This window comes from Heterodontus francisci, chromosome 2 (genome assembly GCF_036365525.1).
Source record: "Heterodontus francisci isolate sHetFra1 chromosome 2, sHetFra1.hap1, whole genome shotgun sequence".
In the NCBI taxonomy this organism is placed as follows: domain Eukaryota; kingdom Metazoa; phylum Chordata; class Chondrichthyes; order Heterodontiformes; family Heterodontidae; genus Heterodontus; species Heterodontus francisci.
The window spans coordinates 161,669,309-161,813,487 of NC_090372.1; the positions used below are offsets into that span (position 1 = coordinate 161,669,309).

The 144,179-nt window shown below is 42.9% G+C and overlaps 2 protein-coding genes across 7 annotated transcripts; both read right to left on the reverse strand.

The window, feature by feature from the left end:
* Positions 1-209: 209 nt before the first annotated feature.
* steap2 (STEAP family member 2, metalloreductase) lies at positions 210-66,077 on the reverse strand. 5 transcript variants are annotated; one of them, XM_068013211.1, is made up of 7 exons: positions 65,665-66,077; positions 65,395-65,528; positions 32,269-32,343; positions 29,596-30,089; positions 14,480-15,007; positions 9,880-10,044; positions 210-1,796 (listed from the first exon to the last, which is right to left on the reverse strand). In XM_068013211.1, exons 4-7 carry the CDS (start codon positions 30,085-30,087, stop codon positions 1,512-1,514), a joined length of 1,470 nt encoding a protein of 489 aa, XP_067869312.1. In that variant the 5' UTR covers positions 30,088-30,089; positions 32,269-32,343; positions 65,395-65,528; positions 65,665-66,077; the 3' UTR covers positions 210-1,511. The 5 variants fall into 5 exon arrangements, with proteins under 5 accessions (XP_067869312.1, XP_067869320.1, XP_067869330.1 ...); XM_068013219.1 differs by lacking the exon at positions 65,395-65,528; XM_068013229.1 differs by having other exon boundaries at positions 29,764-30,089; positions 65,395-66,077.
* A 24,220-nt stretch (positions 66,078-90,297) lies between these two features.
* LOC137348074 (STEAP1 protein-like) lies at positions 90,298-126,404 on the reverse strand. Of its 2 annotated transcripts, XM_068013253.1 has the most exons (6): positions 126,318-126,404; positions 125,907-126,018; positions 116,853-117,344; positions 91,779-91,943; positions 91,013-91,104; positions 90,857-90,919 (listed from the first exon to the last, which is right to left on the reverse strand). In XM_068013253.1, coding segments are annotated over exons 2-6 (843 nt in total). In that variant the 5' UTR covers positions 126,000-126,018; positions 126,318-126,404; the 3' UTR covers positions 90,857-90,918. The 2 variants fall into 2 exon arrangements, with proteins under 2 accessions (XP_067869345.1, XP_067869354.1); XM_068013244.1 differs by having other exon boundaries at positions 90,298-91,104.
* Between the last annotated feature and the right edge of the window lie 17,775 nt (positions 126,405-144,179).

Consider the following 144,179-nt stretch of genomic DNA (forward strand, 5'->3'; position numbering starts at 1 on the left):
AAGCACTACTCTGCTTATCCTATGGATTCAGCAATAAATAGGCTGAAACAAAACACACACTAGGAACTGTGTCAGGTGTATGTGGAAAATGGTCATGTAGGCACAAATTGAGAAGCATAATGATACAAAATAGATTTCTCATCACTAACATTGTTAACACTTGTTTAGAAACAAAAAATGTTTGGAAACAAAGTAATTTTTATTGCACATAATGAGTAGTTCCATTTACCCAAAGACTGAAATGTAAGTTACAACATTGACAAATTTAATGAAAAATAATAAGACTAACACTTATACATAGCTTACCACACTTTGACATAAATACATTATAATTACGAACACTGCACATTAATGATGTGCCAAAAATGGTGATGGGCCTGTGTGAAAATAATAATTCCTTGGAAAATGTGATCTAAATTGTTACACCAACTGTCAAATAATCATTTATACACGTAGATCTTATTTTCATTGGTGTGAATTCTTATCCTACAGAAAGAAACGTTTTTCATTCCTAAAACAAAATCACCAAAGCAGCGGTGGCATTTCCTTATTGCTATATCAGTTGCACTAACAGTTAACTGCCTTTACTATAATAAAAGCAAAATACTGCAGATGCTGGAAATCTGAAATAAAAACAAGAAATGCTGGAAATACACAGCAGATCTGGCAGCATCTGTGGAGAGAGAAGCAGAGTTAATGTTTCAGGCCACTGACCTGAGACGTTAACTGCCTTTACTGTTCGATTATCACAGGCTTTAAAAGTAATTTTAAATTTAAAGGAGCTACTTCCAATAAACACATTTTAAAGACAGAAATTTCGGGAAACGCTCATTCTTAGTTACTGGAAGCAAAATTAAAAACAAATGCCAGCATAGACTCAGGCCAGGGCTGGAACCTCGCCAAACCGTACAGTGCAGCATAACTAAGTGCACAGCCTTTGGAGGGCAGGGTCCATTTTCCTCAGCAACTTTAAATGTCAGGTTTAATGAAAAATATAAGTTACTTTACGTGAAGTACATGTTAGGATGTGTTTGGAATCCAAATTCCAAAATAGCATTCCTGGCAATGTTAGGGAGAGAACAGGTTCATCAATTTTTCTTCCACAAAAGCAACAGTACAGTAAGTAAAACCATTTAACAGATTTTTCTGACAGGGTCTAGACATCAAATTGATAAAATGTTTAGCATCTTTAATCACTGCATGTAGCTCATTTTAATACTGAACTCATTTAATTTTAAAATCTGGCATAAACAAAATAGACAATGGAATTTGTAACCCACTACTTATGAGCTAAGCTCATCTTGTGAGGTATACCGTGGATCCCACACACTGTTCACTACAGCATACTTAATATATACTCTACCGTTAGCAGGCAAAGAAATACAACTGGAGTTTCTAAGGTGATATCAATAATTTACAACCTCATTTCAACAAACTTAACACTGCAGTCTTCATTTCAGAAAGTTGAAGAAAGCTGAATGGCTCAAATGGAATCAATTTTTGGCAAAATGTCACATAATGGTAACTCTTTCCGGAGATACCTGAAGAACTATTGTTGAAGTATCATTTGTGAATTGGCTCTTTTCCCAACCCTTGCGTATTATTTTCAATTTTCTACTGATGCATGGAAGTAACAAAACAAGTTTCCCAAGGATGACTATGAAAGGCAGAATAAGAGCTAACACAAAGTTTGGTGGTGTGTAAAACCTGTAGTACTGCTCCTCAAAGGCTCGTTTCCATCCATAAATCAGAACATGGAAGGTGCTGATAAGGAGGGCCACATAACCAAGTGTAGACTGGAATAAAAAAGGGCATAATTTTCTTAGTAAAATCCATTTTCATCATTCACATTGTTAAATTTTGTGTACAGCTTTTCTCTAAATGGTAACATTCAGCAGAATCATGTGCTGTGATGAATGAAAATTTGTATTTTAATTCTGTTATTACATGCTTTTCTTTCTAAATAAGACCAGCTGTTCCATCAAAAGGAAACACTATAGAAGTCTATAATGCATTAATCTTCACAGGGATACAAGAACATGAGAAAAAGGAAGCACTTTTGTCTATGATGTATTATTGATTGGATTCTGTCTTTTATTATTTGTTCGGGGATGTGGGTGTCACTGGCTATGCCAGCATTTATTGCCCATCCCTAATTGCCCTTGAGAAGCTGGTGGTGAACTGCCTTCTTGAACCGCTGCATTTCTTGGGGTGTAGGTACACCAACTGTACTGTTCGGAAGTGAGTTCCAGGATTTGACCCAGCAACAGTGAAGGAACGGCAATGTAGTTCCAAGTCAGGATGGTGTGTGGCTTGGAGGGGAACTTTCATGTGGTGGTGTTCCCATGCATCTGCTGCCCTGGTCCTCCTAGGTGGTAGAGGTCGCAGGTTTGGAAGGTGCTGTTGAAGAAGCCTTGATGAGTTGCTGCAGTGCATCTTGTAGATGGTACACACTGCATCGGTGGTGCAGGGAGTGAATGTTAAAGGCGGTGGATGCCAATCAAGTGGACTGCTTTGTCCTGGATGGTGTCGAGCTTCTTGAGTGTTGTTGGAGCTGCACCCATCCAGGCAAGTTGAGAGTATTCCATCACACTCTTGACTTGTGCCTTGTAGATGGTGGACAGGCTTTGGGGAGTCAGGAGGGGAGTTACTCGCCACAGAATTCCCAGCCTCTGACCTGCTCTTCTAGCCACAGCATTTATTTGGCTGGTCCAGTTCAGTTTCTGGTCAATGGTGACCCCAGGATGTTGATAGTGGGGGATTCAGCAATGCTAATGCTGCTGAACATCAAGAGATGATTAGAATCTCTCTTGTTTGTGATGGTTATCGCCTAGCACATGTGTGGCATGAACATTACTTGCCACTTATCAGCCCAAGCCTGAATGTTGTCCAGGTCTTGCTGCATGTGGGCATGGACTACTTCAGTATCTGAAGAGTTGCAAATAGTACTGAACGCTGTGCAATCATCAGTGAACATCCCCATTTCTGACTTTATGTTGGAGGGAAGATTATTGATGAAGCAGCTGAAGATATTTAGGCCTAGAATACTACCCTGAGGAACTCCTACAGTGATGTCCTTGGGCTGAAATTATTGGCCTCCAACAATTACAATAATCTTCCTTTGTGCTAGGTATGACTCCAAACAGTGGAGAGTTTTCCCCCGATTCCCATTGGCTTAAATTTTACTTGGACTCCTTGATGCCACACTCAGTCAAATGCTGCCTTGATGTTGAGAGTTCTCCCCTCACCTCTGGAATTCAGCTCTTTTGTCCATGTTTGGACCAAAGCTGTAACAAGGTCTGGAGCCAAGTGGCCCTGGTGAAACCCTAACGTGAGCATTGGTGAGCAGATTGTTGCTGAGTAAGTGCTGCTTGATAGCAGTGTCAACGACACCTTCCATCACTTTGCTGATGATTGAGAGTAGGGACGGTAATTGGCCAGATTGGATAGGTCCTGCTTTTTCTGGACAGGACACACCTGGGCAATTTTGCACATGGCAGGTAGATGCCAATGTCGTAGCTGTACTGGAACAACTTGGCTCGGGCTGCAGCTAGTTCTGGAGCACAAGTCTTCAGTACTATAGCAGGATATTGTCAGGGCGCGTATCCATTGTCTCTCGAGATAAGGAGGCCCAAAGAAGAAGAAGAAGAATCGAATTGACTGAAGCCTGGCATGTCTGATGGTGGGGACCTCACCACTACTCTCTGCTAGCTATTCCTTAGCCAATTACATACCCAAGTTACCACCTTCCTTTTAATACTATGTGATTCCATACAATACCCATTTTATTAATTTATTTATTTTCTTTTCCTCTCTAAACCAGAGCTTTGGTTGCAGCTAAAAGCCAGGAAATTAAAAAATTTCAATCGGGTTAAGTAAAACAGTAAGTGAATTAATAGAGTATTAACACAGAGCAGTTTCACCTCAGTGCAGATTTCACCAGTGTGCAAGGGAATTTAATGAGTGTGGGAATTCAGTGAGGTGAGGGTAAGAGGTGCTGCTTGATGTAAAAAAAATATACAAATAAGGTTAAATTAGGACTATGGGCATATAAATTTAGTAAACTAAACAAGGTTATTACCTAGATTAAAAACTATAATTAGACAATTACATGAATTTTCAAAACTTGAAAACCTAGTCAGTTAAATAAAATACAATAAAGATGGCAGGACAGGTGATGTGTTGCAACTGTACCCTTTGGAATCTGGCAGACACCAACGTGATTCACAACAACCACATCTGCGCTAAGTGTCTGCAGCTCGAGGAACTTTGACTCAGAGCTGATCTGCTGGAGTCTGAGCTTCAGACATTACGATGCCTCAAGCAGGGACAAAGCTACCTGGTCACTTTGTTCCATGAGGAAGTCACATCCCTTAGGTTAAATACTAAAGATGTGGTACATGGTCAGCAGCATGAGGGTGTGATTATGGGTGAGGCAGGTATGGGGATCCAGAAGGTAGCACTGGAGGAGCCCCAGCACTTGCACTTGTCTTGGGAGCCGACAGGGAACTGAGCATTGATGTGCATGATTCTGTTCCTATGGTTGCAGACCACCTGCATATTTATGGAATTGTAATCCTTTTCTATTCAGAAATGGAGTTGCCAAGGGAAAGATGGAAGTATGGCCATGTGTGTATAGTCGCTGATGTCCTCCATTCACAGAAATTCAGCCACAAGACAGAAGTGAAGAGCTTTTGCTTGTTGCTATCTTCTTTCCACAAGTAAATAGCTGAAATAATTGGACTGGACAGATGTGAACTGTAGGTGGGAAGATGTGGCAGAAATCTTAGTCTGCACTGGCAGATATCTTCAGACAGGTAAAGCATTAGAACCTGCTCCTATACACACAAGTGGCAGCATAAGGGCATGTTTGAATGGAATGTCTGCACCCATCTGTCATGCAAAGCAGCTCAGATATACAGCCATGTACGAATAATGCAGTACAGTTTTAAGTAACTGTCAGAAGGGTTTCAAAAAGTTTCCCTAACTTACTTTGTCCAACAAGACCAAGACCAAAGAATTGCACAGTAAGGAGCTAAGAATTCCAACAATGCACCTTTAAGAACAAAGATCTGACAGAAGAGAACAAGCCTCCCTTGCAGCACCCATTTTATACAATTTGGGCTGGATTTTGTACCCATGGTGGGGCTCCCGGCACTGGGGCAAAATGGTGAGGGGGGGGAAATCCTGCCTCAGCCAGCTGGAGCCCCGTTGGAGTGATTCTATGGCACCAGGCCAATTAACAGCCTAGTGCTTGGATCCCCATCCTTTAAAGAAGGGGATTCTGCCTCCAAGAGCTGTCGGTCAATCACAGGGCCTGCAGCTCAGCAGTATTGGCAGCGCCACCGGGAGCAGTGGCCACTGCCGCTACTGCAAGAGACCTTGGACCCAGGCCCAGTGCTGGTGACCTAGTCCTCAGGTAAGTGAGGTGGGGCCATGGGGCCAGACCGGCAGGCCACAGCGAGGAGGGAGAGAGGAATGGGGGAGGAGGGTGGGCATCAATTGCAGTGGGGGGGTGGGGGTTCAGGGAGGGCCACAAAATGCCCAGAGAGGAGTGACACCCCCGACCTTGTTTTACTGGGTGATCTCCCCACATGGCAGAGGTTCCCCTGCCGTTGGTTAAATCCCAGCTGTGGCAGGATGAGGCCCTTATATGGTTGTTATTAGGCCTCTTAAGGACCTCAATTGGCCGCTGGGCAGGAAGGCCATGGTCGGCCTAACCCGCCCCAATAAAATTGCGTTGCAACGGGCCTTCCGCGCCTGCCTCCTGTCACGATCCTATGGGCCCCCGCCACTGAATCAGTCTCGGGTGGGCGGGGGCCATAAAATTCAGCCCATTAGGTGCATTCAAGGATTTAAGGCATCCAGAATGCAGTAAGAGGAGCACTGCTCAGCTAAATTCAATTTGTTATTTAATAAGCCTTGCAAACAATCCATTCCCCAATCATATAGTCACGCGCTGTGTACATCAGGCCTCAGGCATCTGGCCTGATAATATGAGACTCCAGTGCCTAAAATGCTGCATCAGTTCAAGTGGGGAGATTGTGGCCCCATTTTATTGTTCGAGCAACATTTTTAAAAGCAAAATGCTCAGTTTAGGGAAAAATTCAGCAGTCATACCAAGATCGAACAGCTTGTTTCTAAAAGAAAAAGCATTAGCAAGTTAATCTATTCCTTCTCCTACTTAAAGGCCCATGATCTTTTGCTTAGGAGCTGTTTTGTGATCACGTGAAGCATGTATCTTCAACTTTCATCAAATAAAAAAGATTTGACAAACACTAACTGGGTTCAAGTAAAAATGTATGCTAAGGGACTAGCAATGCTTTCTCTGCAGGCTTGAATTTGAAGTGCACATTAGGATACAGTACGTGCTATACTCCCCCAAAAGTTCAATAGTTCTAATTCTGAATGGCAAGCTTTCGCAAGATATTTATGGATGAGGAAGGTCATTTGGCTCACCTTAGTTCATCCAGCCAGAAATTCTAACATCTATTCTGAAACGATTTCAAGGGGTTTGCTTCCACTTCTTTATCTTTACATTGATCATTCTTTGTGTGATTTCAGTCCTAAAGTTATCTTCTAGAAGTTTGAATTTGTGTCCTTTAATTCTACTCCTGAAATTTAATTTAATATTTGTGTTAACTTTTTCTATTCCCCTAAAGAATCTTTTAAACCCCTATAAGAACACCATGTGCATCTTTTAATGCTTAAAATCCCACGCTTCTTCAGTCTTTCCTCAACACAGTTTCCTGACATTGGGGATCAGCCTCCTTTTCTGTACTGCAGGTTTATTTGTTTTGAGGCCATTAACCTGTTGAGGACTTCAATTCCATTTATAATGAAGTTGCTGATTTTACTCAGGGTATACTTGTTTGGAAAGAACATGCTGCTCAATACTTCTCTTGTGAATACTCGAAAGTATACATTTGGAATAATTATTATTTTGAGCTCATCCTTAGTTTCAAGCCAGTTTGCGTTGCTTATGGTTTTCACTTCTTTAATTAGAATCTACAGCACAGAAATAGGCTATTCAGCCCAACTCATCTATGTCAGTATTTATACTCCTGATGAGTTCCTCCCACTTTAATTACCTCTCCCCACCCTGCTATGAATCTCTCAATACCTTTCTTCCTCATATATGCATCGAGCCTCCTCTTAAATGTTGCAATGCTATCTGCTTCAACCACTCCAAGTGGCAGGAAGTCTTTCTGACTACCCCTCTTGTTGTGGTACTGAAAGCATTTTTTTTTAGCCTCAGCTGCTATGTCGTTTTACACATCTCTCCGATCACTCTTTCAATATGTTTCTGCATTTTCTTGTAATTGTCCCAGTGTGTCCCTTCCTTCTTCCTACAGAATTTTTACAGACCTCTTTATCTCTCTTTAACTTTGTTAATTCATGTCATATTTGCTTAATTGAGCTTGTTGGTTTGAGAGTGTATTTTCCTCCATATTTAGCATTATGGGAGAAAAATTCATTTGCGTGCAGACTTATGTCAATTCCCTGGTGGCAGGTAGCAATGTGGGCTGCCACCTGAATGGCATTCGTCAATTAGATCAATAAAGAATGCCATGCAGACTGCGCAGGTAGCGGCCCATGGTGCTGCCTGCCCCAGGGAATCGACGTAAATCTGCATAGTGGCGCTGGGTGAACAAATTTCTCCCCCTATATCTTTAAAAGTGTTCCACTTTTCTCGAATTGAAGTGTTGTTGATCAACAAGCCCAAGTGTTCTTTTACTTTAGCTGCTGTCTCATTCAACTGAATTTAGCCCCTTTAAAATTATGTACTTAGATCCTGGTCCTAGGTATTTCTGACTCCCAGTTAATTTTAAACGTTATCATTCCGAGGTCACTGACTCCCAGAGATGCTACTATTTCTACATCACACGTTCTGGGTCATTTACGAATACCAAACCAAGATAAGCATTGCTTCTCTCATGACCTCCTTGACACAATAGGCAAAGAAACATTCATGTATTATATCTACTAACTCTGATTCTAAATTATTTGGGATTTCCTAGTTTATATTAAGTTGATTCAGGTCTCCCACTAAAATAACTTGCCTGTTATCACATATTCTTCTTATCTCTTCATAGAGCAGACTATTCTTTTTATGCTGACCTTGAACACCTTATTACTTGCTGCAATGTTTGCTAATATAACCACTTGGATAACATCGCAGGGTTTTCTATCTTTCTACTTCTTTAACTAACCTTAATGCATCCAATATCTCAATATCCTTGGCTTTCCCAGCAATTGTCCCACTATCATGGCAACACTGTTAAGAATTGAGCTGCTGACCAATACAAATCACTGAAGGTTCACTCTTGAAGACTGATGCTAGTCTGGCCATATCATTTAACTGAGTTGACTCACTTACTGAATCTAAGATGATTCACAAACCCTCAAAAATCTCCTCCCTTCTTTTTGCCCTTGTAAGTTCCTGTACCTTGCTTTCTTGGGTCACTTTTGTTATTGAACCAGCCAAAGTTCACAGACTCAGGAGGAAGTCTACTAATGTACATGGCAATGGCAGGCACCTGAGCGACAAGGGCTGCATCTAAGGCACACTCGCTGTTCGAGGCTGGAAAGTCTGGTGTAAGTAGCCAGGTCTGGAAAGGGTGAAGGTTTCTCTCCCATCTTGGGGTAAAAAAGGACAAGTATCCCCACGGACCACTTTGTAAGGTGACCACAATAAAATTACATGAAAACTTACCTTCAGCATAGCTTTATGTTGGGCCCACTTCCACCAGTGTCACCAGATGTACCTCCACCAATCCTATAACTGTTCTTGGGGGCCAGGAAAACAGGAACTCTAAATGTAGGAAGTCCCTGGCCCTGCCACCTTATACTACTGTCCTAGTAAGGCTTGGGCAGGAACTCCCTTCCAAGGCCAGGATTTCATGTACCAATTCCAAGTCTAAAATCCAGCCCTTCTGAAATACTCTTTTTGAAGTTATAGCTAGTGTGCGCTAGGCGGGCCATGGACTTTTGTGGCCAAGGTCTACTTTAGGTTAAATGCACATGTTTTATGTTTTGTTTTCCTAATTGGTTTACAGCTATAAAAAAAATGCAGGAGCAAAAAAGAGAATAAATGCTTATTGGTTTCTGGTTTGCTGATTGAATTCATTCCTATTTGTAACAGAAAGGCCTTTTTGACTCATTTTGTATATATTTCCACATAATGTCTGGAATTTTCTTAACAGGTAAGTAGTCCCACGGCTGGGACCAAAAGTGCGACAGGACTCTGTGCAGGCGATACCCCGGGGGGGCATTTTATTAGCGGCAGCCAATTAAGAGGCCGCTGCTGGCATCACCAACCAACTGAGGACAGTGGTCTGCCTCCCACGACTGCCAGCCCTATCAGATGGCCACTGGTGAGCCTGCAGGAGGAAGGAGAGGGTACCTCCATGTTGATGCACACTCAAAGACAGGCAAGTTTATTTATGTGCCTTGCTGGGGCCAGGCAGGCAGTTCCCAGTGATTGCAGGGCAGTGGCTGGGGAGGTACACCCTCCAGCGGTGGCACCCATTGCTCCCGGAGGGCCCTCCATGGGCCAGAGAGTGGTCATAATAGAGGGTCCATCCAACAGTACTTAGTTGGGTTTAATGGCCACCTGCTAGGCAGCCTCGCAACTAAAGTTCCAGCTGCTGGTAATATCTTGTGGCGGTGGGAAGACTTTGGGCTCCCCTCCCAATGCTGTCTGCTGCCATTCTACAAGACCTTTGCACTATCCAGCCCATCTCCAGAGGGCTGTTAAAATCCAGCCCAGTCTGTTTCTAATGCATCAGATGATAGGAAAATATAGCAAGTAGCAGCAATCAGATTTAATAGAAAAAGTTGAACATCATTCAGAAATGAAATGAAGGAGAAACATACGTGAATAAAGCTGAATTCCCTCCAATTCAGAGAACTGCTGACTGAAGGGATTGATGTAACTGCTAGCAATGAGAGCAGACCCAGACTCATAATTCCAAAGGAGATATACATTTCCATTCTCCACACCTCCTCCTCATTCCAGGAATTTTCAATGTTGACATGAACCTACAAAAGTATCAAAATAAATGCTTCACATCCAATTCAGACATTTGTATCCAAGCCACCCACTTTAAACACAGCTTGTAAACTCATAAAACTTATGAGACAAAAATCATAGTTATCATCAACATTGGATGTTAGCTAAGCATTAAATCAATGCCAAAAATCAGAAATTAGATTTTTTTAATATAAAAAATATTGTGCATGACACATAGGAATAATACTTAAGTTGAGATCAACAGGGAAAAGGATACTGTGATGGAATCCGAGATTGCAAGGCTTGTTTTTTTTTAAGACCGTAATTGAGAGAGAAACTAGAATTGAAACAGAAACTAGAACTAAAACCAAAATCAGGGGGAGGCGGTGGTATGGCGGTAATATCACTGGACAAGTAATCCAGAAGCCCAGGCAAATGCTCTGAGGACATGGGGATGAGGCATGAGTTGTTGGGTCAGGGGACAGGGAAATTTATCCTGCGTCTGGCTGTGATATACTTGGAGTGCTTATTGCTGACACTGGTGCTTAAAATGAAAATGTTTCATTCCCCTTGACAAAATTCTTTCACCTTGATGATCACATTAAAAAAAAAAGACTAAACTCCAGCAGTACTCCTGCCCATACTCTGGAGTTCCTGGGGATTGGCTTAGGCAAGTGGATGTGTGCCACTCCCGGGAGACTGCACACTGCATACAGGAAGTCTAAGTAGACAGTTTGGATAATCTTGAGCCCATGAATCAGATCCCCAGTTGACCAAAAATTAGCATTTTTCTTTAACACGTGATTCATAAGGAATCAAAAACAAAGGGGGGAATTTTATGCTCTCCCCAACAGTGGGGCAAGCATAAAATTGGGTGGGATGGCAGTGGGGGGGGGGGGGGGGGGGGGGGCGGTGGTTCCCCAACATCCTGCCTACACCAAAATTAAGTCCAGGCAGGATGGTGAACAGCCTTCCCACCCTGCTGCCAATCGAGACCCTTAACTGGGCAATTAACCCCCAATTAAGGGCCTCTTCCCACCACATCTGCAATTAGCATAAAACTGTTCGGGCTGCATCCTGGCTCTGGCTGGGGGGGGGGGGGGGGGAAAGGAAAGAGGGGCCTTGTTTAAAGGCACTTAGTGCCTGAATGAGGGACCCAGCATTGGAAAGAGGGTCCTGCTGAGAGCCAAGCTCCTGCCCTTGCTGCCGACCCTCGCCCCTCACCATGTTACCCCTCCCACCCTGACCTACCTGAGGCCAGGTTCCAGTGACGCTCCTCGGCCTTCGGTAGGTGCTCCTCCTGCAGCAGCTACTGCCTCTGCAGTGGCGCTGCAGCAGCTGTCCTCTGATTGGCCGGCAGCTCTCCAAGGGTGGGACTTCAGTGACAGGGTCCTTGCTCCTGTGGAAGGCCCGCCACAGTCCACTTTCATGCCTGATTGGCACTAGATTCGGCAGGCCTTCCGGAGAAGAGGCGCGCAGGGACCTTGGTGTCGTTTTTTTCAGGACATCAAGAGTCCTGCCGCCAGGATAAAATTCCCCCCAAAATGTTAAAAGGGTAAATTTCCATCTTCATCACATCGATAGTAATCTGGCCGAGTGGAATTCCTCCATACAACCAATCGGAATCAACAGCCTGAAATTGGGAGAGTTCTGTAACAGCCGGGCGATCCAATCAACCTTGCTAGATTATTGCCCATGGGACGAAGACATGAACTTACCCCCAAATGTTTAACAGATACAGTCTATAAACTTAAACAAATATTTAGAAGATGACAGGTAGGAACACATGCGATGCAATATTTCTACAGGCTGAGCAGACATGGAACTAGAGCTGAGTTCCGAAGAAGGGTCACTGACCCGAAACGTTAACTCTGCTTCTCTTTTCACAGATGCTGCCAAACCTGCTGAGTGGTTCCAGCATTTCTTGTTTCTATTTCAGATTTCCAGCAACCGCAGTATTTTGCTTTTATTTATGGAACTAGAGCTTTCCTGGTCCATGTAGTTTGGACCTACACCAGGCAATGTATTTACTCACAAAGCCATGCATGGGCTCTCTTATTTTTAACGTAGATTTGAGCATGCTAATATAAAATATGTAGATAATACTAATGCTCCTGAACCACTGGGAGAAGTGCCAATATGCTGACCCAAGATTGCCCGATTGTTGTTGACAGGGTTACCAAGCAAAGACTGTATATTTCACCACAAATTTTGAAGGTTGAATCACCTCATAATCATCTATTATGTCCTGCTCAAGAACACTTGGGAAAAGCCACTTAACAATATTAGTAATATTGCTTAAACTTATAGCCCCCAAGCTCCCTGTGATTATTCAAAATGGTGATTTTTCAGGCACGACACCCCAAGACTGAATCCAATGTGATAAACGCCAGATGCAAGAGAGTAGCAGGAGCCAGTAATAAAGTTAGGAGTCCAAAAGAAGAGAGCAACAAGAGCAAATACTGATGTACCTTATCTTGCAGAATTGTGTTAACTACTTGGTTTAATGAATCGACTGAACTGGCTCGCAAAGTGCAGATTGCTGCAATAAAGAATTGAATCCAAAGCAGGGGTGTAAGCTGTGACTAGAACAGCCCCACTTGGCCAGGGTGGTCAAGAAATGTGCTTTTCCCCAGTTTTTCATACAACTGATTTTTGGGATATTTTGATACAAAAGTAGCCATCCTGGATGATTGTACAATTGCTCTACACTGCATTAGCAGTTTTCAGCTGGATGGTAATACAGGCACTACAAATGCCCCCGAACTAGGGCTCAAAAGAATTAGCCAGGGTTCTTATTTGTGATTGTTATCCAGTCACTCCTGTTGGAAAGTGCCAAGATGTGGATGTTGGTTGAGCACATGATGGTCTCAGCTGGAATACTTTCTATGATTAAAGATACACAGTTTAGGCCATAATTTTCCAAACTGAAGTCCATGAAGGCAGCAGATTTCTAACTACCTGGGCCAAGTACCTCTTGACAGCACACTGAGGATTTTGTATTTCAAATTTTTCTCCGCATTTGTTGGCTTGGTTATTTATTATACTGCATTGGCACATGTAAGGTCCTACAGTAACTTGCACAGCTGATTTTACCTGGCTCTGGTACTTGGAAAATTAAGTGTTCTCTCGGTGTAAAGGTCGGGAATGACACCCCAGATTGTTGGGTCCCTTCATCCCTTTAACACCATCCTGCAATTTCTGGGGATGGAGCTAGGCCTGTGTCTGCAATGGGTGCAGATAGATGGAGCTATTAAAAGATATGAGAAAGAATGGTTCCAGTCTAGCACCTAATTTTCCTCTACACTTGTTGCGCAACCCAATGTGGAGGCGCCCAGAAAAGATGGTGTTGCCAACCTGCTTTCAGAGTCTCTACTGACTCTATTGGCCGAAATGTAAAATGCAAAAGCAGGGATGTAATGCTGGAACTGTATAAAATGCTGGTTCAGACACAGCTGGAATATTGCGTACAGTTCTGGTCAACACATTACAGGAACGACATAATTGCTCTGGAGAGTACACAGAGGAAATTTACAAGAATGTTGCCAGGGCTTGAATGTTGCAGCTATGAGGAAAGATTGGATAGGCTAGGGTTGTTTTCCTTAGAACAGAGGAGGCTGAGGTATTCAAAATTATGAGGGGTCTAGTTAGAGTAGACAGGAACGACCAGTTTCCCCTGGCAGAGAGGTCAATTCCCAGGGGGCACAGATTTAAGGTAATTGGTTGAAGGATTAGAGGGGACATGAGGAAAATCTTTTTCACCCAGAGGGTGGTGGGTGTCTGGAATTCACTGCCATGAAGGGTAGTGAAGGCAGAAACCCTCAACCCATTTAAAAGATACCTACCTGGACCAGCACCTGAAATGCTGTAACCTGCAAGGTGACGGACCAGGTGCTGAAACGTGGGATTGATTGGCCGGCTAGTTTTTTCGGCCAACATGGACACGGGTTGAATGGCCTCCTTCTGTGCTGTAATTTTTCTATGGTTCTATGTTTCCCAGGGAAAAACTGAAAATCTAAAGTTAGGCTTCCTTAGATATTTTAGTACTCCTGCTAACCCCACAATTTTCAGATCAATTTTGGACCTTCTGGTTTCCAATCTCCATCTGCAGCCAGAAGGACCTGATCACCTAGGCCAGATTCAGGATTATCGGCCTGCAAGAACTGCAGCTGCTCCTTGCATTCCTGGGCCAAATGCGAGATCCTGCTTCGTAGTAGAGGTTAGGCAGAAGGGGAATGGAAACCAAGCCACCTTACTATGTCTTGTGGGAGCCAGTGCAATGCAGCAGTGTTAATGGCCTGGGAATTGACCAATATCTTGCCTGATGACCACAGCAGATGCATAGCCCAGGGCCAGGGTGCAAAGGGAGAAAAGAAAAGATAGCCTGGTAACACAATCTCTGGAAAAGGAGGTCAACAACAGAGGATTTTAAAAAGAGAGGCTCAAATTCCATTTTTTTTTTACCTGTTGATAAGCCATGTTGAGGAAGAAATATCGTTCTGATCGTCGCATTGGGAGGCAGAGACTGTAGACTGTGTGAACAGCAGCAAAAAAGAAACTCAAAAGCCCTAGCTGCTTGCGACACTGCAGCCAGTGTTCCAACCAGGCAGGAAATCGACGATATTTTGTTCCAGAATTCAGCTGGAAAGCAGCTGCCAGCAATCCTGCCAGGTATACGAGTGAGAGGAGGGTAATAGCAACTACAGGCAAGGTCTTGTTTACAATTTCAATTGGAATTTTATAGAAGTCACTCTGTTTGTTCTTCATGTAGGGGTGAACAATGTCTCGGATGAATGAATATATATAGAAGAATATAGATAGGCCAATTGCTACAAGCACAGGGCCTTTCCAGAGGGTAAAGAGATGCAGCGGCATGTTTTCTATCTCCTTCGATGCCGCCAATGTTCCCATGTCAACTGGGATAAAGTCCAGCTGCCGAGCAAGTTCAATTATCTGTTGTCGGGCTTCCACCACATTGCTGCAAATGTATATCTGATAGATAACGGACAACAAAGCAAGTATCAGCAAAGTCCAAACTGTATCCCACTGAAGACAGCATTTTTAATGTGATTATCACATACATCCTTATTTTTGTGCTGACCTTCTACAAGCTAAAACATTCTCCTGTTACATGCAAAAAATTAAATCCCAGTATCACAGCTGATCAAGTCAAGGCAAAACATAAAAGAAAGAAATGACAACAGGTGAGGCACTTGCATGTACTTGAAAAATTAAGGGTAGATTTTGCTCCCTTCTCTTATTAATGAAGACATTAATAATGGAGCAGAATTTATCATTCACCTGAAGCATTAATTCTACTTCTCTCTCCACAGATGCTACCTGCTCAGTATTTCCAACATTTTCTATTTTTATTTATGATTTCCAGCATCCACAGTATTTTGCTTTTGAGGAGAGTTTACTCTTTGTACTTTGGGTTGGCTTGAGATGACATTGTGTACCAACAGCAGTTTAGCAATCAAAAACTCAAAACATCATTGGTTCAGATCCCACTCCAGAACCTGTGCACATGATGTAGATTAACACTTCAGTGCAGTACTTAGAGTGTGTCAGGGTGCCATCCAGACAACTGTGTAGCACCTCCCAGCCATCCAGCCTGAAGATACCCCACTGACCATCGTCATGCCAGGCCCCCATCTGCCAAGAATGATGCACATTAATTTTTGTCATGAACATGGATTTTAAACTGTTGCTTGAGCGAGGAAAGGTCTTGTTAAACAGATCAGCCGTGGCTGGAAAAGACATTTGCATATTAACAGATAGTGCTTGGAAGGACAAGGGACCATTCCCTGACACATTCAACTCGCAATGGACCTTGATCACCAGGTATTGTGTGTAAGAGAAGAATTCCAGAGACTGCTAAGGTGAAACAATCCAGGACTGGGTCGAACCAGCTGGTCACATGACTAACTGGCTGTTCCAGGGGGTCTTTTGAACTAGCCACAGAGAGTTTGAACACAGAAAGACTGTTTGCTCCTGGACTGAGAAGATCTCTCCTGTCTGCTCCCATCTCTTCCTCACAAGCCTCTGAATCCCCTTAAGACACATGAACCCCGAGAGAGAAAAGTGTCCTACAGCGAACAAGGTTCAAGAATAATACTGGGCCCCAATAAAAAGCAAGATCTACCTACAATCAAGGACTCCACAGTGAGCTCAAAGAACCGTAACAAAAACTCTTCAGATATTGCCTCAAACTTTTCCACTTTATTTTTCTTCCGCTCTTTTCTGTCTCTATTTGCATGTATAGAGTATGCATGCTAGCATGAGCGCGTCGTGTATCTGTAGGCATCAACTGAATTGGAGTTTAAGCTTAATAAATTTCAACTTTTCTTCTTTAAACCTAAGAAAGCCTGGTTATGCTGGTTTCTTTGCCTTATAATTGAAAAGCGGTGAACAAGGATTCACCAAAGGGGAGCTAAAAACACTATTTAAAAATAAAACCCTGTTACGGTAAGACCAGGTGAAGGCTGAGAGGGACCTTTCTCACCTGGTCATAACACCATTTAGCTGAACACTCAATGTCCCCAAGCTGGAACAGTCACTGAAAAATGGGGAGGCAGAAATACTACAGCAGATATCAGACTGGGGAATAAGTAGTGAACGTAAAGGACACATGCACTAGGTCACTACATGCACTAGTGAAGATCACTGAGCATTAGCAAAATAGGAGTGGCTGACCAGGTGCGTCTAGGGGTTAGAGAATTTGGAGCAGTCTGAATTTTCCATTTTCTGTGTGTAATGAATTTTACATGGAGAAAACCAAGGCCCTATCTACCCTCAGGTAGACATAAAAGATCCCATGGCACAATTTTGAAGAGCAGGAGAGTTCTCTCTGATGTCCTGGCCAACATTTACCTCTCAACAAATACCAAAAAACTTTCTGGCCATTATCACATTGCTGTCTGTGGAACTTTGCAGTGTGCAAATTGGCTGCTGCATTTCCTAAATTACAACATGGACTACACTTCAAAAGTGCTTAATTGGCTGTAAAGTGCTTTCAGACTTCCTGAGGCATGAAAGGCACTATATAAATGCAAGTGCTTTCACTCGAGCTGAAGAGTAAGGAGTAGCCTGATAAATTGCAATAACAGATTTAAGTAAGGTGACGGTCGGAAAATAAAACTTTTATAAACAGGGTGGTTAGGAAATGGAATATCTGCCACAAACGGTTATTCAAGCAAAGTCTAGAAATTATTTTTAAAAGGAAATTCGATAGTAGCTTGAAAAAGAGAAATATTAAAAAAGGTGTGAGCTGTGCCGCGAGACTAGGTTGGTCACATGGTGAAAAACAATATTGAAGGACTGAAGGGCCAATCCTTGTGCTTTAATATTCTATGAAATCTGAAAAACAGAAAACTTCACATTGCTAGGAGTTAGGGGAAAAGTTCTGAGGGTAGATTTGAGAAACATTGTTAAAGCAGAACAGATAGAGCTTTACTTTGGAATTGACTGCTATTTAAGTGTTTCATAAGTGCTTGATGGAGTCACTATTGGGAGGTTAATGCTGTTCTGCTCCAGTGCACACCTATGGTATGTTCAACTGACCCAGCACTCATTCTAGTTGCTCATTTGCACCCAGTTGCTCATTCTAATAAATATTTGGCATCCTCTGACTCAGCACACAATGCACTAAGAGCACTATGGGATGGATTATCAGGTGCAGCCATGATTATTGGGTGCACTTATGGTCTTCCCTAAAGGTCTGTAACTGAAAGGATAAAGATGGCTGGGGAAGACATGAGACAGCAACCATTTATAGTTCTGGAGGTTCTGCTGTAGGAGATTCTGCAGAGAAGATCTATTCTTTTTGGTGATGAGTACCATTCTGTATGAAGCAGCAGCACGATGGAGGTGACAAAATGTCATCTTACCTGTGGCCCAAAGCAGGAAGGAGGTGAGAAAGAAATCTACTGGATAATGGAAGGTTGCTAAAGTAAGTGCACTAATGTGGCTTGATTTCAGTGTTGACTTTATCTGTATCGTAACTGCACTTCATTCTAAACTTGATACATCAGAGGGAGAATGCACTGTGCTTTGCCAGTTGTTCATCTTTATAAGTGCAGAGCATGCTCAAGTTATTTCTGTGCACTGCTTGATATTGTCAAATCAAAGTGCTGACCATACAGTCCATGAAAAGGACCAGTACTTCCATTTTTATGCTTTATTTTATGCTTCCAGCACAAAATACCTGAATGCAGCATAGTCACACACTTACATAAAGTAGGTGTTATGGGCATGAGTGCCACACTTTCTGTAATAAAAGAAAAAAAAAACTGAGCTTTGGGCCAAAATCCTAGCCTGGTACCACCCCAACCCCACCACCCGTGTAGGCCCCATTTCTACCAGTTATTGGCAAGGTATACCTGGTCACACCAGGTGTAGGGTGTTTCAAGTTCTGCCCTGTCCTCCTTGCACTGATGGTGTTGTTTGGTGTGGGCAGAGACTCCAACTATAACAGACCAATTGGTTTGATACTCCAACCTTGGGCATAAGATCATAAAAAATAGGTGCAGGTGTAGGCCATTCAGCCCTTCAAGCCAGCTCTGCCATTCAATGAGACCATGGTTGATCATCTACTTCAACACCATTTTCCTGCACTATCCCCATATCCCTTGATGTTTTTAATATCTCGAAATCTATCAATCTCAGTCTTGAACATACTCAATGACTGAGCTTTCACAGCCCTCAATTCCAAAGATTCATCACCCTCTGAGTGAGAAATTCCCCCTCATCAGTCCTAAATGGCCTGCCCCTTATTCTGACACTGTGTTCCCTGGTTCTGGACTCCCCAGCCAGGGGAAACACCCTTCCTGCATCAACCCCGTCGAGCTCTAAGAATTTTGCATGTTTGAATGAGATCACCTCTCATTCTTCTAAACTCCAGAGAATAAAAGGCTTAGTCTATTTAACCTTTTCTCATAGGACAATCCCTCCATCCCAGGAATTAGTTTGGTGAAACTTTGTTGGACTCCCTCTATGGCAAGTATATCTTTCCGTAGGTAAGGAGACCAAAACTACACACAATACTCCTGGTGCGGTCTCACTGAGGCTTTATATAATTGCTGTAAGATATCTTTACTCCCATATGCAAATCTTCTTGTAATAAAAGCCAACCTACCATTTGCCTTCTTAATTGCTTGCTGTACCTGCATGTTAGCTTTCAGTGACTCATGAACAAGGAGACCCAAGTCCCTTAGAAATTCAACACTTTCCAGCCTCTCACCATTTAAGAAATACTCTGTATTTCTGTTTTTCGTACCAAATTGAATAACCTAATTTCTCCACATTGTATTCCATCTGCCAAATTTTTGCCCACTGACTTAACTTCTCGAAATCCCCTTGAAGTGTCTTTTCATCCTCCTCACAACTCACACTTCCACCTAGTTTTGTGTCATCTGCAAACTTGGAAATAGTACAAACCCCACATCCAAATCATTGATATAGATTGTGAATAGCTAGGGCCAAGCACTGATCCTTGCGTACCCTACTAGTCACAGCCTGCCAACCTGAAAATTACACATTTATTCCTATTCTCTGTTTTCTGTCCATTAACCAGTTCTCAATCCATACCAGTATATTCCCCCCAATCACATGTGCTTGAATTTTACAACCTCGTGTGGGATTTTATCAAAAGCTTTTTGAAAATCTAAATATACCACATCCACCGGTTCCCCCTTATACATTCTGCTAGTTACATCCTCAAAACACTCCAACAGATTTGTTAAACATGATTTCCCTTTCATAAGTGAGAAGAGACATTTGCCAGAGTGAAGGTGGAAATTTGGTGCACGTAGTAAGTTGGTGCAGATGGGGAAAGAGGGGCTCCTTTTCCTATCTATTTCAGCCTCCAGCAGCTGGTGTGTTTTCTTCTTTTGACTCCAAGGTAGGTGAGTGCAACTTTCCATTACTTCTGCTTGAAGTAATTGACTAATTAAAAAAATAAGATTGTACAGAGATGGCACGGTCGGTAGTGTGCTGCAACTGCAGCATGTGAGTATCTGTGAGATGCACTGCAATCCCGGACAACCATGTCTGCAGTAAGTGACTGTAGCTTGCACGACTTCAGCTCAGAATTGCTGAGCTGGAGACGGAGTTGCAGACATTGTGAAGCATCAGAGAGGGGGAGAGTTACCTGGACACTTCGTTCCAGGAGGCAGTCACACCCCTTAGAGTAGGGACACCATTAGAAATAACCAATGGTCAGGGAAAGGAGGGTGTGACTGCAGTTGAGGCAGGTAGGGGGTATCAGCATGTAGCGAAGGAGGAATCTCAGCCCCTGACCTTGTCCAACAGGTACGAGGTCCTTGATACCCGTGTGGATGAAGAGAAGGACTGCAAGGTGGATGAACAGACTGACCATGGCACCATGGTGAAAGATGCCATTCCAGTGGGGGGAGTGAAGAGGAATGTGATAGTGATAGGAGACAGTATAGTCAGGGGGATAGATACTGTTCTCTGTACGTGTGACCGGGAGCTCCAACGGCTGTGTTGCCTGCCCAGTGCCAGGGTAAAGGACATCTCCTCGCAGCTGGACAGGAACCTGGAGTGGGAGGGGGAGAATCCAGTTGTTGTGGTCCATGTGGGAACCAATGGCATACATAGAACCAGAAATGATGTTCTACTTAAGAGAATTTGAGGAGATAGGCTAAACTAAAATGCAGATCAAAGGTAATCATTTCCGAATTTGTTACCTGAGCCAGGCGCAAATTGGCACAGATCAAGCAGATTAGAGAACTAAATTCGTGGCTCAAATGCGTGGTGTGGGGAGAAGGGGTTTCGATTCTTGGGGCACTGACATCAGTACTCAGGGAAGAGGGAGCTATGCCGTTGGAATGGGCTTCACTTGAACCGGGCTGAGACCAGTGTCCTGGCCAATTGCATAACTAGGGCTGTGGACAGGGCTTTAAACTAACAGAGCAGGGGGAGGGTTTGGGTAAAGGGAAGTTTAGAAATCCAAAGAGAAAGGTCAGGGCATCAGAGCAGGATAGTGATGTGGGTAACTCCCAACAGAATGGGACAAAGAGTTTAACAAAAATTGTACATCAGCAAATAAGGTCATTGGAGAGAATAGAGGTAAAAAAAATGAAATGCAAGTTCCTTTATCTGAATGCACCAAGCATCTGTAATAAAATAGATGAACTAGTGACACGTATAGAGGTAAATGATCTAAATCTAATTGTGATTACCGAGACATGGTTACAAGAAGATCAAGGTTGGGAAATGAATATTCCAGGGTAAACAATATTTCGGAGAGACAGACAGAATGGCAAAGGACATTAATAAGAGGAGATCTGGTCTCACAAGATCATGAAGTAGAATCAGTTTGGGTGGAAATTAGGAATAGCAGGAGTCAGAAAACACTGGTGGGAGTAGTTTACAGGCCCTCTAACAGTAGTTATATTATTGGACAGAACATCAAACGGGAAATTATTGAAGCGTGTAAAAAAGTTAATGTATTAATTGTGGGGGACTTTAATCTGCATGTAGACTGGGACAATCAAATTGGCAACAGTGGTCTAGAAGATGAGTTTGTAGAATGTTTTCGTGACAGTTTCTTGCAGCAATACATTGTGGAACTGATTAGAGATAAAGCTATCTTAGATCTTGTATTGTGTAATGAAACAGAGTTAATAAGCAATGTTATAGTAAAAGATCCACTGGGAAATAGTGATCATAATACCATTGAATTTCATGTTAAGTATGCTGGTGACTTATTTCAATCATCAGACAAGAATCTTAAACTTAAACAAAGCCAATTACGAAGGTATGAGGGGAGAACTGGCTAAGGTTAATTGGGTAAACAGACTAGAAGGTATGGCTGTAAATGAACAGTGGGAAACATTTAAAGAGACAATTCAAAGGGTTCAATAAAAGTATATTCCATTCAAAAACAAAATCGCATCAAGAAACACGCATCCATGGCTCACTCAGGAAGTTATGGAGAGTATTAGACTAAAAGAAGAGGCTTACAATGCTGCAAAAAACAGTAGCAAGTCCGACAATTGGGAGTGTTTAAGAAACCAGTAAAGGGCCACCAAAAAGTTGATTAAAAAGAGAAAAAATAGAGAGTAAACTAGCCTGCAATATAAAAACAGATTGTAAGAGCTTTTATAAGTACATAAAAAGAGAGTAGCTAAAGTAGATGCTGGTCCCTTAGAGGCAGAGACAGGAGAAATCATAGTGGGGAATTAGGAAAGGGCAGAGGCATTAAACAAATATTTTGTGTCCGTACCAGAAATAGGCAGTAACCTAGGGGCTAAAAAGTGATGAATTTAAGGATATTGATATCAGCCGAGAAGAAGTATTGAAGAAATTTGAGGGACCAATATCTGACAAGTCCCCGGGACCAGATGGCCTGCATCCTAGGGTTTTAAAAGAGATAGCTGCTGAGATAGTGGATGCGATGGCTATTTTCCAGAATTCCTTGAATTCAGGAACGGTCCCAACAGATTGCAAGTTGAAAATGTTATATTGATTTCCAAAAGAGATAGTGAGAAAACAGGGAACTACAGGCCAGTTAGCCTAATATCAGTTGTTGGGAAAATGCTGTAAACTATTATTAAAGACTTCATAACATTGCACTTGGAAAAGCATTGTATGATTAGAAGAGGTCAGCATGGTTTTACTAAAGGAGATCCTGGTTGACAAATTTATTAAGAGTTTTTTGAGAATGTAACTAGTAGGGTAGATAAAAGGGTACCAGTAGATGTAGTATACCTGGATTTTCAAAAGGCATTTGATAAGGTGCCACATAAAAGATTAATAGGCAAGATAAGGGCTCATGGTGTTGGGGGTAATATATTAGCATGGATAGAGGATTGCTTAACAGATAGGAAGCAACAAGTGGCCAGAAATGGGCACTTTCAAGTTGGCAGGCAGTAAACAGTAGGGTGCCGCAAGGATCAGTGCTGGGGCCTCAGCTATTTACACTCTATATTAATGACTTGGTTGAAGAGACAGAGAGTAATGCATCTAAGTTTGCTGATGATACAAAGCTCAGTGGAAAGGTAAGCTGTGGGGAGGACGTAGAGAGGCTGCAAAGAGATATAGACAGGTTAAGCGAGTGGGCAACAAGATGGCAAATGGAGTGTAACGTAGGGAAGTCTGAAGTTGTTCACTTTGGTCATAAAGAAAGAAAAGCAGAATATTTTTTTAAAAAGGTGTGAAACTGTTAAATGTTGATGTTCAGAGAGACTTGGGAGCACTCGTACAAAAGTTAACATGCAGGTACAGCAGGCTATTAGAAAGGCAAATGGCATGTTGGCCTTTATTGCAAGGGGATTGGAGTACAGGAATAAAGTAGTCTTACTAAAATTGTACAGGGCTTTGGTGAGACCGCCCCTGGAATACGGTATGCAATTTCTGTCTCCGCATTTAAGAAAGGATATACTTGCACTGGAGGCGGTGCAGTGAAGATTTACTAAATTGGTCTCTGGGATGAGGGGGTTGTCCTATGATGAAAGGCTGAGTAAACTGGGCCTATATTCTTTGGAGGTTAGAAGAATGAGAGGCGATCTAATGGAGACATACAAGATTCTGAAAGGGTTTGATAGGGTAGAAGCTGAGAGTTTGCTTCCACTGGTCAGGGAATCTAGAATGCGGAGACACACAGTCTCAGGATGCATTTAGGACTGAGATGAGGAGAATTTACTACACTCAAAGGGTTGTGAATATTTGGAATTCTCTACCCCAGAGGGTTGTGGATGCTCCATCGTTGAATATATTTAAGGCTGGGATAGATAAATTTTTGGTCCCACAGGGAATCAAAGGATAGGGGAATGGGCAGGAAAGTGGAATTGAAGCCCAAGATCAGCCATGATCATATTGAATGGCGAAGCAGATTCGATGGACCATGTGGTCTACCTCTGCTCCTATTTCTTGTGTTATGGTGTATAAATCCATGTTGACTCTAGCTCAATCCTACCATTATTTTCTAAGGGTCCTGTTATCACATCCTTTATTGTAGATTCTAGCATTTCCCTACAATTGATGTTAGGCTAACAGGTCTGTAGTTCCCTGTTTTCTCTCTCCCTCCTTTCTTAAATAGTGGGGTTACATTTGCCACCTTCCAATCTGTAGGAACCATTCCAGAGTCTATAGAATTTTGAAAGATGACCACCAATGCATCTACTATCTCTATAGCCACCTCTTTCAACACTCTGGGATGTAGATCATCAGGTCCAGGGGAGTTATCTACTTTAAGTCCCATTAATTTCTCTAGTACTTTTTTTATACTAATATTAATATCTTGCAGATCCTGGTTTACACTAGTCCCTTGATTCTCCATTATTTCTGGGAGGTTTTTAATATTTTCCTCCGTGAAGACAGACACAAAGTATTTGTTAGTTTCTCTGCCATTTCCTTATTCCCCACTATAAATTCTCTTGACTCCGCTTGCGATGGACCCACATTTGTCTTTGCTAATCTTTTCCTTTTCACATCCCTATAGCTTTTACGGTGCGTTTTCATGTTTGTCGCTAGTTTACTCTCATACTCTATTTTCCCTTTCTTAATCTTTTTCTTGGTCCTCCTTTGCCAAATTCTGAAACGCTCCCAATCCTCAGGTGTACCATTTATTTTGGCAACTTTATACGCCTCTTCCTTTGCTCTAATACAATCCTTGATTTTTTTTCGTTAGCCACAGTGGGAGCACTTTCCTTGCTGGTTTTTGTGCATTAAAGGAATGCATTTTTGTTGTAAACTATGTATTAGTTCTTTAAATGTTAGCCATTGCCTATGTACCATCATTACTTTTAATGTAGTTTCCCAATCCACCATACCAATTTGCCCCTCATACCTTCATAGTTTTCTTTGCTTCGATTTAAGACTATAGTTTCTAATTGAACTACATCACTTTCAATCTTAATGTAAAATTCTAGCATATTATGGTCACAGTGATGGGCAGTGATACAGTTACACTGGAAGTAATAGTTACAGCAGAGGAACAAGCCTTTCTGCAAAACCAGGCCTTGTTGGCATATACCTTCCATGCAAGCAAACAGCTCTAATCATAATTACCCACCCTATACCCATATTCTTTTAACTAGTTTACCTTCAACTAACTGTCCAACGTAATTTTGGAATCTAAATATTTGCAAATGTTGGAAAGGCAAGGGATTTTGGGGGCCACAGCATTTACATTTTTGAGGATATAGGATAAAATGAGATACTGAGCGGCATGGCCAGATTACCAGGGTTTAATATGAAATGAGCTTGGATAGTCTCTATTCAGTTCATACCGCAACATCCAAGTGTGTTGCAGGTGCTACTTCTTGTAAACCACAGGCCCTAATCAGTCTTCCCTAGTATGAGTACATTTTCTTTGTGATCAATCATTTCTGAAATCTGGACTATGACCCTTAAAACATCAGTCATACACATTCCTCTTTGCCAATGACAAAAGCTTTTTAAAAACCGTTTTCCTGTCAGTTGTCCTTGACATTACAATTTCTTCTTTGGTTTATCTCAGTTCTGTAAGAATATTTCTGGTATAATTAAATACGAAGAAAAGATTTGGCCCATTTTTGTACTGCTTTGCAATGTATGCACTTTCCAGCTTGTCCCATATTTTTAATGTCACATGACAATCACAGTGCAGAAGGAATGTCTTCTTGTTTTTGTAGGTTGCTTAAAAACTAAGGAGTCACAGTTAAAGCTTAGAACAAATGTTCCCATTAACCTGGATATTATCTCAATCTGCACGTATAAATACATCTTTGTGTTCTGGTGGATAAGAGTGAGGCAGTGGGTGCCATCTATTCAGATAGATAGTAAAGAATAAAACTGAACTGCTGCAGGATTGAAAGGTAGGCAAAACATGATATCTAAGTGGATACCAGTTGCCAGTGGTGTTGGGGCTAACGTTGTCTTTTTAGAAATGACTTAGAAGACTGATCTTTGTCCAAGATGTCTTAAGATTACAAATGATACCAAATTGGGTGCGGTGGACAGTACTGCGAATATGCAATAATCAAAAGGGACCTGCAGAGTCATGGCAGATGGAATTCAATATGGATTAGTGTAAAATCAGGTGACTAGGTATGAGAAGCGAGAATGCTAAATGGCAACGTGCTTGAAGTACCAGAGCAGGGAAATGATCTGGTGGATAGGTTATTTAAACCAAAAGTTCAGTGTTCACAGGTGGTCAAGAAAGAAAATAAATGTTAGGATGCATCGCTAAGGATGTGAATTAGAAGTATAAGGAAGTGGTGCTGAAGCTGCAACTGGTCTTAATATCTAGAGTAGTCAGTTATATTTTGGTCCCCTTATTACAGAAAAAAAGATAGAAGATGGCCACAGGTGGGCCACTAGGTTGATTCCTCAATTGGAGGGGCAATGTTATGAGGTAAAAAAATTGTCTACGCTGAGGCTTTATTGTCTGAAAAGGGGAATGAGAATGGTATTATGATTTTCAGAGGTACGGAGAATTTGGATCAGGAACAAGATTCAAGAATAGAATATACAATTTCACTACATACCCCACAATGGACAGGAAAATTTGAGCAGGGTGAATAATGAGCGTCTGATCTGCTACCATCCATTTGCACTTCTCCCCAAGTGGACACAATTTCAAATTAAGGGTGCCAAAAGAAAATAGGAAATTTAGGCAACGGTGTTAGAATTGTGGAATACAGATATGCATTTGTCAATTCAAATGCAACTCTAATGCCCACCATCAGGCAGAGGAGGTTTGCCAGGCCCCTCCCTTCCTATGTAAAGCAACTGATCCAATAAATAGTTTTTTTAAAGCTGTTTCTTCAGGGGTCCAGGCTGCTGCCCTTGCTTATCCTCCCTTCTACCCCCACACAAAATGGGTCCACCTCCACATCATCTTGAGGTCCTTACATCTCATCTTACTAAGTGTGCCAGCCTCTAGTGCTATTCAGGGTCCCAACTGAATCAAGGAAGTGGAAATGCCCAGTGCAGGGAGCTGTGGCCCTGGATTGTGCCCGGATGTCATTGGCCTTGTAAGGGTCAGGTAGAGGTTTCCGTTAAATCCGTGGAACAGCAGAAACTTGTCGCAGACAGGCCACTACCATTTTGCAGTGGATTCAAGGATAAGTTGCTTCTTCTTTTTGAAAAAATAAAGTCTATTTGTACAAGATATAAAAGGGAAATGGAACACAACTCAGTGCTTTATAGAAAAATAACTGCCCGAGCTCAAATTATAAGCCCATCAGTCGGGGGAAGTGCAAAATGGGCGGTAGCAGATCAGGCACCCTGCTCAAATTTTCCTGTCCATTGCGGGGTGTGTAATGAGAGTAAAATCCACATTGCTTGTTTCGTGCTCTGTCAAAGTTGAATTTTAACCCCATTGTCTTATTCTTCATGAAGTACCATCTCTAGCCATACATCTTTTGTGTAAACCTTTAGTTTGGTCTGTGTACTTATAAGGGTAAAGCGAGCTAATATTAACAAAATATTAAAGATAACTATAATGTGGAACTGACCATCAAATAATAATGGCCCCAGGTTTGATGCTCAGTCTGTGCTAAAGTAGCTGATCTCATTCATATTGCAGTAGAGGCCTTGAAATTAATGTCAGTATTTCTAAATTGGAGGTAGGAAAGGACAGGTTTCCCTTCCTTGAGTACTTTCTAAAAAAAAAGTGTGCAGACACATGGTGAGGGCAGCATTCTACTCAGATGTGATGTGATGTGCCTGCAGCACTCATTGTTGAAGCGCACACATGAAGAACTGTAATGTAGGGGAGGTGCTGGAGGGTATCCATTGACTATAAAATATAAGATAACACCTTCAGGAAAGGAAGAGAAAAATACAAGGATTACAAGAAAACAGGCATCTGAAATGTATAAAATATACAAGATAACATATTGTCCGCACTGTGGTGTTGAGAGGACATAAAATTGCAACAGTGAAACTTGAGGGGTTAATGTAATCTCAATCCTTTGGAGTGTTACTGCCTTGGAAAATGTTCCAGATAGTGTTATTGAGTACATTTACAAGTTTCCACTTTGACAACAGGAGTGTTGTGGCCAACTGTGGTAATTTGCCACCTATTACTAAAACACATGACTTGATCAGAAGTGGTACAGAGCTCTTTGTAATTAATGTCAATGCATCTTCAAGAGAATCTCACAGCAATTCATTGTATGCCTGTAATGGAAGGATTTAGAGAAAATTATAATAAATCAAGTCAGCTAGTTCACAAACTATAAAGGTTTTAAAACACCAATACTATGTGGGCCCAACTGAAACCTAGCTTCCTAGTTTGAGTCCAAGAAACAATGTACATTTTATTCATGCCAGAGTAATAACTATACATTATGCAAATAGATTAAACATTCTAAAAAGCAATGTTAATGTGTTCTAATACAGGATCAAATGAAAATGGTATCAAATTACTTATACTTATTCCTTAGAGGTTTACCATTTACAAAATAATGTACCTTTAAATTTTATTCCATTTATAATATGCAATTTGGCCTTCATTATAAAAATGACTTTAGCGCTGGTTACATAACACTGTACCCTTTATTATCTGCTTTAGATATCAGCCTTAGTTTAGTAGTACACTCCTACCCGAGTTAGAAAGTCATGAGTTCAAGCCCCACTTCACAGACTAGAGCATATAATCCAGGCTGACACTTTAGTCCTGTCTTCCGAATGGTATTAAATTAAGACCCTATATGTCCTCTCAGCTGGACCCAAAAGATCTCATCACAATATTTAAAGAGCAGGGATCCCAGGGTTTTGATTATTTACCTATCCTTCAACTGACTTACATTATGTGATCATTAATCTCATTGCTGTATGTGGGACCTTGCTGTGTGCAAACTGGCTACTGCATTCCACCACACTTCAAAATATTTCATTGCCAGTGAAGCACTTTGGGACGTCCTGAGGATCTGGAAGATGCTAGATAATTGAAAGCTTTTTTCCCCCGTTATAATGGGGTAAATTGAAATGTTAGCTGAATGATACATTATGAAAATAAAACAAACTTCAGAACAAGAATACATACCAGCAATATTCTATTAACCTGAATACTGGCCAAAAACAGTTCCCTACATTTGAGAATGATATAAAGGATAAAAATACATGACCCAGTTCCTTTACTGTGCAGCACTACAGGGCAGCGCAAACTTATTACTTTGATAATAAGTATAAAAAGAGTAGTTGGAATATTTTAGTAATTGATATTTTCACTGTGGTTATGTGAAGAAGGAAAGAAAACATTACAAACTGCATCACAGGCCAAACAGAAGTAGAAAACTGTACTTGAACTGCACTAAATTGTGCATTTCTGCCTTACATATGGATTAGTGATACCTGCATTGGAACAGTTTATAGGCTAAAGTCAATTTTGCAAAACACAAATAATTTACTTCAACTGAAGTGAATCAGATTTAACTGACAACATGGGCCTGTATATCTGAATTTAGGAGGTGAAGTTTAATGAATGCTGAATTTCCAATATTTTTATTAAAGGGTTATTCTTATCTTTGTAACTCATTTGCTAACTCAAGTAGCAATTGGTCAGATACTGACCACGGATTTTATGACTGAATTTCAACTAATTTGAAACAGTAAAGTCCTACCTGTCGATTAGCATCTTTTGGACCAGACTGCAGCGCCCAGGCAGATATTACATTAAAGCCTTTTACCACCGTGGAATCTGGGAATAGTGAAGCAAGATATTCTGCATTGGCTTCTGGGTACTGGTTTATTCGCACATTGTTACTCACATCCACAAGGATTTTGCCTACCAGTAAGTGCTTGAGGTCCCACAAGGAAGCATAGTGCTCTCGATGCATAGCAACAAATATGAGATTGGTTTTCGAAACAGCATCCTCCTGATGCACGATATCAGCAAGAGGAGGGAAGAACCCAACGGCTCGTTTGGGGTTTCTGCTTCCTATTACAACAGAGTACCCAGACCGGATGAATCTGATCGCCAATGATTTGGCAAAATCTCCACTTCCTAAAATCCCTATTGCAGACTTGGGCGCTTCCTTAAAGCCACTCATGCCATTTGGTAAGAAGGTCTCACTGGCATCTTTCACATTTCTCACGATAGAGATGGAATCCATTGCTGAAAGATAGAAATTGTTATGATGGGGCGGGGGTTGGTGGGGGTGGGGTGGGGGAAAGGGGAGAGAAGATAAAGGGAACACAATTATTTTAATTCATGAACATTTCACAATTGCTTTTCTTATTTATAAATTTTATAATTCATACAAGGCTAAGTGACACATTTTGCAAGAAACGTTTCAAATCACATTGAACTTAAGAAGAGCTGCAATTTGGCTGAAATCCAAAATTCCCATTTCTGGAGTTTAAAAGACAATTCCAAAAGCAAAAGGTATACTTCACAAAACCACAAAGGATTGGTTAAGTATTCCACTAGGGATCAGCCACATTCCTCTCTTCCCCCTTTCTTGAGAGGAGTTTATAATGTGTATAATTTCACTCACCCTGCCTTCATACACACAAACACTCCTGGACTGCTAGTGATCTGACACATTTCATTCCCTTCCACCCCACTGAACTAGACAGCTGGGGATTATGCAATTGACCACCTGTGTGAATGCTACCACTTTCTTTTGATGCAGATATCTAAAATAATATTTCAGATAAGAAAATTATGAATTTTACTTCTTTTTATTTTATTTAGAGATACAGCACTGAAACAGGCCCTTCGGCCCACCGAGTCTGTGCTGACCATCAACGACCCATTTATACTAATCCTACACTAATCCCATATTCCTACCACAACCCCACCTGTCCCTATATTCCCCTACCACCTACCTATACTAGGGACAATTTATAAGGGGCAATTTACCTATCAACCTGCAAGTCTTTTGGTGGTGCGAGGAAACTGGAGTACCCAGCGAAAACCCACGCAGACACAGGGAGAACTTGCAAACTCCACACAGACAGTACCCAGAATTGAACCTGGATCGCTGGAGCTGTGAGGCTGTGGTGCTAACCACTGTGCGACTGAATGTTGCTCTTAAACAATTGTTACCTATGCATTATCTTAACAGAGGTAAGGTGATTTGTAGAAGGATTAGAGAGGACATGAGGAAAAACATTTCCACCCAGAGGATGGTGGGTGTCTTGAATTCACTGCCCGGATCGGTAGCGGAGGCTGAAACACTCAACTCATTTGAAAGGTACCTGGACATGTACCTGAAGTGCTGTAACCTGCAAGGCTACAGACCAGGTGCTGGAAGGTGAGATTAGATTGGGCAGCTAGTTTTTTCAGCCGGCGCAGACACGATGGGCTGAATGGCTTCCTTCTGTGCCATAACATTTCTATGGTTCTATCTTAAATTTTACCTTGGGCATTTAGCAGATCTCCAATTCCATATAGGTCTTCACTACTGCAGTCTATTTGGCAGAGGGTATAACTCCTATGCTTTTTATTCACTTACCTACATTAACTTCAAAGCACCTCAGTAATGAAAGCCACTGGACCGTAATCAACCATCTCATATATTCTTTGACACAGAAAATTATAAAGATCGCAACAGCATATAAACTTTGCAATGTTAGGCTATTTTTGTCATAACAATGAGGACAGGAATACCAAACTATAATGAAAATGGTCAGTACGGACTTAAATACTGGTTTGAGAAATTAGGTTTTCAAGTCTTTTTTTTTTTTAATATCTTCGAGTGCCTTTTGCTTTAAAACATCACAAGCACAACAAAACATGTGTCTTTTGTACTCCAGACTTTATGATAAATGTTTTCTAATTCAACTTCAAAACATGCAGCATGAGATCACCTTTTATTACCCTCTTTGTACATGGTCAGCACTGCGTATTCATGAATCCATTCAGTGAAACAGGTTCTAAGTTAAACTTGAAACCAACCTGGTTAGTGATGGAAATATTAACTGCTAATAAATGTAAGACACAAAGCAGTGCATTGCCACAGCAACATTTACACAAGCAGGAAGATAAATGCAGCATTTGATTTGAATCCTTCTAGCATTTACATTAATGTATTTTGCATGTACGAATAGAAATTCTCAGGTTTAAAATTATAAATCATATCACCCTCAACTGATTATTACATTGTTTTTATGTAAAGAAATGGTTAGTGAAAATTATAAGCACATTGGAAAAAAAAACTTACCTCAAAATCAAATATTGTAACCAACTTTACTAAAAAAGCAAAGAGGAACAGCAAAACACAATGAAATGCATCTATATGAGCAGAACACTGATATCAGAAAGACTAATGCAAGAATTGCTTACTGACCTTGTTGTAAAGCCACACCAACTCTTTTACTGATTTCTCCGGATAATTACTAGAAATGCCTAATGGAAATGTGATCTGGTAGGAAAAAAAAGAGGCTATTATTAAAATTAGGGTGATTGTCCTGAATGACTGCTTTTTGTTGGAAGGAAACATCAGGGACTCATTTGTATGCACATAGCGTCCTGTCCGGCAGCACGTCACAGTTTAACAGAGTGAGTCATTTACCAGCCCCTTCCGGTTTTTCTTTCACCCTCCCTCTCATCTCCCGTTCAATATTTTTTGGCACAGAGATGCACTAATCCGTAAAGCACGATGAATCTAGAATGTGGCCAGCAATTATTGTCATTGGAAGTACATTTATAACCTTCAGTTTTAGTTTATTACAATAAAAATTTAAATTTTATTCACATTAACAATAGTCATGTATTATATCAATACTTAAATATTATTAGCAAGATCAATAACCTCATAGTTACTTAGTTCATTCCTAGCTCTGGATTACAGCAGATTCAATTGAATATTGTCTATTTTCATAAGCACTTTAAATGTCTATAGATGGACTGAATTAATCACCCTCACTTACCACCCCCCCCCCCCCAAAGAAAACTAAGACTGAAAACACAAAAATAAAAAGTGATAGAGCTTCAGGCATTGCATAAATTTTTGTTGCTAGCAACAGAAAATACACTACAAACAATCGAACAGTCCATTAATCACAAAGCCATTATTCAGTTACATATAGTACTGTTTTTTAAAGTGAACATGAGTTTGATCATTACGTGCATTTAGTGTTTTGTCATTGGATGTATTTATTGTATCGATACCAATATATTTATGAGGTGGGGTGGGGGAGGGGGGTAGTTGGGGAAAACAGAAAGATCACACTAAAACCAATATTAATTGCCCAATACTCAAATTCTTCATCTCAAATTGCTAACAACAATACTTCACCCTAATGTCTTTCAGGTGGCATGCTAACTGAAAGTCCCATATTCACCAAGATGTAAAAGATCCCATGGTACTTTTTTTTTTGGAAATTTGCTTTTGAGCATTCTGTCTTTAAGAAAGGCGACAGCTCCTACCTTTCCAGCTATTAATGTCCTTGTATTGCTACTTTCTAAAGAGGCAACAGTAAACTCAAATTAGCCACTGTCTTGAAAGTTACGGCCTAATTTATGGTCACTGCTATGGTTTTCAGCATAGCCATTCCACGAGTGAACTACGTTATAAAAATCAGGAACTCTGAACATTACGGTCAATAATCAGGTATTGCCTTAGACAACTGTGAGGCCTTGCATATTGCATTTCTAAAGGATTTGCCATTATATGCCCTCCAACCAAAGCCATGTTCATGTCTATTTAGTCGCTTCTCAAATCAATGCATCTCCTGGAGTTAATCGTACATCTTCTGACTCTTTTTGCCAGTAATTCAAGGGCTTCAAAAGGCTCTGTCCTTTTTCCACTCTGTTCCTCCTTTATATCCATGACTGCCTCCAAATGACCACTTTTTTGTGAATAATCTTACTCTACATTCATTAACTTCCTTCAGATTGTATGCTTACAGTGCTCCTAACCTCCAGTCTACTCCCAAGAGCTTTGATAGAGTAAATAGGGAAGATCATTGCCTCTATTAGGGGAGTTCGTTCCAAAAGCAGGAGAAAGCAGCCCATTTGATCGGCACCTGATCCATCACCTTAAGCATTCACTTCCTCCACCACCAGCACACTGGGGCTGCAGTGTGTATCATCTACTAAGATGCACTGCAACAACTTGCCAATGCTCCTTCCAAAACCACCACCTCTACTACCTAGAAGGATAAGGGCAGCAGACGCATGGGAACACCACCACCTGCCAAGTTCCCCTCCAAGCCACACACAATCCTGAATTGGAACTATATTGCCATCCTTTCGCTGTTGCTGGGTGAAAATCCTGGAACTCCCTCTCTTACGGAACTGCGGGCGTACCTACATGAGATGGAATACAGCAGTTCAAAAGGCAGCTCAGCACTACCTTCTCAAGGCTGATTAGGGATGGGCAATAAATACCGGCCTTACCAGTGCCGCACACATCCCGATAATGAATAAAGAAAAAAACGAATGATCAATTTAAAATGGTCAGCAAGTGAGAAGAGAGGTTAGGAGACATTTCTTTGTGCAACAAGATGTTGGAGCATGGAATGCTTTGCCTCAAGAAGTGGTTGAGGCTAGACTTCATTGCACTTTTTAAGGGAAAACTGGATAAATACTAAAAGCAGAGGAAAGTACAAGATTATAGGGAGGCAGTGGGATTAGTTTAGATTGGAGAGCTGGCACAGACATAATGCGCTAAATGGCCTCCTTCTAGGTTACAAACCTCCACGGTTCTAAAGGGATTATTACTTGGTTTCAGTGGTGGATGCCTTCCAAATTTGAGACCTTGTAAATATTTAAAAGTCTGGGAATCTGGAAACCTGTGCACCCCAGCTAAACTTACAGCACAGTTTTGGTTCCAGGCACCCAAGTCCATGTAAGCACAACATTCAGAGGCTGGATATTTTGCAGTAAATGGCTCATATCCCCAACTCTCCATAATCTCTCTACCACCGAAAAGGCACAAGTCAGCAGGATGATGGGATACTCTCCACTTGCCTGGATGGGTGCAACTCTACCAACCTTCAAGAAGCTCAATACTATCCAGGACAAAGCAGTTCACTTGATTGTCCTAAACATTCGCTCATTCCACCATTGCCATGATGCATAGGGGTGCATACTATATACAAGATGCACTGTAGCCACTCACCAAGATTTCGGATATAGGAACCCCCAAACCAGTGACCTCCTTAACCTAGAAGGACAAGTGCAGCAGGTGCACGGAAAGACTATCACCTCCAATTTCTGTTCAAAGTCATACACCATACAGAGATGGGCAAATAGTACCGTTCCTTCATTCATACTGGATCAAAATCCTGTAACTCCTTACCTAGCAATATATATATTTTTTATATTCATTCCTGGGATGTGGGTGTCACTGGCCAGGCCAGCATTTATTGCCCATCCCTAATTGCCCTAAAGGTGGTGGTGAGATGCCTTCTTGAACCGCTGCAGTCCATGCACTTTCAGCACACAGACTGCAGTGATTCAAGATGGTGGCCCACCACCAGATTCTCAATGGCAACTAGAGATGGGAAATAAAATGCTGGCTATGTCAGACACCCACATCATGAAAAGGATTTACAAAAAAATTATTGACATAGGCTCAGCTATGCTGGCTGACCATGCTCATACCCAGGATAATACAATGGTTTTTTTTTGAAGAACATCTAAGAAATGCATCATTGATATTTCCCACCTTCTTTAACTAAACATAGGTCTAATTCAACAAATGTAACTTCAGAATAAGGCAGAGGATGAACTATATTCTGTAGAAAATTAGCTTCTAAGGAGTACCATGCTATAGAGAAAATCTTTTCAACAAACTATCCATTGTGGTCACAACAGCTGAACACTTTTGAGATTTGGTTTTCTAGACTTTAACAAGAATGACATCTGCGAACACATTGCTTTTCATGGGCTTTACTCTGCCCTTGTTCCAGTTGTGAATGCTATCCATACAGCAATAGATGTTATACTTGCTTGGACACCAAAGCAAAAGCTATACAAGTGATCCATCAGGAAACTGTCACAGGAATTTGAAATGAGTCATGTTAAGTTAACCTTCAATTAAACTTAAAATCTTCAAAAGTGCTACATGAAAAACTAAAAAATGTATATCAGATTTGAAACAATTTACAATTCTGGACTGAATTTAAAAAGTGGCGACACATTCTAAAATAAATCTGCTACACAGCATTATGCCAAATTTCTACAATTGCTTCCTGTACACACTAATGACAACACACTTCGAATTCTAGAAAGTAGACTGTAATCATTGAACAAAATGGAACTGCACCAGAACTTTGGGCTAAACAGTGGTTATAATGGGAGCTTTTAATTTTTACAAAGACCAAAAAAAAAAGAACAGCTCAAGTTGTAAAGCCATTGAATTTCTAGAGTGCATTCGGGACATTTTTATAGAAGAATGCGTTTTGGAACTGACAAGGGAACAGGCCATAATGGATAAGCAATGAGTAATGAACCAGAATTAGTTAACAATCTGACAGTAAGGGAGCATCTTACAAATAGTGACCATAATACGATTAAGTTTGATAATAGGTTTGAGAGGAAGAAGCAGGAGTTACAAATCAAGGCTTTACATTTAAGTAAATGAAGCACATTGAAGCAATGAACTAACCACAGTAAATTAGGCTAACTATTAATGAGTGAGCCTATAAACAGTGGGATGTATTTGAAGAAGTATTTGGTACAATGCAAAACCTATACATACCCCTAAAAAGACAAATGCTCCACTTGTGTAGATAAGCAAAAATGGTCAACAAATGAGGTGACAGTATAAAAATGGTTTCCACAAATGCAAGAAGTGGAAATCCAGTAAACTGGGAGAGCTATAAAAAGCAACAAAAGGGCTACAAATAATGAGGTGAAAAAGGGAATATGAATAAAAACTTGCAATGGTCATCAAACCTAACAGATGGGTTTAAAAATATATTAAGAGAAAGAGAATAAGAAAAGGGGAATGTGAGCCCATTCACGATTGATGCACGTGAGACTATAATGGATGTTAAAATAACAGGCTTGTTAAATGAGTACTTTGTTTTGACAGTGGACGAAGAGGCCTAAGTTAGGAGACACAGTAAGTTCTGTGGATGGGAGCTGGAAGTTGAAAAAGGAACACAGGCATACAAAGTTAGTGGGCAAAACTATGAGAGATTGAGTTCAATATGGAGAACTGTGAGGTCACCCACTTTGGATCTGACAAACAAAATTGGAATATTTCTCAATGGAAAGAGACTTGGAGCTGTGGAGGAGCAAAGGGATTTAACATATATATATATATGTACAAATTACTAAAAGCTAGTGCACAGATACAGAGGTAACAAAAAAGGCTAATGGAATGTTGGTCTTTATCTCAAAGAGGCTGCAATACAAAAGGGAAGAAGCTACACTTCAGACATACAGAATCTTGGTCAGACCCCTTCTGGAATACTGCATTCAGTTTTGGGCTCTGAACCTCAAGAAAGATTCATTGGCCTTGGAATTTGTGCAGTTTTTTAAAGTTTGTTCATGGGATGTGGACGTCGGTGGCAAGGCCAGCATTTATTGCACATTCCTAATTGTCCTCGAGAAGGTGATGGTGAGCTGTCTGCTTGAACTGCTGTAGTTTGTGAAGGGTGAGCATGCCCAAACATAGGGAGTTACAGAATTTTGAGCCAGTGATGATAAAAGAACAATCTATTCCCAAGTCAGGATACTGTGTGACTTGGAAGGGAACTTGCAGGTGGTAGTGTGTTCCCATACTTGTGCTACGGTTGTTTTTCTAGGCATAGAGGGTGTGGGTTGGAAGGTGCTCTTGAAGAGGCCTTGGTGAGTTGCTGCAGTGCATCTTGTATATGGTACACACTGCAGCCACTGTGGTGGAGGATGGTGGTATCACTCAAGTGGGCTGCTTTGTCCTAGATAGTATCGAGCTTTGAGAGTGTTGTTGCAGCTGCAGTCATCCAGGCAAGTGGAGAGTATTCCATCACACTCTTGACTTGTGCCTTGTAGATGGTGGACAGGCTTTGGGGAGTCAGGAGGGGAGTTACTCGCCACAGAATTCCCAGCCTCTGACCTGCTCTTCTAGCCATAGCATTTATGTGGCTGGTCCAGTTCAGTTTCTGGTCAATGGTGACCCCAGGATGTTGATAGCGGGGGATTCAGCGATGGTAATGCCATTGAACATCAAAGAGAGATGGTTAGATGTTCCCTTATTGGAAATGGTCATTGCCTGGGACTTGTATGTTGCAAAAGTTACTCGTCACTTATCAGCACAAACCTGAATGTTGTCCAAGTCTTGTTGGATGCGAGTACAGACTGCTTCACTATCTTATGAGTTGCCAATGAAAGTGAACACTGTGTAATCAAATATCCCAACTTCTGACCTTATGATGGAGGGAAGGTGATTGATGAAACAGCTGAAGATGGTTGGGCCCATGACACTACCCTGAGGAACTCCTGCAGCGATGTCTTGGAGCTGAGAGGACTGGCCTCCAACAACCACAACCATCTTCCTTTGTGCTAGGAATGACTCCAACCAGTGAAGAGTTTTCACCCTAATTCCAATCACTTCAATTTTGCCTGAGCTCCTTGATTACACACTCGGTCAATGCTGCCTTGATGTCAAAGGCAGTCACTCTCACCTCATCTCTGGAGTTCAGTTCTTTTGTCCATGTTTGTATTAAGGCTGTAATGAGGCCTGCAGCTGTGTGGCCTTAGCAGAACCCAAACTGAGCATCAGTGAGCAGATTATTTGTTGAAAAAATATTGTGGGCTTGATTTTCAATCTAGGATTGGAAACCCAACATCCGGATAACTTCTGGGTCCTGGCCCTGCTCGATGTCGGTGTTGCTATCTTCATATGCAGATGCCCTAATTGGGCAGAGTTCTGTGAGGAAGAGGGAGCTGCCTGCTGAGCACAATCCTCAAAGCAGATGGCAGTCATGACGGGGCCTGCTGCTGCCTTGCAGAATTCAGGAGACAGGACATTGGAGGGCCAGCAGTTTCACAGCACAGAGAAGTGGCCAAATGGCCAACTACAGGTACTGCATCCCATCAGATACAAAAACCCTTAGTGCCAAAAATTTTTCGTTAGAGAAAACACTGCCTAATGGCTCCCCCACATTACATCCAACAGCTGTGCACTATCGTGCACCAGATTATTCATGTTTGGTGATCTGCGATTTGAAAATGCCCTTCTGGTCCTCCCCTTCCCATTAACAAGCTCCTCAAGGAGCTTCTTTCTTCTTCTTTGGCCTCCTTGTATAGAGAGACAATGGGTAAGTGCCTGGAGATGATCAGTGGTTTGTGAAGCAGCGCCTGGAGTGGCTATAAAGGCCAATTCTAGAGTGACAGACTCTTCCACAGGTGCTGCAGATAAAATTGGCTGTCGGGGCTGTTACACAGTTAGCTCTCCCCTTGCGATTCGGTCTTTTTTCCTGCCAACTGCTAAGTCTCTTCAACTCGCCACACTTTAGCCCCGCCTTTATGGCTCTCCGCCAGTTCTGGTGATCGCTAGCAACTGACTCCCACGACTTGTGATCAATGCTACAGGACTTCATGTCGCGTTTACAGACGTCTTTAAAGCAGAGACATGGACGGCCGGTGGGTCTGATACTAGTAACGAGTTCGCTGTACAATGTGTCTTTGGGGATCCTGCCATCTTCTATGTGGCTCAAATGGCCAAGCCATCTCAAGCGTCGCTGGCTCAGTAGGGTGTATGTGCTGGGGATATTGACCGCGAGGACCTCTGCGTTGGAGATACGGTCCTGCCAACTGATGCCAAGGATTCTCCGGAGGCAGCGAAGATGGAATGGATTGAAACGTCGCTCTTGGCTGACATACGTTGTCCAGGCCTTGCTGCCATAGAGCAAGGTACTGAGGACACAGGCTTGATACATTTGGACTTTTGTGTTCCGTGTCAGTGCGCCATTTTCCCACACTCTCTTGACCAGTCTGGACATAGCAGTGGAAGCCTTTCCCATGGGCTTGTTCATTTCTGCATCAAGAGACAGGTTACTGGTGATAGTTGAGCCTAGGTAGGTGAACTCTTGAACCACTTCCAGAGCGTGGTCGCCAATATTGATGGATGGAGCATTTCTGATGTCCTGTCCCATGATGTTCGTTTTCTTGAGACTGATGGTGAGGCCAAATTCATTGCAGGCAGCCGCAATCCTGTCGATGAGTCTCTGCAGACACTCTTCTGTGTGGGATGTTAATGCAGCATCAGCAAAGAGGAGTTCCCTGATGAGGACTTTCCGTACTTTGGTCTTCGCTCTTAGACGGGCAAGGTTGACAACCTACCACCTGATCTTGTGTGGAGGAAAATTCCTTCTTCTGAAGACTTGAACGCATGTGAGAGCAGCAGGGAGAAGATGATCCCAATCAGTGTAGGTGCGAGAACACAGCCCTGTTTCACACCACTCAGGATAGGAAAGGGGTCTGATGAGGCGCCGCTATGCTGAATTGTGCCTTTCATATTGTCATGGAATGAGGTGATGATATTTAGTAGCTTTGGTGGACATCCGATCTTTGCTAGTAGTCTGAAGAGACCACGTTTGCTGACGAGGTCAAAGGCTTTGGTGAGATCAATGAAAGCAATGTAGAGGGGCATCTGTTGTTCGCGGCATTTCTCCTGTAGCTGGTGAAGGGAAAACAGCATGTCAATGGTGGATCTCTCTGCTCGAAAGCCACACTGTGCCTCAGGGCAGACATGCTCGGCCCACTTCTGGAGCTGGTTTAAAGCGACTCGAGCAAAGACTTTCCCCACTATGCTGAGCAGGGAGAATCCACGGTAGTTGTTGCAGTCACCGCGGTCACCCTTGTTCTTATAGAGTGTGATGATATTGGCATCACGCATGTCCTGTGGTACTGCTCCCTCATCCCAGCACAGGCAAAGCAGTTCGTGGAGTGCTGAAAGTATAGCAGGCTTGGCACCCTTGATTATTTCAGGGGTAATGCCATCCTTCCCAGGGGCTTTTCCACTGGCTAGAGAATCAATGGTGTCACTGAGTTCCGATTTGTTGGCTGTTCGTCCAGCTCATCCATGACTGGCAGAGACTGGGCTGCATTGAGGGCGGTCTCAGCGACAACATTTTCCCTGGAGTACAGTTCTAGGTAGTGCTCCACCCAGTGGTCCATTTGCTTGCGTTGGTCAGTGTTCGTTTCCCCTGATTTAGACTTGAGGGGGGGGGGGGCGATCTTCTTGATGGTTGTCCCAAAAGCTCTCGATGCCATCATACATTCCTCTGATGTTTCCGGTGTCGGAGGCCGGCTGAATACGACTGCATAGGCGTTTCCAGTAGTCAATTGCGCAGCGCTTCTGACTGCTTTAAGTGCTACGGATGTTAACTTGCTGGGGGCTTTCTTGTAGTTCAACAGTGCAATGCACTTTGCGGCTGTGACAGGTTCCAGCTCTTCAAAGTGAGATTGAAACCAGTCTGCATTCTGCTTCACACATTTGCCAAAGGTGGTCATTGCTGAGCCATAGATGGCGCCTCTGATGTGGGCCCACTCAGTCTCTGCATCCCTTGTAGGAGTGTTTTGAAGGGCTTTTTCAAGTGAATTTAGAAACTTATGTAACAGCTGTAAATAAGAAATTCTGCTACTGTTGATGTGTGGGCAGCCCTTCTGCTTGGAGTGATGCAGCTTCTTTGGCTTGAGTCTAACCTTAATGCACACCAGGGAGTGGTCGGTGTCGCAGTCTGCACTGTGGAAGCTGTGTGTGATTTGAATGTTGTTTAAAGAGGCTCACCTTGTGACAATGAGGTCCAGCTGGTGCCAACTATGTGATCTTGGATGCCTCCAAGAAACCTGGTGACAGGGTTTAGTAAGAAAGAATGAGTTGGTGATGCAGAAGTTATGATAGGTACACAACTCAAGCAGTCTGTCCATTCTCATTCATCCTTCCAATGCCATAGCGCCCAAGGCAGGAGGGCCATGCGTCATGGTCGGCCCCAACCCTGGCATTAAAACCCCCAGCAGGAACAGATGTTCGGCATTGGGGATGCTACTAATGACATTATGGAGTTCCTCGTAGAACTGGTCTTTAACTTCAGGTGGGGAGCAGAGTGTTGGAGCATAGATGCTGAGTAGGTGTACTGGACCAGAGGCAGTGAGCAGTCGGATGAATAGTATGCGTTCCGAGCCATTTGAAGGTGGCTCCATCATGCTGAGCAAGGAGTTTCTGATGGCGAAGACCACTCCATGCTGTCTTGGTTCTACATGATCCCTACCCTACCAGAAGGTGGTGTAGTCTTGCTCTCTTCGACATCCGTTTGCAAGGAGGTGTGTCTCCTGAAGTGCCGCCATGTCCACATTGAGTCTACTGAGCTCATTGTTAATGATGGCGGTCTTCTGAGAATCGTTGATTTGTGTAAGGTCTTCCAACAGGCCAGGACACACAGTTCTGACATTCCAGCTTGCAAAAGGAAGGGCTGGTACCTTTTTTCCTTTTTTGGTCATGCTGTTTGGTGCGGTGTTACAGTCCACTTGTCGGGCAATGGCCCTGAGCTCCAAGCAGCTATTTTAGCAGGTGGACTGCGGCAGGACAGAACCTTACTGACTGGAGGCTGCCCGGTTTGAGGCGGGTGGTAGCTGTCCAGTGAGATGCGATGACCTCTCCCACTGACAAAGGCAACCCATGGTGCCCAATCTCTACTCCAATTGAGCTGGACTTATAACCCGTAACTGCTGCCTTCCATGTTGTTTTGGTCGCTTTGAGGTGACAATGGAGTGACCTCTCCATGGCGCATACCTGGGCAGATTTATGGAGGTTGTGAGTTGCCCAAACGTCAAAACGTCCCTCTCGGTTTTCCTGGTGGGGACCAAAGGAGTGCAGAGTATGACGTTTGGCACCGGTATGGCTGCAGGAATTGCCGGAAACATGCCAAAGGTGACACATGACCGCCTTCAGGGTTCTGCTCCGGATTTTCTGTTACGGTTTATTCCCTTAGCCTTGGTCTCTCCCGAAATGCCCACAAGACAGTGGGGTTGTTCGGGCCCCTGCTCAGGGATAGGTGGATGCTGGTGGGGTGAGGAGGTGGGAAGAGGGTGAGGAGGTGGGAAGAGGGTGAGGAGGTGGGAAGAGGGTGAGGAGGTGGGAAGAGGGTGAGGAGGTGGGAAGAGGGTGAGGAGGTGGGAAGAGGGTGAGGAGGTGGGAAGAGGGTGAGGAGGTGGGAAGAGGGTGAGGAGGTGGGAAGAGGGTGAGGAGGTGGGAAGAGGGTGAGGAGGTGGGAAGAGGGTGAGGAGGTGGGAAGAGGGTGAGGAGGTGGGAAGAGGGTGAGGAGGTGGGAAGAGGGTAGGGAGTGGGTGCGAGGGAGGAGCGAGCTTAATGGGTAGTTAATTGGAGGCAAGCAAGTTCCTGGCTGCCCCCCACCCGCCCCCCCACCACCACTCCACTCTTGCTTTGACAATCCAGTGCGTCCGGGAGGTATCGGGACACTGACATGCCATCCAGGAGCGCTATTTTCAAAGCATGCCTGTTCCCATTCTCGTCCCCACAGGCAACTGAAAATCCAGGCCTTTGTGTCTGTCTTCACAGTAGAAGACACAAGTTATATACCAGAAATTGAGGGCAGCCAAGGGACTAATTAATTACCTTTAATTTCCTCACTCTCATAGCAGCGGAGAAAAAGTATTAGAGAAACTCAAGGAACTAAAAACTGACAAATCTCCAGGACCTGATGGCCGACAGCCTAGAGTTCAAAAAGAGGTAGCTGCAGAGATAGTGGATGCACTGGTTATGATTTTACAAAATTCCCTAGCTTCTAGAATGGTTGCAGCAGATTAGCAAATGTAACTCAGCTATTCAAGAAAGGAGAGAGAAAACAGAGAACAGCAGGCCAATAGGCCTGACATCAGTCGCCAGGAAATAGCTGGAATCTATCCTTATGGAAATCTTAACAATGCTCTTAGAAAATCAATGTATCATTAGACAGAGTCAACATGGTTTCATGAAAGGTAAAACGTATTTGACAAATGTATTAGTTTTTTGAGGATGCAACTAATAGGGTCGATAAAGGGGAGCCAGTAGATGTAGTATACCTGGATTTCCAAAAGGCATTCAATAAGGTGCCACACAAAAGGTTAATATGCACGATAAGGGCTCATGGAGTTGGGGGTAACATATTAGCATGGATGGATTAGATAATGGACAGGAAGCAGATAGTAGGGATAAACAAGGGATTTTCAAGTTGGCAGGCTGTAATTATGGGAGTGTCACAAGGATCAGTGCTGGAGTCTCAGTTATTTACAATCTATATTAACTTAGACAAACACAGAGAGTAATGTGCCCAAGCTTGCTGATGATACAAAGCTAGGTGAGAATGCAAGTTGTGAAGAGGGCACTAAGTGGCTGCAAAGAGAAATAGATAGGTTAAAAGAGTGGGCAACAAGATGGCAGATGGAGAATTTTATGCTGGGCGAGAGGCCCTGCCCACTGGCCGAAAAGTCTGGGGCGAGCCTGCCTCTGCCAGGCCTGGGTAGCCAGGCCGGGATTTTTCACTCCCCAGACCCTTAATTGATCTCGGGTGGGAATTCCACCTCCTTGAGGCCGGAAGTCCCGCCTAATGGAGCTGCCAGCCAATCAGCGGGCCTGCAGCTCCTAGTCTCAGCAGCGCCACCGGAAGCAGTGGCCACTGCTGGGACTACACCCAGCTAAGCTTTTAGGGCCTCACCGGGGACAATCGGCAAGGCCCCGGCGAGGCAAGGGGATTCGTTTTGGTTGGTTGGGGGGGGTTGGGGGGGGGGGGGGGGGGGGGTGGTGGAGTGTTGTGCATTGGGGGCAGCCCTCTGCAGGGCAGAGGGTGCATGATCAGGAGGGCCCCCCCCACCCTCATTACGCAAGAGGTTTGCCTGGTTTTTCCAGGTGACGCTCTTGGGCCTTTGCCTTCTGGCTGCCAAGGGTAAAATACCTGCAGTGGTGGGAGGAGGCCCTTAATGGCAGTTAATTGGCCACTTAAGGGCCTTAATTGTTCTGGGGCGGATGGGCCATTTCTCAAAGGGGTCGGGAATGACACCCCCCTGCCTTCCACTCAATTTTACACCCCTCCCCTGCCACCAGTCCACTCATTTGGGGTAGAGTAGATTGGATAGAGTAGATAGAGAGAAACTGTTCCCATTTGTGCAAGGATCCAGAACTAAAGGACACCAATTTAAGGTGATCGGCAAAAGAAGCAACAGCGATATGAGGAAAAACCTTTTTTGATATATAAACGCAGCAAGTGGTTAGGATCTGGAATCCACTGTATGTGAGTGTGGTGGAGGCAAATTCAAGTGAGGCCTTTAAAATAGAATTGGATAATTAACTGAGCAGAAAAAAAATTGGAGGGCTACAGGGAAAGGGCGGCTGAATGGGGCTAGGTGGGCTTGAAAGCTCATCTTTGGATCAAGTGTGACACCAAGGTTTTAGACAGATTGGTTTAAGCTCAGACTGCTGCCAGGGAGAGGGATGGAGTCAGTAACTGGGTAATGGAGTTTGGAGTGAGGACTGTAGGCAATGGCTACTGTCTTCTGGAAGAAATTTCTGCTCATCCAGTACTGGATGTCGGATAAGCTGTCTGATAGTTTAGCAACAGTGGAGGAGTCGAGAGAGGTGATGATGAGGTAGAGCTGGGTGTTATCAGCGTAAACGCGAAAACTAATGCTGTGCTTTCAGATGATGTCCCCGAGGGGCAGCATGCAGATGAGAAATGGGAGGGGGCCAAGGATAGGTCCTTGGGGGACACTAGAGATAACAGTGTGAGAGCAGGAAGAGAAGCCATTACAAGTAAATGGAATTGAAATTAGCCTTGATCGAGCTGAATGGTTGAACAGGCTCCAGTTCTTATTTTCCTTCAAATCCACCTTAACAGGCAAGGGAGTAAGAGCAAACCTATTTAAATGGCACAGTGAAATATTGCTTCACCAAGGAGACCACCATAGGTTCAAATTAGATTTGAAGGTTTCCTTTCAACATTTATTTTGAAAGGTGTCGGAACTGAAATGAAATGATACACAGATCAGAGGAGTGACTTGGCTCCTACATCATGAATAAATGCGTACAAGTCCATCACCACATCCAAGTATATCTTGAATGAATCCCAGGATTTTGCCTCCCCTACACTACATGGAAGGCCATTTCAAGTGTTCATTCTTTACATGAATTGTGTATTCCCAACAGCTGTTCTAAGTTGTCCTTTCACCTGTTCAAGTCTATGCCACCTTGCTCTATTGCCTTGAAACAGTATTCTAGATTTACCTTTAATATCTTCTTTAAGTTCCCTCCCAGTCACTTCCCTTCAAGTCTTACACAGCCTGGATTCTTCGTTCTTTCCTTGCAACTCAATCCTTTGATGCTAAAGATCAGCCCTGTAGCTTTCCTCAGCACCACTTCCACAGCAAGAATGCTTCCCTTATGTCTTGATGAACAATACTGCACAAAATAATCAAGGTACATACTAATTTTAGCTAGAGATGCTCAGGTTTATTTTCTACTTATCCAGCAACATAATGAAGCATTCAGTTTTCTTTGTTCATTTGCTGCTCCAGAGTAATGGAAGGCTGATTTGACTCACCCTCAATTTTCTTTTCCTTTCCCCACTCTATCTGAGTAGTGTAGTTCCCTTCGGGGACTCAGCATTTGTAGTCTGCAACCAATTCTTGGGAGGTCTGAGCAACCTAAAATTGCTCATAATATGGCATGCAAAAAGACAACAAAATGGTTCCTCTGAGAAACAGAAGCGTAGATGTGAAAATGGGTCAAATGTTGCAGTAAGGCATTCCAAGCCATATTAACCATAGCAGAAAGGTGCAGCAAGAGATTGTTTTCTGATGTTACAGATTAGCCTATTCATGCAGTCATACATTAATTTGCTTAAAATACATGTTAATGCCCCAAATCTAGGTGGCGCAGTGGTTAGCACTGCAACCTCACAGCTCCAGCGACCCGGGTTCGATTCTGGGTACTGCCTCTGTGGAGTTTGCAAGTTCTCCCCGTGACCGTGTGGGTTTTCTCCGGAGACTTGCAAGTTGATAGGTAAATTGGCCATTATAAATTGCCCCTAGTATAGGTAGGTGGTAGGGGAATTGAGGGAAGGTGGGGATGTGAGAGGGTAATGGGATTAATGTAGGATTAGTATAAATGGGTAGTTGATGGTTGGCACAGACTCAGTGAGCTAAAAGGCCTGTTTCAGTGCTTTATCTCTAAATAAATAAATAAAATAGTAGACAGAGGAATGTAATTTGCAAATATCACAAACAGTATTATTATTTGGCTATTTGGGTAGTATTATAGAAGCTTTATCTTGTAGCTAATGCCCAGCATCAACCATTCTTAGGTCCTAGATACCGAAATGGAAAATGTTCCATTCCCCTTTAGAAATTTATCTCAACAAACATAGGTTCACTAAGATCCTTAGTGATTATTTTTCAGATTGACAGTAACTTGAGAAAAGTATCTGTTGAATATGCATTGGAAGACCACCTGAACAGCCCCAATGTTAAGTGGAATATTTTACTGTAATTACAAAGTAACCTTTTTCTCAACAAATCACAAAATTATGTAGTTCAGTTTTTACAGTAAAAAAAAGACTTGCATTATCCAGCACAATTCACAACCTCAGGATATCCTAAAGCACTTTAAGTCTAATTAAGTACTTTTTGAAGTGTAGTCACTGTTGTAATGTAGGAAATGCAGCAGCTAATTTGCACACAGCAAGGTCCTACAAGCAGCAGTGCGATAATGGTCAGATAATCTATTGTAGAGGGACAAATATTCGTATGGGCATATTTGGAGAACTCTTTTGCTCTTCTTCAAAATAGTGCCATAGGATCTTTTACGTCCACTTGAGAGGGCAGACAGTTAATGCCTTATCTAAAAGACGACACCTCCGACAGTACAGCACTTTGAGAACTGCACTGGAGTGTCAGCCTAGACTTTGTGCTCAAACCTCTGGACTGGAACTTGAACCCACAACTTTCTGACTCAGATGCAAAAGTGCTACCGACTGAGCCATCATCTGACACTAATAATGTGGTATGTTCAGCATGGAGGGATGCACAAATATAACTTTCAAATGTAGATCAAGTTGCATTGTACTGGCTCTCAGATATGAAAACTTGTGCTGCATCTTCAATGACCAACCAGCACAAAGGTTAATTATTCCCAAACATTTAAAAGACAAAGTATAGCCTAATTACCTTGACTGAAAGAATTATGGTAGCTATAGAACTGCCAGAAATTCCCCTTTTCTCTTTTTAGTTGACTGTAGGATTAAGTTTACTGAAAATCGTTAAGATTGTAAATTTGGAACTGCTGTTTGGCCAGGTCTTTTAGCAATGTTGGGCTGACAGTATATGCCAGAATCAGTATAAATGTGAGGCTAGCTATAAGCAGGAAAATGCTATTGCATCAGTTTTGTTTTCCAACAGTGGCCATTACATACATTGGTCGCTTACAAAGTAGCAATTTTACATGTTTTTTGACAAAGAAACAGGTAAAAATGCATTTACTAACAAATCTCCACCAGTGTTGCTCATGGTGTTAGGATATTCTAACATACAGTAATGTAAAAGTTAAACTGGCTTTTGTACTGTAGGAGTGCTAGTGATATTTTCAGCCTTGAATCCATAATTATGTGTATATTTAGTCAGAAACATCAATCAAGGCCAATCATCGAAAGTTTTTTTTGACTTTGTAGTTAATTTTTTTTTTAAAGCCCATCATACAGAGCAGCATGGTAGGGAAGTTGTTCCAGATATAACATGCCAAAGTACAGGGATTGTGAGAGTGTGATAGTAGTGCTGAGATGATGATCCTGGTGTTTGAGGTCCATGATCATGGGTGTGGCAGCACTGTGAAAGGTGGGCAGATGTCAGGATCAGGGAGAACCTACCGACTGTGCGGTGGGAGTGTAAGTTTAAGATATGGCAGCACTGGGGTGGCAGTGTTATAATGCGGGAGTACTGAAGTGGTTGCAGGTAGTACTGAAAAGCATGATGATGGGATTCCCTTAGAAATGGGCAGAAGTGGGGATGGTATAGGTTGTGGGAGCACAAAAGGAGGTAAGAAGGAAGGAGGAGGAACTGGAAAGATACAGGTGCTGAGAGAGGGAAGGGGCTCTGGTCATTGCAGGGGGAGGAGGAAAAATGGTAAAGGTCCAGAGATGCATCCAAACGTGGTAAAGACAGAGAGAGATGATAAATTTTTCATAGGGTTTCTCCAGCAGCAACTGAAAATGTTATTTAATGCATTTTGAAAAAAAAACATTTTTCAACACATTGGTGCCATTTGACATCATCTATAGCACCTTAAATTTACCAGACAGACACTCATGAATGCAAACCTTTTCTGGCCATAAGTATCCTAAGTGAAAGGAAGTTAGGCAGCGTCAATTTAATTTTTGGTGGACATTGATGCATAATGCAGAACCAGTCCTAATTTAGCACTAATTTGACTATTTCATGCCAAAGAATGACTGCTGTGGAAAAAGGGGAAGTGTTGCCACACTGGTGCAGCAGGGACCTGATTTCTGAGGAGCATCGGTGGGGCACAGTAGAAGGAACTTTACAGTATTTGATGGTGGGCTGGATGTCTAAAACAGAAGGTGCTTCATTGCCCAGCACTAACATCCCTCACCTCAGCACAAAATAAATTGGTTTTGGAACATGTTTCAACTGCATAAATCTGTCGATCCATTTTATACAGCTGCACGGTTATTAATAACCTGTGGTCCAATTCCTAGACTATGCATTAAAACTGCTGTTTGCTTTTCTCTGCCTGCTAGATTTTTGCCTTGAAAATGCTCATGCAGCCTGTAATGAACTGTTATCTAGGTATTCCCACTACAATGACTGAACACATACCACAGAGAACAGAAGTATGTCAGTTCTTTTGCCACGCTCATCCTTCTTCTTTACTTTCCTTCTCACTGTTAGTCCAGAACTAGGTCTTCACCCTGGGTCACTGTCACAACTGAGCTCCAAGTCAATTTCTGTACCCTTAATTTGATAATCAAGAGGAAATCTGGCAGAAAGCAGAATCTGATTAGGTGTAGATTCCTTTTCAATCTTATCTCCTGTTCTAGTGCTGATCCTAACAAAGCAGATACAAACTTAGACATCTTCTTTCTAATGATCCTACGGTATGAATGAATTTAATCATCTAATATCTATGCGACTGCTCACTTGAGTGTCACCGGACAGCAGCGTTCATAATCAGATTTTCTGTATACGAGCTGGCAAATAATTTTGCTCCTTTTTTCTAGACCTATTCTACTAATACTTTGTAAACTCTAAAGTGAGGGCAACAGAAACCCTGGTGAATAAGGGCATTTCAAAGGCAACCCCCAAGTGCCTTGGTTTCCTTTAATATTATGCATTTATTTTGCTCGGGATCCCATTAACCAGGCACCAACTGATGAACAGCTTCTAACAAGAGTAAATTTATACTGATTTGATAAATGTTTGTATTGGATTGAGAAAAGTAAAACCTTGCAATAATGTTTACAGTGCAGGAGAGTCATGATGACCCTTTCCTGTTCTGTTACTCAGAATTTGATTTGAACTACACCAACACCAAGTCACATTTTGTGACATAACCAAAGCAAAATGTATCACTGGCTGGACAGAGGGTGCACTGTTCTACCCAATTAAAAATAAATAAAAAATAATAAAAAAGGGTAAATGGGTTAAATTTTAAAAATGTAGTGTACTTTGATTTTATTCACTCCCCTTTTCATTTTCCTTTAGGATCTATCCACCAATGGGTGCAATCTTTAAGAACCATGGAAGTTTACAAAACATAAAAAAGCCATCTGGCTCTATCAAATCTGCACTAGCTATGCGAGCAATTCAAAACTAATCCCAATGCCTTGCTCCCTGGAGACCCCTTGGCTTGATATATGTGTAAGAGGCTGAACAACTTTAGTGATATTGCAGCTTAGCAACAAGAACAAGATTAAATGTAACTCCAGGCTTTTTTTTTAATTATTCAAATCAAGGAAAATCCTACCCTCAGTTTATAACAGCTAGATAATCTCATTCTTTACTGTACCTCCAAATGGACTGGAGAATTTTACTTATGAGGAATGATTGGATAGGCTAGGGTTGTTTTCTTTGGAACAGAGGAGGCTGCAGGGAGACCTAACTGAAGTGTATAAAATTATGAGGAATCTAGATAGAGAATGGATAGGAAGGGCCTATTCCCTTTGGTTACGGAGTCCACAACCAGGGAGCATAGATTTAGGATAAGAGGTAGAAGGTCTGAGGAGATTTAAGGGGAAATTCTTTCACTCAGAGGGTGGAGGGGATCCGGAACTTACAGCTTGAAAGGGTGGTAGAGGCAGAAACCCTCATAACATTAAAAAAGTACTTGGATATGCGCCTGAAGTGTCATAACCGACAAGGCTACGGACCAAGAGCTGGAAAGTGGGATTAGGCTGAATGGCTGCATGTCAGTTGATACGGACACGATGGGCCGAATGTCTTCCTTCTATGTTGTAGATTTCTATGATTCTATAATTCAGTCACACATGATGAAAGATTTTAATAGGACATCTCAAAAGTGAGTATACAGTAAGATCTGAAAGATTAACTTTACTGAATGAAAAGTCATCAACCTGAAACGTTAACTCGGTTTCTCTTTTCACAGATGCTGCCCAACCTGCTGAGTATTTCCAGCATTTTCTGTTTTTATTTCAGATTTCCAGCAAACATTTCAGTCTTGTTTCTTGCACCCATAACTGGGCTCTGCAATCATCAAGGATGAGGATGTTCAAGGACACTCATCTTTCTATTAGCTGCCACCATTCTTCTCAATGGGATGTAGTAAGGCAACAGATTTTTGCTCTGACCCATTGCTTGTGGGCCTGCTTTGTTCTGGCAGAAGTTTACCATTTTTGGTGTTTAGGAATTGTAGCTTCAATTGTTGGCACCTTATTCTTCGACATGCCTGTTGCCTCTTCTGCCATATCCTTTCATAGCCCCTTAAACCAGGGTTGCTCTCTCGGCCTCATGTTGATGGAAGACAGGGGGATGTATTTGACTACATTATTGATTGTGGTGTTAAAAAATTAGGTTACTTCTGAGAGGTGTAGACCTCGAGCAGATCTGATTGGAGCCTTTAAAAGTTACGAATGACATTGATAATATGCACGTTGAAAGTTTGTTTGGAGTAATCGGATAGGGTAAATTGAGAAAACAACGAAGCTGGATGTGTGGAAGTTTCATTTTTTCAGCGGTTGATTAATCCATGGATCAGCATTCTGGACATGGTAGTGAGAATTGACTCTGAGCAGGGGAGGACGTCAGCAGGCTGGGGATCCTTAAGTTTGAGAAGCGAGTTTTTCAGTGGCTCTTTAACTGAGTACCTGACTGCTGAAGTTTCACTATTTAAAGGAATCCTGCGAGGGGTCAGAACAGTTCCATTGTACAGCTGTCAAGAGGGCCAGCTATTTGCGTGATGGAGTTATAACAAGGCAAGGCTGCCCAATGGTTCTCTGATGGACCCCTGGACATCATGCTGCAGGTTGTAAGGACCTGCAGACAGATTCTGTTCCCAGTGGATGGGTGGAAGAAGCCTGCCTCGGATACCAAGCAAGCATGGCTGGAAACGGTAGAGGAGTTAAGTGGGAGTGTGGTGCCTCACCCCTGGATGCAACGCCACAAAAAATTCAATGACCTCATCATGGCAGAAAAGTTGAGTGGCATGCCACATTCAAATCATACGCAGCTTCCAGAGTGTGGACTGCGACACCGACCAGTCCCTGGTGTGCAGCAAGGTTAGACTAAAACCAAAGAAGCTGCATCACTCCAAGCAGAAGGGCCACCCACACATCAACACGAGCAGAATTTCTTATCCACAGTGGTTATAAAAATTTCTAAATTCACTTGAAAAAGCCCTTCAAAACACTCCCACAGGGGATGCGGAGACCAAGTGGGCCCACATCAGAGGCGCGATCTATGGCTCAGCAATGACCACCTTTGGCAAACGTGTGAAGAGAAATGCAGACTGGTTTCAATCTCATTTTGAAGAGCTGGAACCTGTCATAGCCGCTAAGCGCATTGCACTGTTGAACTACAAGAAAGCCCCCAGCGAGTTAACATCCGTAGCACTTAAAGCAGCCAGAAGCACTGCACAAAGAACAGCCAGGCGCTGCGCAAATGACTACTGGCAACACCTATGCAGTCATATTCAGCTGGCCTCCAACACCGGAAACATCAGAGGAATATATGATGGCATTAAGAGCGCTTTTGGGCCAACCATGAAGAAGATCGCCCCCCCCTCAAATCTAAAATCAGGGGACACAATCACTGACCAACGCAAGCAAATGGACAGCTGGGTTGAGCACTACCTAGAACTGTACTCCAGGGAGAATGTTTTCACTGAGACTGCCCTCAATGCAGCCCAGCCTCTACCAGTCATGGATGAGCTGGACGTACAGCCAACAAAATCGGAACTCAGTGATGCCATTGATACTCTAGCCATTGGAAGGACGGCATTACCCCTGAAATAATCAAGTGCCAAGCCTGCTATACTCTCAGCACTACATGAACTGCTTTGCCTGTGCTGGGACGAGGGAGCAGTACCTCAGGACATGCGCGATGCCAATATCATTACCCTCTATAAAAACAAAGGTGACCACGGTGAAAGTCTTTGCTCGAGTCGCTTTAAACAGGCTCCAGAAGCTGGCAGAGCGCGTATATCCTGAGGCACAGTGTGGCTTTTGTGCAGAGAGATCGACCATTGACATGCTGTTCTCCCTTCGCAGATACAGGAGAAATGCCGCGAACAACAGATGCCTCTCTACGTTGCTTTCATTGATCTCAGTAAAGCCTTTGACCTCGGTCAGCAGACGTGGTCTCTTCAGACTACTAGAAAAGATCGGATGTCCACCAAAGCTACTAAACATCACCACCTCATTCCACGACAACATGAAAGGCACAATTCAGCATAGCGGCACCTCATCAGACCCCTTTCCTATCCTGAGTGGCGTGAAACAGGGCTCTGTTCTCGCACCCACACTGTTTGGGATTTTCTTCTCCCTGCTGCTCTCGCATGCGTTCAAGTCTTAAGAAGGAATTTTCCTCCACACAAGATCAGGGGGCAGGTTGTTCAACCTTGCCCGTCTAAAAGCGAAGACCAAAGTACGGAAAGTCCTCATCAGGGAACTCCTCTTTGCTGATGATGCTTCTTTAACATCTCACACTGAAGCATGTCTGCAGAGTCTCATCGACAGGTTTGCGGCTGCCTGCAACGAATTTGGCCTAACCATCAGCCTCGAGAAAATGAACATCATGGGACAGGACGTCAGAAATGTTCCATCCATCAATATCGGTGACCACGCTCTGGAAGTGGTTCAAGATTTTACCGACCTAGGCTCAGCTACCACCAGTAACCTGTCTCTCGATGCAGAAATCAACAAGCGCATGGGAAAGGCTTCACCTGCTATGTCCAGACTGGCCAAGAGAGTATGGGAAAATGGCGCACTGACGGAACACAAAAGTCTGAGTGTATCAAGCCAGTGTCCTCAATACCTTGCTCTATGGCAGCGAGGCCTGGACAACGTATGTCAGCCAAGAGCGACGTCTCAATTCATTCCATCTTCGCTGCCTCCGGAGAATCCTTGGCATCAGGTGGCAGGACCGTATCTCCAACACAGAAGTCCTCGAGGCGGCCAACATCCCCAGCTTATACACACTACTGAGTCAGTGGCGCTTGAGATGGCTTGGCCATGTGAGCCGCATGGAAGATGGCAGGATCCCCAAAGACACATTGTACAGCGAGCTCACCACTGGCATCAGACCCACCGGCTGTCCATGTCTCCGCTTTAAAGACGTCTGCAAACGTGACATGAAGTCCTGTGACACTGATCACAAGTCGTGGGAGTCAGTTGCCAGCGATCGCCAGAGCTGGCGGGCAGCCATAAAGGCGGGGCTAAAGTGCGGCGAGTCGAAGAGACTTAGCAGTTGGCAGGAAAAAAGACAGAAGCGCAAGGGGAGAGCCAACTGTGTAACAGCCCCGACAAACAATTTCTTCTGCAGCACCTGTGGAAGAGTCTGTCTCTCTAATATTGGCCTTTATAGCCACTCCAGGCGCTGCTCCACAAACCACTGACCACCTCCACGCGCTTACCCATTGTCTGTCGAGACAAGGAGGCCAAAGAAGAAGGAGGAAACAGAGGAATGAGAAAATACCAAAGCTCACTATAGCTGCATAGAACAATTTTTTTTGTAAGAAATTAGTTTTCACTTTTCAATATAAACAAGATAAAGCTGAATGGATAGTGCATCTGTGCTTTATCTCTCTGGAGTCAACCTCTGTGTCTATCAAGTCACAGAAGCACAGAATCATTACAGTGCAGAAGGAGGCCATTCAGCCCACTGTGTCCGCACTAGCTCACTGAATGAGCAATTCCCTCAGTTCTATTCCCCTGCCTTCTCCTCATAACACTGCACATTCTTCCTTTTTATCTTACTGTCTAATTCCCTTTTGAATGCTTCAATTGAACTTGTCTCCACCACATTCTCAGGCAGCGCATTCCAGACCTTAACCACTCACTGCGTGAAAAAGTTTTCTTCATGTCACTTTTGCTTCTCTTACCAAATAAATCTCAATCCTTTCACTAGTGGGAACAGTTTCTCTCTATCTACTCCATCCAGACCCCTCATGATTTTGAATACCCCTATCAAATCACCTCTCAGCCTTCTCTTTGCCAAGGAAAACAGTCCTAACATCTCCAATCTATCTTCATAACTGAAGTTCCTCATTCCTGGAACCATTCTTGTGAATCTTTTCTGTACTCTCTTCAATGCCCTCATGTCTTTCCTCAGGTGAGACGCCCAGAATTGGTAAAATACTCCAGCTGAGGCTGAACTAGTGTCTTGTATATGTTCAACATAACATTCTTGCTCTTGTACTCTGTGCCCTATTAATAAAGCCCAGGATACTGTATGCTTTAACTGCTCTCTCAACCTGTCCTGCCACCTTCAATGACTTATGCACATATACACCTAAATCCCTCTGCTCCTGCACCCCCTTTAGAAGTGTACCCTTTATTCTGTATTGTCTCTCCATGTTCTTCCTACCAAAATGAATCACTGGACATTTCTCTGGATTGAGCTTCATCTGCCACCTGTCTGCCCATTCCACCAACTTGTGCAAGTCCTTTTGAACTTAAACACTATCCTCTTCACAGTTCACAATACTTCCAAGTTTCATATCATCTGCAAACTTTGAAATTGTGCCCTGAACACCAAGGTCTAGGTTATTAATATATATCAGGAAAAGCAAGGGTTCTAACATTGATCCCGAGGGAACTCCACTACAAACTTTCCTCCAGCCCTAAAAACCACCACCCTTTGTTTCCTGTCACTCAGCCAATTTCGTATCCATGTTGCTCCCGTCCCTTTTATTCCATAAGCTACAAGTTTGCTCACAAGTCTGTTGAGTGGCACTGTATCAAATGCCTTTTGAAAGTCCATGTACACCACATCAATAGCATTGCCCTCATCAACCCTCTCTGTTACCTCTAAAAAAAAAACACCAGCAATTTAGTTAAACATGAATTTCCCTCAAGAAATCCATGCAGGCTTTCCTTAATAAACTTACATTTGTCCATGTGACGATTAATTTTGCCCCGAATTATTCTTTCGAGAAGTTTTCTCACAAGCGAAGTTAAACTGACTGGCCTGTAGTTGCTGGGCTTATCTTTAGACCCTTTTTTGAACAAGGGTGTAATGTTTGCAATTCTCCAGTCCTCTGGCACCACCCCCGAGTCTAAGGTGCCAAAGCCAGTGCCTCTGCGATTTCCACCCTCACTTCCCTCAATATCCTTGGATACATCTCATCTGGTCCTGGTGCCTTATCCACTTTAAGTACAGACAGTCTATCTAATACTTCCTCTTTATCAGTTTTTGTATTAAAGTATTTGATGTGGTTGACTCTTACATGCCCTTTGAAATGGCCTAGCAAGGCATTCAGTTGTATCTAACCTCTACGAAGTCAATAAAAAGGAATGAAACTGGACGGACCACCCGGCATCGACCAAGGCATCTGAAACGACAACGACAAACCCACCCCTGTCGACTCTGCAATGTCCTCCTTACTAACATCTGGGGGCTTGTGCCAAAGTTGGGAGAGCTGTCCCACAGACTAGTCAAGCAACAGCCTGACAGTCATACTCAAGGAATCATACCTGACAGACAATGTCCCAGACACTGCCATCACCATCCCCAGGTATGTCCTGTCCCACCGGCAGGACAGGCCCACCAGAGGTGGTGGCACAGTGGTATACAGTAGGGAGGGAGTTGCCCTGGGAGTCCTCAACATCGACTCTGGACCAGGTCAAACATGGACAAGGTAACCTCCTGCTGATTAACACCTACCACCCTCCCTCAGCTGATCAGCCATGTTGAACAGCACTTGGAGGAAGCACTGAGGGTGATAAGGGCACAGAATGCACTCTGGGTGGGGGACTTCAATGTCCATCACCAAGAGTGGCTTGGTATCACCACTACTGACCGAGCTGGCTGAGTCCTCAAGGAAACAGTTGCTAGACTGGGTCTGCAGCAGGTGGTGAGGGAACCAAGAGGGGAAAACATACTTAACCTCGTCCTCACCAATCTGCCTGCCGCAGATGCATCTATCCAAGACAGCTGGTAGGAGTGACCACCGCACAGTCGTTGTGGAGACCTTCACATTGAGGATATCCTCCTTCGTGTTGCACTAGCACTGTGCTAAATGGGATAGATTTCGAACAGATCTAGCAATGCAAAACTGGGCAGCCATGAGGCGCTGTGGGCCATCAGCAGCAGAATTGTACTCAACCACAATCGGCAACCTCATTGCCCGGCATATCCCCCACTCTACCATGACCATCAAGCCAGGAGACCAACCCTGGTTCAATGAAGAGTGCAGGAGGGCATTCCAGGAGCAGCACCAGGCATACTTCAAAATTAGGTGTCAACCTGGTGAAGCTACAACACAGGACTACTTGCATGCCAAACTGTGTAAGCAACATGCGATAGACAGAGCTAAGCGATCCCATAACCAACGGATCAGATCTAAGCTCTGCAGTCGTCCACAGCCAGCCGTGAATGGTTGTGGACAATTAAACAACTAACTGGAGGAGGTGGCTCCACAAATATCCCCATCCTCAATGATGGGGGAGCCCAGCACATCAGTGTGAAAGATAAAGTTGAAGCATTTGCAACAATCTTCAGCTAGAAGTGCAGAGTTGATCCATCTCGGCCTCCTCCTGAAGTTCCCAGCATTACAGATGCCAGACTTCAGCCAATTCGAATCACTCCAAGTGATATCAAGAAAAGACTGAAGGCACTGGATACTGCAAAGGCTTTGGGCCCAGACAATATTCCGGCAATAGTACTGAAGACCTATGCTCCAGAACTTGCCGCGCCCCTAGCCAAGCTGTTCCAGTACAGCTACAACACTGGTATCTATCCTGCAATGTGGAAAATTGCCCAGATATGTCCTGCACACAAAATGTAGGACAAGTCCAACCCGGCCAATTACCGCCCCATCAGCCTACTCTCAATCATCAGTAAAGTGATGGAAGGTGTCATCAACAGTGCCATCAAGCGGCACTTGCTTAGCAATAACCTGCTCAGTGACGCTCAGTTTTGGTTCCGCCAGGGACACTCAGCTCCTGACCTCATTACAGCCTTGGTTCAAACATGGACAAAAGAGCTGAAATCAACAGATGAGGTGCGAGTGACTGCCCTTGACATCAAGGCAGCATTTGACTGAGTATGGCATCAAGGAGCCCTAGCAAAACTGAGGTCAATGGGAATCAGGGGGAAACCCCTCCACTGCCTGGAGTCATACCTAGCGCAAAGGAAGATGGTTGTGGTTGTTGGAGGTCAATCATCTGAGCTACAGGACATCACTGCAGGAGTTCCTCAGGGTAGTGTCCTAGGCCCAAGCATAAAGGTCAGAAGTGGGGATGTTCGCTGATGTTTGCACAATGTTCAGCACCATTCGTGACTCCTCAGATACTGAAGCAGCCCGTGTGGAAATGCAGCAAGACCTGGACAATATCCAGGCTTGGGCTGATAAGCGGCAAGTAACATTCGTGCCACAGAAGTGCCAGGCAATGACCATCTCCAACAAGAGAGAATCTAACCATCTCCCCATGACATTCAATGGCATTACCATCACTGAATCCCCCACTATCAACATCCTAGGGGCTACCATTGACCAGAAACTGAACTGGAGTAGCCACATAAATACCGTGACTACAAGAGCAGGTCAGAGGCTAAGAATCCTGTGGCGAGTAACTCACCTCCTGACTCCCCAAAGCCTGTCCACCATCTACAAGGCACAAGTCAGGAGTGTGATGGAATACTCTCCACTTGCCTGGATAGATGCAGCTCCAACAACACTCAAGAAGCTCGACACCATCCAGGACAAAGCAGCCCGCTTGATTGGCACCCCATCCAGAAACATTGACTCCCTCCACCACCGATGCACAGTGGCAGCAGTGTGTACCATCTACAAGATACACTGCAGCAATGCAACAAGGCTCCTTAGACAGCACCTTCCAAACCCGTAACCTCTACCATCTAGAAGGACAAGGGCAGCAAATGCCTGGGATCACCACCACCTCCAAGTTCCCCTCCAAGTCACACACCATCCTGACTTGGAACTATATCGCCATTCTTTCACTGTCGCTGGGTCAAAATCCTGGAACTCCCTTCCTAACAGCACTGTTGGAGCAGCTACCGCACATGGACTGCAGCGATTCAAGAAGGCACCTCAACACCACCTTCTCAAGGGCAATTAGGGATGGGCAATAAATGGGCGGCACAGTGGCGCAGTGGTTAGCACCGCAGCCTCACAGCTCCAGCGACCCGGGTTCAATTCTGGGTACTGCCTGTATGGAGTTTGCAAGTTCTTCCTGTGTCTGCATGGGTTTTTGCCGGATCCTCCGGTTTCCTCCCACCACCAAAGACTTGCAGGTTGATAGGTAAATTGGCCATTATAAATTGCCCCTAGTATAGGTAGGTGGTAGGGGAACATCGGGACAGGTGGGGATGTGGTAGGAATATGGGATTAGTGTAGGATTAGTATAAATGAGTGGTTGATGGTCGGCCCAGACTCGGTGGGCCGAAGGGCCTGTTTCAGTGCTGTATCTCTAAATAAAAAAATAAAAATAAAATAAAAAATAAATGCTGGCTTAGCCAGCGATGCCCACATCCCATGAATGAATTTTAAAAAATCAAGTGAAATGTTTTCCATAATTCACATTCTAGTACAAATTGGAAAAACAAATTCAGTTGTAGTCTAAGACAAGTTACCAACTATACAGCAGAGAAAATCATAATGAAACACCCTGTATAATTCTTTACATCACACATGCTCAGTCTATGGCATCCTAGGAACTGCAAACATAGTTGAGGCTGAGAATTCCTTTCATTAAAAAGGTGACAGCTCTGGGTAGAATATCAGCTCCAAGCCTAGGCGATTGAAAAGAGCAGAGGTCTTTAACTAAAAAATGAAAACTCTCAGACAAAAGAAAATTTTATAGGCATGCTCAATTGTATTAACGAAAACATAAAAAAATTACATTTCACTCTGTTAGAAACTTTATCTTGAATTCGGAATATTGAAGAAAAAATAGCAAGTAGTTTTTGGAAAACAGTTTGATTTTGGAAAAGTAATTTAATTTATTGTATGCTGTTTTTGCTAGTAATTTTGTGTAATTTAGTTAAGGAGTTCTGACTTGTCACTCCTTTCCAAATAAGAAATTTGGACCAACCAGCTGCATTATATTTGCATTTAATTTTCTTATGCCAAGTGCAACACTTGTCATTCTTTTTTATCTGTATCTTTTACACCTGTAGTGTCACTCACCAGAATGCAGACACCAATTAGATCAAGCAGATCTTATGTAGCATCGTTCATGGTGAGTCAGACAATATACAGTTTAACGCAAACTACAGAAGTCATGACATGCAAGGGATAACATTCCAGGACCACTGGTTTACAGTGACTGAGTAAGTCAAATTCCAAAATTAAATGGTATTCTGAGATATTTGTGTGCGCTTTTTCAACTCTCTCCATTTTTCTGTGAGAATTGGCCATATATATTTATTTCCCACAACTTGCATTTGCAGTACAAAGCACTTTTGGACATAGAAAAAAGTGCCCAGGTACTTCGCAAAGGCATAATTTTTTTTTTTAAAAGACACCGAACAGAAAAATGAAATACTGCAAGGGATGAGGCCAAAGTTTGACAATTTGTAGGTATTAAAGGAGGGTCTTCTTAGAGTAGAGGGCTGTGAACGGGCAAAGGGTTTAGGAAGGGGCTCCCACAGCATGGGGCCTCGGCACAGCATCCAACAGTACAGCAAAGTGAGGAGGAAAGTATGAAGCCAGATTCAGAGAGAGCGTGCGGCGTGGGGGGGGGGGGGGGGGTTGGGGGGAGGTGAAGTTGTAGGATTGGGAGCTGGCTAAGATGGGGAGGGACAAGCATGATGGGTGGGCATGAGATTAGAATTAGAACATTACAGCGCAGTACAGGCCCTTCGGCCCTCGATGTTGCGCCGACCTGTGAAACCATCTGACCGACACTATTCCATTTTCATCCATATGTCTATCCAATGACCACTTAAATGCCCTTAAAGTTGGCGAGTCTACTACTGTTGCAGGCAGTGCGTTCCACGCCCCTACTACTGAGTAAAGAAACTACCTCTGACATCTGTCCGATATCTATCACCCCTCAACTTAAAGCTATGTCCCCTCGTGTTTGCCATCACTATCCGAGGAAAAAGACTCTCACTATCCACCCTATCTAACCCTCTGATTATCTTATATGTCTCTATTAAGTCACCTCTCCTCCTCCTTCTCTCCAACGAAAACAACCTCAAGTCCCTCAGCCTTTCCTCGTAAGACCTTCCCTCCATACCAGGCAACATCCTAGTAAATCTCCTCTGCATCCTTTCCAAAGCTTCCACATCCTTCCTATAATGCGGTGACCAGAACTGCACGCAATACTCCAGGTGCGGTCTCACCAGAGTTTTGTACAGCTGCAGCATGACCTTGTGGCTCCGAAACTCGATCCCCCTACTAATAAAGGCCAACACACCATATGCCTTCTTAACAGCCCTATTAACCTGGGTAGCAACTTTCAGGGATTTATGTACCTGGACACCAAGATCTCTCTGCTCATCTACACTACCAAGAATCTTCCCATTACCCCAGTACTCTGCATTCCTGTTACTCCTTCCAAAGTGAATCACCTCACACTTTTCCACATTAAACTCCATTTGCCATCTCTCAGCCCAGCTCTGCAGCCTATCTATGTCCCTCTGTACCCTACAACATCCTTCGGCACTATCCACAACTCCACCGACCTTCGTGTCATCCGCAAATTTACTAACCCACCCTTCTACACCCTCATCCAGGTCATTTATAAAAATGACAAACAGCAGTGGCTCCAAAACAGATCCTTGCGGTACACCACTAGTAACTAAACTCCAGGATGAACATTTGCCATCAACCACCACCCTCTGTCTTCTTTCAGCTAGCCAATTTCTGATCCAAAGCTCTAAATCACCTTCAACCTCATACTTCCTTATTTTCTGCAATAGCCTACCGTGGGGAACTTTATCAAACGCCTTACTGAAATCCATATACACCACATCCACTGCTTTACCCTCATCCACCTGTTTGGTCACCTTCTCGAAAAACTCAATAAGGTTTGTGAGGCACGACCTACCCTTCACAAAACTGTGCTGACTATCGCTAATGAACTTATTCTTTTCAAGATGATTATAAATCCTGTCTCTTATAACCTTTTCCAACATTTTACCCACAACCGAAGTAAGGCTCACAGGTCTATAATTACCAGGGCTGTCTCTACTCCCCTTCTTGAACAAGGGGACAACATTTGCTATCCTCCAGTCTTCCGGCACTATTCCTATCGACAATGACGACATAAAGATCAAGGACAAAGGCTCTGCAATCTCCTCCCTGGCTTCCCAGAGAATCCTAGGATAAATCCCATCTGGCCCAGGGGACTTATCTATTTTCACACTTTCCAAAATTGCTAACAACTCCTCCTTGTGAACCTCAATCCCATCTAGCCTAGTAGTCTGAATCTCAGTATTCTCCTTGACAACATTTTCTTTCTCTACTGTAAATACTGACGAAAAATATTCATTTAACGCTTCCCCTATCTCCTCTGATTCCACACACAACTTCCCACTATCCTTGATTGGCCCTAATCTAACTCTAGTCATTCTTTTATTCCTGATATACCTATAGAAAGCCTTAGGGTTTTCCTTGATCCTATCCACGAATGACTTCTCGTGTCCTCTCCTTGCTCTTCTTAGCTCTCCCTTTAGATCCTTCCTGGCTAGCTTGTAACTCTCAAGCGCCCTAACTGAGCCTTCACGTCTCATCCTAACATAAGCCTTCTTCTTCCTCTTGACAAGCGCTTCAACTTCTTTAGTAAACCACGGCTCCCTCGCTCGACAACTTCCTCCCTGCCTGACAGGTACATACTTATCAAGGACACGCAGTAGCTGCTCCTTGAATAAGCTCCACATTTCGATTGTGCCCATCCCATGCAGTTTCCTTCCCCATCCTAAATCTTGCCTAATCGCATCATAATTTCCTTTCCCCCAGCTATAATTCTTGCCCTGCGGTATACACCTGTCCCTGCCCATCGCTAAGGTAAACCTAACCGAATTGTGATCACTATCATCAAAGTGCTCACCTACATCCAAATCTAACACCTGGCCGGGTTCATTACCCAGTACCAAATCCAATGTGGCATCGCCCCTGGTTGGCCTGTCTACATACTGTGTCAGAAAACCCTCCTGCACACACTGGACAAAAACTGACCCATCTAAATTACTCGAACTATAGTATTTCCAGTCAATATTTGGAAAGTTAAAGTCCCCCATAACAACTACCCTGTTGATTCTCGACAGGGGCGAGAATCATCTTCGCTATCCTTTCCTCTACATCTCTGGAACTATTCGGAGGTCTATAGAAGACTCCCAACAGGGTGACCTCTCCTCTCCTGTTTCTAACCTCGGCCCATACTACCTCAGTAGACGAATCCTCAAATGTCCTTTCTGCCGCTGTAATACTCTCCTTGATTAACAATGCCACACCCCCCCCCCCCCTCTTTTACCATCTTCTCTGTTCTTACTGAAACATCTAAATCCCAGAACCTGCAACATCCATTCCTGCCCCTGCTCTACCCATGTCTCCAAAATGGCCACTACATCGAGATCCCAGGTACCAACCCATGCTGCAAGCTCACCCACCTTATTCCAGATGCTCCTGGCGTTGAAGTAGACACACTTTGAACCAAGTTCTTGCTTGCCAGTGCCCTCTTGCGTCCTTGTAACCTTATCCCTGACCTCACTACTCTCAACATCCTGCACACTGGAACTACAATTCAGGTTCCCATTCCCCTGCTGAATTAGTTTAAACCCCCCCGAAGAGCACTAGCAAATCTCCCCCCCAGGATATTGGTACCCCTCTGGTTCAGGTGAAGACCATCCTGTTTGTAGAGGTCCCACCTACCCCAGAAAGAGCCCCAACTATCCAGGAAACCAAAACCATCCCTCCTACACCATCCCTGCAGCCACGTGTTCAACTCCTTAAATTTGATCAGTAGGCCATCAAGTCTACTTGAATGCTCTGCCATTCAATTTGATCACGGCTGATCTGCATCTTAACTCCTTGATTCCATATCCCTTACCTAACTAAACTCTATCAATCTCAGTTTTGAACTTTTCAATTGATCTAGCCTCAATAGCCTCCATCCAATTCTGTCTCCTATAACAGAAAAATTTGCAACACAGTCCAGGTAAATAAAGGTGCAATAACATTAACCCATAATTTGATGTGATGGAATAGATTGGATATACTAAGTCTAGGATTCAGTAGTCGGGAAGAGAGAGATTGATTCTCAAGAGCATTTAAATTCCTCGGAGGATAACACAAATGGGATCATGTCACATGGTCAGAAAAGTTAATCCCACCACTCAGTGGAAAAGTTTTGACTCTTTTCACATGGAACCTTATCTGTATAATATAATAACAATAAAATATATTATAAAACTCAGGATGCTCAAGAGGCCAGAGTTGAAGGAGCCCAGATATCTGGGAGGTTTGTAGGGCTGGAGAAGATAACAGATATAGGGAGGGGTGAGATCATGGAGGGATTGGAAAACAAGGATGAAAATTTAAATAGAATTTAAAACAAGGTCAGGTGCTCAGTCTACCACAGACAGGAGACGTGTTATTTCAGTGAAATTTTTTTTGGTCAGCCGAGTATACAGTATGTCCAAAAAAAACCTCCATAAAATTTCCATTATCCCAAAATGAAGTGCACATATTGTCCCTGCAGGAGCACCACCAACTTACCAAACGTAAATAATTTAAGAATATGTTGGTAAGAGCCAAGTTTAGAAAACCCTATTGCTAGTTCAGGAACACTGTGCAATTTTGAACCGCTAATATTACACAACTTACCAGGTCAGAACTCTGTTAAGCTTCTGGCTTCTTATCCAGCTAAGAACCCATATCTGTTGGGCTATTGCATTACACAGTTGTCTGCAACCGAGTAGAATCAGTTCTGCCTGTTAGCAGATCTTCACCTCCAGATCCTATCAATGAATCAGATTGATTCTTAGTCACCAACAACATTCCTGCATTGCAGAACTGCCTGGTTCAAGTACAGGATTACTGAGTTTATCACACTAAATCAAATTGATGTCAGTTTTCTATTACCAGGTGCGTCACCTTGATTCCAAGGAAACCCCAGTTAATCCTTCATATGGACGACAATTGGTTTAGAGCAGTGGGGGGGCGAAGTCTACAATATAAACAACTCGGAGCCTCCTATTAACCAATCTATGGTTATGTTAGTAAGTCGTATTAATAGTTTGCTCGAATTAGGCTCTTAATGGTGGTCTGCTGTTTTCTGTCTTCTCTGGATCTCTGTTTGATTCCGATCGGCATCATTGCCCTAGTAGCGGATTAGAACATCTCCAGTTGTCTTGGCCGGTGCCATTTCCTGACCGCTCTTCAAGGGGGGCAGCTATGAATCTGCTTTAAACACCCAGTTGCATTATTAACGGGCTCGACAGGGATAACTGGGAAGATGCGATCCGATTCCAGCCGCCTGTAGCCGAACTCAGCTCCTCCAAACCCCGGGCCTGCTCCATTCTAATCTCGACTGAGGGGTGAGCGTTCCAGCTACAACACAAACATTGTACAAGTTAGAACACAACTGCAGTTATAAAGCAGCCGCTCAAGTGCTGAAAACGATGTCAAGATATGTCCTGCAGTCATCGAGCGCTAGTTTAAAATAAAACGTCCACTACATATCAAAATCTAAAATGAGGATATTTATTCCCCAGTGAATGGACTCAGCAGCCAGATTCCCCGCTTTGTTTTCGCAATGAATCCCGCCCATCTGTCAATCTCTCGATCTTCCGCACCATCGACCTTCTCATATTTGTAATTAAACATTTATTTTTAATGCAGTCTGTTTGAAATAATCTAAACGGGGGGTTTTCCCCCAGTAGTAAGCAATCCATCTTTAGCTTAAGAATCGTTGAGTCCAAAATGTTGTCATTTTTGCTACATCCATTTGCCCAATGGAAATTGAAACTTCCATGGATCGAGCCTCCATTCTCAGGTCTGCAGGCAGAGAGGGGAAGCCAAGAGCTGTTCCGTTTTCTGCTTTTATTTGGTGCAGCTGAGAGATTTCGCACACTAAGCCGTTTTCTGAATGGAGGGATGTGACTAGTGGTGTTCCACAGGGATCAGTGCTGGGACCTTTGCTGTTTGTAGTATATATAAATGATTTGGAGGAAAATGTAGCTGGTCTGATTAGTAAGTTTGCGGACGACACAAAGGTTGGTGGAGTTGCGGATAATGATGAGGATTGCCAGAGGATACAGCAGGATATAGATCGGTTGGAGACTTGGGCGGAGAAATGGCAGATGGAGTTTAATCCGGACAAATGTGAGGTTTTGGAAGGTCTAATGCAGGTGGGAGGTATACAGTAAATGGCAAAACCCTTAGGCGTATTGATAGGCAGAGAGATCTGGGCGTACAGGTCCACAGGTCACTGAAAGTGGCAACGCAGGTGGATAAGGTAGTCAAGAAGGCATACGGCATGCTTGCCTTCATCAGTCGGGGCATAGAGTATAAAAATTGGCAAGTCATGTTGCAGCTGTACAGAACCTTAGTTAGGCCACCCTTAGAATATTGCATGCAATTCTGGTCGCCACAACACCAGAAGGACGTGGAGGCTTTGGAGAGGGTACAGAGGAGGTTTACTAGGATGTTGCCTGGTCTGGAGGGCATTAGCTATGAGGAGAGGTTGGAAAAACTCGGATTGTTTTCACTTCAACGACGGAGGTGGAGGGGCGACATGATAGAGGTTTACAAAGTTATGAGCGGCATGGACAGTGTGGATAGTCAGAAGCTTTTTCCCAGGGTGGAAGAGTCAGTTACTAGGGCACATAGGTTTAAGGTGCGAGGGGCAAAATTTAGAGGGGATGTGCGAGGCAAGTTTTTTACACAGAGGGTGGTGAGTGCCTGGAACTTGTTGCCAGGGGAGGTGGTGGAAGCAGATAAGATAGCAACGTTTAAGAGGCATCTTGACAAATATATGAATAGGAAGGGAATAGAGGGATATGGGCCCCGGAAGTGCAGAAGGTGTTAGTTTCGGCAGGCATCAAGATCAGCGCAGGCTTTGAGGGCCGAATGGCCTGTTCCTGTGCTGTACTGTTCTTCTTTGTTCTTTGTTATTTTATAAGCCAACAAATAATGTTTCATATCCTTCAGTCGTCGTTAAAGAAATATAGCACACACCACTACAGGAAGTGTCTCTGATATTATTACCTTCGCCCGTTTAGTATCAACCCCTTTCTAGTCATCAGATACAATATTTTATAGCACGGCTGTGATTTTGCAATTGCAAGTGAAAGAACGAATCATTTTACCAGGGTAGGATCGCAAACTGAAATGCTCTCAAAAGAGTGCAGTTTCGACGGTCGAAGGACACAGTTGCAAAATTTGAGTTGTAGTTCATTCCTGATCTAATTGAATGGCGGAACAGGCTCGAGTTATTTAAACTGCTGAAACTTTACTCCACATTTAATGTTAAAATAAAAAAGGAAAACTGGAAATATGTGAACTAGCTGACCAATTAACATCTTGAACAAGAATAGTTATTTTATTTTTATATTGACACTTTTTGGGTTCCTATTCAGGGAAATTAGTGCCAGTGTTTACAGTGCGAAATCCAGCCCCCTTATCCCAGCCACACACACAAGAAACTGGGTCAATGATCCTGCCACTAGGACAATGAGCTGGATGAAATGGTGCAAATGCCAGTTTATTGCTCCCAAATGCCAGACAGCAGATTCTGAACTAAGAGAATGACCGTATATAAGCAGTTGAAGGTGGATGATGTCTTAGACAAATAGATCCTTTGTCAGGATTTTAAAAGGAAAAGCAGACAAGACAAATGCATGCGGGAATGTCTGAAATAAAAACAGCTACTTGAAAGGTAAATCAGTGTCAGAGCAGTAGGAGGTATTCAAAGGAGAGATTCAAGGGGTTCAGAGTAAACATGTTCCCACAAGGAGAAAGAGTGGGACGGCCAAATCTAGAGCAAAGTAAGATAAGGCGTTAAAAGAAAGCTCATGTCTGACACCGAGAACTCAATACTACAGAAAGCCGAGAGTATAGCAAGTGCGGGGTGAAATGAAAAAGGAAATTAGGAAAGCAAAGACAGGGCATGAAAGAACATTGACAAGTAAAATCAAGATGAACTCAAAGATGTTTTATCAATACATTAAGAGTAAAAGGATAACTAAGGAAAGGGTAGGGCCCATAAAAGACCAAAAAGGTAACTTATGTGTGGAGGTGGAAGATATGGATATGGTTCTTAATGAATACTTCGTGTCTGTCTTCAAAAAAGAGGGCAACAATGCAGACATTGTAGTTAAGGAGGAGGAGTGTGAAGTATTGGATATGATAAACATAGGGATCGAGGAAGTATTAAGGGGATTAGTATCCTTGAAAGTAGATAAATCACCAGGGCCTGATGAAATATACTCCAGGCTGCTAATAGAAGCAAGGGAGAAATAGCAGAAGATCTGACTATCATTTTCTAGTCCTCACTGGATACAGATGTGGTGCTGGAGGATTGGAGGACTACTAACATTGTACTTTTGTTTAAAAAGGGAGTGAGGGATAAACAGAATAATTACAGGTCAGTCAGTCTAACCTCAATAGTGGAAAATTATATGAATCAATTCTGAGAGACAGGATAAACTGTCACTGAGAAGGGCATGGATTAATCAAGGATAGTCAACGTGGCTTTGTTAAGGGAAGATTGTGTCTGACTAACTTGATTGAATTTTTTAAAGAACTAACAAGGAGGGTTGATAAGGGGAGTGCAGTTGATGTGGTCTGCATGGATTTTAGCAAGGCTTTTGACAAAGTCCCACATGGCAGACGGTTAACAAAAAAGCCCATGGGATCCAGGGAAATATAGCAAGGTGGATACAAAATTGGCTCAGTAGCAGGAAACAAAGGGTAATTGTTGACGGGTGTTTTTTGCAACTGGAGGGCTATTTCCAGTGGGGTTCCGCAGGGCTCAGTACTAGTCCCTTGCTTTTTGTGGTATAGATTAACAATTTGGATGTAAATGTAGGCGGCATGATCAAGAAGTTTGCAGACAATACAAAAATTGGCCGTGTGGTTGATAGCAAGGAGGATAGCTGCAGATTGCAGGAAGATATCAATGGACTGGTCAGGTGGTCAGAAAAGTGGCAAATGGAATTCACCTCAGAGAAGTGTGATGTGATGCATTTGGGGAGGTCAAACAAGGCAAAGGAATACACAATTAATGGGAGAATATTGAGAGGTGTAGAGGAAGTGAGGGACCTTGGAGTAAATGTCCACAGATCCCTGAAGGTAGCAGGACAGGTCGATAAGGTGGTTAGGAAGGTGTATAGAATCCTTTCCTTTATTAGCTGAGGCACAGAATATAAGACTAGGGAGGTTATGCTGGAACTGTATAACTCATTAGTTAGGTCACAACTTGAGTACTGTATGCAGTTCTGGTCACCTCATTACAGAAAGAATGTAATTGCACTGGAGAGACTACAGAGGAGATTTACGAGGATGTTACCAGGACTGGAAAAAAATGCAGCAATGAGGAAAGATTGGATAGGCTGGTGTTGTTCTCCTTGGAGCAGAGGAGACTGAGGGGAAATCTGATTCAGATGTACAAAATTGTGAGGGGCCTGGATAAAGTGGAATTGAAGGGCCTACTTACCTTAGCAGAGAGGTCAGTGACTGGGGGGCCTAGATTTAAAGTGATTGGTAGAAAAATTAGAGGGTAGATGAGGAAACCCTTTTTCAACCAGAGGATGGTGAGCGTCTGGAACGCACTGTCTGTAAGGGTGGTACAGGTAGAAACGCTCAGCTCATTTAAAATGTGTCTGGATATGCACCTCAAGTGCTGTAACCTGCAGGGTTACGGACCAAATTCTGGAAAGTGGGATTAGGCTGGGTGGCTCGTTTTTTGGCCGGCACAGACATGATGGGCCAAGTGGCCTCTTTCTGTGCCATAAAATTTCTATGATTCTAAAATACTGCAAATACTCAGCTGGTCAGGCAGCATCTGTGAAGAGAGAAAGAGAGTCTTGGCCCAGATTTTGTGGTCGGTGACAAAGCGACAGCACTTGCTGCTGACCTCAAACAAAACTGCCCATGAAGATCTAATGAACTCTGTGGCGTGGATTTCTTCTTTCCCTCAGTTTGCATGTGGTGCCAAGTCAAGGGGATCTCCAGACTTCCAACAAGCAAAATAAGCATCCTATCACATTAAAGTAACCTCACAGCAAACCAAGAAGTAAAATGCACTGATTATCCTTCACTTTTTAATATCATTTTACAAAGAGCAAAATAAATGATTGGGATATGTACATGGGACTAAAATAGAAGCTTAAATTTCATAAACAAACTTCTAAAAACATTACCTTAAAAATATGTGGATTTTTAAAAATCATAATGGAGAAATTTGACACTCCACAAGTATAAAATTAATTTTTCAGGGCCAGAGAGGTTGTTCAGCAGGAATTATGAATTTAGTATGCCGTTAAAAACCCAGTTACAGCTCATTCAACAAGATGTAACTTTTTCAACAGTCTTTACATTGAGACTAATAGCGTAAAAGGGCAAGTTCTCATCAGTTTGGTGATTTCTAATTGATTGCAGGGGACTTCAGCGGTTTACCCTATGGAGAAGCATAGAATCACTGACAGAAACTTATGGATTTCCACATTTTGCATGCACAGACTCCCGAAGTTGCTGTCAGTTTCAGAGGATTAATGATGGCAAACACTGAAGGTTTGGCTGTCATTACCTCCGCAAAATCCGGCCATTGTTTCAGGTCGATGATCTATCATCAGAACCAACGAAAGGTCATCGATCTAAAATGTTAACTTCATTTCTCTCTCCGCAGATGTTGCCTGACCATTGAGTATTTCCAACATTTTCTGTTTTTATGTAAGACCTTTTATAGGGCTGGCCAAAAAGGTGGGGAACAACAGGAAATGGCCTAGAGCCAAATATAATGGTCTGGAATTTGTTGCAATGGCAATAAGAGTGACCAACATCATAAGTTAGACCAATGTGCTCCTCAAGCTTGCAGTGGCAAATTCATGCCATAATTTGCTGGAACAGTCATTTGTACATGCCACAGCAAGCAAAGCTGTAGATTGAGAAAAGTGCATTAATGTCTGATACGTATCTAAAGGTACCAAAACCAAACACAGAATGGAACAACAGATTAATTAACAGGGACTCTCTTAAGCTTTGATCTGAAGATATGAGATGGACAGAGTAAGTATGGAAAGAATGTCCAGATTGGGTTTAATTTGATTAATGAGTTTGCATTGAAACCATAGTATAAAACTATAAATCAATGTTAAGAGAGGACCTGTATGCATAGGGTTGTCTCCAAATTGTGTGCAATCCCTATCCATATTTCATTATTGGTTGCAATCCATGCTTAGCACACAATCTCAGTAAATATAAAAATATTGGTTTGCAGGAAATCAGAACATGCCTGGGTATCAAAACACCTTTTTATTACTTAATTGAGGTTTAAGATTTCAATGACGTTCCTACAACATCAGTAAAAATGTAACCCTGAGGCATTCGGTTGAGCGACTGAATTCTTACTGATTCTCTAGCACCAATTTGTAATGGTCTAATGGTGATCTCAGTGGTGTTAAGTTGCAAACTCGAGCTTGCTATTGATTTTAATGGGAGTGGAACAATGATAATTAGCAGTTCAACTTTCTCGGTGAGTGTCTCTGTGCAGCAGCACAAAAGTCCCAGTAAATTATGGCATAAGCTACACGTACCATAATTTCTTGGAATTTTTACACCATAATAATAGCATACAATGTAGATGTACCATTACTATGATGCAGGTTTTCAGAAAATACAGGCCTGTGGTTAGTAGTCTTATATTTTTTTTAAAAAGGCAAGGAGTTAGAAAGACAAAAGCTGAGATGTTGAGATGCAAAGGGCTAACTTTGCTATTGTGGAAGGAGGAAGGTGGGCAGTAAAAGCAGTAAGTGATATACAAATTTTTTACATTTAGAGTAGGACATTAATAATGGATAATTTATATTTAATTCAGTAAGTGAGATTTTTGACCTCTTCAGTATGCTCAAGACATATTGCGGCACATCAAAATAGCATTGGACTTGACATAACCATGCTCTGAGTATGCTGGTGTACTGGCCATGGGATAGTAGGATGTAGGTATTGTAGTCTTTGTTCTCTGCAGGATGAGTTCCTGAGATACTGAAGCAGCCCATGTCCATATGCAGCATGACCTGGACAACATCCAGGCTTGGGCTGATAAGTGGCAAGTAACATTTGCACCACACAAGTGCCAGGCAATGATCATCTCAAAGAAGAGAGAATCTAACCATCTCCCCTTGATGTTCATTGGCATTACCATTGCTGAATCCCCACTATCAATATCCTAGGGCGGGTGGGGTGGTGGGTGGGGGTGGGCGGGGGAGGTCACCATTGATCAGAAACTGAACTGGAGCAGCCACATAAATGCTGTGGCTACAAGAGGCTGGGAATTCTGAAGCGAGTAACTCACCTCCTGTCTCCACAATGCCTGTCCACCATCTACAAGGCACAAGTCAGGAGTGTGTTGGAATACTCTCCACTTGCCTGGATGGCTGCAGCTCCAACAACACTCAAAAAGCTCGACACCATCCAGGACAAAGCAGCCCGCTTGATTGGCACCCCATTTACTACCTTCAACATTCACTCCCTCCACCACCGATGCACAGTGGCAGCAGTGCATACCATATACAAGATGCACTGCAGCAACTCACCAAGGCTCCTTCGACAGCACCCTCCAAACCCACGACCTCTGCCACCTACAAGGACAAGGGCAGCAGATGCATGGGAACACCGCTATCTGAAAGTTTCCCTCCAAGCCACACAAGTCCTGACTTGGAACTATATCACCGTTCCTTCACCATCACTGAGTCAAAATCCTGAAAATCCCTTCCTAACAGCACTGTTGGTGTACCTACACCCCAAAGACTGCAGCTGTTCAATAAGGCAGCTCCCACCACCTTCTCTAGGGAAATTAGGGATGGGCAATAAATGCTGTCCTAGCCAGCAATGTCCACATCCCCTGAACGAATAAAAAATATTGGGGGTTTGACGAGTGTTTGAAATTTGGCATAGTTTTCTCATATAAATTATTTTTTTTTAAATTAACTTTCATTGTGGAAAATGATTATTCTATCATGCTTTAATTGAGAGCTGCTGACTTCACCCTTCCCCGTTATTGGATGCCAATATAGGCACAGCCTTCATTTGAATAGGGTCTCCCATGAGCCATAGCGTTTGGTTCAGCTGGGGGGGCTAGGCATGGAAGACAAATAGAAAGCAGGCGTCAGACTGCATGCATTGAGGTGAGTCCTTATTGATTTTACTCTGAGAACTGTCATGGTGGCTGGAAGTGGGTAAGTATGAGATTGTCCCTTGCCTCCTTTGCCTCCCTGGCCCTACGCTCAATGTGAATGGTGTCCGGTGCAAGGGCTTCAACATCCAGTGATGCCTGCTCATCACCCTCCTCCATGTTCTCCTTGTCGGTGGAGGAGTGTCAGTCAATCATGTCCTCGTCATGCAAGACCTCCCCCCTCTGCAGTGCAAGATTGTGCAGAGCACAACAGACCACCACGATACGTGAAATCCTCGCTGGCGCATACAGCAAGTCTCCACCAGATCGATGTAAGCAGCGGCATCTCATCTTAGCATCCTGCTTGATGGCTGCTTGGGTGGATCCGTGACAAGTGTTGTACCTCTCCTCTGTTGCATTGTGAAGGTTCGTAAGAGGCGTCAGTACCCATGTCTTCAATGAGTAGCTTTTGTCCCTGAGAATCCATCCCTGAAGGTGAGCGGGGAGGCCTGAAAAACTGTGGCACCTGGGACTGTCCAAGTATGTAGGCGACATGGCTGCTTTTCAGGAAGCAGGCACACACCTGCAGGAAACACTTTCGGTGGTTGCAGACCAGTTGAATGTTGTTGGAATGAAAGCCATTCCTGTTGATGAAGGCGGCTGGCTGGTGAGTTGGAGCCATGCCTGCAGTCTATCACACCTTGCAGCTGGGGGAATCCAGCGATAGCCCCAAATCTGATAGCCCGCTCAGTCTGACTTTCAGGGTCGGTTCAGCAGCGCACCTAGTTGCCAGCCCTCTTGAACAGGGCATTGGTCACCTCCTTGATGCAGTGGTGGGCTGCTCCTGGGAGACCGAACACATGTTCCTTGTGAATCCATGGAATGATCCAGGCATCTAAAATTAAGTGCCACAGTGATTTTCAAAGCCACAGGCATAGGGCGATCACCAAATCCCATAGATCACAAACCTATTACATTTCTAACCTTTGCCAGTTCTGATGAAGGGTCACTGACCTGAAATGTTAACTCTGTTTATCTCTCCACAGATGGTGCCAGTCCTGCTGAGTATTTGCAGCATTTCTTGTTTTTATCCCATAGATGACAACTTGCCCTTCAGCAGGGCACATAAGTTGGTGACAGCCTGCCCGGGGAGCCATAGTCTTCGCTGACAATGCCGGTCGGACATTTGGAGGTAGCTGATTCGAGTCTGGTACACCCACCCGAGACCCTGCCCACACATGCAAAGTGTGGATGACAATGTCCTGTGCTCCCCCCTTTTCCTCTGTGCAGTGCTGGACATGGCTGCCTACCCGTCATGGCACTGAAGTCTTGTCTTGATGTCGCCAGATTTCAATGGCTGGATCTGAAGTACGCAAGGGCTGCACAACATCCACTTATTTTCAAGCCCTCTATTGAATCACTTACAATTACATACTGATGTGACGTCCTTGCCAAGTATTTCTCACTCTCTGTGAAGAAGAACTTCTGGATATCATACTAAAGTTACCCCTTTTACTAGTTTGAACCTGTGTCCCCTTGTCCTCCTCCTATGGTTTAGTTTATAGCATTTTGGATTAACCTTTTCTATACAACTTATTGTCTTATATTGCTCAATAATGTCACCTTATCAGGAGAGACCAGAGAAATTCTGGATTTTTTTTATTTGAAGAGAATGTAAAAAAATGTCTGATAAAGGTATTAAATATTTATTATAAATAAAAACAAGAAATGCTGGAACCACTCAGCAGGTCTGGCAGCATCTGTGGAAAGAGAAGCAGAGTTAACGTTTCGGGTCAGTGACCCTTCATCGGAACCGGTCACTGACCCGTAACGTTAACTCTGCTTCTCTTTCCACAGATGCTGCCAGACCTGCTGAGTGGTTCCAGCATTTCTTGTTTTTATTTCAGATTTCCAGCGTCCGCAGTATTTTGCTTTTATTAAATATTTATTAGATGTTTTGATGTGGCAAATTGGAGTAAAACAAATTCCACTGGTCAGTGAGGTGGTAACTAGGAGGTATACATTTACGATTTTTAAGTGAAAGTATAAAAAGAGTTAGCAGAAGTTTTTTATGCAGAACATTATTCAAACATGGACTGTCCTTCTAGAAACAATGCTCAAACCAGAAGCCATGATAGCATGTAAAAAGGGAAAATTAAAAAAAGTATATGAAATAGGAAAGAGAATTGGACTAAGCAGCTAACTGTTCTGGAGAGCTAGGGCAGGTGCTGTAAAATTCTATAATCATTTGGTCCAGAAATTGAAACTTTGCCACCTAGCTATTGTGGGCTTCTGAAAGCATTTATAACCATAATCCTGAAGTAAAATCTGCTACAACAACAGCAACATTTTGCAGATGCTGGAAATCTGAAATAAAAACAGAAAATGCTAGAAGCACTCAGCAGGGCAGGCTGTATTGTGCAGAGAGAAATTGAGATAACATTTATAAGGACGTTGCCAAGACTGGAAAATTGCAGCTATGAGGAAAGATTAGCTAGGCTGGGGTTGTTCTCCTTGGAACAGAGGAGGCTGAGGGGAGATTTGATTGAGATGTACAAAATTGTGAGAGGCTTGGATAGAGTGGATGGGAAGGGCCTATATACCTTAGCAGAGAGGCCAGTGACTAGGGCATAGAGTTAAAGTGATTGGTAGAAGGATTAGAGGGGAGATGAGGAAAAGTTTTTTCACCCAGAAGGTGGTGAGGGTCTGGAACTCACTGCCTGAAAGGGTGGTAGAGACAGAAAACCTCATCTCATTTAAAAGGTGCTAGGATGTGCACCTGAAGTTCCGCAACCTGCAGGGCTACGGAGAAAATGCTGGAAAGTGGGATTAGGCTGAGTGGATCTTTCTCTTTTCGGCTGATGCAGACACGATGGGCCAAGTGGCCTCTTTCTGTTTCATAAACTTTCTATGATTCTATTTCAGGTCGATAACCTTTCATCAGAATCAATCAACAAAATCTACATCATTGACCATGATAATTATCTCATAACTTGAATATTTTCTCTTTCAGAATAATTGAAAACAGACTTGCATAATGGTCTTAAGCAGTTGCTAATCTTTTAGCAAGCAGTTCTCATTTGTGAGATTTTATAGCTAGGTACCTATTCATTTCAGATTTCAGATTTAGATCATTTTGAAATGTAGCTTTTTGACTAATTAATTAAGTCACACTGGGAGCATTTTGAAATGTTAACTTCCTTAAATGTGATATGTTTATGTCCTTGAAGCAAGTGACTTTTTTGAAAATGTGATGCGATTGTAGATGTTCAGAATCTTGCAGCAACTTTCTGTATCAGCTTTCTCTGATCCAATTCAATCACAAATTATCCAAGGACATGAATAAAAAATAAAATATCACATTAGCTCAAATGATGTACCTGATTTAATTGTGACAGCCTTCCATTGTTTGCCAACAACTTTGGTGAAAATGGAGTAAATTCATCCAAAAACCACCTATTTTCTATACATATACATTTTAAAACTCATCTAGGGATCTTCATAATTTTTCCCCACTCCCTTGTCTGTGACAAACTCCAGCCTATGCTTTATTCTATATGTAAATCATGTGACATGATATTCTTGTATGATCGAAAGAGATTTGGTAATGAGCAAATAGGGATGGAAGGCTCTTTGTTAATATTTTCTACAGTATCAATTCTCAGATACTCCTGTGAATAAAGTATTGCTCACTTTGAACTCACGTCACAAATAAATCCTCCAGCAGGTAAAATATAAGGAAAGGGCAACAGCAATTGAACTAACATTGGGGGTTTGATGATTGATAATGTTTAAAATTTAACTGTTTGAGGACAGAGAAAGGTCCCTGATGAGCTATGTAGGAGAAGAAAAATAAGAAAGAATTGAGAAGTAAATTATGACATAAGGGAGTCAGAACTTGTGTGTGTATGTAGAAACAGGAGGGACAGCAAAATGAGTGCTGATGGACGTATGCCGGAAAGAGAGCAAACAAGTCCAGCAAAAAGGGAAAAAAAATCATCAAGCAAATAGTGGCATGCGACACTGGCCTTATCTACCTTGAAATTCTACGAGAAACTTCCATTGAGGAGCTCCCCTCCACCATACTATTTCTCACATGAAGCATCTGAGGTTGTGATTTAATTTTACTTTACTAAACATTTTTAATAAAGATTTTTCTGGTAGCAACATAGGAATTGCTAGATGAAGTATGACCTGCATCGATCTAGTTAGCCTTCAACCATCCTGGTAGTTGCATGATATACCAATAATGGAGTTGTAACAATCAATCTCTATTAATTAGTCCACAGCTGACCTAGGAATGACACAAGGAAACCCCTGTGGTGGAGAGCTTTGGGAACCATAGGTTCAGAGTCACCTTTTTCCTCCCATGCATGCTACACTTATCCATCTCAAATTTCTCTAATATTGTATCCCAAAACGTTATTTTTCTGAAAGAAATCTAATTTGTATTTGGATGAATAACTGCTTTCACCCTCTCCTTAGGGAGTCTCTCCATAGTTTAACCATGCACTCATTGAAATATTGCTGCTTCAATCGTAGGCTATCTTCTCTGGTTCTACTGTTCTGGACAAGGTGAAATAGCTTCTCATGGCCTCCACTATCTCGTCCCGATAGAATCCTAAAAACTGCAATCATATCACCTGTAAACCTCTTTTCCAGTGAGGACATGCTTAACTTACATAATTTCTCTTCATAATCCAATTCCTCCATCCCCTCAATCATTCTGGTTGCTTTCTTCTTTCGGTATCATTTCAATTGCTGCAATAGCCTTGTTGTACAGTAGCAATGGGTACTGTACACAGTATTCTAGGTGTGGTCCACCAATGATTTATAATAGTGCAGGATTACCTCACTATTTTGGCTCAATATTGACCTTTTAATACATTCAAACACCTGATTTGCTTTGCTTGCTGCCACTGAGCATTGTTATGACAGCTTCAATTTATTGTCAATCAGGACCTCCAGATTTCTCTCATTTTCCATGCACATTATTTTCTTTCCATTCAAATGGAATGCAGAGCACTTTGCATTTCTCTACATTGAATTTCATCTGCTACTTGTCTGCTCAACTCTTAAGTATGTTCAAATCCCCTGTAGCTTATCTAACCCAGCTGTGGACTCTGCCACCTTTATTTAAAATATGGTGATCTGTGCTTCGGGTGGACACGTCAGGGCCACAGCAGTGTCACAGGAAGGAAATTACCCAACCATTTTTAACAGTGGGGGCCCTATTTTACTTGGCATACTGCCCCTATACAACCCAAAAAAGGTGTTTCTTAAGGTAAATTTGAGCCTATATTACAACAACAACTTGTATTTATATAGCACCTTTAATGCAATAAAATGTCCCAAGGTGCTCCACAGAGGCATTATAAAACAAAATATGAAACAGAGCCACATAAGGAGATATTAGGGCAGATGACCAAAAACTTGGCCAAAGAAGTAGGTTTTAAGGAATATCTTAATGGAGGAAAGCAAGGTAAAGAGGCAGAGAGGTGTAGGGAGGGAATTCCAGAGCTTCCCAATGGTGGGCTAATTAAAATGGGGGATGCTTGTGAGGCTGGAATTAGAGGAGTGCCAATATCTCGGAGGGTTGTGGGGCTGGAGGAGATTGCAGGAGGGATGAGGCCATGGAGGGATTTGACAACAAGGATGAGAAATTTAAAATCAAAGCATTTCTTAACTGGAGCCAGCAAGCACAGGGATATTGGGTGAACCAGATTTGGTGCAAGTGAGGACACAGGCAGCAGAGTTTTGGAGGTTCTCAAGTCTACAGAGGCCAGCCAGGAGTGCATTAGAATAGTCAAGTCTAGAGTTAACAAAGGCATGGATGAGTGTTTCAACAGCAGAGTTGGGCAATGTTATGGAGGTGGAAATAGGCAGTTTTAATGAGGGCGTGGGTATGTGGTTGAAAGCTCATCCCCGGGTCAAATATGATACCAAGGTTGTGAACAGTCTGGTTCAGCCTCAGACAGTTGCTAGCAAGAGGGATGGAGTCAGTGGCAAGAGAGCAGAGTTGTGCAGGGGGACCAAAAACAATGATTTCTGTCTTCCCAATATTTAATTGGAAGAAATATCAGCTCATCCAATACTGGATATTGGACAAGCAGTCTGACAATTTAGGCACAGTGAAGGAGTGGAGAGGTGATGGTGAATTAAATCTGGATGTCATCAGGGTACAGATGAAAACCAACATTTTGTTTTTGGATGATGCTCCCAAAGGGCAACATGTAGATCAAAAATAAGAGGGGACCAAGGATAGATACTTGAGGGACACCAGAAGTAACTGTGCAGAAATGGGAACAGAAGACATTGATGGTTATTTTCTGGTTACAATCAGATATATAAGAACGGAACCGGGTGTGAGCAGTCCCATTCAGCTGGACAACGGTGGAGAAGCATTGGAAGAGGATGGTGTGATCAGCTGTGTCAAAGGCTGTAGACAGGTCAAGAAGGAATAGTTTACCTTTGTCATAGTCATATAAGATATCATTTATGACTTTGATAATAGTTGTTTTGGTACTGTGACAGGGGCAGAAACCTGATTGGAAGGATTCAAACATGGAGTTCTTGGAATAATAGGTACGAATTTGGGAGGCAACAACACATTCAAGGACTTTGGAGAGGAAAGGGGGGTTGGCATTTTGAGGATGTGGTGATGACAGCAGATTTGAAGGACAGAGGAATAGAACCTGAGGAAACAGGAACTTCACCAATGTCAGCTAATATGGGAACCAGAAGGGGAAGTTGGGTGGTCAGTAATTTAGTGGGAATAGGGCTGAGAGAGCAGGAGGTGGGTCTTATGGACAAGCTGAGTTCAGAGAGGGCATGAGGGGAGATAGGAGAGAAACTAGAGAAAAATACAAATTCGGGGTTAGGGTAGGGAAAACCTTACAGAACGTGGGCTAGGGAAAGGGAGGGAAGTGGCAGAGGCAGCTGATTGGTTGGTCTCAATCTTGGTGACAAATTAATCTATGAGCTCCTCACACCTGTTATTGGAGGTGAGGGTGGAGGGGTCAGGGAGATGGGTTTAAGAAGGTCGCTTGCAGTACAGAAAAGAAACCAGGGGTTACCTTTGCATTCCAGGATGAAACTGTTTCTGCAGACGAGAGCAGCACCCTTTACATCTTTATGTGGTCCACCCAGATCCGGCAGTGAACGTCTAAACCAGTTGTCCGCCATGTCCATTGAAGTATGCAGAGATGATGGCTATACCAGAGGAGCAGCCAGGTTGAGAGAGAATAATGATTTTAATGGGAATAAGGGCATTAAAGACAGAGGTGAGTGTGGTTGAGCAGATTGGTAGTTGCAGAAATGTCGTGGTGAGGCAAAGGCTAGACAGTTGGGATGTTGAGAGTGCATTTGTAGGTGAATTGGGCGAGGGTTTTTTCCAAGAGCTGATACAGAATAAAGTAAGATTTGGAGGGGGAAGCGGGATATGGGTGGAGAGCAATACAAAGAAGTGATCAGAGATGTCTTTATCTGTGAATGATGTAACAAAGCCACATAAGATGGCAAGGTTGAGCGGGTGGCCATGAATATAGATTAGTGAGTTTATGTGGAGGGTAAGTTAAAGGGAACATAGAATTGAGAGGAGAGAGAACATGATGAATTGAGATGGAGGTTGAAATCACCTAGGATGAGAAGTGATTCGGTGCAGAGGCTGAGAATGTCAAGAGAAGAACAGAGGGAAACTGAAGGCTCATCTATAAGGGAGTCAAACCTGGGATGGCAGCAGGAGAGTAGGAAGGTCGAGGAGTACTGAAGGGTTGGGGTAGGAATTTGAGAAGGCAGAGTACCCAAGAGGGGAGAAATGAAAGGAGGCATGACAACAGGATGGAGGAGTAGAGAGAAAAGAAGTAAAAAGAGGGAGGAAAATAATAAAGTGGAAATGGAAGTGATGGACTCGGGCTCATATTAACTAATGTGTAACGGATAAAAAAAAGGATACAATATAGAAAATTATGCGCTATCCTCTCATGGACTATGCACAATATACTTTATCAGAACTTTACATTATCTCTTTAATCTACTAAGGCAAGGTCTGTATAAAATTATCAAGGAACTCTCCAGAATATTTACTCATCTTCCCCATTTAACTCCGGCATGCTGCTCTACACAGTGAAGACCACATAACCTCTTAGCACGAGCCATTATTTTATTCTCAGTCTATATCTATCTCTTTAACCTGCAATCTTGCTTCCAACAAAATAGTAATGAACTCCTTTTGAAGGACTTAAGCAATACAGCAGCAATTGCATTTTATAAAAGTTGGCTACTCTATGGAAGCAAAATTTTTAATTGCTTATCTCACTTGAAGTTAACCAAACTTAAATGTGTCTTCTAGTTCTATGCTCACAGTCTGACTAGATGTAAATCATCTTTGCCTCTGAACATCTTAAATGGCATATCATTCTCCCAACTTTCTTTTCTTCAGTCAAGTTAAATTTATCAATGTGATCGACTCTCCTCACTTAAATGTCTAGGTTCCCAGTCATGTTCTCTTAAACCTCTCCAAAGCATTAATGTTCATTTGAGTTAGCTGCTCAAATATAAACAATAAAAGATGACTGAATCTCTATTAGCAAAAGTGGGAATGGAAAAGATGCAGTTACTGACCATCACTGAAAATGTTTACTCAAAATGAAATTATCAACAAAATCAATCAGGAACGTGGAACAATCTTTAAATCATTTGACTCCAAGTTCAAAATCGTTATTCTGACTTTTTATGGATCGCTAATAAAAGCATATTTAGCATATTTAGGTGGCTTAGTGGTAACATTTTTGCCTCTGCATCAGAAGGTTGTCGGTTAGGTTCCGCTTCAGAGACTTGAGCACAAAATCCAGGCTGACACTCCAGTGCAGTACAGAGTGAGTTCTGATGAAAGATCACAGATTTGGAACATTGGGCTAGATTTTAACAGCCCTCTGGCGGTGGGCTGGGAGATGGTGGAGGGAGGGGTCTGTAAGGTGAGGATGGCCCTCTGGCCCAGAGGCCAATTGAGCCATTTAAGTGGCAAATTAAAGGCCTCCTCCCAGTGTCACTGGCATTTTACCAGTGTTGGGTGGGCCCTCCTTTGCATGGGGAGACTGCTTGGTAAACCCTGGTGGCCTTTCTGCGGGCTCGGGGTTGGGGCGCCCTCCTAGTCAGGCACTTTGTAACCCATGGAGGGGTGTTCCGGTGACAATTGCCACCCCTGTGGCAATCCTCCCCCCAACTCCCTTCACCAACATCCCCTTCCCAACTCGCTGTGACCTGCCTTATTGGGCCCTGCACTCCCAGCCCCCACTTACCTGCTTGGGAGTGTGACCTGCTTCGAGCATCCTCTCTTCCAGGCATTGTCCCAGCAGTGGCCACCGCTTGACCGGCTGTTCCTTTAAAGGGATGAAAGCCCCGAAGGCAACTAATTAGTTGCCAGACAGCCGAAAAAGTTCCACAAACGGCTGTGGCTGTGTTGCCCCCTGGCTTTCAGGCCTGTTGTCAGGGCCTCCTCTGCACTGATAAAATTCTGGCCATTCACTCTGTTTCTCTCTCCATAGATACTGCCAGACCTGAGTATTTCCAGCACTTTCTGTTTTTATTTCAGATTTCCAGCATCCACCATATTTTGCTTTTGTATTGATGTATTGGCATGAGTTCAGAGAAAAGTAGAAGGTGATTCAGTGAATTAGGACGCTGTGTTGTGGAGAGATTCACAGAGCTAAACTTGATTTCACTCGAAAAAAGGTAATCCAGAGGGGATGAGAATCATTGGTAATGTAGATGTAAGCAGGTTGAAAACATACATTTGCAAGGCTATGGGGAAACAGCAGGGAATGGAACTACTTGGATAGCTTTTTCAAAAAGCTGGCACAAGCCATGGTGGGCCAAATGGCCTCCTTCTGTGCTATATGCTTCTCTGATCCTAGGTTATATAACCTAGCCTGTCATCACAGATATAGGGGATACAAACATATTAACAGATGTCTGAGACTAGATTTTAGAAATAGCCCGCAACTCTGCCAAAATAGTTCATAGTTGCAAGACTCCTATCAAAAGATTTGATGGACAAATATTAACTTCAAAATCATGTTTAACATCATAAGGGTAAGGATACACAAAGACAAATACCTCTGTAGAACAATATTACTAAGGAATGAGTTATAGACAATAGGTCTGATGAAAGGTCACAGACCTGAAACGTGAACTCTGCTTCTCTCTCCACAGATGCTGCCAGACCTGCTGAGTATTTCCAGCACTTTCTGTTTTTAGTTCTATTTGGATTGAGATGATGTTAATCATGAAATTGGTCTGTGCCAGCACAAAACGGGCTTGTAGCTAATTGGCAGCTGATTTTTCACTGTGCCAGTTTTTATGTTCCATTGACTTGGAAAATATAGCCAAGACTTTTAATTTCAAACCAAGTAAAAATGATAGTGAGACTAAGAAACAAATCTCCAAAAAGAATTTGAACTATTATTCTTTGAACTTCAGTGTAAGGAAGATCAAAGGCGGTGAAAAATCAGCTGTCGATTCACTGTCTGTTACGCAATGCTGGCAGTGACGAATTTCACCACACACCATCCCCACCCAGCCCCGCCCTTATGTTTTATTTTATGTTTCCAAACACCTAATTGAAATGACCATCATAAAATCTATTACTCCAACTTTTCATGTAGATGATAAGTGAGAGTTGTAGTACTGGAAATAAGCCAAGGAAATAACTATCTGAAATGTGTATAGTTCCAAGTATGTAAATTAGGTACACACAAGGAACATTGTACTTCTTTTGGTAACTGTTCAATGATGCTGCAATCAAAATTTTATATTTTGAGGAGAGGCTAAATGTTAGCTTTTGTTTACCATTTCATGCTTTTTATTTCTATGTTTGAACACAATCAGCTCATAGTTTCCTACACTTGCAGGAGAGTTGACCTTCTTATACCACAAAGTTCTTTCTGAAGTTAAACCTATTTAAAAATGCATAATTCATTGCTCTATCCAATGGTTTCCTTGTGACTTAACTCCATTGTTGATTCGATGGAAACAAAACTAGAGCGACACCTAAATCGGCTTTTGTGCCATTAATCTCCAAGAAACTTTACACCCTTTTGCATTTTGAAAACTGGCATGTCTGGATTCTAACATTTATTTACTTGTCCATTTGTGTTTTAGGATCACTAGCTAGTTTCTGAGTTGCATGCATGCTGGGATGTTTTGAATCCATTGTTCGTTATTGGTATAAAATAAAAACTAAGTTCTGGAAATACTCAGCAGGTCTGGCAGCATCTGGGGAGAGAGAAGCAGAGTTAATCATGTATTCCTTTGCCTTATTTGACCTCCCCAAATGCATCACCTCACACTTCTCTGGGATAAAATTTCATTTGCCACTTTTCTGCCCACCTGACCAGTCCATTGATATCTTCCTGCAGTCTACAGCTATCCTCCTATCAACCACGCAACCAATTCTTGTGTTGTCTGCAAACTTCTTGATTATGCCCTTTACATTTACGTCCAAATCATTGATAAATAACACAAAAAGCAGGGGACCTAGTACTGAGCCCTGCGGAACCCCACTGGAAACAGCATTCCAGTTGCAAAAACACCCGTCAACCATTACACCTTTTTTCCAGCCACTGAACCAATTTTGTATCCAGCTTGCTACATTCCCTTGGATCCCATCGGCTTTTTTTTTAAACCAGCCTGCCATGTGGGACCTTGTCAAAAGCCTTGCTAAAATCCATGTAGACCACATCAACTGTACAACCCTTATTAACCCTCCTTGTTACTTCCTCAAAAAATTCTATCAAGTTAGTCAGACACAACCTTCACTTAACAAATCCATGCTGACTATCCTTGATTAATCCATGCCTTTCTAAGTGACAGCTTATCTTGTCTCTCAGAATTAATTCCAATATTTTGCCCACTGCCAAGATTAGACCGACTGGACTGTAATTATTCAGTCGATCCCTTGCTCCCTTTTTAAATAAAGGTAGAATGTTATCAGTCCTCCAATCCTCTGGCACCACACCTCTATTCAGTAAGGACTGGCTTCTATTAGCAGCCTGGAGTACATTTCATCCGGCCCTGGTGATTTATCCACTTTCAAGGATGCTAATCCCTTTAATACTTCCCCTATCACTATTTTATCATATCCAATACTTCACACTCCTCGTTAATTACATCATCCCCCTGTTTCGTGAAGACAGAAGCAAAGTATTCATTAAGAACCAAACACACATCTTCCGCCTCCACACATAGGGTACTTTTTTGGTGTTTTATGGGCCGTACTCTTTCCTTAACTATCCTCTAACTGTTAATGTATTGATTAAACATCTTTGGATTCACCTTGATTTTAGTTGCCAATATTATTTCATGTCCTCTCTTTGCTTTCCTAATTTCCTTTTTGATTTCACCCCTCCACTTTCTATACTCCTCTCAGATTTCTGTAGTATTGAGTGCTCACTGTCTACCCTATTCAGCGCGGTAGTAGTGCCACACATGACGGAGGTGATCTCAGTGTGAAGACAGAGGCCGCAATTTTACACCCCCCTCCCCCCCACCAAAGAGCAGGATGGTGGCGGTGGTGGGGAGGGGGAGTCATAAAATGGAGGCTTGGGGAGCCATTCCCAACCTGCTCCCGCTGCCACTTTACACAGTTAATGGCCACCGCCCACTGCCACGGGGATTTTATCCTTGGCTCGCGGGCGACCCAGGTCCGAGAAAAACTGCCTGTTAAAAGTAGGCGGCTTTCCGACGGCCTGGGTGGGGGGAGTTTGGGCACTCCTGATCAGGCACCTTATGCCCAAACGAGGGCTGCCTCTGATGCCCCAACCACTCCCAATGCCCAACATGCCTCTCAATCCCCCCAATCGACCATCCTTGCCTCGCCGGGGCCTGACTGATTGCCCTGGCGAGGCCCCAAGAGCTTACTCATTCTCCGGGGCTTCCAGACATCTTCCATCTTCAGCTGGGTTGCAGTCCCAACAGTGGCCACTGCTCCCGGTGGCGTTACTGGGACAAAAAGAGATGCTGGCCTGCTGATTGGCCAGCAGCTCCATTAGCCAGGCCTTGCTGCCTCAACAAGGTGGAAGTCTTACCTCAGACCAAGTAAGGGCCTGGGGACTGTAAAATGCTGCCCGGATCCCCAGGCCAGGTGGAGGCAGGTTCACCACTGACTTTTCAGTTGGTGGACAGCTCCCGTCCGCAGAGGGTAAAATTCCAGCCAGAATGTCATTTCTACCAGGACTATGCGATGGCAGGAAAGATTTGTGACATTTTGATTGAAGCCAAGGTCAAGTACATTATGCCCTCTCATTGGTTTTCTCACCAGCTGCCACAAACTTAGTATAACAGATATGTCCTTCAGGACTCAGCTGGCTCAGTTCATGGCGTGCTATCAAGCCTCTCTGTAATGAACATTGAAGCCCCCACCCCTATCCAGATTACATTCTATGCCCTTGCGACCCTGTGCTTCTTCCAAGTGGCATGTAACCTGGACTCCTCAGCTGAGGGAGAATGGTCATCAGAAGGTTTCCTTGCCCATGTTTGACCTGATGCCATGAGACTTCATGGGGTTCAGAACCAATGTTGAAGGCTCCAGGGACAATCCCTCCCAACTGTACCACTTCACTGCCACCTCAGAAGGTCTGTCCTGCCCCTGGGAACAGGATGTACTGAAGAATGGTGATGAAAGAATCTTAAGACCTTTGAATAATAGGTATGATTCGGTGAGTATGAATCGTCTGTGGGACATGTCCCCAGATGTTAGTGAGGACTTTCCCATGTTGACTGGGCTGGGTGTGTCTGTCACATCCAAATCGGATGCCTAGATTGCTGCTGGGCAGTTGGGTGCTGGCTTTAATCTTATACTTGGGTTTATAGGACAAATCAGATAGCTGCATGGTTACACTTATGAAATTAGCTTTTTATTCTGAATTTATTTAATAAACAGAATTCATGGTGGGTTTTGAACTCAGGTCTCTGGATTATTAGTCCAGTAACAACCACTATGTTACTTGAAACATACTTTCCCTTTGAGTACTTTACAACACACTGATGTAAAATAGATGAGTAACTAAATACATTTCTCTACATCATGTAATGTACATTTATAGTCAAAACTATGTAAGCATAGAGTACATCATACAAAATGTTTCATGTATGCAAGCTAATGCCCATTTTGCAAGTGAATATGATCATTGACAGTAACTTTTAATACAGAATAGTTACTTTAGGCAGAGCGTCAATAAAAGGATTTAAATGACAAGTTAATAAAAGAAACTTGTGTGTACAGCCTTAAGATGACTTTTAAACATGTTTTCATGTCTTATCTGACATTGTTTTATTTGGGGACGAGGTCATCTTTCTTGATATTAACAATTAAGTCAATAAATGCAGGGACAGAAACATAATTCACCACAGAAATGTTTTATTATTGAATTAATTTGTACTATATTTCACAGAATCACAGATATATGTCCTATATCGATTACAAATTACTTTAATATGTCAGACATCAGGAAAATGCTCCTTCAATACAAAAGACATGTTAAGTCATCTATGAAATATTACATGCATATAGCTGCAGTATGTGCCATTCAAAAAAATCTGTAGTGCAGCTTTACTACATTAGAGGCACTGTATAAACAGAAATTATTTTCATAGTACTGCAGTATCTTAATAGAACCATTTTCTATATTGGCACAGCAATTAGCAATACACATCATTTTTGCATTGCTCAGACGTTATCTACCTACAAACAATTATTGCACCCTTAACATTTCAGCAACATTATGTAAAATTGCAAGACACTATGAACAAAATGTTAAATATTTTCCAGAGTAGAAAATGGGATTACCTATATAAAAATTAAAGTTTCTTTTAAAATGCTATTATATTAACATCTATCAGTAAATTGGGATTCCATATCAAGATCCACTGAAGGTACAGATATCAGCACACAGTATTTAAGGCTGTGTAGAACCGGAAAATGTCCTGCATCCAGCCCAGTTCAATTTCTGATACAAAATTAAAGAAAAAAAAAAAAAAAAAAACTTAATTCTGTTGTTTGGCACAAAGTCATTTTGAATAGCCACTTAAAATCCAGTTACAGGATTTTCCCCATGAAAAACTTTAATGTTGCACAAGTATAAAATAAAAAAGATAATTGGAATCCCGCATACTGATTTGATTTAAAAAAAAAAAAGGACTATAGTATGTAAAAGATCAAGATCAAGGGCGGCACAGTGGCGCAGTGGTTAGCACTGCAGCCTCACAGCTCCAGCGACCCAGGTTCGATTCTGGGTACTGCCTGTGTGGAGTTTGCAAGTTCTCCCTGTGTCTGCGTGGGTTTTCTCCGGGTGCTCCGGTTTCCTCCCACATGCCAAAGACTTGCTGGTTGATAGGCCAATTGGCCATTATAAATTGCCCCTAGTATAGGTAGGTGGTAGGGAAATATATAGGGACAGGTGGGGATGTGATAGGAATGTAGGATTAGTATAAATGGGTGGTTGATGTTCGGCACAGACTTGGTGGGCCGAAGGGCCTGTTTCAGTGCTGTATCTCTAAAAAAAAAAGCCATTTACCACCCCCCCCCCCCCCCAAAGAAAGCATGAAACACAAGAATATTTATTTTTAAAAAAACAATATTTCTCAACAAAATTCCATTGATAGAAAGAGCAGTTGCTAATGCTCTAAAATGGCTAATTCTTGGTTATGGGATCATAAGTGCAATGACTAAAATTTGCAAGGAGGTCACTTATTTTTTGGTCTGTCCACTGGGAGTAATTGTATTATTTTACACTCAAATTATGGGCTGAATTTTATTCTCCCGACAATGGGCGAAAAAAAACAAATGCGCGCCGTCATGATCTGCAGCTTGGTGGGGTGGGGGTGGGCTCTGCAACGTCAGCAACGGCATCAGTTGCCTGTGTGCAGGCGCTGGTGCCATTTTTAAAGGGCAGCCAGACCTGCCGCTAAACATTTAAAACTGTAACCCCCTAAAAAAATCACCCCTTTCCGCCAGGAACACTTACAAATAATAGTTGCCTTCTCCCTGCACCCCTCCCCAAAAAGACTTGTATACAAGACTTGACTCCAACCACCACCCCCAGTTCAACATGCAGAGGTCACCCCTTCACCATTAGTGGACATTTGACCCTGTACCTGCCCCCTCTACACTGAAAATCCCCAAGTACCCCAGTTCCCCACCTCGGTGGCACCATCTGTCCCTGGACAGGAAACTGAAGGCACGAGTGCTGGCTGCCGCTCAGAAGCTCCCAGGCAGTAGATAAGATCACTGAATTTTATTTAAATGTGTTCATTTTCTTAATTTACATTCTCAAAGTCAGGTCCCATCGCCCAGCAGCAGGGGGAAGGGGGGGGGGGGGGGGGGGGGGTGCGGCGGAATGCTGCCACAGAGCCTTGCCAACACTAGGAAGATCAGGCCTGACACTGTCGGGCTCCGTGGCTGGCTGCTGCTGGTACGACCTTTCAGCCCCACCTCCCCGCCTTGGATCCAGACAGACATCAGGACCTTAACAAAATCCAGCCCTATATGCGTCAAGTTTCAATATTGAATAGCAAAAAGTTTAATTCTTATTTAAATATATCTCATTTGAATGACCAGCATGCATGCTGACTACTGCTGAATATTTTAAAACAAATGCCTAGTTACCTTATCTGTTTCATGGGAAGTGAAACAAATTTTTTTTTTGTAGTACTGTTCTCTCACAATACTAGTATCAAGCTTTCTATATTTAAACAGTCAGATAAGAAACAATTAACAAAAGGAAACAGCGCAAAAAAAGCCACCACAAAGTGCACAAAAGGCAAACACACTTGATGTACATGTATCACAAAATTCAATTGCAATACTGGACTCATTTGCACTATGGGGTCATGAGAGGATCTTGCACTGCACGGGTTAATCTTTTAGTAGTAGTGTCGTCTTCCACAGCATCAGTATCAAGAGTGGAATCCATTTTATATTTTGACTTCCATTCCCATCCTCGTCGAATTCTACTTAATCTTTTTTCAAGACATGGGAACAGAAATATTATTTTGCATAGCAAAACTAAAATGGGCAGAAAAACTGCAATTATAAATGTTGGAGGTGTGTACCAGACGAAGTACTTGAGCTCCACCCACTTTCTCCAGGCATACACCAGCGCATGAAGAGTACACAGGAATAATGCGCAATATCCCATCTTTGACTGTAAAACACAGGGTACATAAGTATTAATGCACTGCTTCATGAAAAACACTTTTGATGTAAGCATCAAAAGTTTCATCAATAAATCACATTAGGGTAACATAGAAAGTAAGCAATGTTCCAAGGAGAATCATAGCAGGAAAAAAAAAAAAAATCTACAAATCCAGTCTACATTAGTTTTCATTTATTACCTAAGTTTGCATCATTAAACCCATGAAGTTGCCCAAACAAGTTAGAACTCCAGAATATTGTGCTGGTAATTTATAAGCAAACAATTTCAGTGGTTATAATAATAGGGATGGTTATATAAACAGTCCATGTGATGTTATCCAACATGGCTTTTGATTGCACACTACCACATTAAACCTCTAGCTACATTCAACTAACAAGCATTATGTTTGCCCTTACATCCTACATCATACCTGATCTTGAACATCAATCAGTTCTGCTCCAAGTCTGCTGTTTAGTCATTCACAAGTGAATTAAATACATATTTCCTACCAATCTTCTCTACCCTGTAGGGAAGGATACTTGGGCCCCCCATCTCTCTGGAGCTACATGTGCAATTGAAATTCAGCAGAATGATGTACAATCCCAACCCATGCCTCTCACCCCATGGCTGCAGTGCTACACACAGATGCTTCAACATGTCATTTGTATTTGTTAAAAAGGTACCTGTACACACTGGAATTCTCTCCAATTCAATGAATTGCTGACAGAAGGAATTGAAGTCACAGCCAATATGGCAAGAATTGCAAGACCCAAAATTCCTAGAGAAACATAAATTTCCATTCTCCAGACATCGTCCTCAATCCAGGCATTTTCTTTGTTTTGTTTCACCTGTTTATACCAATATCCAGTTGGAATAAGTAATTCATTATTTAAGACTAAACACCAATCTGCCATAGTTAACTGCAATGTGACGAAAACCACACCTACCAAAAATGGGACATATTAATTGTCATATGAAACATTTTTAACTGTTACTGGATTTGAAATAACTTGTTTAAAGAGACCAGAGCAGTGGCTGAAAATATGGCTGCACATTTGCATTCTAAAAGACAGTGGCTGGAAACATGGCTGCACATTGGCATTCTTATAGACAGCTGCATATGAGAGACAATGGAACTACTCCCTGATTCACCAGATGGATTTTGATCAAGGGACACTGAATGTGTAAAAAGGTCAGCATTTCCACCCCACCCACCCCCCCTTATTAAACTTACATCTTTCTTGTTTAAATCTGAGAAAACCTGTCTGGTTGATTTATTTGCCATTACAATTAGAGAGCAGTGAGCAAGGATTCACTGAGGGGAAGCTAAAAACACGGTGTTTTGAAAATCAAACCCCGTTTCGGCCATACCAGGAACAGGCTGAGAGGGGAGCCTCAGACCCCGTCCTCACCTGGTCGTAACAGCAACTTGAAAGTTTTCCCTCAAATTTAAATTTGCTGTTCCACACAAAAACTGCATGTTAGTTGTAAAGCTCTTAGTAGTAGTACAGCAGTCTGTTTGAAAAGGGTAACTCCCATTATGAATTCAGTGACCTTAGTACCAGCTCTCAACCACAGAACCAGGAACTATTGCTGTATGACTAAGGGGCAGCCAAACTTTAAAAGTCGGAGTTAAAATAAAAATGGCAAATACTAAAATCTGAAATAACAAAATATACATCATAGTCAGAGGAGTTGGGGGGAAAAACATGAAAGCGGTTCAAAAACAAACTTCATGTGAACTTTGAGCATTGCTCCTCAAATTCTGTTGTATTCATATTCCTCTACTGCTCATGAAATTGAAAATCTGCCCATTGAAATGATTTAATGTGGATAGTATTTCTTTTAGCACTTTTAAGTTTGTTATATTGGCTCATAAGTATGCAGTAGTAACTTGGATCTGGCTTTCATCAAAGTCACTAAGCAACATTTAATGTGCCCTCTTAAACACATCCGATAAGTATGTTGTTGCATACAGAACAAAGACTATTCTAACTTTTAAATACTGAAATGATTCATTGGGTATAGATGTGGTTTCAGTCATCCTACAGAGGCCGTAATAAGTTTGATTTATTCTCTTCTTCATTGGAAAAGTAATCACCTGAAACAGCTATTTTGAATGTTTCTCCACACTCCACTTCCTTTTTCTCTTACTCTTTTACACAGCAGATCAAGTCTTAATGGTTTATAAAATCTGTTGGAGGATTTTTTTTTTTTTTAATATACTTGAGGTTATGTTGAAATTGTACAAAACACTAGTTCGGCCTCAGCTGGACTACTGCATCCAGTGCTGGGTGCCACATTTTAGGAAAGACGTGAAGGAGTTAGGGAGAGTACAGGAAAGATTCATGAGAATGGTGCCAGGGATGAATAACTTCATTTATGAAGATAGATTGGAGAAGTTCAGACTGTTTTCCTTGAAGAGAAGGCTGAGAGGTGGTGATTTGATAGAGGTATTCAAAAATCATGAGGGGTCCGGACAGAGTAGATAGGGAGAAACTGCTTCCATTAATGAAAGGATCGAGAGTGAGAGGGCACAGATTTAAAATAATTGGCAAAAGAGACACGAGGAAAAACTTTTTCATGCAGCGAGTGGTTAAGATCTGGAATGCACTGCCTGAGAGTGTGGTGGAGGCAGGTTCAATTGAAGCATTCAAAAGGGAATTATACTGTTATCTAAAAAGGAAGAATGTGCAGGGTTACAGGGAGAAAGTGGGGGAGTGACACTAGGTGAATTGCTCATTCGGAGAGCCAGTGCAGACACGATGAGCTGAATGGCCTCCTTCTGTGCTGTAATAGTTCTGTGATTATGTGTTCCCTGCTTGCACCGGAAACCTCTGAATTGGTGCTGTCATGACGTCACTCAGCCCTACCAGTTGACTTGACACTATATTTTCAAACTTGGGCCATGTAGGTCCAGTGTATTTGCAGGTCACTCACCAAAGAACAATTGTTCAACTGCAGGAGGGGTCGGCACTAGAGGAGAAGGAGTGGGGGGAGGGGGACTTTATACAAAAGGCCTGACCCACCAAGGGTTTTTTTGAAAGTACTTTTCCTACCTACATCTGATATAGGAATAGTGCCTGAGGTAACTCAGGTTCAACATGGTAGTGGTCAATGAACAGTACCACTTACTATAAAACTCGACCTGGAGCCTCACACCAGGGTGGAGACAGCCCTGCCAGTGGGCTGTGAACACAAGAACATAAGAAACAGGAGCAGGAATAGACCATACAGCCTGTCGAGCCTGCTCTGCCATTCAATACAATCATGGTTGAGCTTTGAATTCAACTCCATTTTCCCGCCCACTTCAGAAACCCCTCGATTCCCCGAGAGACCAAAAATCTGTCAATGTCAGCCATAAATATATTCAATGATGGAGCATCCACAGTCCTCTGGGGTGGAGAATTCCAAAGATTCACAGCTCTTTCAGTCAAAAACTCTCATCTCAGTCCTAAATGATCAACCCCTTATCCTGAGACTGTGTGCCCGTGTCTGGATTCCCCAGCCAGGGGAAACAACCTGTGTCTACCCTGTCAATAACCCTTCAGAATCTTGTATGTTTCAATGAGATCACCTCTCATTCTTCTAAACTCCAGAGAACATAGTCCCAATTTACTCAGCCTCTCATCATAGGTTAACCCTCTCATCACAGGGACCAATCTATTGAACCTTTGCTGCATTGCCTCCAATGCAAGCAAATTCTTCCTTAAATATGAAGATATATGGAAATAATTAGTATGCGTTTGGGTCCTTTCAAGCAGGAGTACAGAGGTCTCCAACATTTCCCAGTATGCTGTTCATCAGAGCATCTGGGAGATCGGAGGTCATCTACTCCAGATGAGGACAGTACATAGTATAGTATTCTCACTCAGGAAAGAAAGGACAAGTAGGATGAAAGGGTACGTGATTTGCCAGAATAGTGTGAATCCTGATGCTGCAGGGGACCATCGACTGCACACACGTGCTCTGTGGGCCACCCTCATGACAATGGGGAAACGTACAGGAACCACAAGGGGATCCATTCCATAAAAAGTGCAGTTGATGTGTGACCATGCCTAGAACATATTGGTGAATGCCCACTATCCTGGCAGCAGCCACAATGCATTCATCCTGCGGCAGTAGGCCCTACCCACCATCTTCACCCCTCCCACAGGAACCAAAGACTGGCCGCTCAAGAACAAGAGCAATGCTCTCACTAACATGCTTGGCCATACAGCAGCCTGACAGGCACTACGCAAGCCTTGTTCTGGGATAACCAAGGTGTGAGCCCGCGCAAAAAAGTTTAAAAGGGAACACAGACGGCAACTAAATTTTAAAGGGAACATTGGACAAAAGCTACCACCTCTACACGAGACTAATGATGCCCCCTCAGCCATCCCACCATGCAAAGAGAGTGTGCCTACAACAAAAGCCATAGAGCCACATGAAACATTGTTGAGCAAGCAATCTGCCAGCTGAAACAATGGTTCTACTACCTTGACAGCTCGGGGGCAGTGGGGGGGGGGGGGGGGGGGGAAGAGCCCTACAGTAGGCACTGGAACAGATCTCAAAGTTTGTGCTGGCCTGCTGTGTTCTCCACAACATCGCCATTTTGAGGAAGCAGCCATTGCTTCTGGCATCCAGAGGCCACCTTGGGTGAGGTGCAGGCAGGGAGGAGGTATCCTGGACCCCTTCGAACTGTACAGGTCATCAGCAATTTATTGGACCCCATTTTCAATGAAACTACTTGCCCCGAATACCATAATCCCTTCATTTCCCACCGTCACATCCATCTGAGACGACCAATCACAACCCCCTTGGACACCATCCAACAATATCGACCACCCACAAAAACCTACTCATTAACATCTTTATCCAAAAACACAACCAGAAATTAACTATTCACCCTTGTGAAATCCCTTAGTATCTGTCTTATGGGTGCCATGTCTCTTGAAAAGAGGAAGCTGCGGGTGACCCAATAGAGGTGCTTTTTATGAAAGGTTTTCATAGAATAGACAAAGAGGGAATGTTTCCACTTGTGGGAAAGAGCATAACTAGACAGGCCATCAATGCAAGATGTCACCAAGAAATCCAATAGGGAATTCAAAAGAAATTTCTTCACCAAAAGAGTGGTAAGAATTTGCCAGCTCAGCCTTCAAACGACTGAAAAAGAGTATTTGAGCATCAGGATATCAAATCCAGAATTAAGATCATGGTTTACCAGGTAGCAGTGATCTCTGCACTTCTACATGCTTCAGACACTTGGATAACCTACAGCAGCACTGGAGAAATACCACCAGAAGAGCCTCTGCAAGATCCTCCAAATCCAGTGGCAAGAAAGGCAGTCCAACAGCAGCATCCTCTCCCAAGCCAACCTGCCCAGCATCGGCGTGCTAATCACTCAAAACCAGCTCCACTGGGCTGAACATGTCACTCGCATGTCTGACACCAGACTCCCGAAGTAGCTGTTCCAGTCAGAACTTGGTCGCAGCAGGAGACTCCCAGGAAGACGGTGGAAACACCTTAGAGATATCCTCAAAGCATCACTCAAGAGATCAAATATTGCCATCACCTCATGGCAGTCCCTAGCTCGTGACAGTGCTAGATGGAGAAAGCTCAATCAGGAAGGAATTGTACACCTCGAGGGACTTCGTCGGGACATGCGGAGACGAAGTTGAGGCATCGAAGGGAACTACTCATTGACCTGACCCTTCAAGCACCACCTGCCCCTCATGTGGCAGTCTTCAGATGAGGCATTGGACTTATCAGCCATTTCCAAACCCATCAAACCAGAGCAGAAACAAGTCATCCTCAATACCGAGGGACTGCCTAAGAGGAGAAAGTGAGAATGTGGAACTCGCTACCACAAGGATTGGTTGAAGCGAATCATATAGATGCATTTCAAAGAAAGCTAGAAAAGCATATTAGGGAGAAGGGAACAGAGAATTACAATGATCGATTTAGATGAAGAAAGATGGGAGAAGGCTCCAAAGGAGCATAAAATGCTAGCATGGACTGGTTGGGCCAAAGAGCCCGTTTCTGTGCCATATATCATTAAATAATCCTGTCCTAGTGCTCCTACACAGTGCTACCTTTGTGATAGCAACATGGCTGGGGAATATTGCTGACGTTCACTGGTGGGAGGGTGGGAGACTGCAGATGGCCTTGCAGGATACCCTCGAGGGCCCAGCTTCGGACTGCACCATGCACGTGTGGCAACAATCTGGGTTGGTTGGCTGCGAGGCAACAGCACAGGCACTGGTGGAGTGACAAATGCTGCAATCCTGAGAGAGAAGAGCAACTTCATGTCCCACCTGCTAGTCTCACTGTTCTTAGACCACCTGTTGAATATGAGCCAGTCCGCAGGTCATACTTGGCTGCAAGCTACAATCATTTAAATGAGGAAGCGGGGTGGGGGCAGGGGTGATTCCCAAAAAAATGGTGTGAACCAATTTCTAGTGCATAAGTTTTGCTCCATGGCATGCTTCCATCCTCAATCATCAGAAGGTAGAGTGAAGCACAGGCCTGGCTTCCTTTGCCTATGGAAAATAATAAATAGCCACAAATGCTCTTGGACTCTTCCTACTATCAACTCAAGAGGATGTGACAAAATAAGCAGGTCACCTGCTAACAATTTATTTATTTTTAAAAAGGAGGGAAGGAAATACTTGCATAAATAGCGTCTCAGTACACCACAGAGCACTTCAAATCCGATCAACTTATTACTTTATTTTTTAATGTACAAAAGATATAGCTGCAATCTTGGCCTGAATATGCATTAGGTTGTGTAGACTAATTTAAATTTGTAAACTGAATGAATATTTTGTGTCCTAAACCAAATTCAAATTAGTCAAGAACAAAAGCTTGGGATGCTAAAAGGCCAACTGGCTCAGTAAGCCTAATGCTTCACAGGAGAAGAACAAACAATATCTGGATGGATTTCAAAGGTAAGATTTAAAAAAAAATATAGTCCAAGATAACTGACTGGTACAGATTAACCTGAAGTTAAACAAGAAATTATGGTATGGCAGTGTACACAATGGAATGTTCCGGATGCAGCAGGTATAACAGTTTGTTAATGATTTATTTGATATAGTAGTTGTGACAAATTTATTTTAGCAATAAAACATTGTAACTACACTCAAGTATGTACAAAATATTTGAAAACCCACAGGATCATTACTGGGAAGTTGGAGATGCGGTGATAGTAAGCAAGGCCAGAAGGATTCAGCGTGGCTTTTCTGAGGACGGGGTGATGATTGCAGGAAAGATGATGAATTATTACTCAAAAGGCGGAATAGGAAAACATCTAGAAACCAAAAAAAAAACTTAAAGAGTAGTCAGCATGGATTTCAAAAGGCAAGGTCATGCTGGACCAGCCTCAAGTTCTTTGAAGTAGTAGTAACAGAAAGAGTAATGTAGTAATGGGAATAGTAGCTTACGGCCAGACGAATGCTCCAGAGACACGAATGCAAATCTCACTACAGCAGCTGGTGGAATTTAAATTCAGTTAATTAATAAATCTGAAATTTAAAAAAAGAGCTAGTCTCAGTAATGGTGATAATGAAACTACCAGATTGTCATTTAAACCCATCTGGTTAACCAATGTCCTTTAGGGAAGGAAATCTGCCATCCATATTCAGTCTGGCCTACATGTGACTCCAGACCCATAGCAATATAGTTGACTCTTAACTGTCCTCTGAAATGACCAAGCAAGCCACTCTGTTCCATCAAACCACTACAGAAAGTTAAAGAACAGAACTGGACGGACCACCTGGCATCAGAAATGACAAAGCACACCCAGACAAGTCCTCCTCACTAACATCTGGTGACTTGTGCCAAAATTGGGAGTGTTGTCCCACACAGACTAGTCGAGCAATGGCCGGACATAGTCAAACTCACCTAATCAGAACTTATAGTCAATATCCCGGGCACCATCATCACAATCACTGGGTATGTCCTGACCCACTGCAGCACAGACCCATCCACCAAAGGTGGAGGCACAGTGGCATACAATTGAGAGGGAATGGCCCTGGGAGTCCTCAACATTGACTCCAGAACCCATGAAGTGTCATGACATCAGGTCAAACATGGACAACGAAGCCTCCTGCCCTCCCTCAGTTGATGAATCAGTACTCCTCCATGTTGAACAACACTTGGAAGAAGCACTGAGGATAGCAAGGGCACATAAAGTACTCTGGGTGGGGGACGTCAATGTCCATCACCAAGAGTGGCTTGTTGGCACCATTATTGATTGAGCTGGCTGAGTCCTGAAGGAGATATCTGCCCGGCTGGGCCTGCAGCAGGTGGTGGGAGAACCAAAGAGGGAAAAACCTACTTGACCTCATCCTCAACAATATACTTGTTGCAGATGCATCTGTCCATGCCATTATTGGTAGGAGTGACCACCACACAATCCTTGTGGAGACGAAGTCCCGTCTTCATACGGAGGATACCATTATCATGTTGTGTGGCACTATCACCATGCTAAATAGGTGAGATTCAGAACAGATCTAGCAGCTCAAAAACTGGATATCCAGGAGGCACTGTGGGCTATTAACAGCAACCACAATTTGTAACCTCATGGCCTTGCATATTCCTGTATCTACCATTATCAAGCCAGGGGACCAACCCTGGTTCACTGAGGCATACAGGAGGGCATACCAGGAACAGCACAAGACATACCTAAAAATGAGATGCCAACCCAGTGAAGATAGGACTATATGCATGCTAAACAGCAGAAACAGCATGTGATAGACAGTGAAGCAATCCCACAACCAATGGATCAGATCAAAGCTCTGCCATCCTGCCACATCCAGTTATGAATAGTGATGGACAATTAAACAATTGGAGGAGGAGGGGGCTCCACAAATCTCCATTCTCAATGATGGGGGAGCCCAGCACATCAGTGCAAAAGACAAGGCTGAAATGTTTGCAACCAACTTCAGCCAGAAGTGCCGAGTGGATGATCCATCTCAGCCTCGAGGTCCCCAGCATCACAGATGTTCAGTCTTCAGACAATTCAATTCACTCCACATGATATTAAGAAATGGCTCAATACACTGCATACAGTAAAGGCTATGGACCCCGACAACATCCCTGCTGTAGTACTGATGACTTGCACTCCAGAACTAGCCGTACCCCTAGCCAAGCTGTACAGCTGCAAAACTGGCATTTACACGACAATGTGGAAAATTGCCCAGATATGTCCTGTCAACAAAAAGCAGGACATCCCAATCCAGTCAATTATTGCCCCTAACTACTTGCAATCATCAGCAAAATGATGGAAGGTGTTGTTCACAGTGCTACCTAGGGGGACTTCCTCAGCAATAACCTGCTCACTGATGCTCAGTTTGGGTTCCGCCACGAGCACTTGGCTCCAGAACTCAATGCAGCTTTGGTCCAAACATGGATAAAAGAGCTGAGTTTCAGAGGTGAGGTAAGACATCAAGGCAGCATCTGACCGAATGTGGCGTCAAGAGGTCAGAGTAAAATTGAAGTCAATGGGAATCGGCGGGGTGGGGGTGGAATTCTTCACTGGTTGGAGTCATACCTAGCACAAAGGAAGATGGTTGTGGTTGTTGAAGACTAATCATCTCAGCCCCAGGACATCACTGCAGGAGTTCCTCAGGGTACTGTCCTAGACCCAACCATCTTCAGCTGCTTCATCAATGACCTTCCCTCCACCATAAGCTCAGAAGTAGGGATGTTCACTGATGATTGCACAATGCTCAGCACCATTTGCAACTCCTCAGATACTGAAGCAGCCTGTATTCAGATGCAGCAAGACCTGGACAATATCCAGGCTTGGGCTGATAAGTGGCGGGCAATGACCATCTCAAACAAGAGAGAATCTAACCATCTCCCCTTGATGCTCAATGGCATTACCATCGCTGAATCCCCCCCTATCAACATCCTGGGGGTTACCATTGACCAGAAACTGAACTGGACCAGTCACATAAATGCTGTGGCTATAAGAGCAGGTCAAAAGCTGGGAATTCTGTGGGATGTAATTCACATCCTATCTGTCTAATGCCTGTCTGCCATCTACAAGGCATAAGTCAGGAGTGCGATGGAATACTCTCCACTTGCCTGGATGAGGGCAGCTCCAACACCACTCAAGAAGCTCGACACCAGCCAGGACAAAGCAGCCTGCTTGATTGGAACCCCATCTGCTGCCTTCAACATTCACTCCCTTCACCACTGATGCACAGTGGCAGCTGTGTGTACCATCTACAAGATGCACTGCAGCAACTCACCAAGGACCTTTCGACAGCACCTTCTAAACCTGCGACCTCTACCACCTAGAAGGGAAGCAGATGCATGGGAATACCACGACCTGCAAGTTCCCCTTCAAGCCACACACCATCCTAACTTGAAACTATATTACTGTTCCTTCATTGTCACTGGATTAAAAACCTGGAGCTCCCTTCCGAAGAGCACTGTGGGTGTACCTACACCACATGGACTGCAGCAGTTCAGGAAGGTGGTTTACTATCACCTTCTCAATTAGGGTTGGAGAACAAATGCTGGCCTTGCCAGAGATGCTCACATCACGTAAAGCAATAGCATAGTGGTAATTTTACTGGACTAGTAATCCAGACGCCCGGACTAGTTGTCTGCAGACAAGAGTTCAAATCCCACCATGACAGCTGGTGAAATTTAAATTCAATTAATTCAAATTCTGAATAATAAAAAAAGCTTGTCTCATTAATAATGCTCATGAAACTATTGTTGTTAAAATCCATCTGGTTCAGGGAAGAATTCTACCATCCTTACCTGGTCTGTATCGAAAATACGATTTCAAAAGGAAACCAAATTGGGGATGTAGTTAATCAAGAATGAAGCAAAATACAAGACAATAATAAACTTGCAGAATGGATAGGTTATTGACAAATGAATTTCTATACATAGGTAGGTGTGAGCTGGTGCATTTTCGTAGGGAAGAATAATGAGGCCATGTACTGTTTGGAGTCTAAATGGTGTAAAGGAGCAAAGGGATCTAAAAGGTACAGTTGCACAAATCATTGAAAATAATGATACAGGTTAATAAGGCTATGAAAAACAAACCAAACACTGGGTTTCATTGCTCAGGAGATAGAGTTGAAAATCAGGGAAGTTATGTTAAACTTGTATAGAATCTTGGTTAAACCACACTTGGAGTACTGTGAACAGTTCAGGTCTCCACATAGTAAAAAGGATATGGAGGCACTGGAGAAGGTGCAAAACAAAAAATAGAATCACAATGATGATACCAGAGTTCAGAGATTAGAACCATTAGGAAAGACTGAACAGACTGAGGATCATTTCTCTAGAAAGCAGAAGGCTGAGGCGTGACCCGATAGACGCCTTAAGATTTTCTTTATTCTTTTCATGGAATGGGAGCATCGCTGGCTATGCCAGCATTTATTGCCCATCCCCAACTGCTCGAGAAGGTGGTGGTGAGCCGCCTTCTTGAACCGTTGCAGTCCATCTTGTGTATGCTAATGGCAAGGTTTTTTAAAAAAAATAAAAAAAGGTTTCATTGGGTGAAAGTGGAGAAAATGTTTCCACTCATGGGAAACACCAAAATTAGGAGGTCATAAATGCAAAATAAATCACTAATAAGCCCAAAAGGGAATTCAGGAGAAATGACTTTACTCAAATTGTGATCAGAATATGGAACTTACTACCACGAGGATTGGTTGTGGTGAACAATATAGATATATTTATGTGGAAGCTGAGGGAGAGAGCAGTGAAGGATATGCTGATGAAGTTAGAAGAAGAATGGGATGAGCCTTGTGTGCAGCATAAATGTTAGCATAGATCAGTTTGGCCGAGTGGCCTATTTCCATGCTAAAAACACAATGTAACTTGATTTATGTCAGCTAACATGGAGGTCAGGAAGTTTATTTAGGTGGTCAGCACTTTAGCGGGAATAGGGTCAATAGAGCAGGAACTGGATCTCAGATGAGCTCCAACTGTAATTAGGAAAGAAACTAGAAAAAGACATGCGATGAGGGCAGTTTGAACTTGGTGGGGAAGTGGAAAGCAGAATAGATGGTAAACGCTCCTTGCACTTGCTGTTAGAGGTGAGAGTGGAGGTGACAGAAGAATCACAGAATTGTTACAGCGCAGAAAGAGGCCATTTGGCCCATCCTGTCTGCGCTGGCTCTCTGAAAAAGCAATTTACCTAGTACCACTCCTCCACCTTCTCCCATAGCCCTGTACATTCTTCCCTTTCAGGCAACAATCCAATTCCTTCTTGAATGCCTCGACTGAGCCTGCCTCCACCACACCCTCAGGCACTGCATTCCAGGTCTTAACCACTCGCTGCGTGAAAAAGTTTTTCCTCATGTCGCCTTTGCTTCTTTTGCCAGTAACCTTAAATCTGTGCCCTCTTGTTGAGCGGTTGAAGGAATCAACTGGTGGAGAAAAGCAGGCAGAGAATGTCTTTGATTCTCCAGGATGATCCTGGAGTAGTGAGCAGTTTGGGCATAAAAGAGTGAGGCATACTACCGTTTGAAGTGGTGTAGCCAGATCTGGTGATGGATGGCTAAGCCAGTTGTGTCAGATATTGGAAAGATTGCATCAAGGGAGTGAAGATGGTGCAATACTAAGGGGAGAAAAGAAAAACAGGATGGGAGAGGGGAACAGTTTAACTTGGGTCAAGTGCATCAACAGTAGATCGAACAAATCAACAGCTGAAGGAATAAATGAAGCACTGTGGGCGGCACAGTGGTTAGCACCGCAGCCTCACAGCTCCAGCGACCCGGGTTCAATTCTGGGTCCTGCCTGTGTGGAGTTTGCAAGTTCTCCCTGTGTCTGCGTGGGTTTCCTCCGGGTGCTCCGGTTTCCTCCCACAGCCAAAAGACTTGCAGGTTGATAGGTAAATTGGCCATTATAAATTGCCCCTAGTATAGGTAGGTGGTAGGGAAATATAGGGACAGGTGAGGATGTGGTAGGAATATGGGATTAGTGTAGGATTAGTATAAATGGGTGGTTAATGGTCGGCACAGACTCGGTGGGCCGAAGGGCCCGTTTCAGTGCTGTATCTCTAAATCTAAAATGGAAAACCAAAAGGTGAGGCTGTTGGCAGCTTAAGGTGCAAATGTGTGCGATTGGGTGGGCAGGGAAAAAGTTTATTTTCCAGGAACAGACATGAAGGAGGTGGTTCGGGATGGCCTTGTCTGTGATCAAGACCATGAAAGTAACAAAGTTACATGAGATGGCAAGGTAAAGGGGAATTTGGAAAGGAGAGTGAAAATGGAGGGTGAGGTTTAGGGAGGACAGTTAAATCAGAGCAGAGGTCAATGCAAGCCAACATTTTTTTTTTAAAAATCCATTCATGGAATGTGGGCATCGCTGGCAAGGCCAACATTTGTTGCCCACCCCTAATTGTCCTTGAGAAGTTGGTGGTGGTGAGCCATTTTCTTGAACCGCTGCAGTCCATGTGGCACACCGATGTTCTGTTAGGGAGATTGATAATCACCAAGGATGGGGAATGCAGAGGCTGAGAGGGGCTTGCAAGGGCAGAAGAGAATGAGAATTTTAAATGACAGGTCAGAGGAAGATAGACATCTGAAGAGATGTCATGGTGGGAAGCTGGTGGGTGCTGTGACGGGAGGGGGGTGGGGGAAAGAAAAAGAGGGTGTGCATGGAAGAAAAAAAAAAAATCAAGGTGTTATTTGGTGATAAGAGCCAGACTGCCACTGTGCCCTTTGGCAATTTGTGGGGGACAGGATGGAAATCAGCCGTGATCCCATTTAATAGCAGGCACGGCTTGAGGAACTAAATGGCCTACTCTCATTCTAATGAAGGTATAGCCGGGCAGAGAGGCTTCAGTAAGGGATAAGGCATCATCACCTAGGAGCCAAGTTTCAGTCAAAGCTAGGATGTCAATTCAAATGTCTGAAATCAGGTAATGAACAGCAAGGACCCCAAATGCAAGTGAACAGATATTCTACAGAGAAAGGAGGATAGGGGTGGCGATTGTTGATGAGCTCGCAAAGTCCATGGAGGTAGGTTACATAGGCATGTCAGAAATTAGGAGAGACATGTCTGCCTGAAACCAGAGGGTAGGTGAGGAGACAATGAGAGTTGAAAGCTAAAGCGTGAGGGCCAGAGATGGGATGAAGTTGACTTGCAGACAGTGTACAGATAGCTAGGAGCATTAATGAACCAGGTTCAGAGTCAGGAAAAGGTAAGCCAAATTCACTAACAAAGTATTCACAGCATTGATTCATGAATGTATTGTGTAGGAATAATGTGTTTCCTCCGCTAGGCAAATATGCACAACACTGTTGAAATTGTGACAATGTAATTTGAAAAAGAACAGACTGAGATTGAGAGCTTGGGAATTTATATTGGAATCAAAAGTGAAGAGACCAGCATGCTGAAAAGGTCTAGTATGTTAATAGAATGCCTGACTCCTTCATTACTTCCATCTCTTTCCACTTATTCATTTTTCATCATTTCCTTTCCATTGCCCTTTGGCAGTACTTGACAGCAGGTTTCAGTGATTACTGCCAGCACCTACAATCCGTTATACCATTCCTGCTGCCAGAGGTAGCACAATAAATGAGTGTCTATGAAGTACTATACAAAAAAGGTCCTTTTTATGTATTGCAGTGGATAGGATGTTACAGTACAACCTTACCTCCTACCAAATCCAAAAGTAACTCCTAAGCAGAAACTTATTTGGGAACTTAGTCAGAAGGCCAAGGATTTAAGCCTGACTTCAGGGCTTGAGCACATAATCTAAGCTGAGACTTAGTGCTATACCCCCTCACTGTCAGGGATGCTGTTTTTTGGAGGAGACATTAATCCAAGCCCAAGTCAGTCCACTCAGGTGAACATAAAATATCTCAGGGCACTCAGATTTCAGTTCATCTCCTGGTGAACTTTGCCAATATTTATCCCTCAACCAACTTTAACAAAATAAATTACATGCGTCATTTATCTTATTGTTGTTTGTGAAGCCTTGCTGTGCTCAAATTAGCTGCTATGTTTTGTTACATTACAACAGTAGTTCAAAAAAAAAGTAATTGTTTATGAATTTGTTTGGCACATCCTGAGGTCATGAAAGGAGCAATGCAAAATGCAAGTTTTTTTCTTTTACATGATAATCTTGGTTTGGAAGGCAAGATAAACCAGTCTATGACGCCCCCATGCACATAGTCAACATTGTGCTTTGCCAGCAGATGTGCTGAACAGATGACTGAAGGGTTCACTCCCAAACATCATCTGGATGGGTTGGTAAACACTGGTCAAGAACTGAACTGAGCACTGATCTCAAAGCAGTCTTTTAGCATCATAGCTCCAAAATGATCTATGGTTGATGAAAATTCCTCTCGACACATGGTGGATAACAGCAATAAACAATTATATATGGCTATTCAGATAAAGCAAGACTTTAAAAGCGCTTTACACAGGAAAGGGAGGTGAATGCGAAGCAAGAAGGAAAGGGATTTTGGATGGGAGATAGAAAGAGACACTGAAAAAAATTTTTTGGCAGAGAGAACACAAGATATGGGAGAGCATTCCAGACAGCAGGATCCTTAGGACAGAATAAGAGGCCAGGAAATGAGGGAAGGAGGAAACAAAAAAAAAAGGACATCAGTGGAACAGAGTGCAAGTTTCAATACATGGTGGAGAAGATTTCCCAAATATGTTGAGACAATGCCAGGGATGGATTGAAAGTAAAGATGATCCTGAAGTCAATTAACAGGAGGTGGGAAGAATGCCAAAATAGAAATGAGAAACTTCAGTGACCTCGTGTGTAGGAAGTGTCTCCAGCTGCTTGAGCTGGAGTTCAGAATTTCTAAGCTTGAGGGGCAGCTGGAATCACTGCAGAGCACCAGGGAGGATGAGAGTTTCCTGGATCACATGTTCCAGGAGGTGATCACCCCACAGAGAGTGTGCAGGATAGTAGGTGGGTGGCCATCTGGAAGAGTAAGGAGAAGCAGGAAGTGCAGGAGTCTTCAAGGTGTGTCCCACTCTCAAACCAGTACTCATCTTTGGAGACTGCTGGGAGTGACAACATCTTGAAGGAGTGCAGTCCAGACCATGGCACTACACATGGGCATGGGACTACACAGAAGAGAACAGCAAAGAGTAGGAATGCACTTGTTATAGCAGATTCCATACTTAGGGGGATGTTGCCTCCCTGGTGCCAGAGTAAAGAACATCACAGACGGGTGCAGAATATTCTGCAGGGTGAAGGGAGTGAGCCAGAAGTTGTGGTACATGTCGGAACCAATGACATTGACAGGGCAGGTATTGAGGACCTCTGGTCAGATTTTCAGGAGCTAGGAAGGAAATTAAAAGTCAGACAGACATCAAAGGTAATCATCTCCGGATTACTGCCAGTGCCACGCACTAGTGACAGTAGAAATAGGAAGATAGGGAGGATCAATGCATGGCTTGAGGCATGATGCAGGAGGGAGGGCTTTAGTTTCTTGGGACATTCAGACCAGTCCTGGGGCAGGAGGCACCTATTCAAAAGAGCTGGGTTGCACCTCAACAGAACTGGGTCCAAAGTCCTCACAGGGAGGTTCACTAGTGTAGTTGTAGAGGGTTTAAACTAAATTGGCAGGAGGATAAGCACTAGTATATAGAAGTAGAAAAGACGAGTAAGGTGCATAATGGAGTAAGAGTGTTGGACATGCAAGATTATTAGGTTACTAAAAGTTACTAACCAGTGTAACAATTGTTAAAATCCAGCTATTATAAACTAAATGATCATAAACTAACATTTATCTTTATTAGAACCCTTCTTTGTGGTATGGTTAAAGTCGAAAAATTTAAGAAATAGGGCACAGTATAGACAAGATGTCAAGCTTTAAAATGCTTACCTGCAGTACAATGCACGTATGTAAACAAAAAGTGTGGCGAATAAGGTTGGTGAGCTACAAGCACAAATAGCTGTGTGGGAATATGTTGTAGTGATAATAATGGAAACATGGCTTAAAATGGTGAGGATGAACACTTAATATTCAAAGATAAAAACTGTTTAGTAAAAAGAGAAGGAAAAAAGGGATGTGGGGCAGCAGTACTGATTAGGGAAGAAATTGTAGTGTTGGAAAAAGAGGATGTTCTTCAGGGGGCAAACATAAAATCCATTTGGTTAGAGTTGAAAAGCAAAAAAAAAAGGTATGATCATGCTTCTGGGAGTATTCTATAGGCTTCCAAAGAGTGGAGTGAAGCGAAGTGAGGTGAGGCGAGGGAATCTGCAGGGAAATCAGAGAGATGTGCAAGAATTAGAATTAGAACATTACAGCGCAGTACAGGCCCTTCGGCCCTCAATGTTGCGGCGACCTGTGAAGCCATCTGACCTACACTATTCCATTTTCATCCATATGTCTATCCAATGACCTCTTAAATGCCCTTAAAGTTGGCAAGTCTACTACTGTTGCAGGCAGGGCGTTCCACGCCCCTACTACTCTCTGAGTAAAGAAACTACCTCTCACATCTGTCCTATATCTATCACCCCTCAACTTAAAGCTATGTCCCCTCATGTTTGCCATCACCATCCAAGGAAAAAGACTCTCAGTATCCACCCTATCTAACCCTCTGATTATCTTATATGTCTCTATTAAGTCACCTCTCCTCCTCCTTCTCTCCAACGAAAACAACCTTAAGTCCCTCAGCCTTTCCTCATAAGACCTTCCCTCCATACCAGGCAACATCCTAGTAAATCTCCTCTGCACCCTTTCCAAAGCTTCCACATCCTTCCTATAATGCGGTGATCAGAACAGCACGCAATACTCCAGGTGCGGTCTCACCAGAGTTTTGTACAGCTGCATCATGACCTCGTGGCTCCGAAACTCGATCTCCCTACTAATAAAAGCTAACACACCATATGCCTTCTTAACAGCCCTATTAACCTGGGTAGCAACTTTCAGGGATTTATGTACCTGGACACCAAGATCTCTCTGTTCATCTACACTACCAAGAATCTTCCCATTAGCCCAGTACTCTGCATTCCTGTTACTCCTTCCAAAGTGAATCACCTCACACTTTTCCGCATTAAACTCCATTTGCCATCTCTCAGCCCAGCTCTGCAGCCTATCTATGTCCCTCTGTAACCTACAACATCCTTCGGCACTATCCACAACTCCACCGACCTTAGTGTCATCCGCAAATTTACTAACCCACCCTTCTACACCCTCTTCCAGGTCATTTATAAAAATGACAAACAGCTGTGGCCCCAAAACAGATCCTTGCGGTACACCACTAGTAACTAAACTCCAGGATGAACATTTACCATCAACCACCACCCTGTCTTCTTTCAGCTAGCCAATTTCTGATCCAAAGCTCTAAATCACCTTCAACCCCATACTTCCGTATTTTCTGCAATAGCCTACTGTGGGGAACCTTATCAAACACCTTACTGAAATCCATATACACCACATCCACTGCTTTACCCTCATCCACCTGTTTGGTCACCTTCTCGAAAAACTCAATAAGGTTTGTGAGGCACGACCTACCCGTCACAAAACCGTGCTGACTATCGCTAATGAACTTATTCTTTTCAAGATGATTATAAATCCTGTCTCTTATAACCTTTTCCAACATTTTACCCACAACCGAAGTAAGGCTCACAGGTCTATAATTACCAGGGCTGTCTCTACTCCCCTTCTTGAACAAGGGGACAACATTTGCTATCCTCCAGTCTTCCGGCACTACTCCCGTCGACAATGACGACATAAAGATCAAGGACAACGGCTCTGCAATCTCCTCCCTGGCTTCCCAGAGAATCCTAGGATAAATCCCATCTGGCCCAGGGGACTTATCTATTTTCACACTTTCCAAAATTGATAACACCTCCTCCTTGTGAACCTCAATCCCATCTAGCCTAGTAGCCTGAATCTCCGTATTCTCCTCGACAACATTTTCTTTCTCTACTGTAAATACGGACGCAAAATATTCATTTAACACTTCCCCTACCTCCTCTGATTCCACACAACTTCCCACTACTATCCTTGATTGGCCCTAATCTAATTCTCGTCATTCTTTTATTCCTGATATACCTATAGAAAGCCTTAGGGTTTTCCCTAATCCTATCCGCCAATGACTTCTCGTGTCCTCTCCTTGCTCTTCTTAGCTCTCCCTTTAGATCCTTCCTGGCTAGCTTGTAACTCTCAAGCGCCCTAACTGAGCCTTCATGTCTCATCCTAACATAAACCTTCTTCTTCCTCGACAAGCGCTTCAACTTCTTTAGTAAACCATGGCTCCCTCGCTCGACAACTTCCTCCCTGCCTCACAGGTATATACTTATCAAGGACACGCAGTAGCTGCTCCTTGAATAAGCTCCACATTTCGATTGTTCCCATCCCCTGCAGTTTCCTTCCCCATCCTACGCATCCTAAATCTTGCCTAATCGCATCATAATTTCCTTTCCCCCAGCTATAATTTTTGCCCTGCGGTATATACCTGTCCCTGCCCATCGCTAAGGTAAACCTAACCGAATTGTGATCACTATCACCAAAGTGCTCACCTGCATCTAAATCTAACACCTGGCCGGGTTCATTACCCAGTACCAAATCCAATGTGGCATCGCCCCTGGTTGGCCTGTCTACATACTGTGTCAGAAAACCCTCCTGCACACACTGGACAAAAACTGACCCATCTAAAGTACTCGAACTATAGTATTTCCAGTCGATATTTGGAAAGTTAAAGTCCCCCATAACAACTACTCTGTTACTCTCGCCCCTGTCGAGAATCATCTTCGCTATCCTTTCTTCTACATCTCTGGAACTATTTGGAGGTCTATAAAAGACTCCCAACAGGGTGACCTCACCTCTCCTGTTTCTAACCTCGGCCCATACTACCTCAGTAGACGAGTCCTCAAACGTCCTTTCTGTCGCTGTAATACTCTCCTTGATTAACAATGCCACACACCACCCCCCCCCCACGCTCTTTTACCATCTTGTCTGTTCTTACTGAAACATCTAAATCCCGGAACCTGCAACATCCATTCCTGCCCCTGCTCTACCCATGTCTCCGAAATGGCCACTACATCGACATCCCAGGTACCAACCCATGCTGCAAGCTCACCCACTTTATTCACCTATAATAGTGGTGATACTGGGGGAATTTAATTACCCAATATCAATCAACTGTAAGGGAAAGGAGAAGGATGAATTTCTGCAATGTGTGCAGGAGAACTTCCTTAAATCAGTACACTCTCAGTCCAACTAGGAAGGAGGCATTGCTGCCTCTGGCGCTGGGGAATGAAGTGGGCCAAGTGGATCAAGTATCTGTGGAGGAACACTTAGATAAGAGTGATCATCATAAGATTTAGAATAGCAATGAAGAGGAGTAAGGTACAATCTCAAGCAGAACTTCTAAATTGGAAGAGGGCTAACTTCAATGGTATGGGAGGAAATCTAGCCAGGGTAAAATGGAAACAAAGACTGACAGGAAAAAACTACAACAGAACAATAGGTAACCTTTGAGGAGCTGTTTCAGCTACAGGTTAGGTACTTTCCAACAGGGCGAAAGGTAGGGGAACCAAAGCCAGGGCTCCTTGGATGACAAGGGAGATAGAGAATATGATGAAACTAAAAATAAGAGGGCTTATGATGCATGTCAGGTGAATTCTTAAAGCGGGAACCAGGTCCAAACACAATAAGTTAAGAGGGGAAGTGAAGAAGAAAATAAGACTGGCAAAGAGAGAATATGCAAATTGAATGGAAGTTAACATAAAAGGGAACCCAACATAGGGACAAAGGAAGTAATATATGCATAGAGGCACAGGGCAAGGCTAGAATACTTAAAAAGTACTTAGTATCAGTGTTTATTAAGGAAGAGAATGCTGACAAAATATCATTAGAAGCAGAGATGGTAGAGGTAATGGATGGGTTGAAAATTGATAGTCAGCCTTTCCAGTACATCTTATGTTTAGAGTAGATAGGTCGCCTGGTCCAGATGGCTTGCATTCCTGGTTGGAAAGGAAGTGGAAGAGGGGATAGCAGATGGACTTGTCACAATCTTCCAACCTTCTCCAGTTACGGGGGAGATGCCAGATGATTGGAGGAGTGGCAAATGTGACACTTATTCAAAATAGGGGTGTAAGGATATTCCTAGTAACTGCAGGATAGTCAGTTCAACATCTGTGGTGGGTAAGGTTTTAGAAACAATAAATCGGGGGGGGGGAAAAAAAAACAGCCACTTGGAGAAGTTTGAGTTAATCAAGAGGAGCCGTTATATACGTATATAAAGAGCAAGAGGGTAACTAGGGAAAGGGTTGACCCACTCAAGGACAGAGAAGGGAATCTAAGTGTGGAGCCAGAGGAAATGGGCGAGGTACTAAATGAGTACTTTGCATCAGTATTCACCAAAGAGAAGGACCTAGTGGCTGATGAGCCGCGGGAAGGGAGTGTAGATAATCTCAGTCATCTCATTATCAAAAAGGAGGTGGTGTTGGGTGTCTAACAAAGCATCAAGGTAGATAAGTTCCCAGGGCCTGATGGGATCTACCCTAGAATACTGAGGGAGGCAAGGGAGGAAATTGCTGGGGCCTTGACAGAAATCTTTGCATCTTCATTGGCTACAGGTGAGGTCCCAGAGGACTGGAGAATAGCCAATGTTGTTCCTTTGTTTAAGGGTAGCAAGGATAATCCAGGAAATTATAGGCCGGTGAGCCTTACGTCAGTGGTAGGGAAATTATGAGAGAGGATTCTTCGGGACAGGATTTACTCCCATTTGGAAATAAATGAACTTATTAGCGAGAGGTAGCATGGTTTTGTGAAGGGGAGGTCGTATCTCACTAATTTGATTGAGTTTTTTGAGGAAGTGACAAAGAGGATTGATGAAGGAAGGGCAGTGGATGTTATCTATATGGACGTCAGTAAAGCCTTTGACAAGGTCCCTCATGGCAGACTGGTACAAAAGGTGAAGTCACACGGGATCAGAGGTGAGCTGGCAAGATGGATACAGAACTGGCTCAGTCAGAAGACAGAGGGTAGCAGTGGAAGGGTGCTTTTCTGAATGGAGGGATGTGACTAGTGGTGTTCCGCAGGGATCAGTGCTGCGACCTTTGCTCTTTGTAGTATATATAAATGATTTGGAGGAAAATGTAGCTGGTCTGATTACTAAGTTTGCGGACAACACAAAGGTTGGTGGAGTTGCGGATAATGATGAGGATTGTCAGAGGATACAGCAGGATATAGATCAGTTGGAGACTTGGGCGGAGAAATGGCAGATGGAGTTTAATCCGGACAAATGTGAGGTAATGCATTTTGGAAGGTCTAATGCAGGTGGGAAGTATACAGTAAATGGCAGAACCCTTAGGAGTATCGACAGGCAGAGAGATCTGGGCGTACAGAGCCACAGGTCACTGAAAGTGGCAACGCAGGTGGATAAGGTAGTCAAGAAGGCATACGGCATGCTTGCCTTCATTGGTCGGGGCACAGAGTATAAAAATTGGCAAGTCATGCTGCAGCTGTACAGAACTTTAGTTAGGCCTCACTTAGAATATTGCATGCAATTCTGGTCGCCACACTACCAGAAGGACGTGGAGGCTTTGGAGAGGGTACAGAAGAGGTTTAGATTAGATTAGATTAGAGATACAGCACTGAAACAGGCCCTTCCGCCCACCGAGTCTGTGCCGAACATCAACCACCCATTTATACTAATCCTACACTAATCCCATATTCCTACCAAACATCCCCACCTGTCCCTATATTTCCCTACCTATACTAGTGACAATTTATAATGGCCAATTTACCTATCAACCTGCAAGTCTTTTGGCTTGTGGGAGGAAACCGGAGCACCTGGAGAAAACCCACGCAGACACAGGGAGAACTTGCAAACTCCACACAGGCAGTACCCGGAATCGAACCGGGTCCCTGGAGCTGTGAGGCTGCGGTGCTAACCACTGCGCCACTGTGCCGCCCAGGATGTCGCCTGGTCTGGAGGGCATTAGCTATGAGGAGAGGTTGGATAAACTCGGATTGTTTTCACTGGAACGACGGAGCTGGAGGGGCAACATGATAGAGGTTTACAAAGTTCTGAGCGGCATGGACAGAGTGGATAGTCAGAAGCTTTTTCCCAAGGTGGATGAGTCAGTTACTAGGGGACACAGGTTTAAGGTGAGAGGGGCAAAGTTTAGAGGGGATGTGCGGGGCAAGTTCTTTACACAGAGGGTGGTGAGTACCTGGAACTTGCTGCCGGGGGAGGTGGTGGAAGCAGGTACGATAGCGACATTTAACAGGCATCTTGACAAATACATGAATAGGATGGGAATAGAGGGATTATGGTCCCCGGAAGTGCAGAAGGTTTTAGTCTAGGCAGGCATCAAGAGGGCCGAATGGCCTGTTCCTGTGCTGTCCTGTTTTTTGTTCTTTGAGCCAGCACAAATTTGTAACAAACAGATTATGCTTGACTAATCTAACTGGATTTTTGATTAAAGAACAGAAATGATTGATGAAGGGGAAGCAATGGATGTTGTCTGTATGAATTTTCAGAAAATGTTTACAAATTACCACATAAAAGGCTGGTTAACTAAATTGAGACTCATGGAATAGGAGGGTCAGTGTCAGCATGGATAAAAAAAAAATTCGGCTTCAGGACAGAAAACAGCAAGTCATAGTAACTGGTTGTTTTTCAGACTGGTGGATGGTAGATAGTGGTGTTCCTCAAGGCTAGTGCTAGGACCACTGATATATACAAATGACTTGGATATTGGAATGCAGAGTAAAATTTCAAAATTTGCTGATACCAAACTTGGAGTTGTGGCAAACATTGAAGATGATACCAATCAACTACAACAGGACATAGATAGGCTAGGAGAATGGGCAGACAAGTGGCAGATGGAATTTAATACAGGGAAGTGTGAGGTGATGCATTTTGGTGGAAGGGATAGGGTGAGGCAGTATAGAGATAATGGCACATTTTTAAAGAGTGTGCAGGGACAGAGGGCCCTGAGGGTTCATGCGCATAGGTCTTTGAAGGTGGCAGGAGATATAGATCAGTTAGCAAATTATATGGGATCTTGGACTTCATAAATTGAGGTATTGAGTACAAGAGCAGGGAAGTTATGCTGAACCTTTATAAAGCTCTAGTTAGGCCACAAATAGGGTATTGCATCCAGTTCTGGTCACCACACTTTAGGAATGATGTGAAGGTCTTTGAGAGGGTGCAGAGGAGATTTACCAGAATGTTCCAGTGATGAGGGATTTTAGCTACATGGTTTGGTTGGAGAAGCTGTGGCTGTTCTTCTTGCAGCAAAGGAGATTGAGGGGAGATTCGATAGAGGTGCACAAGATGCACAGGTTTAGACAGGTAGCCAAATAAAAGCTGTTCCCATTAGCTCATGGGACAAGGAATAGGAGTCACAGATTCAGGTTTTAGGCAAAAGATGCAGGGGAAATGTGAGGAACAATTTTTTTTTTTTTTAAATGCAGTGAGTGGTAATGACCTGGAACTTACTGCCTACAAGGGTGGTGGAAGTGGAGACGATGAATGATTCCAAAATGAAATTGGACAGGCACTCGAGGGAAAAAAAAAAACTTGCAGGGCTACGGGAGAATGAGACTGATTGGATTGTTCTACAGAGAGCTGACATGGACTCGAGGTCAAAAACCTCCTTCTGTGTCATAATGCCTCTGACTCTAAACCATGACTTGAGTTGATGAATGCACTGAAGAGTTTTAGCAGTGCTAGAATTCAAAGAGAAGAATATTCTGGCAGCAAAAGTGAGGAGATAAATCTTAGCAACAAATCAGATGCAGAATATAAATTTCACCAAGAATCAGAGTACAGCTTGTGCTCAGCTAGGGAGGCTGCTGGAGTCAAAGCCAGATTTGTTAGCTAAAGCTAAAGATGATTGCAACTTAAGAGTGACAAAACTGAAGTAAGAATTTCCAGGAGTTGGTCAGACAGGCAATTAGACTGTACAGGAACAGCTCTGGATCATGGTGGTGAAAAACATTGTACAGTTTGGTGTCATCGGTATGTATGGAAGCAGACCCTATACTTATAGATGATGTAATCAAGGAGTAGCATGTAGATGATGAATAGCAGCAAGCAAAGGAAAAGTAACTAAACTCCAAAATCTCTCCCCCCCTGTCCTCCCCCCAAAAAAATCTATTCAACTCAAGTATCTGAGGGATCTATAAAATTAGAGAACAATCACACGAAACAAAATATAAACATGGATTTGGTCAGTCAATGCTATTAAGTAGATAAATCAATTTTTAGTTCGGGACTAGGCCCACTCATAACCAATTCATATGATTGTTTTACTAAACAATGAGCAACATCAGGGTAATACATTCCGATATTAACCTACCAACAAAAAGTGGAAGTGGAAAGCAACTAGTCTATTGATGACCAAGATGTTTATTACTACAGAATTCAGATACTATTTTGGAAGAATGAGGAAACACAGCAAGGTTGAATATCCTTCTTTCACATCTGGTCCCTGGATTGAAATCCACTCAGTCTTGCTTTGAATAAAGTCCATTACTACTAACCTTGTTGTGTGAAATGACCGAATCGTCGTGGTCTCTAATTGGTACAAGTTTATAATGTAAAAAAAATGTCCATGAATAGGCATAAATGGACAACTTCATTCATACGGGCCTTAAGGATGTTTGGTGCAGTACCTGACAATCTTCTGTGACTGGGTGGCATTTTATTCATTTTTGATATTACTGGCCATCAAAAGCCAGAATGTATTCTATTCCCCAGGTCTGCTATAGCCTTTATTTTTAATAAGTATGAGAATTCACAAAGAAACAGCATGTAACAAAAACAAATATACTCACAATCTCACTTGTTCTTACCTGTTGATATGCCCAGTTGAGTAATTTGTATCTGTATGATCTTCTCATAGGATAGCACAGACTGAAGAATGCATGCAGCATAGCATAAAAGAAGCTGAGGAGTCCTAGCTGTTTCCGTATCAACATCCAGCAAGCTAGCCACTGAGGAAAACGTCTATATTTGGTACCAAAATGGAGCTGGAAAATGGCTGCCAAAATTCCTGGTAAATACACTAAAGCCAAAAGTATAATGGCAACCACTGGCAGAACTTTGTTCATGACCAAAATGGGAATTTTATAAAATACATTTTTGTTTTCAGTCATATAGGGGTGAATGATATCTCTTAGTAAAGTATATATGAAGACAACAATAGACAGTCCCCCAGCTAACTTGACAGGAAAGTGCCAGAGTGGGAAAAGCTCCAGTTGTCTATCTAGTCGTGAAGTATATTCAAACTCATCAAATGGAAGATGATTTGGCAATGTCATGTTTCCTGGTGAGATCCTGGAGGTCTACAACACAAAGTAGAGTTCGAGTCAGTGAACAAATGGAAGTACATGGTTTTCAAGCAAGTAGAATATTCCTTTACGGCATTCTACAAATAGTGAGCTTGAATAACTGGGCATAGCATAGCTATCCACCTTTAAAATAACTATCCTCTACTGTAAGTAGAAATTAACATTCCAAACATCACAGGTTTTCTTCTAACTAATGCAACCTACAAATGGGATTGGTGGATGGGGCAATCAGAATATTCAATTTATACTCACATTCAGAATTGTTAATATTCTAAAGTAATTTACACTAAAGGACATTACATGATTATAACTGATGAAGGTTTGAAAAGAAACCTCAGTTTAGCATACAAATAGTATTAAATTACATAAAGTAAGACTAAACTTTTTCTTCAAAGTTTTTTTTGGTACAACTTATGTCCCCCACCCCACCACTCTCTAAATCACTTTTAGCAGCATTGCACATACACAATGAAAACAGAAAATACTGGGAATACTTAGCAGGTCAAGCAGAATCTGGAAAGGAAATCAAGAGTTAATGTTTCAGATCTGGGAAAAGTTAGAGATGTAATAGATTTTAAGCAAGTGAAAGGGGGAGAGTAGGAAAAAGAAACAAATGAGAAGGCCTATGATAAGGTGGAAGGCAGGAGAGTTTAAGTTACAAGAGGATTGGTTGTGCAAGACCAAAAGGGAATGATAATAGGACAAATAAAATAAACAAAAGATATGTCTAGGGGAGGTGTGAATGGCAGAAAATGATGAACAGCTGCCATCTGAAAGCAAAAAAATAAAAGACAACAGTAAAACCAAAATGAGAAAAGAAAAAGGAAACAAAAAAGGGGCAGAGGTTATGGTCTGAAATTGTTGAACTCAATGCTGATGACGAAAGGCTGTAAAGCACCTAATCAAAAGATGAGGTGCTGCTCCTCGAGCTTGCATTGAGCATCATTGGAACACTGCAGGAGACAGAGGACAGGAAGGACAGAGTGGGAGCAAGGTGGAGATTTAAAATAACAGGCAACTGGAAGCTTGGAGTGACACTAGCAGACTGAACAGAGATATTCCACAAAAGCAGTCACCCAATCTGCAGCAAACTGCATTGGGTGCAAATACAGTATACTAAATTGAAAGTACACGCAAATTGCTGTTTCACCTGGAAGGAGTGTTTGGGGCCTTGGTCAGTCAGAAGAGAGGAATAAAAGGGAAGGTGTTGTATCTCCTACATATGCATGGAAAGGTGTCATGGTAAGGGGAGGGGTTGATTGAGGAGTGGAGCAGGGTGTCACAGAGGGAACACAGTTGCTTAGGAACACTCAAAAGGGAGGGAAGGGGGAAGATGTGTTTGGTGGTGCCATCACACTGGAGGTGGTGGAAATGGCAGAGGATGATCCGTTGAATATGGAGACTGGTGGGGTGGAAGGTGAAGCCAAGGGGAACCCTTGATGAAATGGCTCATCAACCTGAAACATCAACTCTGTTACTCTCTCCACGGATGCTGCCTGACCTGATCAGTATTTCCAGCACTTTGTGTTTAGATTTCAGATTTCCAGCACCTGCAGTATTTTGCTGTTGTAAAATCGCAATTCATTTAAACAGAAGTCCTGAAGTAGCATCAGGTTGTTTTGATATGGTGCTGCAGCAAGTCAACAAAGATTCTTCAGTTGGCTTTTTCTGTTTCCCAGGTATTCACACTTGGACACTACACTGAACCCCTTTCAGGGAATTGCCAAGTCCCCAGGTCATAAACACATTGAACTCCATTGGCTCCAATCCTCCAACACATCAAATTTAATATTCTTACTCTCAGCTTTAAAATTCCTTCATGGTTATACTTGCCCCATCTTTAATCTCTTTCAACCCTGACCCTCTCGCCCCCTGCACCACCCCCTCCCCACCACCATCAACTTTCTGTTCCTGACTCTGGCCTCTTGCACATAGCCCTACCATTGACAACCGTGGCGTCAGCAGTCTGGGCTAGTCATTCGAATTCCTTCCCTACATCTATTCACCTCCATCTCCTTTAAAAATTCCCTTTTCGACCAAATATTTGGTCACCTTTTCCAATATTTGTCTCGCTCAATGTCCACCTTTCATGATAAACTCCTTGGGAATTACTTTTGCTTTTAAAAAAGGTGCTATACAAATGCAAGTAGTTGTGTGCCCCAGGGGAAATTTTAGTCTTTCCATTTGTGCAATTCAGCCTCCTCTGTCATATTCCATGATTAGTTCCAAACTCATCATGATGCCAATATTCTCCAAAATTCTTTTTAAGAATTAGTTTCTAATTTTAATCTTTGGTCATGCCAGATGGTAATGCATGCAGTAAATAATTAATCCTTGGAATGTGCCTTAATTGCCTTAAGTAGCTTCCCAATTTTAAAATTACAATTCTACTCTACCCCCTGTATTTAGCAACCTAAACTTGCTTCCACCTATTCATTTCAAACAGGCAACTCTTGGAATCCCCATTGCTTAAAGCAAACCAACAATCTAATACTAACAATTTTGCATTTAAACTTCTGTTGCAGATGAGCAATATTTAGGAGAGCCTCACCAAGTATAAAAGGTGCTTTGTGCCATCAACAGTCTCTGCCCCACCTCAGCCCATCTGCAGCTGAAACCCTTATCCACGATGTTACCTCCAGACTGGAGTATTCCCATGATGCCCCTGGTCAGCCTATCATGTTTTATCTTCCGTAAGCTTTAGCTCATTCAAAAACTCCCCTGTTCATATTTCGAACTCGCACCCACTCATCCATCATTCCTGAGCTAGCCAACCTACATTGATTCCTGGTCCAACAACATCTCAAATTTAAAATCCGTACATGGCCTCACCTGTCTCTATCTCTAAACCCCCACGAGCACTACAACCCTGTGAGAACTCTGCATTCTTCTAATTCTGGCCTTTTGTGCATCCCCAATTTCCTTCACGCCAGCATTAGCAGCTATGCTGTCTTGGCCCCAAGCTCTGGAATTCCCTCCCTAAACCTCTATCTTTTTTGTTAAGACACTTTATGAACGCCACTCCTAATATCACCTTATGTGGCTCAGTGTCAACTTGGGTCTGATTACACTCCTGTATAGCATTTTGGGACTTTTTAAACTGTGTTAATACAATAATAACAATACTACTGCAAGTTGTTGTTGTAAACCTTCATTGCTGCTTTTTTGTATTGCCAGAGAATACCAAGTGCAGCTTAAGTGTTTATTGGATAAACACAAATAATTCAAACAATTCTCATTGCTGCTCCAGTCACAGTTTTGTAGACAAACCTTAATAGACAATTCTAGTCAAAATTTTCCTCACCTCCACGATTTCCTTAAATTGCATTGAAAGTCCTGAACCAAATAGCCATTTGAAACCAACTATTAAATAGGTTTGCAAAAACAACCTGGAGATAAAAGCAAAATACTGCGGATGCTGGAAATCGGAAATAGAAACAAAAGATGCTGGGAATAGGCAGGTCAGGTAGTATCAGTGGAGAAATAGAATTAATATTTCAGGTTGATGATTTTTCATCAAAAAGGACAAGTCTCCCTTTGATTTCACCTTCTTCTGTGGAAGTGCTTGGCTATTACATTGCATCTCCTCATAGCAGCAGTCAAGTTCAGGAATTTAACTGAGAATGCTTAGAATCAAGTTTATGAAAGCAGTGGAGTTTACAGAATTGTTTCCCCTCCGAATGGAATGGAATTATCTTTATCCTTCTGCATTGGACAAGAGTGGAGTGAGAATGCATGTAGCCATGCTATTCTCACATATGATAAAAATAGGAGCAAGAGAAAAAAAATCATCCAATTCAACTTGTCAAATAAGGTGGGCGGCCAAGTTTACAAAAGAAATGTTAAAAAATATGGAATTCTTGTCTTTCTCAATAGAAGCATAGAGTACAAAAGCAAGGAAGTTACGCTAACCTTCATAAATCATTGGCTAGGCCTCAGCTAGAGCATGGACCTAGATTTTGCAGTCAGCAGTGAAGGAATGCCACTCACATTCACTACACTATCCAAACAGTTTTTGTGTGCTTTTGAGCAGAGACTTGCTTTAAATAGTTTAGTTTAGAAATACAGCACTGAAACAGGCCCTTCAACCCACCGAGCCTGTGCCGACCATCAACCACCCATTTATACTAATCTTACACTAATCCCATATTCCTACCACATCCCCACCTGTTCCTATATTTCCCTACCACCTACCTATACTAGGGGCAATTTATAATGGCCAATTTACCTATCAACCTGCAAGTTTTTGGCATGTGAGAGGAAACCGGAGCACCCGGAGGAAACCCACGCAAATACAGGCAGTACCCAGAATTGAACCCGGGTCGCTGGAGCTGTGAGGCTGCGGTGCTAACCACTGCGCCACCATACCACCCTCTGGTGTTCGATCTAGCACAACACCCTCTACAAGGTGTGGTGTCCTTGAGCAGGAAAAACATTGTAACCCTTCAACCAATCAGATTGAAGAATACTCACATATGCAGGGCTGAAATTTATACTCCCACCGCCAAAATCAGCAGAGGGCGATAAAACGGGCCTCACATCGTGGAACCATCGCGATATTAAGTGCGGCGGCTCAATTAAATAGCTGGGGAGGGCCCCCCATCCAATGACATGGAGGGGGTTGGCTGTCTGTCCCCGGCAATTACATCACCTGCCTGTGTGCAAGTACTAATACCATTTTTAAAGGGCTTTAGGCCCTACTATTCAACTTAAAATATTTAAACAGTTAATAAAAAAATAAACATTTATTTTGTCCCTCTCCACCCCCCATAAGCATAAAATTACTTGCCCTCTCCCCCCACCAAAACACTTACCTTGACCACCTGACCTTCCCCACCCCACAAAGTGCATAAACTTTAACCTAAAACCCTTCCCACCATCCCCTACACCAATGATGTTTCTTTGACCCTGTTCCCCCCCCCACTCCTGCACTGAGAAACTTACCTCCTCCCTGCTCCCAACCAGTGTTCCACCTGGTTTCCCCGGATGGGGATCCAAAGGCAGGAGTGCCAGCCAGCAGCACAAAGATCGTACCGGGACAGACGGTGGGCACATAATTAGAATTAATTCACTGATTTTAATTTATTTAAATGGCAGTCCCGTCACTGAGCAGCAGGGGGCTGCCACGAGGCCTCAGTGCCACTGGCAATATGAGGCTGGGCCCTCCCTGCATTGGGGTGCGTGGTGGCCCTCTCCTCGAGGCATTTTCCGCCGCCCCCCGCCAACCTCGACGTCAGGGGGATCTGTAAAATGCAACCCGCAATGTCTAAACCCAGGAATTTTAACTCAGATTTAATTCACGGACAGAAAGCAGAATAATGAGAAGGAAAGACAGATAGGTTTAAGAGAGTGCGATAAAGTAAAAAAAAAATTAAAATCCCCAAACCCAGGAAGGAATGTGATTCCACATTTGTGAAATCAAATTTTCTGTGCTAAAGAGGTTGTTTGGCAGCAATTACGACTTATCACAGGGTTAAATTTCACCTACGCAAGCCATAATTTTCTCTGGTGTGTTTACTGGGGGGGTGCGGCAGTGGGTGTGGTCTGCCAAAAATATTTTTACACAGTAAGTTACTATTTGGAGTTTACTGTCTGAAAGGGGGTTGAAAGCAGATTCAATAGTGACTTTCAAAAGAGAATTGGATGTACAAAAAAGGAAAAAAAATTGCATGGCTGTGGGGAAAAGGTGGAGGACCTCAAAAAGAGCTCTTTTAAAATGGCCTCCATCCAAGCTGCAAGTATTTATAATTCAATGAAATAAGGTTATTAAGCTGGACAGGGTATTTAATTTTCCTCTTTTGCTGCCAATGATTTTTTTTTTTAAAAAGGCACTTTGACCCAATTGGTCAATTTTTAATTAATATTCTAATTTTCCTCTGTTTCTAAATTCTTTTTGAATAGCATTATTTCTTTTAATGCTTTGAAATCTGTAAAAGAGTGACAGCTTTGTATTCAATTAAGAAACAGTTCAGCAAGAACTTAGGTACAAAAATGCTTCACCAGTTGCCAGCTTTCTCTCCAGATAATCCCATCACAAGTTAACACTGAGCAAAAATATTTATATAATTTATAAACAGTTTATGAGCCACACTACTTTTAACAGGTAGATTGCTACCATTCTTACAAGAAAAAGTAGTTATTCTTAACAAGTTGGCCCAATTTATATTGAGAATAATAACAGAGCGAAACATATGATTAAAATAACAAAAAGTTAGTTCACATCATTTTAGAACCATCACAAAACATAATGCTGGCTGGTATATAGCCTTCATGAAGGTTTAAAATCACTGCATGAATTGAAAACATGCAACTTTGGGGTTTAAACGAGCTCTTTACAAGGAACATTTGAACAGTTTCTTTTTTAGAAAGGGGCTGCACAAATTACCTACAGAAATCCAGATGAGGGAGACACATCTCAGCTCATGCACCAACATCCCCTCCCACTCCTCACCCAATGATATTGCCAAACTGGATCTTAAATGAATCCACGATGTTGTGCCGAACCTTTAACCTACTCTAAGATCAAACTAACTACATACCCTTCATTCTACTATCATCCATGTACCTATCCAAGAGTCGCTTAAATGCCCCTAATGTATCTGCTTCTACTACCACCGCTGGCAGCACATTCCACGCACCCACCACTCTGTGTAAAGAACCTACCTCTGACATCTCCCCGAAACTTTCCTCCAATCACCTTAAAATTATGCCCCCTGGTGATAGCCCTTTCCACCCTGGGAAAAAGTCTCTGGCTATCCACTCGATCTATGCCTCTCATCATCTTGTACCCCTCTATCAAGTCACCTCTCATCCTTCTTCGCTCCAATGAGACAAGCCCTAGCTCCCTCAATCTTTCTTCGTAGGAAATGCCCTCCAGTCCAGGCAGCATCCTGGTAAATCTCCTCTGCACCCTCTCTAAAGCTTCCACATCCTTCCTATAATGAGGCGACCAGAACTGAACACAATATTCCAAGTGTGGTCGAACCAGGGCCTTATAGAGCTGCAGCATAACCTCACGGCTCTTAAATTCAATCCCTCTTTTAATGAAAGCCAACACACCATACGCCTTCTTAACAACCCTATCAACTTGGGTGGCAACTTTGAGCGATCTATGGACACATCTTTTGTTTCTTTACTTCCCCATTAATGCTTTGTTTTGGCTCTGCCCCACCAACTCTTTTGTCATTTAATATCTCCCATTTTCCACCCTCCCCCATTTGACACTTCTAACTTTTCCCAGTTCTGATGAAAGGTTCTGATGAAACCTGAAAAGTTAACTCTTTCTCTCTCCACAAATGCTGCCAGACCTGAATATTTCCAGCATTTTCTGTTTTTATGATGACCCATTTCAAATGTTGATCACTCCAGCCCTGAGGTTTTTCCAGATACCTGCTTAAAATAGATGCTTTAGCCTTTACCCCCTTGTTCTATTTTTCCTAGATTAATCTGAAGTGAATACTAATTTTGAGAACTCATAGGCTACAAGCACCTAGTTTACACTTGAGATCTTATCGCTCTTGTACTTCATTTTAAAATTGTGAATTGCAGTAATCATCCTAACAAAATTAAAAATTAATTCCTTCTGGTACATTAAACTGAATCAAAAGAAAAAAAATGTGATCTCATTGCTGGCTCACTTTTTCACATAACACCTCCCTCCCCACCAAAGTTATAATGCCAAGAATTAAAAGAAAATATACCTTAAACATACATAAAACTGTTATTCACAAAGTTTTGTTTACAATGTAATTTCTCACATAAACATAATCACACCAGAAGAGGGGTAACCTACTAAATAAGGTTACATGAGAATCTGCAGATAATGCATAACCACATGGGTCATGAGAATTCTACACCAGTGGCATCATCATTGACCACGCTGCACTCATTTGGATGTATAGTTTAAATGCAGACTCCTTTTGCCACCACAAACACATTATAACTCTTCAAATTACTGCAATAATAAAAAAAACACTTACATTACATTATTAGGGGACTTGGAGATTTTAAAAAGGCTACACTACTTGATTTTTGAAAATTAAGTTTTAAGAGAATGATGATCCTTGTCAGTGGCGCAGTGGTTAGCACCGCAGCCTCACAGCTCCAGCGACCTGGGTTCAATTCTGGGTACTGCCTGTGTGGAGTTTGCAAGTTCTCCCAGTGTTTGCGTGGGTTTCCTCCGGGTGCTCCGGTTTCCTCCCACATGCCAGAGACTTGCAGGTTGATAGGTAAATTGGCCATTATAAATTGCCCCTAGTATAGGTAGGTGGTAGGGAAATATAGGGACAGGTGGGGATGTGGTAGGAATATGGAATTAGAGTAGGATTAGTATAAATGGGTGGTTGATGGTCGGCACGGACTCGGTGGGCCGAAGGGCCTGTTTCAGTGCTGTATCTCTAAACTAAACTAAAAAACTAAATGCCCACTTGTCAGTATTTTTCATAATTACCTATTTCGCCATACCATCGCACAAGAGTGCATGGCAAAACACAGAAATGTATGCTAAACTTTCAGTAAAGAGTGCTTCTTTAAAAAGACAATTATGTACTATTTTACCATTTTCACGTTATTTGCTCCACTTCTTGACAATTCCATTGTATACATTTCATCTCCATTATTACGTGTGGGACAGGCACTCTCAACATCCATTAGGAGTCACTATTAGTACCTGAAACAAACGGCAAAATAATTGTACAGTATCGGAAATTCTAGCACAAATTTAAACCTAGAATAAACTTTTGATGGCACAACCTTGGCCAAAAAGGAGGAACATCAGCCCAAATGCATTAAAACAAATCAAGTTCAGACACTTCTATACAGTTTGAAATCCAATAAAATTGGACTGGCGCGGGAAGCAAAGTAACTAACACCAGCCGAACCATCCGCACCCAGTTTCCCACTAATGAGTCTGCCCTGGTTCGTCCCCTTCCAGCCGTAACTATTTAAACCAATGTAAACCTACGCTACCTAAGGCAATTAACACGTAGCAACGAGCGTTTCTGTTCGGCGAAAGTTGGTACAGTGGACCAAGGAAGCAGTTAATGAATGTGAAGTTTCTGCCCCACACTTCCGAAACTGTTGTCAGCCCAAATCAACAAGGCACAAAGATAAAATAACCCAGATGCCCGACACCTAAACAGATCTCTGCTTCCTCGCCCCTATTATACCATTCTCTGTTCTCCCGCTCGCTCACCCACTCGCTCACCTCCCACATTCTGCAAACTCCACCCTCCAGCATCTTGATTGGTTCTGAGATCCTGTCAATAACACCCACCCACTCGATGACGTCGCTCATTCAGGGTGACTGCAAATTACAACATACCTGTGTCTACCTATTTTATGTTGTAAACCAATGATAACATGTTTTAGATAAAATATTTGAAAAGGAGCAATAAGTGCCCCCTTCTGAAAGGGACACCACAACTGTAACAAAAAACCCCTACAACTTTAAAGGAAACTTAACAAGGGGATATGGGGATAAGTGTGGGAAAAGGGCATTGAAGTGGATGATCAGCTGTGATCATATTGAATGGCCTACTCCTGTTCCTATGTTCCTAACAAATCAAATACATAGTCGTTTGGTAGTACAGAACTTGACTATTGTTGAAAATAGAGACATGTTGTTGAAGCTTTTTGTCTTGCACTCATCAGGACCATCTACAAGAATACCAATGTCAGGGAAAACAACAACTTTATACTGTATGAGAAGAGAGTGCTAACTGGTTGTCAAGTGAATTTTGATTGGTAGAGGCATAGCCATGGAGAATGCACTAGTTTATGGTGACTGACAGTTAACTGCCAAGCTTTGTTTGAAATTTAAACCAGGCAGCTTGACTCTGATTGGTCAAGGCCAATCAGATTGCCCTGAGGAATGAACCAGCAAATGGCTGTCACTTATTAGATGTGATTCTGTGATTGGACAACATTTGCTAAATAATCCTTTGTGTCCTAAGAATTATGTTGGCAACCAATTTAAGATTGTCAGTAGGACTCGCAGTGTAGCACATTTGCGCGAACTGGAAGCTACATACATTAATACACAGGGCCCTGTTCTTTGCAGACTGAAAGTTTGAGGCAACATCTTCATACCAGAAGCCTCAGGACCATCAAAGGAAAGTCATGCGATGACCGAATTCAGCCCGAAGCCAGCCGAGTCACCAACCTCCACAGACTGTATACCCCTTTAATTTCTCTGGACTCTAATTCAACCAATCAATCTTTCCCCACTCTGTAACCTATTTGTGTGTATGTATGTGTGAAAGTTGACACATATTTTTCTTTTTATGATCACGGCGCATAAATAGTTAAACACTCACTGAATTGGCAAGTATATCCATTTAAAAAAGAAATAAACCTGTTGCGGTCAAACAAGGAGAGGGAAAAGCGAGGAGTCCTTCGACCCCTTCTTACCTGATCGTAACAATATCATGATACTGGAATGTGTTCTGCAAAAGAGCCACCTGACTAATATCCAGCATCAGAAAATTGAGCAAGAGACTGCAGAAGCTAAATTTGATCACTGTTAGAGAAGATTTTAGTTAAGTATTCGATATCTTTAAAGGCTTTGATAAGTTGAGCCCTGGGGATATGTTTAACATGGCACTGAGAATGATAATGAGAGAGAAAACGGATAGGGTACAAATCTCAAGAAACAACTCTGGTCCAGCCCTACCTGGAATACTGTACAATTTTGGTCACAGTATTGTGAAAAAGACATCCAGACATTGGAGCCAGTGCAGCAATGGATTACTAAATTGATAGCTGAAATTAAGCAATTGAATTATGATGCAAAGTTAGGATTTTCTACATTGGAGAATAGAAGGTTACAGATAATCTTATGGAGATATTCAATTATCTTAAAGGTTGTAGACAAGAAGAAAGTCAGTATTTTTAACACACAGATTCTATGGCAAGAGGATTGTTAAGATGGCGCATGAAAAAATAGTATTCATTTAACTACTTTACAGAAGGTGGCAAATTAATTCTTTGACATGGGGCTCGATAGTTGGACTGTCATGGTCTTTTCCAGTCCTGAACTCCTAAATTCAGAACAGCAAGGTGAATAGGCAGGTTCACACAGAGGCTGGTGACAAGTTGGAATGGACTTCTCAGACAGGCAATGAAGCTGATATTATCAACAGTTTTAGAGGTTGGAGAGGCATTTGATGAGAAAGGGATAAATGTTGTGAACTGCATATTTTGTTTATGAACTCAGGGGCCAACCAAAAGGTCTGAAAAGGTTCTATAAGTTCCATGTGCAGTAGAATGATCTGGTAACCAAAACTGAAAAGGGTGATTGCAGTAGGCTCCTGGAGAATATGATGCTGTACCAGCTATATTAATAACTTTTAATATTTTGCTTCAATATGGCAATTTGAGAAGCAGTATACTGCACATCATGCATGGGATTTGTTTCAAACATGCTAACCTCCAAAATTTTGATTTTTGACACTTCATTTTTCAGTGTTTTAGAATATACCTTTTAGATAATATCTAAATAGTTTCTGATATTTATTACTTCATGTGATAAAATTACTTTGTATCTCTGGACAGAAACAACTGTACTGGTGAATCGTGGGTGTTGTGAAAATCTTATTAGCGAGAGGCAGCATGGTTTTGTGACGGGGAGGTCGTGTCTCACTAATTTGATTGAGTTTTTTGAGGAAGTGACGAAGATGATTGATGAAAGAAGGGCAGTGGATGTTATCTATATGGACTTCAATAAAGCCTTTGACAAGGTCCCTCATGGCAGACTGTTACAAAAGGTGATGTCACATGGGATCAGAGGTGAGCTGGCAAGATGGATACAGAACTGGCTCAGTCATAGAAGACAGAGGGTAGCAGTGGAAGGGTGCTTTTCTGAATGGAGGGATGTGACTAGTGGTGTTCCGTAGGGATCAGTGCTGGGACCTTTGCTCTTTGTAATATATATAAATGATTTGGAGGAAAATGTAGCTGGTCTGATTAGTAAGTTTGCGGAGGACACAAAGGTTGGTGGAGTTGCGGATAGTGATGAGGATTGTCAGAGGACACAGCAGGATATAGATCGGTTGGAGACTTGGGCAGAGAAATGGCAGATGGAGTTTAATCCGGACAAATATGAGGTAACGCATTTTGGAAGGTCTAATGCAGGTGGGAAGTATACAGTAAATGGCAGAACCCTTAGGAGTATCGACAGGCAGAGAGATCTGCGCGTACAGGTCCACAGGTCACTGAAAGTGGCAACGCAGGTGGATAATGTAGTCAAGAAGGCATACGGCATGCTTGCCTTCATCGGTTGGGGCATAGAGTATAAAAATTTGCAAGTCATGCTGCAGCTGTACAGAAGTTTAGTTAGGCCACACTTAGAATATTGCGTGCAATTCTGGTCACCACAATACCAGAAGGACGTGGAGGCTTTGGAGAAGGTACAGAAGAGGTTTACCAGGATGTCGCCTGGTCTGGAGGGCATTAGCTATGAGGAGAGGTTGGAAAAACTCGGATTGTTTTCACTGGAACAACGGAGGTGGAGGGGCGACATGATAGAGGTTTACAAAGTTATGAGCGGCATGGACAGAGTGGACAGTCAGAAGCTTTTTCCCAGGGTGGAAGAGTCAGTTACTAGGGGGCATAGGTTTAAAGTGAGAGGGGCAGAGTTTAGAGGGGATGTGCAAGGCAAGTTCTTTACACAGAGGGTGGTGAGTGCCTGGAACTTGCTGCCGGGGGAGGTGGTGGAAGCAGGTACGATAGCGACGTTTAAGAGGCATCTTGACAAATACATGAATAGGATGGGAATAGAGGGATACGGTCCCCGGAAGTGCAGAATGTTTTAGTTTAGGCAGGCATCAAGATCGGCGCAGGCTTGGAGGACCGAATGGCCTGTTCCTGTGCTGTACTGTTCTTTGTTCTTTGTTTCTCTCTCCATAGCTGCCACTAGACGTGCTGAGTATTTCTGGTACTTTTTGTTCTCATTTCAGAGTTCCAGCATTCGTTGTATTTTGCTCCTATTATTATCGTTGCAAACAGTTTGATTCAGCCTGGGGCAGTATCCAAGGAGATGCATGAAGTTGGGAGCTACGGAACGGAGTTTGTCGCAGTGACCGAAGACAATGACTTTGTTCTTCCTGATGTTTAATTGGAGGAAATTTCTGCTCGTTCAGTACAATTTGCTAATCATTTGCACAAATCTTTTTGAACATGCGTTCAAATACAAAATAATGAGATCTTAATGTTGGTTTTCATTTATAATCGAGGAGTCAAGCTCTCCTCTGATCAGATCAATCCCATAGCTATATAATTTTCAGCCTATAAATCCATTTCCATTGAATTCAATATCAAGATGTCATTGTAAAGTGGTGGCATGGTCATGATGCAATGAAACTAAATACTACAGTCTGTCATGCCCAGTGTAGGCATGTCCTATCCCTAACTTTAAACATGGACTATATTCTGCATAACAACTTTTGGAAATGAATTTTTCTTTTGTTTTAAATGAACCACATGGACATTAAAAGTGGACATGAGCTGCAAAGGTGGTCACCAAAGGTCAGATGACCTTGACTTGTATGTTCAAGGACTGACTCACTGTCTGAGAGGACAGAAGAAAACCTTCCAGACTAAGAGGTGTCATCAACGCCCATCCTGAAACCAAAGGGAGACATTCTGGAACTGAATGATTTTCTCCTGAAACAAAGAAGGAGATTGTCTTAATTCTCTTCGGGATGAATGTCTTAGAACAATAAACAGGATGAGGCTAATCAACCTGGTCTCCCCACCATATTTGGATAGGGAACTGTGAGAAGTTACATGGTGGGGCAGCCATGCTGTTCTTCTTTTAAGAATCTTTAAAATACAGATTGAAGAAAAAAAGCAGCTTGCAAGTAGAACAGACAGGACCATTGTGCTTTAAAAGAACCGGAAACTGTAACATGTTAAGGTCTCCTAACCTGTTCCTTTTCAAGTCCATCAGCAAAGAAAACCAACCTCCTAGTAATAAGTCTACAAGCAACTAACTTCATGACCTGCTGAAATATCCACCTCTTCGAGAGAATCCTGCAATAACTTCAATATATGACTCCGGCTATCGAATTTCGCCTAACTACACTTCAGGAATGAAAACGCCTTCTTCACCGGGCCCACAGCTCATGCCTTTTCCCCGGGACAAGCCAAATCACATGAATTATGAACTATTCCTTTGTTTGTAATTTGTTAATGTCCACTGTCCTTTTTAATGCCTTTCTTTCTTAGGTGGCACAGTGGCGCAGTAGTTAGCACTGCCAGCCTCACAGCTTCAGCGACCTGCGTTCAGTTCTGGGTACTGCCTGTGTGGAGTTTGCAAGTTCTCCCTGTGACCGTGTGGGTTTCCACCAGGTGCTCTGGTTTCCTCCCACAGCCAAAGACTTGCAGGTTAAAAGGTAAATTGGCCATTGTAAATTGCCCCTAATGGAGGTGAATGGTGGAGATGTGGTAGGCACAGACATGGTGGGCCGAAGGGCCTGTTTCAGTGCTGTATAACTAAAAAAAAAGTCTGTGTGAGAGTGAGTGACATAATGTTAGATTTTCAGGGTGAACCTGTGAACAAAAATAAACCTCTTTATTTGAACCCATGAGAAGCATGCTGCTAGTTATTCAAATTGTCATACACTTAAAGGTTAAGAAACACACATCTTCCTTGTCAAAAAACACTGGGCTGAATATTACGGCGGTGGCTGTAAAAAATGGCAGCCCGCCCGCCTGGGCTTTATTTCGCCGAACACTGTGGTATTAAACGCAGCGGTTCATTTACATGACCAGTGTGGTCCGCCAACCCCCTCCCCCATGACATGGAGAGGGTGTGTGGTCTGTCCCCGGCAACGGCATTTGGTGCCATTGCGCAGGCGCCGATGCCGTTTTTAAAAAGAGTTTGAGCCCTTTTGTTTCATTTAAATTTTAAAGAGAGATGTTTGAAAAAATTTTGAAAATATTTAATTTGGCCCTCTCCCACCTCCTCAATAACCATGTAATTAACTACTTGTCCTTTCCCTCCCAAAACACTTCCCCCGCCAATCTGACCTTCCACCGCCCGCCCCTCCCAAAGTTCATACACTTTAATCTTTACTCCTTCCCACCATTCCCTGAACCAATGGCATTAGTTTTACCATGCTCGTCCATCCCCCTGCATTGAAATACTTACCATACTCCCCCCTCTCCACCAGTGTCCCGCATTGGCGAATATCGAACCTGGACTGATGGCGGGAACAGGTAAGTCGTTAATTCATTACTTTAAATAAATTAGCATAATCAAATATTTATCACGCCGCCGAGTGGGGTGGGGGGGGGGCGGTGCTGCCACAAGGCCTTGCCGCCCTGGCAATATGGGGCCAGGCCTTCCTGGCAGTGAGGAGCATGACGGGCCTCTCCCGGAGCCATTTTTCGGGCCCCACTGCCATGACTCCCGATACCAGGGAGCCCTGTAAAATCTAGCCCACTGATAATGGACAGAAAAGGGGAAAAGAACTGGGGTTTCAGTTCTCTCTCAATTCTGTCCGTAACATGCAAAAAACACTGTGAAAAGGTATGTTTGTAATCAGCAATATAAAAATGATAAACAACACTGACAAGAGTAAATTACATCAAACAATTGTAAAAATCGTGAATCTGGTTTTAATTTTGTATATGAGACATATGACAACTCAGAAAGCAGCTTTAGTTATGCTTTAACTGCAGTGATGTTGAGTAGTTGAGTAGTAAGTTTGGATTTCATCTTCTAGCAACTTGGCTATGACTGCTGGAATGGGCAGGTGTGATGGCGAGCACTGATGTCAGAGCCCCTGCAGGCTTCTTTATGTCCTGTGGATTATGACTTTTATTAACACTCATTCACTGACTTCATAGAATCATAGCATCACAGAATGGTTACAGCACAGGAAGCCATTTGGTCTGTTGTGCCCATGCTGGCTCTCTGCAAGAGCAAATCAGCTAGTCCCACTCCCCAGCCTTTTCCCCATAGCCCAGTAAATGATTTCCCTTAAGGTGCTTATCCAATTCCTTTTTGAAAGCCACAATTGAATCTGCCTCTGTAACATTCTCAGGCACTGCATTCCAGATCCTAACTACTCACTGCGTAAAAAAAAAATGCCTTGCACTCATTCTTCCATGCTCACTCACTGACACACACCCTTACATTCACTCAATCTTTTACTGACTCTCTCACTCACTGATTCACACTCTCATTCACTCTTTTAATCACTCACTCAAACTCTCTCACTTGCTCTCATATTCACTCACTCAGTAACACACTCACTCCTTTACATTCATACACACTTACTCTCTCCCAGTCTCACTCTTTCAATCTCTCACTCCCTCACTCAATCTTTTACTCACACCTTCCCTCATTTCTCTCTTACTCCCTTACTCACACATTTATGCTCGAACTCACTATCATTGGTTCACTCATTCTCACTCAAAAATGCACATTTATACTCTCATTCATTTTCATCTAGTCTCACACTTCTCATTCTCTCACTTTTACTCCTCTTATTCACTCACTCACACCAAGTTCATGCATTCACTCATTCTCTTGCACTCTTCCTCACTCTGTAACCCACCTTCTTTAACCAAAGGGAGATGAAACTATACCCTGATCAAAGAGTTTGAGAGAATTGTACTCTGACTTGGGATGCAAGGGGATTCTACTCATTTTCATGTTCTTTTTCTCTCCCTCTGTCCTGGCCTCTCTCAATTTAATTCCATTCTCTATTTGCCCATTCGTTCCATGGAATCCCAGAGACAGACCCGACATTCACCAGCAGCACTGTAGTTTTTTTGATTCGTTCATGGGATGTGGGCATGGCTGGCAAGGCCAGCATTTAATGCCCAGCCCTAATCGAAAAGGCGACGGTGAGTTGCCTTCTTGAATCACTGCAATCCGAACAGTATGGTATCAGCAGCCATAAAGTGAAACTCTGTCTCGAGAATCAATGCCTAATGCTTGGCACGTACTAGAAGCCCTGGGCTCCTCTCCGGGACAGACTCCCACTAACTTCTGTCTCTGGGAATTTTTTTCAGCAGTACAAAGGCAGGCTGCCTATTCACTATAATATGACAACAGACAAGAAGAAAAATTAAACAAATCCTCCCGATTTTGCTTGGTGCTATTTTGCACGTCAGTTGTATGTCCTACGGAGTGTAGGTGTCCTTTCACTAGATCTGCTCCGCTCAAGGCCCCCATCTGGTTTGGTATTCTATGCAGTTGCACAAGCTTAACACTGCCCTGGATAAAGGAGCACAAAATGTTATAGGAAGCCTGCAAAATTGGATGCTTTAGCCCCCATTTTACAGCTGCAGAATGGGTGCGAGAGCCAATTTCTCCCTTAATATCTCCTGTTACAGCATCTGTTCCATTATGAGGAGGATGTGAAAGCCAGCATGACAACTCTGCAGCTAATCTATTGCGGAGGGCGTTTCTAGGGAATGAATCAACTGAGTAGCTTTTCATTATGTTCTTTTGTCACTCGTGAGGTGAAATTGACCAGGATACCTGCTTCACTAATTCAGGCTTGATTCTTTGAAGACGTGGCGAAACAGCAGGCTTTTCATGGTTCACACATGAATAATGACAAGTGGGCAAATACCAATGGACAACTAGTGCCACGTCGTATGGCAGGGAGTCAATGAGAGCATGAGAGGAAAACTTGTGGATAAATTTGGTCAGGAAAGGTCAGCCTTACAAGATTAAATTCCACATTAAATAAAAAACAATTGTAAACTGCAATTTTACTCCATGGTTACTTAAGATCAGATTCCATTTCTTCTTTCCCATAACATGATAATTTGCAATAACATGGCTGAGTGAATGGAATCTCCATTGTTGCATAACAAGTCCACTTTCTAAATGAGGGAGCTTGAGCACACTAAGAAACTTGCTTACCAACTTGCAGAGAGAGCATCATGGGAGGATCGAGGAGCATAAATACAGCGCAAGCACAGAGAGGGCAAAAGAGAACATTGAAAAACAACCACAGAGTGAAAAAGTGAACAACTGATGACACAATCAAGGAGCAGGAGCTGAGCCTGAAGGAACTAAGATTGTGATCAAGGGTAATTATTGAGATAAGGTTCAAAGATAAGGAACTAGAATAATTAAAACAAGTTTAAAAAGTGTGAAATTTTAACTTTTAAATCTTAAGATTTTTAAGTCTTACGTTTTATTTCTGAAAAGTTAGGTTAGTAGTCTAATAAATAGAGCAATAGCAGGGCATTTCAATCCTGTTCAATGCATAGCTTTTCCTAGTGAGAACTCCAGGACACTTCTTGTGTCCTGGATAACCACATCAACAGGAAGTGTTATCAGTTGGAGGAGCTCAATCTCTGGATTTTGGAGCTGAAGCAGCAGCTGCCATCAATGCAGTGTGTTACAACCAGGTGAGGAAGGGGTCTATGGCTCCCCCTTGGCCTTTTCCTGGGTTTGACCGTAACAGGATTTAACTTTTAAAACACAGTGTTTTTAGCTTCCCCTCAGTGAGTCTTTGCTCACTGCTCTCTAATTGTAATTGTAAAGAAATCAACCAGACAGATTTTCTTAGGTTTGAACAAGAAAGGTGTAAGTTTATTAACCTTAAACTCTAACTCAATTAAATCTACTAAAAATACGCGCACGTCCATACTAGCATGCCTACGCGATAAACGCACACACAAATAGAGACAGAGGAGGAGAAAGAATTAAAGGGGAAAGGTTTGAAGTAGTAGATGGAATTCAGTTACTGGTTTTGGGTTGGATACAAAGTCTTTGATTGATTTTAAGTCTTGCAGCTTTTGTTGGGGCCCAGTGCACACTTTCAAACTTGTTTCGCTGGTACCAGAAGGTTAGAATCATAGAGTCATAAGAGTTATACAGCACAGAAACAGGCCCTTTGGTCCATCATGTCCATACCGGCCATCAAGCACCGATCTATTCTAATCCCATTTTCCAGCAGTTGGCCTGTAGTCTTGTATGCTATGGCATTTCACGTGCTCATCTAAATACCTCTTAAATGTTGTGAGGGTTCCTGCCTCTACCACCCCTTCAGGCAGTGTGTTCCAGATTCCAACCACCCTCTGGGTGAAATCATTTTTCCTCAAATCCCCTCTAAACGTCCTGTCCCTTACCTTAAATCTATGCCACCTCGTTATTGACACCTACGCTAAGGGAAAAAGTTTCTTCCTATCTACCTTATCTATGCCCCTCATAATTTTGTCTTCTGTCTTGAGACTTGAGTTTTTCGTTGGTCTTTGGAACTTTGTGTGAGAGAAAAAGAGACAGAGAGAGGAAGACCTTTCTCCTTGGTTCTCAAATTGCAGTCTTTCTCAAAACTTTACTGTGAGCACAATTCAATTAACTCCAGGTTGACCAGCAGCTTAGTCATGTTTTGTTTGAAACAGCATCGCATGCGAAGTTTGTTAATTCTTCCAAGCTTACCAGACGCACTCAATGGGGGGGGGGGGGGGGGGGGGAATGGTGGTGGAATGCTGGTTCTTACACATTCAATGACTCTGAATGTCTCTTGATTATTTCTATTGACAAAACCCATCTGGCTAATTGGATCAGGACGTACTCCCATTGTCTCTCCGTGCAACAATCTTTCAGAACGCAAATGTGCAGCTATGTTTTCAGCCACTGGTCTCTTTAAACAAGCTATTTCAATGTCCAGTAAATGTTCAAATAATAGTGTTCCATATGACGAAATTAATGTTTCCATTTGCCGGTTGCGGTTTCCGTCACACCTCTACATCTGACTGAATGAAATGCGACATTAGGGGAGCATTTCATTATAAAAATAGAAAGAATAGAAAGTACAGGAAAACACACATACATTCCTCTCATTCATTCAAAAATCTTAAAAATTGTGAGAGTCTGTTTTCCCTTTGTAGCTCCTTTAAACTGCCCCTTTTCTTGAGGTGGGTCCGAGATAGTTCTGCGTTGCCCATGGGGTTTAAAGTTTCATCACTATCAGCCTGCAATACGTTGGGAATGGTCATCCCAATAAACATGTGACTTTTGGGAAGATTTGCAGTTTGCACATTTCCATGACTGTCCAGGGTGCCTTTGTTCCTGTTAATGTCTGCAGGAGGAGGGTTAGATTTAATTAGCCATGGTTTGGAGTTCTGATCATGGGAGTCAGCAGTGGGTGGATCCACTCTGATCTCTCTTTCAGTGCTCTGATGAGTCATGCAAGTTCTTATTATTTTAGGGGATGGTTGGTTCCCTTTTCTCCTGACTGTGGGGGAGAATTCTTTACTAATCTTCTCTTTGTCCTCTGGGACATTCCTGCTTGCAGGTATTTGTCCAGATTCTACTGCACTCCCTGCGGCACTTTGACTAGGTGAGGCATCATCCTTGCAGTTTCTCTGCCCCTTTGACGACTTTCTCTGTCTTTGCAGGTTTCTGTAAATGCTTTTAGAAACTCTGGTGGCATGTTTCTGGTGTCTGCATTTACATAGGAGGATGTGGAATGTAATTTTTCAAACATTTCGGGGTTGGCTGACTGGACAGTAGGGGTTTTTATTTGGGAATCCTCCTGGACCTCCTGTAGCCTGTCCTCTTTGTCCCTTTTTCCCCTTTCTTCTCTAGCTTTTGGCCAGTCCTGTGTCTGTCTGTCCCCTTTTGTCCTCGGCAGTGGTCCCTTACAATTCACCAGTCCTCTGCTGGAGGGTCCTCCAAAAGCCGGTACAGGACTTAGGGGTGCAAATTTCACTGTAGGTTGGGGCTTTCTCACAACCTGGCACTTGTGGCAAGTTCTACAGTAGTCCACCACTTCTTTGTGGAGCTTTGGCCAGTCAAACTGCTGTCTTATGCGGGCTTTTGTTTTTTTGTATACCGGCATGTACAGCCACTGTAATCTCATGGGCCATTCGTAGTATTTCTCTCTGGTACCTCTGCGGCACCACTAACTGGTGAACCACTGTCCGCTCTTTGCTCTCAGGTCTGTGAGGAGAACTCCATTTCCTCATCGGTACCTCATTCTTTAAATAATAGCAATCAGGGACTCCTCTGCTTCACTTTCAGTCTGGGTAGCCTGCGCTAACTCTCTCAGTACTGGGTCAGCTCGCTGAGCCTCAGCTAGGGAAAATTCATTTAATTAATTCCCTGGGTCCTCTAACTTTCCAAAGAAAGTCTCAGACAGACAGAGCTCATGGTCATCTTCCAGCAGTGCCAATTCAGTCTCCTCTGGGGAGCTGGTTTGGTCATGGTTTGGTTCACTACACATTCAGAGGAACTGCAGGGGACCGTCTCCTGCCACTGCCCTATCTCTCTAACTTCCTGCGGTTTATCTATCACTATTGGGAAAGCTGCCACCTTCGACCCTGCCAGATCATTACCTAGGAGCAGGTCAACCCTGTCCACAGGCAAACTAGGGACAATCCCTACAGTTACCGGTCCCGAAACTAGGTCGCACTCCAAGTGCTTCCGATGTAAAGGTACAGGCGTACACTGCCCTCCAATACCATTCACCACCATTCAACTTGTATATTGAGGCAAACTCATCCATCAGAACTGTGGCTTGCCTCGCTCTATGTACTTTTTGTTCTACCACATGGGTCTTTATGGAAAGGGGGAGAGACTTTTTAAAATCCTCGAGCAAAGTCACCTCTCTGATGTTTTCATAGCTGGGCTGCACATTAAGAGCCCTCACCCATTGGTCAAAAGTGAGCTGCTTACTTCTCTCAAACTCCAAGTAAGTTTGATCAGCTTGCTTCCTGAGGGTTCAAAACTTCTGGCGGTAGGCTTCCGATACAAGCTCATATGTCCCGAGGATAGCATTTTTAGTCAGTTCATAATTTGATGAACTCAAATCTGGCAAGAGGGAATAAACCTCATGGGCTTTTCCTGTTAGTTTACTTTGCATCATAAGAGGCCAACTTTCAGGCGGCCATTTTAACTGCCTTGCAAGTTTTTCAAAAGATACAAAAAATGCTTCCACATCTCCCTCACTGAATTTTGGAATCAATTGGGAAAATTTTAAAAATTCCGTACAAAGCCCCGCACCACTTGTATTTTCCATGCTTTCACTGGGTTTACTCTGTCACCTCCTAGCTAACTCAAGCCTCCTCAGTTCTTTTTCATCTCGTTCCTTCTGGAAGGTTCTTTCTCTCTCTCTCTCTCTCTCTCTCTCTCTCTCTCTCCCTCCTGTCTTTCTTTCTCTCTCTCCTCTCTCTTTTTCTTTCTCCCGTCTCTCCCTTTCTCTTTTTCCTGTCTCTCCCTTTCTCTCTCTCTTTCCCTGTCTTCTAATTCAAGTTTCCTCTGTTCCACTTGTATCTTTACACTGTCGGAGTCTATTTCTAACCCAGTTTCTGATTCTTCAGATTTGAGGGAAAAATGGTTGGCCACTAGTCTTAGGAGTTCCGATTTCCTGGCCTTGGCATGAAAAGTGATCCCAAACTGCTCAGCCATATTTCTCAATTCTTTCATAAACAGTGCATTTAACTTATCCCAAGTTACTTCACCCTGGCTTGGGGAGTTACTGGCTTCAGTTGCAGACATGTTAATATTCTAAAAGACACAACCACAAAAAAACCTGTGTTGAAATATTTTCTCTTTTTGATTGGGATCAATTTGATTTCCCACTTCTCATTTCTCGTTTGTCTGTGGGTCCAATCACAGACACTAGCCCTCAAATTTCTGTTATGACCAGGTGAGGAAGAGGTCTACAGCTCCCCTCTGACTTTTTCCTGGTTTGACCATAACAGGGTTTAACTTTTAAAACACAGTGTTTTAGCTTCACCTCAGTGAGTCCTTGCTCACTGCTCACTGACAGATTTTCTTAGGTTTAAACAAGAAAGGTATAAGTTTATTAACCTGAAAATTCTAACTCAGTTAAAACTACTAAAAATATGCGACACGACCATGATAGCATGTATATGCGATAAACACACACACAAATAGAGACAGAGAAGGAGAAAGAATTAAAGGGGAAAGGTTTGAAGTAGTAGATGGAATTCAGTTACTGGTTTTGGGTTGGATGTAAAGTCTTTAATTGATGTTAAGTCTTGCAGTTCTCATTGGGGCCCAGTGCACACTTTCAAACTTGTTTCGCTGATACCAGAAGGTTGCAGGGGTTTTCTGTCTTGAGGCTTCAGTTACGTCCATGGGTCCCTGGATCTTTGCGTGAGAGAGAGACAGACAGAGAGAGGGAGCCCTTCCTCCTTGGTTCTCAACTTGCAGTTTGTCTCAAAACTTTACTGTGAGCACAATTCAATTAACTCCAGGTTGACCAGCCTTTCAGTCATGTTTTGTTTGAATCAGCATCACATGTGAAGTTTGTTAATTCTTCCAAGCTTACCAGATGTACTCAGTGGGGGGTGGGGGATGGGGGGAGGGGTGTAATGCTGGCTCCTACATATTCAATGACTCTGAATGTCTCTTAATCATCTCTATTGACAAAACACATCTGGCTAATTGGATCAGGGAATACTCCCATTGTCTCTCCATGCAACTGTCTTTCAGAATACAAATGTGCAGCATGTTTTCAGCTACTGTTCTGTGATCTTTTTAAACAAGTTATTTCAATGTCCACCTCGTTCATAAAATGTGGTGCCCAAAACTGGACACAATATTCCAATTGAGGCTGAACCAGTGTTCTATATATTTTTACTCTGACTTCCTTGTTTTTGTACCCTATGCCCCTGATTATAAAGCCCAAGATCTCATATGCTTCAGTAATTACTTTCTCAAACTGTCCTGCCACCTTCAATGATTTGTGCACATATACTCCTAAGTCCCTCTGCTCCTGCTCCCCTTTAGAATTGTACCCTTTAATTTATATTGCCTCTCCTCGTTCTTCCTACCAAAATGAATCACTTCACACTTTTCTGCATTAAATTTCATCTGCCACTTGTCTGCCCATTCCTCCAGTCTGCCTATGTCCCCTTGAAGTTTATCACTATTCTCCTGCACGTCACAGTTCTTCCAGGTTTTGTCATCTGCAAATTTTGAAATTGTGTCCAGTATACCCAAGTCTCGGTCATTAATAAATATCAGGAAAAGCAGGGAATTCCACTATATGTCTTCCTCCAGTCCAAAAAACAACTGTTCACCACTAGCCTTTGTTTCCTGTCATTCGGCCAATTTTGTATCCATACTGTTTATTCCATGGGCTCTAACTTTGCTGACAAGCCTGTTATGTGGCATTTTATCAAATGCTTTTGTAAGTCCATATACACCACAGTACTCTCTCTCATCAACCCTCTCTGTTACCTCAGCAAAAAACTTAAGTAATTTAATTAAACACATCTTGCCCTTAACAAATCTGCTGTGGCTTTCCTTCCCTTAATGAATCCACATTTGTCCAAGTGACTATTTATTTTGTCCAGAATTATCATTTCTAAATGCTTTCCCACCACTGACTGGCCTGTATTTGCTGGGCTTGTCCTTATACCCTTTTTGGATCGAGGATGGAACAGTTGTAATTCTCCAGTCCTCTGGCACCACACCTGTATCTATGGACAATTAGAAGGTAATGGCCAGTACCTCCGCAATTTACACCTTTACTTCTCTAAGTATTTTTGGATTCATCTCATCAAATCAAATTTAAGTACAGCAAGCCTATCTAATACTGTTAATCTGTTAATTGTGTGTCAATGGTTTGATTATATGCAGGTGAAGGGTGTTAATTGGGGTCTTAGTTGAGCACTCATAAGCAGACACTCAGTGTGACTGCTGGAGGGTTTGAGTGAGGCGCTACATGTTTGTAATCATTTTACTTTGCACAATAAATGTGAAACTGAGTAAATTTAGGCTCCAGCATTATCCTTCCATAACAAGCATTCTGTAATTTAACATGGTAGCAGAGGATGGTTGCCGAAAGCTGAAGGTTGGAAAATAGGAAACATTGTTTGGAAAGGAAACTAAAATCTCAAGGGCGATTGTGGGAAATATGGCACAAAGCAAGAGTAATTTGTCAGGGTATGATTACCCTCTGGTGTTCTCAGGCTCTGAACCATATGATCAGTGGAAGAATGAAGTGGATATGTGGACGTGGGTTACATTTCTACCAAAGAAATGGCTTTGGCATTGTCACTTCCTATCAAAAGTAAAATCAGTAGTAAAGTGTTTTCAGAACTGGATGCTCACCCGCTGGATACTGATGAAGATTTGGATCTTCTGTTAGAATTCTTGGATGAAAGATGACCTATTTAATGCGTTTGAGGCATGGTCAGACTTTTATAGATTTTGGAAAACAGATGGTATTTCAATGGAGGGATATATCATGGACTTCAACAAACTGTATAGAAGATTGAGGAAATTCAATTTGGAGATTTCTGATTCAGTGCTAGCTTTTAAATTGCTAGATTATGCTAGGGTGTCGCATATGGACAGACTCCTGGTTCAAACTGGAGTTCAGTTCTTGGACAAAGACTCCCTGTTGGACCAAATGTCTGCGGCCTTAAAACAATTCCTGGGGAAACATTAATTTCCTGCAGTCCTGGTAGAACAAGCAGGGCACTCTGCGGCGACACAAAGAATGGAGCACTCAATGTTTACTAGATTTAGAAATAATCCAGATACGGGAAGCAGGCATAAGTACAATGGAAGAGTTAAAGATGGGAGGAATGAGGATGAAAGCGCCTTTAGCAGGTCTGAATATTACAGTGGAAGACAGAATTGGAACAGCAATCATAGGCGAATGAATACCCAAGGAACAGTTAATAGATGCTTCAGATGTGACTCAAAGTATCAAGCAATGAACTGCACTAAGCGGGTGGGCAGAGTCTTTGAAATAATGAACATTATAGTTATGAATCTTCTTTGGCCTCCTTGTCTCAAGACAATGGGTAAGTGCCTGGAGGTGGTCAGTGGTTTGTGGAGCAGTGCCTGGAGTGGCTATAAAGGCCAATTCTAGAGTGACACTCTTCCAAAGCCGCTGCAGATAAAACTGGTTGTCGGGGCTGTTACACAGTTGGCTCTCTCCTTGCACTTCTGTCTTTTTCCCTGCCAACTGCTAAATCTCTTCGACTCGCCACTCTTCAGCCCCGCCTTTATGGCTGTCTGCCAGCTCTGGCGATCACTGGCAACTGACTCCCACAACTTGTGGTCAATGTCACAGGACTTCATATCGTATTTGCAGACATCTTTAAAGCGGAGACATGGATGGCCAGTGGGTCTGATACCAGTAATGAGCTCGCTGTACAATGCGTCCTTGGGGATCCTGCCATCTTCCATGCGGCTCATATCGCCAAGCCATCTCAAGCGCCGCTGGCTCAGTAGGGTGTATATGCTGGGGATGTTGGCCGCCTCGAGGACTTCTGCATTGGAGATTCGGTCCTGCCACCTGATGCCAAGGATTCTTCAGAGGCAGCGAAGATGGAATGAGTTGAGACGTTGCTCTTGGCTGACATACGTTAGTCATAGAGAGATACAGCACTGAAACAGACCCTTTGGCCCACCAAGTCTGTGCTGACCATCAACCACCCATTTATACTAATCCTACATTAATCCCATATTCCCTACCACATCCCCACCTTCCCTCAATCCTCCTACCACCTACCTACACTAGAGGCAATTTATAGTGGCCAATTTACCTATCAACCTGCCAGTCTTTGGCTGTGGGAGGAAACCGGAGCACCCGGCAGAAACCCTCGCAGTCATAGGGAGAACTTGCAAACTCCGCACAGGCAGTACCCAGAACTGAACCCAGGTCACTGGAGCTGTGAGGCTGCAGGCTAACCACTGTGTTCGTTTTCTTGAGGCTGATGCTTAGGCCAAATTCATTGCAGGCAGCTGCAATCCTGTCTGAGTCTCTGCAAACACTCTTCTGTGTGGGATGTTAATGCAGTATCGTCAGCAAAGAGGAGTTCCCTGATGTGGAACAGTGCTGTGTTCTTGCACCTACACTG

Excerpts from the sequence above, each read along its gene's own strand:
- LOC137348074 (XM_068013244.1), bottom strand. The coding sequence starts at position 125,999 with ATGGATGTTGAGAGTGCCTGTCCCACACGTAATAATGGAGATGAAATG. Across the intron at positions 117,345-125,906 it reads GAGCAAATAACGTGAAAATG|ACCTCCAGGATCTCACCAGG; the intron begins GTAAAATAGTAC and ends TTTGTGTTGTAG. Across the intron at positions 91,105-91,778 it reads GAGAATTCCAGTGTGTACAG|TCAAAGATGGGATATTGCGC; the intron begins GTACCTTTTTAA and ends TGTGTTTTACAG.
- steap2 (XM_068013219.1), bottom strand. The coding sequence starts at position 30,087 with ATGGATTCCATCTCTATCGTGAGAAATGTGAAAGATGCCAGTGAGACC. Across the intron at positions 10,045-14,479 it reads TCAACATGGCTTATCAACAG|GTTCATGTCAACATTGAAAA; the intron begins GTAAAAAAAAAA and ends ATACTTTTGTAG. Across the intron at positions 1,797-9,879 it reads GGGAATTCAGCTTTATTCAC|TCTACACTTGGTTATGTGGC; the intron begins GTATGTTTCTCC and ends TTTTTATTCCAG.